General features: G+C 44.3%; 1 protein-coding gene across 1 annotated transcript; it reads right to left on the bottom strand.

Moving 5' to 3' along the window:
* Nucleotides 1-38,795: 38,795 nt before the first annotated feature.
* On the bottom strand, nucleotides 38,796-115,743 carry LOC309567091 (myosin-3). The gene is made up of 39 exons (XM_082272415.1): nucleotides 115,536-115,743; nucleotides 111,335-111,478; nucleotides 107,189-107,345; nucleotides 98,598-98,625; nucleotides 97,258-97,369; nucleotides 95,478-95,570; nucleotides 90,968-91,031; nucleotides 90,768-90,866; nucleotides 90,452-90,555; nucleotides 90,224-90,362; nucleotides 87,820-87,938; nucleotides 87,580-87,729; nucleotides 85,958-86,128; nucleotides 85,560-85,869; nucleotides 80,669-80,736; nucleotides 79,730-79,817; nucleotides 79,521-79,638; nucleotides 77,197-77,320; nucleotides 75,948-76,084; nucleotides 71,181-71,436; nucleotides 70,385-70,627; nucleotides 70,074-70,250; nucleotides 69,714-69,859; nucleotides 68,984-69,074; nucleotides 66,965-67,354; nucleotides 64,039-64,165; nucleotides 61,094-61,212; nucleotides 60,812-61,008; nucleotides 57,926-58,109; nucleotides 56,200-56,365; nucleotides 55,037-55,161; nucleotides 54,006-54,314; nucleotides 52,761-52,964; nucleotides 46,593-46,718; nucleotides 46,283-46,453; nucleotides 44,615-44,719; nucleotides 44,439-44,534; nucleotides 41,587-41,724; nucleotides 38,796-39,195 (listed from the first exon to the last, which is right to left on the bottom strand). Exons 1-39 carry the CDS (start codon nucleotides 115,737-115,739, stop codon nucleotides 39,172-39,174), a joined length of 5,823 nt encoding a protein of 1,940 aa, XP_082128541.1. The 5' UTR covers nucleotides 115,740-115,743; the 3' UTR covers nucleotides 38,796-39,171.
* Between the last annotated feature and the right edge of the window lie 28,436 nt (nucleotides 115,744-144,179).

The raw sequence follows: 144,179 nt of genomic DNA, 5'->3' as shown, positions 1-144,179 counted from the left end.
TATGCTGTATATATATATATTTTTAACCACTTCAAGCCCCAGAAGGAATTACCCCATTAACCACTTCTGGACCGGAAGGATTTGCCCCCTTAATGACTGTTCTACTTTTTTTTTCTGGAGCTGACCGCACTAATGTGAACTATGCCATTGAAAACCATATGACCTACTTTCCATGCATTTTTAGTTCAGAACAAAAATGCACTGGACTGCATGTGGTGTGAACTGACCCTAAAGGTTCAAGAAAAGGGGGGAAAATGCACTGGAATGCATCAAATACGCACATGCAGAAAAGTATCTACTGTGTTGGGAGACCCCCCCCCCCCCAGCTGTGTGTAGGGAGACCCCCCCAGTTGTGTGTAGGGAAACCCCCCAGTTGTGTGTTGGGAGACCCCCCAGCTGTGTGTAGGGAGACCCCCCCCCCAGCTGTGTGTAGGGAGACCCCCCAGTTGTGTGTAGGGAGACCCCCGGCTGTGTGTAGGGAGACCCCCCAGCTGTGTGTAGGGAAATCCCCCAGTTGTGTGTAGGGAAACCCCCCCCCACCAGCTGTGTGTAGGGAGACCCTCCAGCTGTGTGTAGGGAGACCCTCCAGCTGTGTGTAGGGAGATCCCCCCAGTTGTGTGTAGGGAGACCCGCCAGCTGTGTGTAGGGAGACCCCCCAGTTGGGTGTAGGGAGACCCCCCCAGTTGTGTGTAGGGAAACCCCCCAACTGTGTGTAGGAAGACACTCCAGCTGTGTGTAGGGAGACCCCCCCCCCCAACTGTGTGTAGGGAGACCCCCCAGCTGTGTGTAGGGAGATCCCGCAGCTGTGTGTAGGGAGACCCCCCAGCAGTGTATAGGGAGACCCTCAAGCTGTGTGTAGGGAAACCCCCCAGTTGTGTGTAGGGAATCCCCCAGCTGTGTGTAGGGAAACCCCTCAGCTGTGTGTAGGGAGACCCTCCAGCTGTGTGTAGGGAGACCCTCCAGCTGTGTGTAGGGAGACCCCCCCAGCTGTGTGTAGGGAGACCCCCCCCCCAGCTGTGTGTAGGGAGATCCTTAAGCTGTGTGTAGGGAAACCCCCCAGTTGTGTGTAGGGAATCCCCCAGCTGTGTGTAGGGAGACCCCCAGCTGTGTGTAGGGAGACCCCCCAGCTGTGTGTATTGAGACCCCTGAGCTGAGTGTAGGGAGACCCCCCACCTGTGTGTAGGGAGACCCCCCAGCTGTGTGTAGGGAGACCCCCCAGCTGTTTGTAGGGAGACCCCCAGCTGTGTGTAGGGAACCCCCCCCCCAGCTGTGTGTAGGGAGACCCCCCAGCTGTTTGTAGGAAGACCCCCCCCCAGCTGTGTGTAGGGAGACCCCCCCAGCTGTGTGTAGGGAGACCCCCAGCTGTGTGTAGGGAGACCCCCCAGCTGTGTGTTGGGAATCCCCCAGCTGTATGTAGGGAGACCCCCCCAGCTGTGTGTAGGGAGACCCCCCAGCTGTGTGTAGGGAGACCCCCCAGCTGTGTGTTGGGAATCCCCCAGCTGTATGTAGGGAGACCCCCCAGCTGTGTGTAGGGAGACCCCCCAGCTGTTTGTAGGAAGACCCTCCCCCCCAGCTGTGTGTAGGGAGACCCCCAGCTGTGTGTAGGGAGACCCCCCAGCTGTGTGTAGGGAATCCCCCAGCTGTGTGTAGGGAGACCCCCCAGCTCTGTGTAGGGAGACCCCCCAGCTGTATGTAGGGAATCCCCCAGCTGTGTGTAGGGAGACCCCCCAGCTGTGTGTAGGGAGACCCCCAGCTGTGTAGGGAGACCCCCAGCTGTGTGTAGGGAGACCCTCGAGCTGTGTGTAGGGAGACCCTCGAGCTGTGTGTAGGGAGACCCCCAGCTGTGTGTAGGGAATCCCCCAGCTGTGTGTAGGGAGACCCCCAGCTGTGTGTAGGGAGACCCCCCCACAGACACACAGACAGTACACACAGGCCCTGGTCTGCTCCAATGGGGTCTATTCTGGGGGACATCTGTGGAAGACATTTGAAGTGTTTATGGACGCTGCATCCGTTCTGACACACAACACCCAGCAAACATGTCCGCTCATCCACCTCATCTTCCAAATCACAGGCCTCAGGTCATGACCCTTCTCCTCCGCCATGACTGACACCTCATCCTCGTCCTGTCACCCCTCCATCATCACAATCTAAAGTAACGCAGAGTGACAGCGCCACTATTATTGGGGGGGGGGGGGTGCCAGAGACCACCAATCCTGAGGAGCGCAGAGAGACAGAACTCAAACTTCAGAGAATTCTCATTCTGTGTGCAGAGGAAGAATATACAGCGCATAAAACACACAACATACAGCACATACAACACACACAACATACAGTGCATACAACACACAACATACAGCACATACAACACACACAACATACAGTGCATACAACACACAACATACAGCACATACAACACACAACATAGAGCACATACAACACACAACATACAGTGCATACAACACACAACATACAGCACATACAACACACACAACATACAGTGCATACAACACACAACATACAGCACATACAACACACAACATACAGCACATACAACACACAACATATAGCACATACAACACACAACATACAGCATATACAACACACAACATACAGCACATACAACACACAACATACAGCACATACAACATACAGCACATACAACACACAACATATAACACATACAACACACACAACATACAGCACATACAACACACAACATACAGCACATACAACACACACAACATACAGCACATACAACACACACAACATACAACACATACAACATGCAGCATACAGCACATACAACACACAACATAGAGCACATACAACACACAACATACAGTGCATACAACACACAACATACAGCACATACAACACACACAACATACAGTGCATACAACACACAACATACAGCACATACAACACACAACATACAGCACATACAACACACAACATATAGCACATACAACACACAACATACAGCATATACAACACACAACATACAGCACATACAACACACAACATACAGCACATACAACATACAGCACATACAACACACAACATATAACACATACAACACACACAACATACAGCACATACAACACACAACATACAGCATATACAACACACACAACATACAGCACATACAACACACACGACATACAACACATACAACATGCAGCATACAGCACATACAACACACAACATACAGCACATACAACACACAACATACAGCATATACAACACACAACATACAGTGCATACAACACACAACATACAGCACATACAACACACAACATACAGCATATACAACACACAACATACAGGGAATACAACACACAACATACAGGGAATACAACACACAACATACAGCACATACAACACACACAACATACAGTACATACAACACACACAACATACAGCACATACAACATACAGCATACAGTACATGCAACATACAACATACAGCATACAGCACACACAACACACAACATACAGCACATACAACACACAACATACAGCACATACAACAACATGCAGCATACAGAATATACAACAACATACAACAACATACAACAACATACAACAACATACAACATACAGCACATACAACAACATACAACATACAGCACATACAACAACATACAACATACAGAATATACTACAACATACAACATAAAGCCTATAAAACAACACAGAGCATACAGTACATAGTACAACATACAGCACATACAACAGCACACAGCATACAGCACATAGTACAACATACAACATACAGCACATACAACATATAGCATACAGCACATACTACAACATACAACAGCACACAGCACATACAACATTCAACAACATACATTGTCCTGTGCAGACATCAGGACCAGACCAAGGCTGAGGCAGGACAGGCTTCTGCCTGGGGCGGCATGGTTAGAGGGGGGAGGGGGTGCTAGAGGCACAGCTTTAGCCTTTCCTGGCTTGCCATTGGCTGATCACAGTTGCAGTCTAAATCAGTGTTATGTGTCATTTATTACAATTTTTTCTTTGGATAAAAATTCAACCTCTTATTAACCCCAATTAGTCCTTATTAACTCTTTCATCCCCCTCTTTCTTTCGTTTTTTTTTTTTTTTTCTTCTTTTACCATTTCTATATAAAAGTTTTACATTTGTATTTATCATTTGTATTTGTTCCTTTCCTCAGCGCTGCATCAAAGAAAATGCTTTGTGCCAGAAACAGAAGTCGCTTTTCTGCAGAATAACATTTGCACGTTGGGTAAGCTGGCCCATACACCATACAATCTGATTGTACAATCTTTATTCAGCCCTTTTCATTTGTTTCAGCTCTTACCGTTTCTTGTACTATATATATATATATATAGTTGATGGTCGATCTAAAGAATATTGTCCTGGGATTGTCATGTAAAGACCCTTTGCTGGGGGAGGGGTCATTCTCCTGGGTTTTATCTCTGATCGCTGTGCTCAGTTAACTGGCCCTTTAAAAGGAGTGGCTTCCTGTAACATTGTGTGTTGTGTCATTTCCTCTTTTTTTTTTTTTTTTATTAATTCCTTTTTAGTTGGGGATATTACACTTGTGCGACTCGTCCTGCGACTTGGTCGCAACCCATGATTTCCAATGAGTGCCGTTCATATCTGTGCGACTTCAAATCGCAGCGACTTCAAAGCAGTCCCTGCGCTACATTGATCCGACTTTGATGCGTTTCGAGGTCCAAAGACCTCAGGATTACGCAGGCATTGCTTCAAGTCCAGTCAAAATCGCAGCAAAATCGCATGACTTTTAGGTCGCACAAGTGTGAAAGGGACCTAACTTCCACTTTTACTTACGTGCCCCCCCCTTAATGACCAGGCCCTATTTTGCGATTCGGCACTGCGTTATTTTAACTGACAATTGCGCGGTCGCGCTACACTGTACCCAAATAAAATTGATGTCCTTTTTTCCCCACAAACAGAGCTTTCTTTTGGTGCTATTTGATCACCTTTGCGATTTTTTTTTTTTTTTTTGCGCTATAAACAAAAAAGGCGACAATTCTGAAAAAAAACAACAATATTTTTCACGTTCTGCTATATAGCATTGCCATTAAAAAAAATAAATAAATAAAAATCTAATTTTTTCATCATTTTAGGCCAATTTGAATTCTGCTACATATTTTTGCTAAAAAATGTTTTTAAAAAATCCCAATAAGTGTATATTGATTGGTTTTCACAAAAATTATCCCGTCTACAAACTAGGGAAAAGATTTATGTCATTTATATTTATTTTTTTACTAGTAATGGCCAATTGCGCGGTCGTGCGACGCTGTACCCAAATAAAATTGATTTCTTTTTTTCCCCCACAAATAGAGCTTTCTTTTGGTGGTATTTGATCACCTGTGCGGTTTTTATTTTTTGCGCTAAACACAAAAATAGAGTGACAATTCTGAAAAAAAAAAACAATATTTTCCACATTCTGCTTTATAACAGTCGCAAAAAAAAAAAAAAATAAAAATCAAACTTTTTTAACATTTTAGGCCAATTTCTATTCTGCTACATATTTTTGCTAAAAAAAAAAAAAAAAAAAAAAAAATCCCAATAAGTGTATATTGATTGGTTTGCACAAAAATTATCCCGTCTACAAACTAGGGAAAAGATTTATGTCATTTATATTTATTTATTTATTTTTTTACTAGTAATGGCTAATTGCGCGGCCGTGCGACGCTGTACCAAAATAAAATTGATGTCCTTTTTCTTCCACAAATAGAGCTTTCTTTTGGTGGTATTTGATCACCTGTATATAAACAAAAAAAAAAAAAAACAGAGACAATTTTGAAAAATAAACAATATTTTTTCTTTCTGCTCTAAAACACATCCAATAAAAAAAATGTCAAAAATGTAAAAAAATCGAATTTCTTCATCAATTTAGGCCAATATTTATTCTGCTACATGTTTTTGTTTGGTGTATATTTATTGGTCTGCGCAAAGTTATCGCGGCTACAAACTATGGGATATTTTTTATGGCATTTTTATTTATTTATTTATTTATGTATTTATTTATTTATTTTTTACTAGTAATGGACAATTGCGCGATCGTGCAACGCTGTACCCAAATAAAATTGATATCCTTTCCCCCCCCCCCCCCCCACAAATAGAGCTTTTCTTTTGGTGGTATTTGATCACCTCTGCTATTTTTACTTTTTTGTGCTAAACACAAAAAAAGAGCGACGATTTTGAAAAGAAAAAAAAAACAATATTTTTTACTTTCTGCTATATAACATTCCCAATAAAAAAAAAAAAAAAAAATTAAAAATCAAACTTTTTTTTATCATTTTAGGACAATTTGGATTCTGCTACATATTTCTGCTAAAAAAAAAAAAAAGAAAAAAAAATGCCAATAAGCGTATTGATTGGTTTGCACAAAAATAATCACGTCTATAAACTAGGGAAAAAATTTCTGTAATCTTTATTTATTTATTTACTAGTAATGGCCAACTGCGCGGTCGTGCGACGCTGTACCCAAATAAAATTGATGTCCTTTCCCCCCCCCCCCCCCCCACAAATAGAGCTTTCTTTTGGTGGTATTTGATCACCTCTGCAATTTTTATTTTTTGTGCTATAAACAAAAAAAGAGCAACAATTCTGAAAAAAATATATATTTTTCACTTTCTGCTATATAACGTTCCCAATAAAGGAAATTTAAAAATCAAGTTTTTTCATCATTTTAGGCCAATTTGTACTCTGCTACATATTTTTGGTAAAAAAAATTCCAATAAGCGTATTTTGATTGGTTTGAGCAAAAGCTATCACATCATATATATATATATATATATATATATATATATATAAGTCTGAAAAAAAAAATATTTTTCACTTTCTGCTATATAACATTCCCAATAAAATCAAAATTAAAAATCAATTATTTTTTTTTTATAATTTTAGGCCAATTTGCATTCTGCTACATATTTTTGCTAAAAAAAAAAAAAAAAAATCCCAATAAGCGTATTTTGATTGGTTTGCACAAAGGTCACCGCGTCTACAAACTACGGGAAAGATTTATGTCATTTTTATTTATTTATTTATTTTTTACTAGTAATGGCGGCGATCTGCAAATTTTTAGCGGGACTGCGACATTGCGGCGGACAGATTGGACCCCTAACTGACATTTTTTACACTTTTGGGGGGACCAGTGACATTATTACAGTAATCAGTGCTAAAAATTTGCACTGTCACTGTAATAATGACACTGGCAGGGAAGGGGTTAACCCAGGGGTGATCAAAGGGGTTAAATGTGAGCATAGGGGGTGTTTTCTAACTGTGAGAGGGAGGAGCTTGTGGAATCAACACAGAGCTCCTGTGTTCCTCCTATTTAGGATCACAGGTCTCAGTGTTGATTCCACAAGCCCCTCCCCCTCACAGCTAGAAAACGCCCCCTAGGCTCACTTAACCCTTTGATCGCCCCTGGGTTATCCCCTTCCCTGCCAGTGTCATTATTTCAGTAACAGTGCATATTTTTAGCACTGATTACTGTAGTAACAGCAGACCGCTGTTCTCTCTCCACAGGGAGCGATTTCGGCCGCCGGCCTTGTGGATCGGTTTCCCCGCTGCTGAGTGGGCACACGCGCGCGCCCCCCTGGATTGCTTCCGCAGACCGCCGTACAGGCAGCAGCTGGTCGGCAAGTGGTTAAAATTAATATTTAATTGGTTAATATTACACCAAAAGTGCTCCAAAAGGTGCAAAGAACAGATTTTCAGAGATCTTCTCTGGTTCCTCCATGCAATCATTCATGGTCGGCGCTCTCTTCCACCACCAGCAGAAAAAATCCCTACTCACCTGGCTCAGTGCCGGTTCACACATATGCGATAAAGGAGCCCTGCGAATTCCAACATCGCACTCGTCTCGCATTGCAGGTCACACTGCCATATGCGAATCGCTGGGGGTGTCAATACAAAGTTAACGACACCCCCAGATCAGTTCACATATCACAGTGTGAACTGTCAATTCGGGCATGAATCGGATCGCATAGGTGTGAACACTGATTCTGCTGCGGACCCAAAAAAGGGTCCTGTGCGACTTTGGTATGAATGCAATGCAAATTCAGCCATACAATCTGTATGGCTAAATTTGCAACGCACAGACATCGCATGGGATTTGCAGAGCAGTGCAGTGCAAATCACATGCGATGTCTGAAATCGCATATGTGTGAACCGGCACTCAAGCATATAAAGCGCATGTAGGATATGTTGAGAGATACACTCTCATATATTTTATGCTCCCCACTGGCGATCCGCTCCAATCAGATGTAAACTCTGAGAGTGTTATACCATAATGTCAGGGAAAAACAAAAGGCCCTTCATAGTAATAATAAGTAATAATTTAACATTCATTGAGTCCCCGTTCACACTAAGGCGACCTGTGAGGCGACCTGGTCGCCTCACAGGTCGCCGTAGGTCGCCTCCCATAGGGAAGCTGCGGACCCGTTCTAATAGGAGCGACACAAGTCGCTCCGACTTAGAAAAAGGGTCCGGAGCTTCTTTGGGGCGACCAGGAGGCGACCGCCATAGACTTCAATGTTATGAAGTCCGTGGCGGCCGCTCCGAGGTCGCGGCGCGCTGCTCGCACCGCGGCCTCGGAGGTCGCGGTGCGAAGTAGCGTCGCTTGTATGTGAACGGGGCCTAATTGCGCATAAATAAAAACACTTACAGAAGATGCAGTTAACACAAGCTTATCTTGTGTTGCAAGGACACCGGTTTGCGTTCCACCTGTGTTCCAAAATTTGCAGGGTTACCGCATCACATATATGTGAATCGGCACTCAAGGGAGCGCGGTTTTTATATTGTTTATACACACATTTTAGGTTCGCATTGCCTTATAACCAGCTGCTTCCCAATTAAAATATTATTCCAAAAATTTATTTATAATTAATATTTTCACAAGTATTGGTTTATTTGAGCTTGCATACAATGGTGAGTTAATTCATTTTTATTTCTGTTGGATTTATCCGGAGTGCGCAGGTAGAGGGTACATTTATGTTCCTTTTTTTTTATTGTTTTCTTTTGGTGGTATTTGATCATCTCTGCGGTTTTTATTTTTTTGCGATTTGATAAATTGCGCAACGATCTCTGCAATCTCGGCAAATGGCATTAGGTGAAGCTTATCACCCAAAACATTTCAGGAGCTACTTTTGGGCGACATGCGATGCAGGTTGCCACAATTGCAGCCGCAATTTATCACGCAACAACATCCTTTTTGGGCAATTTTTAGCCATATTGTCAATGCACCCCGGAAGAAACCTTAAGACACCCCTAAAGAAACATCAAGGCACCCCTGAAGAAACCTCAAGGAACCCCTGAAGAAACCTCAAGGCACCCCTGAAGAAATCTCATGGCACCCCGAAGAAACCTCAAGGCACCCCTGAAGAAATCTCAAGACACCCCTGAAGAAACCTCAAGGAACCCCTGAAGAAACCTCAAGGCACCCCTCAAGAAACCTCAAGGCACCCCTCAAGAAATCTCATGGCACCCCGAAGAAACCTCAAGGCACCCCTGAAGAAATCTCAAGGCACCCATGAAGAAACCTCAAGGAACCCCTGAAGAAATCTCAAGGCATCCCTGAAGAAATCTCAAGGAACCCCTGAAGAAACCTCAAGGCACCCCGAAGAAACCTCAAGGCACCCCTGAAGAAATCTCAAGGCACCCCTGAAGAAACCTCAAGGAACCCCTGAATAAATCTCAAGGCACCCCTGAAGAAATCTCAAGGCACCCATGAAGAAATCTCAAGGCACCCTTGAAGAAAGCTGAAGGCACCCCTGAAGAAACATCAAGGTGGGCACACTGGTTGAATAAGGCTTCTCTAATGTCAAGGAGATGCCCCCTCAGCCATGGTGTTGTACAAGGAGCCCTTTGCCCGGCCTGAGACGGAATGAGTTAAGCGCTCACGGCCGGCTGGGATGTCGTTCCTCGGGAGGAGGTGGAACGGGTCCAGCTGTCATCTTTATAGTGGAGAAGCCGCATTGGAGGACCATATTAGGGAGACGGTTATTAAGAGAATTTCCTGGGTCAGCGCTTTATCGGCCAGACGCGGCCGCTGGCGATCAGATCTTATTTTTAATCGATGCGCGCACCACCTCCTCACCCCGGCTACGGTTTCAGGGCCATGGAAAGACACTTAACACTTCGCAGCTTAAGGCCAGGCCGAGGAGGGAGAGGAAACCCGAGAGGCCTCGAAATAGAAAGACATCAGAAGAGTTTTTTTCCCGCACGTCTTAGGCGGCGGAGTCCGCTCTCCATGTTTGGAGAAATACGCCCCGGAATGGGGGAGCCACAAAACCATTCCGCCCCAAGGTGCGAGACGTGTTCAGCGGTGGGAGGATTGGGAACCCGGCAGATAACCGCAGACGGCTCAGACTCATCAATTGCCGGATAATCCCACAGAAGAGCGTCCTCTGCACCAACATTAATGCTCCATTCACATCTGCGCGTCGTTCCATCGCACTTGAGGTGCCGTTAATCGTTAACGGTGCTGCAAACGTTTTTGTGTGCTAAGCATGGGTAAAATCGCACAACGCTTTACGCCCCAAAAACGGTGCAGGAGCTTCTTTGGCGCAGTTGTCACGCATAGGGCTCGTTAAAATGTCATGTGATGCGGCGATGTGAATGGCGACTAAGGGCCGGTTCACACTTCTGCGAGTGCGCCGATCGCATGTAATTCGGAGCGCACTGCTCCTTCATTACATGCGATCGGAGGTGCAGATGCGAATTCAGCCATACACTTTGTATGGCTGAATTTGCATTGTATCCGCACCCAACACGCACATGACCCTTTTTCCCAGCTGCATCAGGATCGGATCGCACAGTGGTTCACACTTGTGCGATCCGATCCTGTGCGAACTGTCAGATCGCACTGCGATATGCGATCAAACTGGGGGTGTCGTTAAGATTTCATTGACACCCCCTGCGTATCGCATATGGCAGTGTGAACTGCCAGGGGTGCGTTTGCATTGCCTTCCCGCATCGCACAAGTGTGAACCAGGACTAATAGGAAACGTCACCTTTAAGCCCAGCTCACACTTGTGCGGCTTTGAAATCGCGCTACTTCAATGCAATTTGAACCTCGGATTTATTTTTGGCTTTCGACTTCGTTTAACAGAAGTCTATGCAAGTCAAAATGAAATCAGAAAAAAAAGTAGTGCAGGAACCTTTTACAAAGTTGCTGCGTTATGAATTGCGGCAATTTGAAAAGATCTATTGCCAGCAAAAGGGTGTCAAATCGCATGACAAATCACACCGGTGTGAATGAGGACTAAGGCTCCTCGCAAGCGGGACTGTCCAGCTGCATTGCGTCCCTCAGCGTTTTAATGTGACTGCAGGAGGGGGGGGGGGGGCAGGTGAAATGTCCAGTCCCAAAGCTTACAGCAGGCTGCGGCTCAATGGAGCTTTAAGCTGTACTGAGTGTTACTGTTTTTTAGGGTCCCGTGTATTTAGGGGCGGAGTTTCGAAACGCAAAAGTCCTGAATTCTGGACCTTTTCCCTGAATGCACAGGGAGGGGCGCAATACAGATGGAATGGGGGTGGGGGGGCATAATTGTATATTCCATAACCAACCCTCTAATAGGATCTGGAAATAATGCGATATTATACTGCAGCTTACCAATTCTTTCTCCTTCTTTCTTTCCTTTTATTTACTTTTCTTTTCATTCCTCTTCTTTCTTTCTTTTCTTTTCTTTTCCTTTCTTTCTTCCCTTTTTTTCTTAGTTTTTTTCTTTTCTTTTCTTTCTTTCTTTTTTTTTTCTTTCTTCCTTCCTTCCTTCCTTCCTTTCTTTCTTTCTTTCTTTCTTTCTTTCTTTCTTTCTTTCTTTCTTTCTTTCTTTCTTTCTTTCTTTCTTTCTTTCTTTCTTTCTTTCTTTTCTTTTCCTTTTTTCTTTGTTTTTTTCTTTTCTTTTCGTGTCTTTTTTTTCTTTCTTTCTTTCTTTCTTTCTTTCTTTCTTTCTTTCTTTTTTTCTTTCTTTCTTTCTTTCTTTCTTTCTTTCTTTCTTTCATTCTTTTCTTTTCTTTTCCTTTCTTTATTTCCTTTTTTTTCTTAGATTTTTCTTTTCTTTCTTTCTTTTTTTTCTAATTTACTTTCTTTCTTTCTTGGTTTTCCCTTTCTTTCTTTTCTTTTCCTTTCTTTCTTTCCTTTTTTTTTCCTTAGTTTTTTTCTTTTCTTTTCTTTCTTTCTTTTTTTTCTATTTTCCTTTCTTTCTTTCTTTACATTCCCTTTCTTTCTTTTTTCTTTTCTTTTCTTTCTTTCTTTTTTTCTATTTTCCTTTCTTTCTTTCTTTCTTTTCTTTTCTTTTCCTTTTTTTCTTTGTTTTTTTTATTTTCTTTTCATTACCTTTCTTTCTTTCTTTCTTTCTTTCTTTCTTTCTTTCTTTCTTTCTTTCTTTCTTTCTTTCTTTCTTTCTTTCTTTCTTTCTTTCTTTCTTTCTTTCTTTCTTTCTCTCTCCCTCAACTAGTGATCCAGCTAACAAGTTTTTCAAAAGCACAAGCTCTCCAGCAGACTGTATCAGTTACAGGGATGAGACAAACCGTTTAATGCTGACGGGGTGCTGACAAGGATCAGCTTTTTTTATTTATATAAAACCTTTATCCCAAAAGGAAAATGTTTGCTGTAAGGGTCCGTTCACACACGATGGCGGACAGAATTGCCACGATTCTGCCTTGCGATTTCAAATGGCTGCAAAACGCGTTTGTGATGCCATTACTTTTAATGGTACCCCAATCGCACGACAAAGTCGCGCAAACAAAATCGTGGGACGCTTGTCACCCAAAAGAAGTTCCGGAACTTCTTTTGGGTGACACGCTTCCCGCAATCATGTTTGCACAATTTTCCGGTGATCAGTCGCGCGACAATCATGGCAAAATCGTGGCATGATTAGGGTGCCATTTTCCTGCGTTTTGCAGCCATTAGAAATTTGTCGCTGCGATTTTGCCCACGATCGTGTGTTAATGGAGCCTAGTCCAGCTCCCTGACTGGCAATGATTCCGTCTGCCATGACTCCTGTGCTCATTCATCCAGAGTTGTCTCTCCCAAATACACGAGGTGTCTTGACACGTGCATGCGCCCCTCGGTAGAATACTGCCCCCTGGGATGTCTACATCTTGCACGTGTCGAGATGCTACGCATGTGGGAGGGCGGGGGAGGGCAGGGGGTGGGGGTCTATGTCATTCTCACCTTGGCAAGGAAGCAGGAAGGTGCTGGGATGCAGCACACAAACATGGAAACACCATGGCTTAGCAGGTAGCATAGGTGTGCGCAGCCTATGTGCACCCCAAAGTGCCCGTGTGTGTGTGTGTATATAGGGCAGTGGATGTGTCAGAAGGGCCGAGGTAGGTGTCAGTAGCACAGTGGAAAGTGTCAGTAGGGCAGTGGATGGTGCAAGTAGAGCAGTAGACGGTGTCAGTAAGGCAGAGGTAGGTGTCAGTAGAGCAGTAGATGGTGTCAGTATGGGAGAGGTAGGTGTCAGTAGAGCAGTAGACGGTGTCAGTAAGGCAGAGGTAGGTGTCAGTAGAGCAGTAGACGGTGTCAGTAAGGCAGAGGTAGGTGTCAGTAGAGCAGTAGATGGTGTCAGTATGGGAGAGGTAGGTGTCAGTAGAGCAGTAGACGGTGTCAGTAAGGCAGAGGTAGGTGTCAGTAGAGCAGTAGATGGTGTCAGTATGGGAGAGGTAGGTGTCAGTACAGCAGTAGACGGTGTCAGTGAGGCAGAGGTAGGTGTCAGGAGAGCAGTAGGCTGTGTCAGTAAGGCAGAGGTAGGTGTCAGTAGCATAGTGGACAGTGTCAGTAGGGCAGAGTTAGGTGTCAGTAGAGCCGTGGACGGTGTCAGTAGGGCAGAGATAGGTGTCAGTAGCACAGTGGACAGTGTCAGTAGCACAGTGGACGGTGCCAGTAAAGCCGACGTAGGTGTCAGTAGCACAGTGGGCGGTGTCAGTAAAGCAGTGGATAGTGTCAGCAGGGCAGAGGTAGGTCTCATTAGAGAAGTGGACGGTGTCAGTAGGGCAGAAGTAGGTGTCAGTAGCAGAGTAGACGGTGTCAGTAGGGCAGAGGTAGGTGTCAGTAGCACAGTGGACAGTGTTATTAGGGCAGAGATTGGTGTCAGTAGTTTATTTTTATTATTTTTTTTTTACTATTAATACTTACCATTTTTTTTTTATTGTTTTTTTTTTTTTTTTAGGGGTCTAAACAGACCCCTGATGTCTCACTATTGTCAAAGATTCCCCACTGCCTTTCTCTGCAGCCAAGCAGCAGGATGGAATCTGCGCAGTAGCAGGTTAATTAGCATCTTAGCTAATTATTTTATTTTCTTTGTCTTTTTTAATTGTTTTGGAAAACTGAATGAAATTAATAAAAAATTATAATGGAAAAAAAAAATTTGCATCTTAGCGCCTTAGATTGTAAGCTCCATGCAGCAGGGATTGATGTGAATATATAGTATGTATAATGCTGCGTAAATTGTTGAGGCTAAATAAATAATATAAATAAATATAAAGAATAAATAAATATATAATAATATATATTATTCATATTGAAAATTAAATATAGTAATAATATAACAAATAAATTGTATTAATTAGTAATTAAATTAATTAATATATAATAAATATAAATAAATAAATATGTGAAACAAAAAATATAATGTATATTAAAAAAAGAGGAAGACATCAAACTAAAAATTTAACGTGCGTTCCCTTTTCAAGACCCTTAAATGGCGCTCTCTTTTATGGTTTATATGCACTACAGTCTCTGCTGTGCGCCAGGGACCATTTTTTTATCCCTGATTTGTGTGCGGTGGCAGCCATTGGATATCCTATATTTAAAAAAAAGAGTACGAATTTACAGAAATTATATAGGGGGGGGGGGGGGGCGACAGCAGAGAAAATTCTTATAATCAGCGAAGTCCCTTTTGGGCCCCATTCACATCTGCGCATTTCAAAAGCGCGTGTTTGTGAAAGAACATGCGTCGCCCTTGCGGTCCTATTAATCGTTGATGATGCGCCAAAAGCATCAGCAAAGATACGTTTTGTCATTGGGCAAAATGTACGGCAAATGCGCCCAAAGTGCATAGATAAAAAAAGAACATGTGACGCTCAGTGGCCAAAAAGGTGCGGGAGCTCCTTTTGGCAGGTTCGTTAGACGTAGGCACATCCTATTCAATTAAACGCCCTATGCATATAAAAATGTGCAAAAAAAAAAAATAAGACACAAAAAATGCATGGAAAAAAATTGCTCGTTGTGCGGATGTGAATGGGGCCTAAATGAGCATTTAACCCTAGCAGAATGGGGGTGGGGGGGTCTGCAAAGATTGTTTTTGTTTTTGTTTTGTTTTTTGTTTTGTTTTTTGTTGATGATTCTATTACAATGTATTTTTTAGGGAAGGTTTTGTTACACTTTAGTTATTTTTTTTTCTATCAGAGGATAGGTGTTAGTTACCACCACAGTGCGGGTTAATGGGAAGGCCGTGTGTTTGGTTTCCGGGCCTCGTCCTCATCGATCAGTATTAAATGACTGACCCCCATGTAGGTTCTGTAATGTTTACATGCTGGGGGGGGGCTGTGTATACATAGCTGGGATGGTTAGAGTGCCCCCCATATACTATTAGTATTAGAATGTCACATAGACCGTCACCTCCTGACCCCTCCGCCTGCTATACTCATCACTGGCAGACGCAATGTAGACTGCAGTGAGTCTATAATGACTAAGCCAGACCTTTGGGTATACCAGGAAAATGTCTGCTCAATATAGTTCGCGTCTACCTGCCAGGGTCAGTCCAGGACGATCGCTTTCTGGGTATAAACCCTGACACCTTCATTGCTTTGATTTTTTTTTTTTTTCGTCTGAATTTTTTATTGTTTTATTTTTTTTTACTATTTTATAAGAAATTACAAAGTAGTGTAAGCAAACATATTTTTATTGTTTTTAAATAAAATAAAAAATAATATATTAAAGACCTTGGCTAGATAATGGCTTGTTTCTAGGGTGAATTCACACTTGTGAAAGCACCCTGTGTGCGATCAGCTGCCAGAACCCCAGCAGGGGCCTCCAGAGTTTGCTGCAAGTAGGCATATAATATATAAATATTTAAAAATAATATTTTTTTATTAATATTTTTAAATATTGATATAATATAAATATGTTTAATAAAACAAAAAAAATGTATATCTGTAAATATAAACATAATATTAATATTTAAAAATATTATTATTTTTTCAGTGTATCTAAAAACAATAAAAATATGTTTGCTTACATTACTTTGTAATTTCTTGAAAAATAATAAAAAAAATAAAAATAAAATAATATTAATAATTATGATGGCGGGGAGGCGAAGCCTGTGATAGAGTTGTTATTGTTCTACAAGCCCCGCCTACTTGTCCGCATAGGTGTGCGCAGCCTATTGCATTAGGGTGTGCACCCCAAAGCTCAAACACACATGCCAATGTGGGGGGGGGGGGGGAAAGCCCGGGCAGGGAGGAAATCAGCACCACAGAGTGATTAGGGTGTGCCCAGGCAGACCAGGGACACACCCCCTGCGCACGCCTATGCTTGTCGGCTTTTGTTGGGCGTACATATGTGCAAAATTATTTTTATTATTTTTCAAGAAACTACAAAGAAAGCAAACATAATTTTATTGTTTTTAAATATACTGAACAAAAATATATATATATATATATATATATATATATATATATATATATATATATATATATATATATATATATATATATATATATATATATATATATATATTTAAATATTAATATATTATTATTATTTAAAAATATATATATTTTTATTCAGTGTATTTAAAAACAATAAAGATATGTTTCCTTACATTACTTTGTAATTTCTTGAAAAATAATAAAAGTAAAAAAATAAAAAAAAATTATCATGATGGCGGGGAGGCGGAGCCTGTGATAGGGTTGTTATTGTTCTGCAAGCCCCGCCTACTTGTCCCGCATAGGTGAGCGCAGTCTATTGCATTAGGGTGTGCACCCCAAAGCTAAAACACACATGCCAATGTGGGGGGCAGGGAGGGAATCAGCACCACACACAGTGATTAGGGTGTGCCCAGGCACACCAGGCACACCCCCTGCGCACGACTATGCCTGTCGGCTTTTGTTGGGCGTACATATGTGCAGAATAGTTTTTATTCTTTTTCAAGAAATTACAAAGTAATGTAAGCAAACATAATTTTATTGTTTATTATAAGATTAATATTTTTGAACATTATATTTAAAAAAAGTATATATATATATATATATATAGATATATAGATATATATATAATATAAATATTTTAAAGTAATATATTTTTTAGTTATTATTTTTAAATATTAATATAATATAAATATGTTTAATAAAACAAAAAAAATGATATTTTTAAATATGAATATAATGTTAATATTTAAAAATATTCTTTTTTTTTTTTTTTTTTTTTAGTTCAGTTTATTTAAAAACAATAAAAATATGTTTGCTTACATTACTTTGTAATTTCTTGAAAAATAATAAAAATAAAAAAAATAATAATTATCATAATGGCGGGGGGCGGAGCCTGTGATAGAGTTGTGATTGTTCTGCAAGGCCCGCCTACTTGTCCGCAGAGGTGTGTGCAGCTCAAACACACATGCCAATGTGGGGGGAAAGGCTGGGCAGAGAGGGAATCAGCACCACACAGAGTAATTAGGGTGTGCCCAGGCACACCAGGCACACCCCCTGCGCACACCTATGCCTATTGGCTTTTGTTGGGCGTACATATGTGCAGAATTATTTTTATTATTTTTCAAGAAATTACAAAGTAATGTAAGCAAACATATTTTTATTGTTTATTATTGTTTTTTTTTCTGCCAGCGAATGTCTTTTTTCATAAAAGCGATCCGATCGGCTAATTAGCCGCTGGATCACCTTCAGAAGCAGCTGGAGGGGCCGCACCCACCCGCTACTTTGCGGTGTTTCTCTGGCTTACCGCTTATACTCGCAACCCTGAGAAACGATCTGACGGGTTCACATGGCTGGCCATAGGGGTGAACAGAGACCAGATTGTCTCTGATCACCTCTATGATCTTGGAGGAACGTCATGACGTCACCATTGGTCTAGGGCGGAAGTAAACAATTTTTAGCAGCGGTTCTTCACACACATTTTTTTTTTTTTAAATACAATTTGATTGACTATTTTGTGTGGATTAATATTATTAATTTATTTATTTATTTTTTTGTATGACATTTGCAAACTTTAATAACTTTTTTTTTTTTTTTTTTTTTTTTTAGTAGAGACCCTGGGCCTAGTGAATAAAATGGCGGTCATTGCAATTTTTTATGTCACACAGTATTTTAGCAGCAGTTTTTCACACTTTTTTTTTTTTTCTTAAAATACACTTATTGTTAATTTATTTATTTTTTGTATGACAATTGCAAACTCTAATAAAGAGAGTTTAAAAAAAATACACTTTAATTAATTAAAAAAAAAAACAGTATATATATATATATATATATATATATATATATATATATATATATATTTTTTTTTTTTTTTTTAAAGGTAGAGGAGAGATTATATATAACCCAGATCTCCCAGACCTGTTGTCCCTTCTTTCTATTACAAGGGATATTTACATTCCTTGTATTAGGAATAAAAGCGATACAAAAAGGGGACTTTGTAAAAATAAATAATAAAAAAAAAGAAGTTAATGCCCCCCCATTCTTCTGTGTTTGCATGCAGAAGCGAACACCTACGTAGCTCATGCACGCATAATGTAAATGGTGTTCGCACCACACATGTGAGGTATCTCAGCGAATGTTAGAGCGAGAGCAATAATTCTAGTGCTAGACCTCCTCTATAACCCCAAACAGGTAACCTGTAAAAAAATTTAAAGCGTCACCTATGGAGATCTGACAGGTTACTTACTCAGCGTAACTTCATATTTTATATGTTACCAAAAAATATGGATTATATATTGTGGTTTTTTTAACCATTAAAATTAAAGTGGAGTTCCACCCTATTTTTATACTTACCTCCATCTTCTCGCTCCGGGTCACCTGAAAAAGAAATGGATAATCGCATATTTTTTTTTTTTTTACTTACCTCGTAGCGAAGAAAATATACTTACCTTACTTCCTTCTTCCTCCTTCCTCGGCCGCGGCCCGTCGTCACTTCCTGGCTCTGCAATGATTCCTGGGAGCTGAACGTCATAGCTCCCAGGAATCATTGCGCCTGCACCGGCCCCGACGTCAGTTCCGGGTCGCGCGCGTCATCCCCTTCTAAACAGCTTCTGGGCATGCCCAGAAGCTGTGGAGGGGTGACGCGCGCGACCCGGAAGTGACGTCGGGGCCGGCGCAGAGCATCGTGGGACCACAGAAGGCGGAAGAAGACGCCGAAGAGGACGCGCTGGCTTCAAGCTGCCCACATCTGAGATGGCAGCGCTGGACAAGACGTTTGCAAGGTAAGTATTTCGTCTTGCAGGTAAGTGCAACCCGGGACAGATCAGAGGCTAGCCATTGTGGAATGCACTAGCCCTGACTGTCCCGGGGGTATTAAAAAAAAAAAAAAAAAATCCAGGGTGGAACTCCGCTTTAATAAAAGTGTATTTTTTGCAAAAAAAAAAAAAATTGTGTTTGAAAAACCACTGTGCAAATACTATGTAATGTGAAAAATTGCAATAATTGCCACTTTTTTTTTCTAGAGTCTCTGCTAAAAAAAACAAAAATATATATATATATATATATATATATAAAATGTTATATAAAATATTCTAACAAAAAAATACAGATTTTTACTGAACAAAAAATGCCACCAGAAAAGTTTTGGTCTCCTAGTGGCTAGAGAGGGGCGCATTTCTCTGTGCGTCAAGAAAGCGTTCGATTTTTGCAAGCGTTCCCATCTCGCAAAAATCAGAACCTAGCCTAACTGCTCATCCAAGTGGTTACATGCCAATGGAGCCTCCGACCGACCCTGGACGCAGGGTTGGCGTTTAGTTGAACGTATCCGCCCCCCCGAGTGTGAATGCCCCCTTTATAAATCCATAGAGATGTATGGGGGACACAAATATTAACATTGTACATTTCTGGCCATGTGAAGTTTATAGCACGAAGGTGATGAGTGGGGCTCATCCACAAACGATCGAACATTGGCCAGGGGCTGCCAGCTCAGCTTGTTACGGTTGACGTGCCACCAGCAATCTCACTTATATTCCAAGAGGGCTCTTGACCCGTCTCATAACAAAGGCCGAGCGTGCCGACAGGCGTGTAATGTTCTGGCTGATGAGAATGACCCCCTGCACCCACTTCCCTCCCAATAATAATATCTTCTCACTTTACACATCGCACACAAATCCACCAACACTCAACGCATTGTTATATATAGTATATAATGGACTGAGAGGGGGAGTCTAGTCTTAACCACTTAGAGGCCAGGCATTTTCTGGCAAATTTTATTTACAAGTTTAAATAACTAATATAACTGTATATTATGCAGTCCTGTGCCCAGCACTCTGTGTATTATGTAGTCCTGTGCACAGCACTCTGTGTATTATTTAGTCCTGTGCACAGCGCTCTGTGTATTATGTAGCCCTGTGCCCAGCACTCCGTGTATTATGCAGTCCTGTGCCCAGCGCTCTAGGCATCATGTAGTCCTGTGCCCAGCAATCTGTTTATTATGTAGTCCTGTGCCCAGTGCTCCGTGTATTATGTAGTCCTGTTCCCAGTGCTCTGTGTATTATGTAGTCCTGTGCCCAGCAATCTGTGTATTATGTAGTCATGTGCCCAGTGCTCTGTGTATTACGTAGTCCTGTGCCCAGTGCTCTGTGTATTATGTAGTCCTGTGCACAGCACTCTGTGTATTATGTAGTCCTGTGCACAGCACTCTGTTTATTATGTAGTCCTGTGCACAGCACTCTGTGTATTATGTAGTCCTGTGCACAGCACTCTGTGTATTATTTAGTCCTGTGCACAGCGCTCTGTGTATTATGTAGCCCTCTGCCCAGCACTCTGTGTGTTATGTAGTCCTGTGCTCAGCACTCCGTGTATTAGGCAGTCCTGTGCCCAGCGCTCTATGTATCATGTAGTCCTGTGCCCAGCAATCTGTGTATTATGTAGTCCTGTGCCCAGCACTCTGTGTGTTATGTAGTCCTGTGCTCAGCACTCCGTGTATTATGCAGTCCTGTGCCCAGTGCTCTATGTATCATGTAGTCCTGTGCCCAGCAATCTGTGTATTATGTAGTCATGTGCACAGCACTCTGTGTATTATTTAGTCCTGTGCACAGCGCTCTGTGTATTATGTAGTCCTGTGCCCAGCGTCTGTGTATTATGCAGTCCTGTGCCCAGCGCTCTGTGTATTATGCAGTCCTGTGCCCAGCGTTCTGTGTATTATGTAGTCCTGTGCCCAGTGCTCTGTGTATTGTGTAGTCCTGTGCCCAGTATCTGTGTATTATGCAGTCTTGTGCCCAGCGCTCTAGGTATTATGTAGTCCGGGGCACACCTATATATGTGTATGTGTATAAATACATATAAGTGTGTGTGTATATATACCCCTATAAAGAAGTTCAGATGTTTTGCCTGCCTCCAAAGACCCCAAAAAAATGCCCAAAAAAACTGAAAAATTGGGCGTGCAAAATTATTCAGCCCCCTTAAGTTAATACTTTGTAGCGCCACCTTTTGCTGCGATTACAGCTGTAAGTCGCTTGGGGTATGTCTCTATCAATTTTGCACATCGAGAGACTGAAATTTTTGCCCATTCCTCCTTGCAAAACAGCTTGAGCTCAGTGAGGTTGGATGGAGAGCGTTTGTGAACAGCAGTTTTCAGTTCTTTCCACAGATTCTCGATTGGATTCAGGTCTGGACTTTGACTTGGTCATTCTAACACCTGGATATGTTTATTTGTGAACCATTCCATTGTAGATTTTGCTTTATGTTTTGCATCATTGTCTTGTTGGAAGACAAATCTCCGTCCCAGTCTCAGGTCTTTTACAGACTCCATCAGGTTTTCTTCCAGAATGGTCCTGTATTTGGCTCCATCCAAAGTTTTAAATATCCAATAAATTTCGTTCCACTTCATGATTGTGTCCCACTTGTTGTTGATTCTTCACAAGAAATTACAGTTTTATATCTTTATGTTTGAAGCCTGAAATGTGGCAAAAGGTCGCAAAGTTCAAGGGGCCGAATACTTTCGCAAAGCACTGTATTCGTAAGCTTACCAGGGACCATCAGACTGCACACATGTTTAGATCTGCATGATCTGGTATACTGTATCTACCATCTACAGTGGAAATCATGGATCTAATTTTTATGTACCGTATATACTCGAGTATAAGCCGAGTTTTTCAGCATGTTTTTTCATGCTGAAAATGCACCCCTCGGCTTATACTCGAGTCACTGACTGGAGTGTCTTTTTAAAAATGGCGCCGCTCGGCGCCGACGTGTCACTGCGCATGTGCCGCATGCCCGGAAATAGCCGAACGTGTTCGGCTTTTCCCGAGCATCGGTGGCGCATTTGCGGTGACGTATGGCGGCGCCGGGTGGCGCGATTTTTAAATCGAAGACGGCGCCTCACCGACAGGTAAGTGAGATGCCTCCGCAGCCCCTGTATTTCCTCATGCAGTGCTGCGGGCATGGTACAGGACATTCTCCTGTACCATGCCCGCAGCACTGCATCTCCTGTGCCATGCCTGTAATTACTGTGCCATGCCTATACCTACTGTGCCATGCCTATACCTACTGTGCCATGCCTATACATACTGTGCCATGCCTGTACATACTGTGCCATGCCTGTACTTACTGTGCCATGCCTATACCTACTGTGCCATGCCTGTAATTACTGTGCCATGCCTATACCTACTGTGCCATGCCTATACCTACTGTGCCATGCCTATACATACTGTGCCATGCCTGTACATACTGTGCCATGCCTGTACTTACTGTGCCATGCCTATACCTACTGTGCCATGCCTGTACATACTGTGCCATGCCTGTACATACTGTGCCATGCCTGTACTTACTGTGCCATGCCTATACCATCACCTGTACTATGCCTATACCGTGACCTGTGCCATGCCTGTACCGTGACCTGTGCCATGCCTGTACCGTGACCTGTGCCATGCCTGTACCATGACCTGTAACATGCATGTACCATGACCTGTGCCATGCCTATACCTTCACCTGTGCCATGCCTGTACCATCACCTGTGCCCTGACCTGTGCCATGCCCTTACCATGACCTGTGCAATGCCTGTACTATGACCTGCGCCATCTCCTGTACCATGCCCGCAGCCCCTATTTTGTGTCTCGTGGTGGTCCAGTTGGGTCCAGTAGCTGCAGCATTTCCCACCCTAGGCTTATACTCGAGTCAATAAGTTTTCCCACTTTTTTGTGGCAAAAGTAGGGGTCTCGGCTTATATTCGGGTCGGCTTATACTCGAGTATATACGGTATATGTTATGCAATCTGTGATGTCATGTTTTTTGTCTTTTTTAGTTTTCAATAAAGTTGTATATATTTTTTAACCAAGTGTGTCACTTGAATGCATCCCCTCAATTGCTTGATGCCGATATAGTCCCGCTTTTCTGTCTTTTCTTTGTTTTTTGCTAAAAAAAAAAGAGATATATATATATATATATTTAATGTTTGGGGATTCTAAGTAATTTTCTAGCAAAAAAAAAAAATGTAGATTTTTACATGTAGGAGCGAATGTGTCAGAATAGACTTGGGAAGGAGGTGGTTAATATAAAACGACACTTTATTGCAGTGAAGTAATTTATAAACTACGTAGCAAAATTATAATTGATGTTTCTTGTTGTCTTTTTTATTCACTACATTGCTATATCTTCTTTCTTCCATATCTTCCATTACGTTGTATATGCATTTGTCAAATAAAGCATTTGTGAAAAAAAAAAAAAAGAAATGGTTAAAGCTGGATCCGTCCGGTCGTCACGCTGCCTTCCCGTGTCTTTGAATTAACTTGATTACGTTTCCATTAAATTGTATTTATTAGCGGTCAGCCCAGTTATTAGCGCCTCACTCGTGGCATCTAGCGCCCACTGTCTGTGAATCGTTTGTGTGACATAGAGCCAGAAATCAGCGCTAAACTGTCCTAACTGGCTGAAAATTTCCAATGCGGATCTAATTGGTTGTGCTAATCAATAAAATTCACTATAAGGCGCCCTTTTCATGTAGACAAATTATCGGGAGAACTCTGCCAGACATCCTGCGTCCAGCACAGAAATGAATGCGACGTGAAATATTCACTTCATCTAATCATCTAATCTGAGATCTGTGGAAGGGCGGAGATGGAAATTATAGATGGGAATCCGCCCAACACAAGATTAAAATACTTTGTATGTATCAAAGTGTCCTCTTCATTGGGATATTGTATGGCTGGAGAATAGATGTTCCTCAGATCTTCTCTTGGGTAATTGCTGTATAGTAAATATGATTCCGGGACCTTGTTGTCCCATGGTGGTGGCCATTTTAGGCTAAAGAAGGCTCATAAGGAAAAGTTAAAGCTGAACTCTGAGAAAAAAAAAAGTTCATTTAAATATATTCCTCAATAGCCACAAAGGGTATAAATCCACTTTGTGTGCACCAAATGCCTTTGCAAACATAGATACATAGGCATGCGCACAGGGTGTGCTGGGTATGACTGGGCACCCCCTAATTACCCCATGTGGTGCAGATTTCCCCTCTGCCCTACTGACAAAGTCAACTGCCTTACTGACACTGTTCAATGCTCTACTGACTGAAAAACTGCTGCCCTTCTGACACCATCTACTACTCTACTGACACCGTCCACTACTCTACTGACACCGTCCACTACTCTACTGACACCGTCCACTACTCTACTGACACCGTCCACTGCTCTACTGACACCGTCCGCTGCCCTACTGACACCATCCACTGCTCTACTGACACCGTATACTACTCTGCTGACACCATCCACTACTCTACTGACATCGTCCACTACTCTACTGACACCGTCCACTGCTCTACTGACACCGTCCGCTGCCCTACTGACACCATCCACTGCTCTACTGACACCGTATACTGCTCTACTGACATCTTCTACTGCTCTACTGACACCATATACTGCTCTACTGACACCGTCCACTGCTCTACTGACACCTTCTTCAGCTCTACTGACACTGTCTACTGCTCTACTGACACCGTCCACTGCTCTACTGACACCGTCCGCTGCCCTACTGACACCATCCACTGCTCTACTGACACCGTATACTGCTCTGCTGACACCATCCACTACTGTACTGACACCGTCCACTACTCTACTGACACCGTCCACTGCCCTACTGACACCATCCACTGCTCTACTGACACCGTATACTGCTCTGCTGACACCATCCACTACTCTACCGACACCGTCCACTACTCTACTGACACCGTCCACTGCTCTACTGACACCGTCCGCTGCCCTACTGACACCATCCACTGCTCTACTGACACCGTATACTGCTCTACTGACATCTTCTACTGCTCTACTGACACCATATACTGCTCTACTGACACCGTCCACTGCTCTACTGACACCTTCTTCAGCTCTACTGACACTGTCTACTGCTCTACTGACACCTTCTACTGCTCTACTGACACATCAACTGCTCTACTGACACCATATACTGCTCTACTGACACCGTCTACTGCTCTACTGACACCATCTACTGCTCTACTGACACCGTCCACTGCTCTACTGACACCATCTACTGCTCTACTGACACCGTCCACTGCTCTACTGACACCGTCTACTGCTCTACTGACACTGTCTACTGCTCTACTGACACCTTCTACTGCTCTACTGACACATCAACTGCTCTACTGACACCATATACTGCTCTACTGACACTGTCTACTGCTCTACTGACACCCTCTACTGCTCTACTGACACCGTCTACTGCTCTACTGACACCATCTACTGCTCTACTGACACCGTCCACTGCTCTACTGACACCGTCTACTGCTCTACTGACACGGTCAATGTTTAAGTGTGTGTTTGAGCTTAAGGGTGCACACCCAAATGCAATAGGCTGTGCACACCTATGCATAGATATTATCTTGTAAAAGTAGCAGCGACATCATCCCTGTGCTGTACATAGCCTGTGCAGAGAGCAGCGCTGTGGGAGGGGCCTGGCAGGCCCCACCTACTGCAGGCCGCCTGCAGAAAACTACAGGAAGGGGTGGAGAAAAGACCAGTCACACTGTACAAGGAGAGAGAGCAGAAGTGAGCGGTCTTTATTAAAGGAAGTCTCACACTAGATGACTGCACAGATCTAGAGGAAAAACACTAGCGCAGACTAAGGGGTCCAGTTTAAAAATAAAAGAAAAAAACGTTGGATGAATGTGACAAGCATTTGGTAAGTAAGAACGAGTTTCTGATTGTATTTTGCTTAATAAGTTGATTTCTAATGATTGTCAGCTCCATCTAGTGGCCATAATGCAGAACTTTTCCTGAAGTACCTAAATCAGGGTAAATCCCTGTGCTGTACATGGCCTGTGCAGAACTGTGGGAAGGGCCCAGCAGGCCCCACCCACTGAAGGTTTCTTGGAGAAAAGTACAGGAAGGGGCATGGACAAGAGCAGTCACCCTGCACAAGGAGAGCAAGCAGCAATGACCGGTCTTAATTACACTTAAAGGTTGGAGGTCGCATTTGACTGACTCACTCAATTGAGGGTCTGTGAGTGGGTGATGATGGGGGCAGGTTAGGAGAGCTTGCTCCTGATGATTCTGGCCCAATTTACCAGAAGGGTGGGTGGTGAGCCCTTTTAAGGGGCTTGGGCTGGGTACGACCTTAAGACCGTTTCCGCATACACTTGTAGGGGTGGGTAAACGGAGCGCCCAGTATCAAATTAGAAGCAAAATAGAGGTGAATATGTAGTCGTTCTATTGAAAAAAAATGATAAAGCCAACGCGTTTCAGAGGAACAAAGACTCCCCCTTCTTCAGGGCTGCTGCTGTATGTTAGTGGTGAGTGGGGATATGTCCCAAACTGGCCTCATACATTGCACTAAAGGGTAATCTCAGAAAGTTGTTGGCATGCATAGCGCAAATGCTTTTAGGGACTTTAAAATGATTCATTCTATAAAACAGTGGTCTCCAAACTGTGGCCTGGGGATTGGATGTGGCCCTTTTGTAGCCTTTATCCAGCCCTTGGGGCACTTTTCCTTCCACTGATACAAGATATGATTCCTCCCACTGAAACCAACAGTGGGGCAATGTTCTTGCTGCACACATAAATAAGGCAGCACTTTTCCTCCCATTGGTGCCAGCCATGGGGCACTCTTTCTCCAACTGATCCTAGCGATGGGGCACTCTTCCTACCAATGACACCAGAGATGGGGCACTTTTCCTCCCACTGACACCAGCAATGAGGCATTCTTACTCCCATTGACACCAATGATGGGGCACTCTTCCTCCCACTGATACCAGCGAGGGGGCACGCTTCCTCTCAAAGATGGGGCACTCTTCCTCCAACTGACACCAGTGATGGGGCACTTTTCCTCACAATGATGGGGCACTTTTCCTCCAACTGACACCAACGATGGGGCACCTTTTCTCCTACTGACACCAGCAATGAGGCATTCTTACTCCCACTAATGATGGGGCACTCTTCCTCCCACTGACACTAGCAATGGGGCATTCTTAATCCAACCGACACCAGTGATGAGGCACGCTTCCTCCCACTGACACCAGTGATGAAGCACTTTTCCTCCCACTGCCACCAGCGATGAGGCACTCTTCCTCCCACTAACACCAGCAATGAGGCACTCTTCCTACCAGTGGCACAAGTGATGGGGCACTCTTCCTCCTACTGACTCCAATGATGGGGCACTCTTCCTACCAATGACAGCAGTAATGGGTCACTTTTCCTCCCACTGACACCAATGATGGGGCACTCTTCCTCCCACTGACACTAGTAATGGGGCATTCTTAATCCAACCGACACCAGTAATGAGGCACGCTTTATCCCACTGACACCAGTGGTGAAGCACTCTTCCTCCCACTGTCACCAGCGATGAGGCACTCTTCCTCCCACTGTCACCAGCGATGAGGCACTCTTCCTCCCACTGAGACCAGCAATGAGGCACTCTTCCTCCCAGTGGCACAAGTGATGGGGCACTCTTCCTCCTACTGACTCCAATGATGGGGCACTCTTCCTACCAATGACAGCAATGATGGGTCACTTTTGCTCCCACTGACACCAGCAATGAGGCATTCTTACACCCACTGACACCAATGATGGGGCACTCTTCCTCCTACTGACTCCAATGATGGGGCACTCTTCCTCCTACTGACTCCAATGATGGGGCACTCTTCCTACCAATGACAGCAGTGATGGGGCATTATTCCTTCTCCTAATACCAAAAATGCATTGTTTACTCCCACAGACACCAGGACAATTTCTGCTCTCAGTGGGCACAGACCGAACCCTCTAAAGTCTGAAGGACGGTAAACTGTCCCTTTGTTTAGAAAGTTTGGAAACCCCTGCTATGAAGGAAAAGTCTTCTATAAAGTAAATTAAACACTCCATGATGGAGAATTATAGCATTGTGGAGGTGAGGGGGACCGAGAGATTTGATTTCAGAAACCTTTTTGCATCATTCCTGCTTAGTTGCCCTTTAATAAAAAGGTGGGCATTTGGCAACCCCCAAGGTCACTGATTGCTCCCAGAGCTCCTCACTTTGGGATGAAATCAGGATATTTCAGCACAGAGGTCAAGTTCTTTTACTGTCGGAAGAGTAGGAGAACCTTGCAGGAAAATTCCTCTTCTTCATACTTCTTTTATTTTTAGCCCAGCTTTTCTTCACAGTTGTTGAGACTTAAGTTACATGCCAATGCTTGGGCCCGAATCCTGGCACGACTCTTAAGAGTTGATCCCTGATATATTTTTAATAAAGTGTCTTATATTTCCTCCTTGTGAGTCACGGCATTCCGAGAGGGGACACTAAATCCAGCAGCATGCCTATATATGAAGGGGGCCCAGAATAGAGCCCGGCTTTATAATAACACCTTTCTGGGCGCATAACTGAGGAAGACGGGCAGACGGCACAGTACACATGGGGAACGGATCTGTAGGTCTCATCCTGAGTCTATGTCAGACCTCACTCACTGTCCATTCCCCACAATCCTCTGCTCTCCATCCTGGCCGGCTCAGTGATAAGTAGGTTGTAAGATTTGCCTGTTCTACAAATGGCTTCCCCTAAGTGGGATCTATAGTGCTTCAAGTGGCTCTTATACCCATCAGTGGATAATATTCCTCACGTGTCATTCTGTATAACTTTGTTTCCTTATTGCTCTTGGCTCGTAAGGGGATGCTGGGACTTGTAGTCTCATGGCAGTTGTCTGTCTTTGATCTCTACCACTGACTGGCAAAGTGGTTAATATTGGGCGCCATTTGGTTTCCATTTAAGTCAGTGGTCCTCAACCCTGGTCCTCAGGGCCCACTAACAGGTCAGGTTTGCAAGATAACTGAAATACATCCCAGGTGATATAATTTGCTGCTCAGTGATTGCAGTACTCTAGTCTGCATCTCCCCAAGGTAATACTTAAAATCTGGCCTGTTAGTGGGCCCTGAGGCCCGGAGTTGAGGACCACTGATTTAAGTGACTCAGCTTTAACCGGTTGCCGACCGCCGCACGACTATATACTGCGGCGGTCAGCCCCGGCCAGGCAGAGTGACGTAGGGGTACGTCACTCGCCTGTCACTGACTTGTGAGCCAATTGCGGGCGGGCGCGCGCCCGCCCTGGCTCGTTCACTGACAAGTCAGTGCGTGTGACCGGCGGACCCGATTATGTAAACAAGCCGCCTGCCATTCTCCCTGGTGTAAAAATGAAGATCAGACGGTTCTACTATGTAGGACCATTGATCTCTGTTTTTACACCAATAGACATGTCCCTTTACAGTTAGAAACACGCCCCTAGGACACACTTAACCCCTCCCTCTCCAATACAGTTAACCCCTTCCCTGCCAGTGTCATTTTTGCAGTAACAGTGCATATGTATAGCACTGATTACTGCAGTAATGTCACTGGTAACCCCAAAAGTGTCAAAAATGTCAGTCAAGGGTCCGATCTGTCCGCCGCAATGTCGCAGTACCGCAAAAAAAATCGCAGATCGCCGCCATTACGCGTTAAAAAAAAACACCAAAAATGACAAAAATCTTTCCCTTTGTTAGTAAACGCGATAACTTTTGCGCAAACCAATCAAAATACGCCTTTTGCGATTTTTTTTACCAAACATATGTAGCATAAAACAAATTGGCCGAAAATGTTAAAAAATTTTGATTTTTACATTTTTTTGGGGGGGAATTTCATATAAAAAAATGTGAAAAATATTGTTATTTTTGCAAAATTGACGCTCTTTTTTTGTTTATAGCGCATGATCAAAAAATCGCACAGGTGATCAAATACCACCAAAAGAAAGCTCTGTTTGTGGGAAAAAAAGGATGTGAAATTCGTTTAGGTACAGCGTCGCACGACCGCGCAATTGTCCGTTAAAGTCACGCAGTAAAAAATCGCAAAAAAAAGCCCTGGTCTTTTAGCAGCCAAATCCTCCGAGGCTTAAGTGGTTAAAGGGAACTGAAGAAAATGGACTCAAAGTCCTAATAAGACAAATGTGTAAAGATCAATGGTGCCCAGCCTTGGATCAAACTCGAAATGTAATTGGATTCTGCACTTTGCACATTACCAGCCTATAGGAAGAAGACGGAAAGACTCACTAGATCCATTACTCATAGAAAAGTGGCCAAGAGTAGGGTTACCATTGTTCTGATGGCGTTGGGGCCTTATCAGTTGGTGACCTAAAACCCATCTCCAATCACAACATATTTTTTGGTTTTTAATGTAGTGGGCAAAGGGTATAACCTTTTTCCCTTATTGCTTGTTCCAGCTGGAGGTGTCCACAGTGGAAAATTGGACAGGAATATAAGCCTTCATTTGTGCCCCCCCCCCCCCCCTCCCCACACACACACACACACATATTCACACACTTAACTTTATGAATGTTTCATAGTCATAAAACATTATTCAAGTCAACTGAATGGGGAAGGGGGTGGAGTGGCAGTCTGTTGGAGAGATTTTATGTACTTCCTATTATAGTGACCACACAGGAAGTGAAGGGAAAATCTCCCCAATGGTTACAGAAGCCCACCGCCTCCTCCGTTCCCCCACTCTGTCGAAGAGCTTTGGCCAGAGTTACACTCTAAAGAGAAAGAAAACATCTATAAGATCTCGGTCAACTGGCGACTGATGATTGAGGAAAGGATGGAAATGGAAAGACATAAAATATCGGACATGCTGCTAATATTTAAAGAGTAAAATGTAACAATCAGTTCCCAGGGAAGGAAAACCCAAAAAGATTTGACAAAATTATTTTAACAAGTTTTTTATTAGATTTCTTTGGAAAACAAATGTAAATCCTCGGTGAAAGTTGTGTGAAATCGTTTTTGAACAGACCCCAAGTGGAAGATTTACTGAAACTGGAGAGTGGAAAATCTGATCCAGCTTTGCATAGAAACCAATCAGCTTCCAGGTTTTATTGTCAAAACTTAACCGAACAAGATGAAGTTAGAAGGTGATTGGCTGCCATGTACAGCAGCACCAGTTTGTTTGCTCCAGTTTTAGTAAATCTCCCCCAAGTGTCTGACCAATGGAAATCTTGGGTTTGTTACTCTTAATCTTAGTAAATAAGCTAATAGATTGTTCCCCTACCAGCCCTTTATAGTGTTAATCCCATATACTGTATATCCCATCATGACTCATGGTGGTTGATTTACTAATACTGGAGACAGGGCTGTCTTTAACACAGGGCAAAAGGGGCAGCTGCCCCGGGTCCAGTCATTGTTGTGGGGCCCAAAGCAGTTGCCCCTTGAGCCCCAAAATAGTTGATAAGTGGATTCAAGAGGCCCAATCAATATTAAAGACGGCCCTGACTGGAGAGTGAAAAATCTGGTGCAGCTCTGCATAGAAACCAATCCGCTTCCAAGTTTTTTTTTGTCATAGCTTAATTGAACAAGCTGAAGTTGGAAGCTGATTGGCTACCATGCACAGCTGCATCCCATTTTGCATTCTTCAGTTTTAGTAAGTCAACCCCAGGTCCTACGGCAAGGGAAGAACTACAAGTCCCAGATCCCAGTCCCAAGTCCCAGATCAAACACTCTAATACATGATGAGATGTCAGAACCACAGACAGTTTCTTGGCATTTATCACATGGGTCATGTCTCACCATAATGCAGGTCCCTCAAACCAAACATTTCCATTGACTTTGAGGGTAAAACACAGACCAAGGCACCAGAATTGTATAAAATGCATCATGCAATATTTTAACCTGCTGCTCACAGGTGCTTCAGAAATGAATTTCATATTTTTTTTGTTCTGCATTTCTAAATGCAGCTCAATATATTATCATGTGTCTGCAGGGATGTGATGTTCAGGTCACAGATGAAAAGAATGCGGAGCAGCCAGAGGATGACCACACACAGCTCTTGTGCACCCTCAAGTGGCTCCATCTGAGTACTGCATTGGAAGGCTCAGATTTACACCTTTTAACCACTTCGGTACCTTTAGAGCAGTGGTCTCCAAACTGCAGCCCTTTGCTAGCCTTTATCTGGCCCTTGGGGAACTATTCCTTACGATGATATGTCACTATTCCTCCCACTGACACCAACAGTGGGGCATAATTATTGCCACTGACACTAATGATAGGGCACTATTCTTCCCACTGACACCAATGATGGGGCACTATTTCTTCCCACTGACACCAATGATGAGGCACTATTCCTCCCACTGATACCAATGATGGGGCACTATTTCTTCCCACTGACACCAATAATGGGGCACTATTCCTTCCACTGATACTAATGATGGGGCACTATTCCTTCCACTGATACCAATGATGGGGCACTATTCCTCCCACTGATACCAATGATGGGGCACTATTCCTCCCACTGACACCAATGATGGGGCACTATTCCTCCCACTGATACCAATGATGAGGCATTATTTCTCCACTGATACCAATGATGGGTCACTATTCCTCCCACTGATACCAATGATGGGGTACTATTCCTTCCACTGATACCAATGATGGGGCACTATTCCTCCCACTAATACCAATGATGAGGCATTATTTCTCCACTGATACCAATGATGGGTCACTATTCCTCCCACTGATACCAATGATAGGGTACTATTCCTTCCACTGATACCAATGATGGGGCACTATTCCTCCCACTGATACCAATGATGAGGCACTATTTCTTACACTGGTACCAATGATGGGGCACTATTTCTTACACTGATACCAATGATGGGGCACTATTTCTTACACTGGTACCAATGATGGGGCACTATTCTTCCCACTGATACCAATGATGGGGCACTATTCCTCCCACTGATACCAATGATGGGGCACTATTCCTCCCACTGACACCAATGATGGGGCACTATTCCTCCCACTAATACTAATGATGGGGCACTATTCTTCCAACTAACACTAATGATGGGGCACTATCCCTCCGACTAATACTAATGATGAGGCACTACTCCTACTGACCACCAGCCCTGAGGCAATGTTTATTCTCACTGATGCTGGACCCAGGACATTTTCTACCCTTACTGGCCATAATCCGGCCCTTCATTAAGTCTGAAGGATAGTAAACTAGCCCTTTGTTTGAAAAGTTTGGAGACCTCTGCTCTAGAGTCAATTTCTACTAGCTCTTGGAAACCACAAAATTGACCAATTCCATAATATAAACCACTTATGAGGGGCCTTAACATAACGTTCTTCATAACACCATTTGCGACCTTGACCTTTGACATAAGGTACAATTACAGAGACATGAAAGGCAACTGAGCAATTACCCAGTCTCCCCAAAGTTATTATCTCCAGAATAACTTTCTGTATTTTGCTCTCAATATAAAATAAAAAAAGATTTGTTCCTCGTTGCTATTCAAGTTAACACATTTTATTGTCAAGTCCCGCCTGCCTTGTGTAGGCATTTGGCATGATTGTTAGTTGATGTTATCTGTATCCATTCAGCGGATTACTATCTTCGTTTAAACCTAATATCTTTAATTTTGTCCATTGTGGATACTGCCTTGCTATAATAAAATTAAACAAAAATTAAAAAATATTGTGATCACCAAATACGACAATCTCAATGATGGTAATTGTGATGGTATTAACCGTCACTGGGAGTGAAAGACAGATACTTAATGGTTTGGATTGCTTCAAGTGGGGTCTGTATTTCACTTATGCTAATGTGTATTGAACTTCAATGTCAGACAGGCTCTCCCTATTGTTTGTGTAATGAGGTGGGATGTGTATTCTGTCCAGACAGCTAGATAATTAGTTCAGGTTAATTCTGTTTCTGTATACAATTTCATCTGCATATGATAATGTAATCAGGCAACCCCTGACCTGTGTGTGGTAATATGATCAGGAGGGGGAGGTCCAGAGTTCTACTTCACCCTCAATCTAGAGTCCTGTTTCTTATTGGGGGAATCTGCTACAAGGGATTGCTATGCTCTTCATACTCCCTTGAATAATCACTAAGCTCTTGTAAGAGCTTGTTCCTGTTCCTGCTTTACTCTCTGGGGAAAGAGAGGTACACCCACTGGAAGCTGGAGCCTCGTCGTAGGTCCAGGGTGGGTAGAAGACGCCGAGACCCCAACCAAGCTGCAGCGGTTCATGGGGTTTGAGGTGGTTATGGTGTCTGGTGGAGTGCTTGGAGCCCTCGGGAAGCACTGGGAGCATCCATCAATGGGGGTACCCGGTCGGCGTGCCAGTTGATCCGTTATAGTAATAATGGCCCTAGTAAGCAGAATATTGAAAATGAAGGAAATGTAATATGGCGGTCGGGGGTTTGGCAATTACTCCCCGGAATCTCACTGACAGCCCTGTGGGGTCAGAACAGAACACACATTGGACACAGAAGAAGAAAAACGGCACCACACAGGTTTTCATTGGATATTTATTTCCATTAGGAAATACTAATTATATTCTACAGGCCAACACGGCTTAACAGTGGCATTCAAAATGAGACCAAATACATTTAAAGCAGTGACAAAACCATCGGATCTGTCTCAGGTTAAAAGGAAATGTCCTGGCCCACAATTATTCATCTTTACTTTACCCTTAGCTAGCGATGCTGGCAGTTATGTCCTGCCTTGGACCCTTGCCCTTTGCCCTTACTTTTTTACCTCTCACAATGTGGTGGACATAATTCCTGTCTGAAGGCTCCAACAGATGTGATATGAAGTTGTGTCTTTAGCTGGCTACACATTATATGCAACTTTTATACAATTTTCTTGTACAACTTTCCTTTAGATTTACCAAAACTAGACATGTGCATGATTGTTTCATTTCGTTTGGTTTATTTAGATTCGTTAATCTAGTTTTTTAGTTTCGGTTGATTAGTTCAATTCATATTCAGGATTCGTATTTGGAATTCGTTCTATGTATATTTCAAATTTTCTTCAAATTTACGGATTTTTTTCTTGATTTGAAAAAATTCAAATCGATAAATTTTTAACCGGTCGAATTGAAAATTTTATTTATAAACATTGGTCTTGTTTGTATTGTTTGTATTAATAAATACGTTTATTCAAAATATGCAACGTTTTCTAATTAGCCACTTAAGGAGCTATTTCTGACACTTGTTGCTTCAAAATCAGCATTTTTTTGCTAGAATTATAATTTTATATATATATATGATTAGATAGTAGCTTTTGCTCAAACCAATCAAAATACGCTTATTGGGATTTTTTTTACCAAAAATATGTAGCAGAATACAAAATCTGTATTTTTTGCTAGAAAATTACTTAGAAACCAAACATTATACATATATATATATATCTATATATAAATATATATAGAGAGATAGATATAGATATCTCTATATGTATATATATATATATATAGATATATATATCTATATATATAGGTAGATAGATATAGATATATACAGTATATATATATATATATATATATATATATATATATATATATATATATATATATATAAAGTTTGGGGTTTCTAAGTAATTTTCTAGCAAAAAAATACTGATTTTAACTTGTAAGAAACAAGTGACAGAAATAGTCAGAAAAAAAATATATATATATATATATTTATTTATTTATTTATTTATTTATTTAGCAAAGAAGCTGGAGAATGCAATGGCATGCAATATTTTATGTCACACAGTATTTGCACAGCGCTCTTTCTAACGCAATTTGTTTGAAAAATATACACTTCACTGAATTTAAAAAAAAAACAGTAAAGTTAGCCCAATTTTTTTGTATATTGTAAAAGATGATGTCAAGCTGAGTAAATACATAGCTAACGTGTTAGGGTTTAAAATTGCATGCACTTGTGAAATGGCCACAAACAACTTTCTTTAAATTTACCAAAACTAGACATGTGCATGACAACAAAATATATTGTTTCATTTCGTTTCATTTTATTTAGATTTGTTAATCTAGTTATTTCGTTTTGGTTGATTCATTAAATTAATATTCGGGATTTGTATTCAGAATTCGTATTTGGAATTCGTTCTATGTATTTTTCAAATTTTCTTCAAATTTACGGATTTTTTTTCTTGATTTGAAAACATTCAAATCGATCAATTTTGAACCAGTCGAATTGAAAATTTTAGATTGGTATTTATAAACATTGGTCTTGTTTGTATTAATAATACGTTTATTCAAAATATGCAAAGTGTTCTAATTAACCACTTAAGGAGCTATTTCTGACACTTGTTGCTTACAAGTTAAAATCTGTATTTTTTGCTAGAAAATTACTTAGAAATCTCAAACATTTTATATATATATATATATATATATATATATATATATATATATATATATATATATATATACAGGTGGATATATATATATATATATATGTGGATATATGTATATATATATATATATATATATATATAAAGTTTGGGGTTTCTAAGTAATTTTCTAGCAAAAAAAATTGATTTTAACTTGTTGGCAGCAAGTGTCAGAAATAGTCAGAAAAAAAAAAAAATATATATATATATATATATATATATATATATATATATATATATACAATGGCAGTCGTTGCAATAATTTATGTCACACAGTGTTTGCGCAACGCTCTTTCAAACGCAATTTGTTTGAAAAAATAATACATTACACTGAATTAAAAAAAAAAACAATAAAGTTAGCCCAATTTTTTTGTATATTGTAAAAGATGATGTCAAGTTAAGTAAAAAGATACCTAACATGTTAGGGTTTAAAATTGCATGCACTTGTGAAATGGCGACAAACAACTTTACTTTAGATTTACCTAAACTAGACATGTGCATGACAAAAAAAAATTGTTTCATTTATTTTCGTTTTATTTAGATTCGTTAATCTAGTTATTTAGTTTTGGTTGATTTGTTAAATTCATATTCGGGATTTGTATTCAGAATTCATATTTGGGATTCGTTCTATGTATTTTTCAAATTTTCTTCAAATTTACAGATTTTTTTCTTGAGTTGAAAACATTCAAATCGATAAATTTTGGAGTGGTCGAATCAAAAATTTTAGGTATTTATAAACATTGGTCTTGTTTGTATTAATAATACGTTTATTCAAAATATGCAAAGTGTTCTAATTAACCACTTAAGGAGCTATTTCTGACACTTGTTATTTACAAGTTAAAATCAGTATTTTTTGCTAGAAAATTATAAATATATATATTATATGTATATATATATATATATATATATATATATATATTCAAAAGGACTGGGATAAGTCAGTGTTGCCCAAAATTATCTCAATCACCCTGCGCTTAGGAGAAGTAAAATAAAATCAATACAAATATATATATAATATATATAAAATTATGAAAACATAAAATATATGATATAGCTGCTGCCTCATAGATAAGAAACAAAACAATCCTGATGGACATTTGAGGAGATTGGCACATTTTTTGTTTATATATATATATATATATATATATATATATATAATATATATATATATATATATATATATACAAATATATATATATATATATATATATATAGTATATATATATATATATATATATATATATATATATATATATATATATATATATATATATATATATATATATATATATATATATGATAGCTTTTGCTCAAACCAATCAAAATAAGATTATTGGGATTTTTTTACTAAAAATATGTAGCAGAATACAAATTGGCTTAAAATTATGAAAAAAATTGATTTTTAAATTTATTTATTTTTTTATTGGGAACGTTAAATAGCAGAAAGCGAAAAATATTGTTTTTTTTTCAGAATTGTTGCTCTTTTTTTGTTTATAGCGCAAAAAATAAAAATCGCACAGGTGATAAAAATCGCACAGGTGATCAAATAACATCAAAAGAAAGCTCTATTTGTGGGGAAAAAAGGACATCAATTTTATTTTGGTACAGCGTCACACGACCGTGCAATTGCCAGTTAAATTAACGCAGTGCCGAATTGCAAAAAATGGCCTGGTCATTAAGGGGGTAAAACCTTCAACTTGGTATATTCAGCCTGCCCATTAATAGTTTGAATCTTGGCCGGTTCCTGCTGAACCGTCTATGGCCGGCCCTATGCCATGGATTTGATTGGCTTACTGTCTGTACTGATAGGTTTCATAGGAAGATATGTCCACTCATCATTAATGAGGCTCAGAGGCTTGACACTAGGGGTGTAAAAATGTAGTTTTATATATTCCCCAAGCACTTTCCACACGTACATGAACCAGAAAATTGGAATTTCTGCATTTATATTTTTACACATACGGTATGTACTATACCACCCATCATAAAATCATTGCCGGTACATTCAACATATTAAGAGCTACCAATAAATACCTCCTTCCCTTTCCCTGTCCCTTGCCCATGCTATGCTCCTAGTGAACCAACGAGCTTCTTCATTTGGTGGCTTCTGGCCACACATCCTACTGCAACGTCTGGGGTTCATCCACACCTACCAATCCCAGGCAGAAGGTGTAACAGCAGCTATAGTGGAGTATTTGGAAGCAGAAAGATTCAAGACCTCAATGACAAAGACACTGCCTTTACTGTATATACTGGTCTGACAAAGAAGGATGCCACCATATGGAATACACATTATGTGTGTCTCATCGCCGTGTTTTGTTGCAGTCAGCTTATTCTACGCTGGACATAACCACCTGAAAGATAAAGTAATGGTCAATAAATGAGGGATTCATAATATACATTATAAAGTATCATTAATAAGGCAACATATGATACAGTACTGGCAAGGGTCATGGTTCTATTAATGTCTGAGTGCCACCTGTGATCCTGCTATAGTCCATGCTCTGTACCCATGCCACAAGCCTATATGACAATGGCAGCACCTATACAGTAGATCAGGGGTAGGGAACCTTTTTTCTGCCAAGGGCCATTTGGATTTTTGTAACATCATTCGGGGGCCGTACAAAATGTATGCATAAATGTAATAAGCATTGCTTTGCGGCAAAAAAACGCTGTAAAAAATTGCGTGACTTTGAGTTCACAAAAGTGTGAAAGGGGCCTTCAGTAATCAAGGTATAGTGTGCCCCCTTTCAATGCAGAGTGACCACAGCGTGCCCCCTTTCAATGCAGACTGACCACAGCGTGCCCCCTTTCAATGCAGACTGACCACAGCGTGCCCCCTTTCAATGCACAAAGCCAGTGCTCTTACCTGCAGTGGCGGCTTCTCCTCGAGTCCTCCCGCCTCCTCCTTGACCAATGGCATGTGTTCGCCTTTTCGCCCAATCAGGAAGCGGGTTTCAAACCTGCTTCCTGATTGGCCAGGGGGAGGATCCGTGTTACAATAGCCAATTTTCATTCGCTATTGTCACACAAATGGGTGGGCTCAGGGCGCACTGCTCTGCGCCCCGGGTCCACCCTTTTCTGAGACTCACACTGTTAGGACGGAGCCATCGGCTCCTTCTGACACAGCGGCACGGGGGGGGGCAGACGCAACGATTGTGCAGGCCGCATGCGGCCCGCGGGCCACAGGTTCCCCACCCCTGCAGTAGATCAACCCAATCCCTCTGGTGCCTATAAGCCCTTAGTGAGTTGAGCATTTTTCTACCCCAGTGTCAGCAGTTGGACACTATGTTGACCTTGCTAGGCTAGAACAGTGATGGAGAACCTTGGCACCCCAGATGTTTCGGAACTATATTTCCTATGATGCTCATGCACTCTGCAGTGTAGTTGAGCATCATGGGAAATGAAGTTCCATAACATCTGGGGTGCCAAGGTTTGCCATCACTGGGCTAGAAACTGTCGGCTAGTACAATGGTTGACTTCACTTGACAATATATGCTGCATATTCATACGGTTATATTGTTACTAATTCCTACTACACATAAAAAGATAACCAGCCAATTATTTACCTAGAACTAGTCAAAATTAAAAAAAAAAAAAAAAAGTTTTTCATGAATTCTGTTTATTTGCCTCAGAAATACACCATATTGTCAAAAGTATTGTGACGCCTGATTTTACAGGCACATGAACTTTGATGGCATCCCATTAGTCCATAGGGTTCAATATTAAAGCGGACTTCCGGCCTCAAATACCTTTTTTAACTAAAAAAAAAACCCTATACTACTAATCCATCGCCCTTTACAGAACCGCTACTCTCATACTTACAAGGTGTATAGTATTGGATTTTAGTCAAAATTTTACTTTTAAAAACGATGTCTGAGAGTGGCCAACTTGGATGTGGGCATCTGAAGCCGCAGTGTAATCTGCTGTGTCCTTCTTCCTGATTCCAGGGAGTGTTCTGGGAGTTCTTCCTGATTCCAGCCTCCTGGGAATGATGACAAACAGCTCCCAGGATGCAATGCAAAGGCGGAAGTGATGTCAGTGGCCGTGGCCACAAAGGGGGGGGAGAAGGAGGAAATACAATCAAAAATGCCCTGAAAATAAGGTAAGGGACCCCCGAAAAAAATTGAAAATGCCCAATGGTTGATCACCATAGCGAGCACTCCAGGAATCATTAAAGTTGCAAAATAGGCTGGAACTCCATTTTAAGTTGGCCCACCCTTTGGAGCTATAACAGCATCAACTCTTGGAAAGGCCGTCCACAAGGTTTAACCAGTGCACAAAGCAAGGTCCATAAAGACATGGATGAGCGGGTTTGGGGTGGAGGAACTTGACTGACCTGCACAGAGTCCTGACCTCAACCTGATAGAGCACCTTTGGGATTATAAATTAGAGAAGAGACTGCGAGCCAGGCCTTCACATTCAACTTCAGTGCCTGACCTCACAAATGCGCTTCTGGAAGAATGGTCAATCATTGCCATAGACACTCCTAAACCTAGTGGACGGCCTTCCCAGAAGAGTTGAAGATGATGTAGCAGCAAAGGGTGCAACTCAATATTGAACCCTACGGACTAAGACTGGGATGCCATTAAAGTTCATGTGCGTGTAAAGGTAGGCGTCCCAATACTTTTGACAATAAAGTGTAGCTCTGGAGCGATGACCACCTATAAGTTCTTTCATAAATCCATTGATGAAGGCCACCATACATGATAATCATAATATTGTACGATATGAAGGAGACTTACCTTGGTGGTGATGGTCTCCCGGGTCTTCAGCCGTAGCTTGTTAACTTGTGATTCAGCAATATCCGCTCTCTCTTCCGCCTCCTCCAATTCATGTTGGACGCGGCGACATTTTGACATGTTAGTGTTAGAATGCTCTTCCTGATCAAAGGATAAAAGAAGTTGTTCGGTATCAGAAATATATGAAATGGGAAATCTGAACTTTCTGAGGAGAACCTAAAATAGAACTATAGGCATAACTTTTATTTTCATTTTGAATAGAGTAAGGGAGGGTTATAACCTCTGTCAGTTTATTTTATGCCATCTGTGTCCCATTGCAGAGATTTACCTTCACTTCCTATCCCATAGCCAAAACAGGAAGTGAGGGAAATCCCTAAAAATTCCTTGGGGACCCCAGGTCAGCAGAACTAGTATCCCCATTGGAAAATTCCCCCTTTAATTTTCTGGGGACAACCCAAAACTTGTGATTTTCTTTTAATTTCACTTTGGATGATAACGGTAAACAGGATAAATGGGGAATGTGAATCTCCTTAATGGGGGGCACAAACAACAATGAAACCTAATAAGTGTTCTAATTCATCTCCACTCTATCCAAAACTAAAAAAAAAAAATTGCCTTTAGTTATGCTTTAACATGGCTGCTACTACTATGAGTATTGGGTGTTTTTGTGAATTATAATACAGGAAAAGGACATGTGTCGGGTGATACTTGTATCATGCCATCCCCCAAGAATAATGGTATGAAAAGAGGAAAAAATGGTCCCAACGGGGTTTTAGCGAGGCATATACATATAAGGGAGTAACAGACAATAAAGGATATTTTATATAGAAATTTAAATATTTATTAAACATGTAAAAAGAAAAGAAAAAGAGGCTGAGTGAACCAAACAATACTCAAAACCTCATAAAAATACATATCATTTCAAATGACAACAAAGTACAGATATCTGTGCAACACGGTTACCCAATCGACTAAACGGCACGGTAGTAGCCTGTTAACCACTTGCCGACCGCCGCAAGTACATATACTGCGGCGGTCAGCCCCTCACAGCAAAGTGACGTAGGGGTACGTCACTAGCTTGTGAGGCTCTGGGGAGCAAGCAAGCGCCGCTGGATGCGCGCTCCCGCTCCTGCTCGGTCACGGACCCCCCCCCCCCGCGTGTGTGCCTGGCGGACCCGATGTCCGCCGGTCACTCACGATCGTCCGTTAGAGCGGGAGAAAGGCAGGCGGCTAATGTAAACACAGCCGCCTGTCATTCTCCCCTGTGTAAGAATAGTGATCATACGGTTCTACTATGTAGGACTGTTCCTACACCTCAAGCCACAGCCAATCACAGTTAGAAGCACGCCCCTAGGGACACACTAACCCCTCCCTCTCCAAAAAATTTAACCCCTTCACTGCCAGTGTCATTTTACAGTAACATGTAATATGTATAGCACTGATTACTGTAGTAATGTCACTGGTAACCCCAAAAGTGTCAAAAATGTCAGTCAAGGGTCTGATCTGTCCGCCGCAATGTCGCAGTACCGCAAAAAAAATCGCAGATCGCCGCCATTACGCGTTAAAAAAAAAAACAACAAAAATGACAAAAATCTTTCCCTTAGTTAGTAAACGCAATAACTTTTGTGCAAACCAATCAAAATACGCTTATTGTGATTTTTTTTACCAAACATAGGTAGCAGAAAACAAATTGGCCAAAAATTTTAAAAAATTTTGATTTTTACATTTTTTGGGGGGGAATTTCATATAAAAAAATGTTAAAAATATTGTTATTTTTTCAAAATAAACGCTCTTTTTTTGTTTATAGCGCAAAAAGTAAAAATCGCACAGGTGATCAAATACCACCAAAAGAAAGCTCTGTTTGTGGGAAAAAAAGGACGTAAATTTCGTTTGGGCACGGCATCGCACGTCCATGCAATTGTCAGTTAAATTCGCACAGCGCCGAATCGCAAAAAGTGGCCCAGACGTAAGACAGCAAAATCCTCCGGTGGTAAAGTGGTTAAAGGACTTTTTTTATTAATACTTTTTAGTATTATTATTGCACATGTCACTTTTTGTACTCAATATCTATTATATGCACTATATTATGTATGGTTTCAGTTGCTGATGTTAGCGCTACACTATTTGTTGCACATATGGTTCTTGATTTCTATAAAGATCAAGTGTTTAGCTGCTTCCACTATCACATATACCACTTTAAATTCACTTCATTAGCGCAGGAACTTTGGGATTTTTATAAATGAAAAATCAACAGGCATCAAGGTGTCCTATTGGCCACGCGGGGATCCTCAGAGGATCAAAAGCCCCCCTGAGGGGGAGATAGGGGGTCACCACGTAAAGGAGAAGGATTTCCCTTATATATCTTGTAGTCAACAGCCCAGACTATAGGAGATCAAATCCCAAGATCGGTCATGATCCAATGGGGAATGGGCATCAGTGTTAATACCAGGTAAAGCACCATAGGTGCCGCGTCATACCCCCAATTGTCTCACAAGGATCACCCACAGAGGAAAGGGAGATCAAAGGCCCCCAAGGGAACTACTGCATGTAGGGAAGGCCAGGCAGGGTCGACAGTGTTCGACCGTATCTCCCAGTCCCATAGGGCCAAATGGTAGCCAGGAGTTTTTGTGAATTATAGCTCTGTATTTTGCACCCAGGACCCCAATGATATTCTCAGGAACTTCTCTTAGAACTGGTGCTATAGTACAGTTGAAGCAACTTTTTATCATTCAGCAATGCTGTTCAGGTAATCACATGAATCTTCAGGGATTTTGTGAAATACAAAATTGGGCAAATGGTTTAAAACCCTCATCTTAGTGACTACACACCAAGGGCCAGGTCCCACTGGCACTTACCGCCTCCTCGGTCTGCCTCTTGTAGGATTTCACTTTCAGCTGTAGTTTGTCCACTAGATCCTGGAGTCTCAGATTATTCTTTCTATCCTCTTCAGACTGCCATAAAACAGTTGGTGAGTTAACTGGTGTATCCAAAAGGAAAAAGCAACAAAATCCCAGGAGTATCAATTTCTTACCTGAAATGTTAGCTCTTTGACACGTCTTTCATATTTCCGAATACCTTTAATAACATCAACACTTCTCTTCTGCTCCAGATCCAGCTCTGTCTCCAGTTCTCTCACCTGGAGCAACCAATCAAAAAATTAAATTTTGGGGAAAACAGAACCAAATAAAAATGTTCACAGTTCTAATCTGTTGAATATGTTGCAGAGTAAAAACTTTGAAAAACGTTTCTAAAGTTTTGCATGAAAACTAATGTCATCCAAGGGTTCTTCTTGACATATGTGTAAACTTTTGAGACTTTCAAGAATGTTTTGACATAGTAGTAAGGATAATGTCTGTCACTCATAAAACAGATCATTGTAAGAAGACAAGAGTTGCCTACAGAGGCATAACTAGAACCTTCAGGGCCCTGATGCAAGAAACCATGAAGGGCCCCCCTGGCCCCCAGCTGGTGCCCTTTGAACTGATCCCGGGGGCCTTTACTCCCATCATGGGGCACTTTTTTACGGTCCGGCAGCAGGCCCCCTTCCTGCTGTCTTGGAGTCCCCCCATGGTGGTGGAACGCCAGGGACTGGTCGCAAGTGCGACCTTTGGGACCCCCTGTAGTTCCGCCACTGGTATCAGTAATTTTTTATTTTTGTTTTTTTTTTCATCTATCTTTTTAACCATTTTGTTGATTTATTTTACAATTTTTGTAAAAAAATTTATAATTTTACATTTTACAATTTTAATTTTTTTTTACAATACAATTTTATTTTTTATTATTTAATTTATTTTTACGACCCCTGTTGAGGGCTGGGGTGAAATATTGCAGCAGCCGGCGCTAGGTGGGAGGGAGAAATCCAGCAGCACTGCAGGGGCAGGCGCTAGGGGGGGCCAGGGGAACACACAGGGAACCAGGGCAGCAGGACAGGGATAGGGGGTGGGATGTAGGGCAACCGATGCCCTCCATTTCCTTCCTGCGGCCGCTGAATATATGCAAGAGGGATAGGAGGAGAAGCAGGGCATTGAGCGGCTGCAAGGAGGGAACGATTCCTCTACATGCCACCACCCCCGCTGCATCTCCCATCCAGGTGTACAGGGGGACTGGAAAGACCCCCTGGAGCATGGGGCCGGGTCGTTATGGCCACCCCTGCAACCCCTGTGGGTACGCCCCTGGTTGCTTGGACCTCTGAAATGGATTTGTCTTACTAAACGTAAAGGAGAAGTATGGGTTTTAATGTTTTCCCCCATTTATACTCACCTAGGTGGATGCTGCAGCTGTCCCCCGGCACCTCTGCACACCACCAATCGCTCCGTCCTGACAGCTTCCCCAGCAGAAAGCTGCTGACTGTTAGCTCTCTGCTCTGTCCGCTCCTCGCTCACTGGAGCGTTGGGCTGTGGAGGGGCGGGGAGTGGCCGGCTCAGCCTCTCAGCTGCTCACTGAGAGTCTGAGCCGGGTGTCAATCCAGGCACCTGGCGGACCCTGACTTCCATTGTTGTGATGATGCGGGCCCTGGACAGACATCCGTGATGTCAGCAGAGAGCGAACTTCAGAAAACGGGTCACAGGAGTGCAAAACAAATTTCACTCCTGTGATCCATAGGAGAAGTACAGTCAAACGAGCTTTGGCTATACTTCTTCTTTAAGAAGGTATGAAGGTTGAATTGTGTAAGTTATTTGAAGGTAGAGAAGACACTCACCCTGGCCTCCAGTTTCTGGATCTGCTTTTTTCCTCCTTTCAGTGCCAACTGCTCGGCTTCTTCTAGACGAAGCTGAAGGTCCTTCACAGTCTGATCCAGGTTCTTCTTCATCCTTTCCAGGTGAGCGCTGGTATCCTGCTCCTTCTTCAGCTCTTCCGCCATCATGGCAGCCTAGAAATCAGAAGACCCCAAAGCTTTCACCATTTAAACTAAAAGCAATTATTCAATGTCCATGTTACGTTATGCCTGTTAATATATCTTTATCAGGCTCATGAACACTTATTGGTGAGTGTTAGAATCAAACCCTTACATCAGTAATGGCCTTCTTGGCCTTTTCCTCAGCATTGCGAGCCTCCTTGGTGATGTCCTCAATATCTCCTTGAAGCTGTGACACATCACTCTCCAGTTTCCTCTTGGTGTTGATAAGGCTTGTATTCTATTGGAACAAGAAATGATTCAGGCAGGGCATACTGAGAGCTACCACCCCGGAAGGTTCACCCCGAAAGTCATGAATGTGACATCATGGCTGTGTATGGTATATAATTGAAACCATCCAATATCCTGTCTCTACACCCTCCTTTGGACTATACTTATACTCCTGCACCGTGTGGTTTGTCCTTAAACCCCCCCCCCCCCAAATAAAGTGGACCCCAAGTATGGGTTGGAGGATTATGTCCTAGGGCAATACGCTAAGGAGCCACAGTACGGTGCTTCTCTGGCTTGTGAAGCTGCAAAGAGGGGGAACCTCTACAGAGGTATATACTCAAAGGATTGCTGCTACAATACGGGGGCTCTATACAGGTGAGGAAATAATATGTAGACTGGTTCACACCACCAGCCGTCGTCATAAGATACTTGCCATCATAGGGACTTGATTACCCCGCCTACTATCAATACTCCCACATACAGCAAGAAATATCGGTATTGTTCGGTCTCTCTGGCCCTGACGAAGCCCGATGCGAAACGCGTTGGCTCATTGGGACCCTCAAACCGAATATCAACAAAGACTTCTTGCACCAACATCAGCTTGAAGCATGTTATTTCTGTGCTGTTGTTTTTAATGTATTGATGAATATATGAGGGATTCCTTGTCTCTTACAGTGGTCCCTCATTTATACACTGCAATATTTTTATATGTCCAATACAATAAAAGGTTTAAATTTTAAGTTATCGATTTCTTGGTTTTCCTTCTCCCAATTGGCCTTAAAAACCCATACTTTCTCTGTACTTTGGTTTTTGCATACAATTTGGGGCTTGGGCCAACCTTCACAGTTGATTTTTTTCCAAGAAATTATTCTAATTAATGTTTTATTATCCAACATAACCCTAAATTGAACAACTTAGCCAAGCAACTGAAATTAGTTAGATTTATGGTACCCATGTATCCATCTTACTACTCCTTTGTAGCTATCAGTTAGTTTAAGGAATTTGTTTTGTTTTACTGCATACTGTATTTGTCTTGTAGCTCACAACGTAAGCACGTAGGTGTAGAGTTATGCAGCTGGATATATTAGAAAATGTTTTCTGAGGTATGTAAGTCAGCAAAACATCTAAATATTTGCTAGAATGTGGCAGTTTTGGCCCTTGATGGTTCTAACGAGTGCTGTATTTTGGCCTAGGCCAGCAAGGCCCAGGCCTAGGGCGGCACTTTGCAGGGGGGCAGCAAAAAAGCCGCCCCCTCCACCTGAAACTCTTTTGGCCACTGGTTGCTAGAGCCGCCTCTCCCATCTTTCTCTCTCTCACCCCCCTCCTCTCTCTCTCTCTCACTCACCCCCTCTCTCTCTCTCATCCCCTCTCTCTCTCTCATCCCCTCTCTCTCATCCCCTCTCTCTCTCACCCCTCCTTTCTCTCTCACCTCTCTCTCTCTCTCACCTCTCTCTCTCTCTCACCTCTCTCTCTCTCTCTCTCTCTCTCTCTCTCTCACCCCTACTTTCTCTCTCACCTCTCTCTCACCTCTCCCCCCTCTCTTTCTCTCCCACCCCCCTCTCTCTCAACCCCTTCTCTCTCATCCCCCCCTCTCTCACCCCCTCTCTTTCTCTCTCACCCCCTCTCTTTCTCTCTCACCCCCTCTCTTTCTCTCATCCTCTCTCTCTCTCTTATCCCCTCTCTCTCTCTCTCACCCCCTCTCTCTCTCTCCCCCCCTCTCTCTCTCGCTCACCCCCCCCCCTCTCTCTCTCTCACACCTCCCCCCCCCTCTCTCTCTCCCTTTCATCCCCTCCCTCTCTCTCATCCCCCTTCTCTCCCCTCTCTCTCTCTCTCTCTCTCACCCTCCCTCTCTCATCCCCCCTCTCTCTTTCTCCCACCCCCTCTCACCCCCCTCGTGAGATCTCAGGGGTTCATGCTGGGACTTGGAGTCCTTCAATTTTGGAGGGAGTCATATCCGTTAAAAAGGAAGGAGTGGGGCAAATTTACATAGGATGGGGAAGGGGTGCCCAATTTTAGTCTTGCCTAGGGCAGCAAAAAAACAAAATACACCACTGGTTCTAACATGTTCTCATAGTTCATAAGTGTGTTCATTCATAAGTGTGTTCTCAGTATGAGTTATACTATCTAATTCAGCACAATGGTTGACTTGCCTATAGCATTTCAGATAAGCCAGCAGCAAGCAAAAAGTGCAATGCTGGGTTAGGTGCACATGGAATTACCTCCTATGGTGCTCTGCAGTAGAAAAAAAACATTTTTTTTGTGAAAACATGTACACTGTTTATGGGATCCCCATGTCTCTTACAGTTAGCACATGTGGAAGAGTTGAACTATTAGGAGATGTGTGCCACATCTACTACTCAGAATGTCATATCTATCAATGGTAGGGCGTGGAACAGACAATATACCTTCCCCCGACATCCAGTGATCTTACAGCAAGGTAGAAACAGGTGTGGTCTAAGGAAATGTATTCATGATTTGCATAATATAAGCCCCACCCAGAATCAGAAACAGAAAGAGAATATCATAGAGATGCTCCACTATTGGACACTGGAGGAAAATATTGGTTTTGAGAGATTATGTATTTACGAAATGAAAATCCTTCTCTTAGTCCAGCCAGCATTTCTTTGTAATAGGGTTCATCACTCACCCTAAGTGTAGGTACAAATACTTATTTGTCTGCTGGCCCAAGCTGTCAAACACGGAAATGAGTGTAGGTAGTTATACTCTATGTTTCCCCATATCCTCTATTTGCATCTAATCACCATCTGTTGGGGCTCTGAAGGTTAGTACTGGCTGAAACAGAAAGCCACAGGCAGTTGAGGCACTTGAGAAATTCCCCCGGGAAAACAGGATGGACCTAGTTCCTTCTGACTTGAATTGATCTACCTTGTCTGGCCATGGGCTGGGAAGGCAGAGAGTCCGCGTTGTCTGTGTCCCTTGGATGTGGTCATCATAAGGGTGCTCTTAGTAACACCTGGGTGTGGGACCTCAATGTGTAAAAAGGCACAAGGTCACAGCACCAAAAGACTTTTTCTGCACTGCGCCTTTTAGGGGTAGGTATTTTGTTTGTGGCAATTTCTGTTACCAGGCCTCAGGGCCTAGCCAGTGCACATTGCATGGAATTTAAGGACAGATGGGTGATGGTTTGGATTGCTTCATATTTGTCAGCAATGTCTCCATGTAGAAATATGAAGATTTTATTCCCTGTACAGTATGAGGTCCCTGACCAGGAACTACAATTCCTAAAAAATTCCTACAATTTTCCTTAAAAAAAGGGCCAGAGACATATCCCGGGAAATTATAGGCCTGTCAGTCTGACATCAATAATATGTAAACTTTTGGAGGGGATGATAAGGGACTATATCGTAGAGTATGCTAAAGACAACAACATCATCAGTAGTAACCAGCACGGGTTTACAAATGGGCGTTCTTGTCAAACCAATCTCTTAGCATTCTACGAGGAAGTGAGCTGTGAGCTAGATAGGGGGAGACCAGTGGATGTGGTGTACTTGGATTTCGCTAAGGCGTTTGATACAGTTCCCCACAAGCGCTTAATTTATAAAATAAGGTCTGCAGGTATCGACAGCAGGGTTTGCTCTTGGATACGGAATTGGCTAAAAGGCCGTGTCCAAAGGGTAGTAATAAACAGCGCATACTCAGACTGGTCTGAGGTAGTAAGCGGGGTGCCCCAGGGCTCAGTCCTGGGACCAACCTTGTTCAATTTATTCATAAACAGCATTGAGGAAGGGATCAGTAGTTCGTTATCAGTTTTTGCAGATGACACAAAATTGGCCAGGGCAATAACTGCACAGCATGAAGCAGATATCCTACAGAATGACCTGGACAAAATTACGGAGTGGGCAACGACATGGCAAATGAGGTTTAATGTGGAGAAGTGTAAGGTTTTGCACTTGGGGACCAAAAACATAAAAACACAATACACGTTAGGAGGGGAACCCTTGGGGGAATCAAAAATGGAGAAAGATTTGGGAGTCTTAGTTGATGATAGATTAGGCAACAGCATGCAATGCCAAGCGGCAGCTTCCAAAGCCAACAGAATATTAGCATGCATAAAGAAAGGGATGTATTCCAGAGATAAGACTATAATCCTTCCACTTTATAAAACTCTGGTCCGACCGCATCTGGAGTATTCTGTCCAGTTCTGGTCGCCAGTCCTCAGGAGGGATGTGTTGGAGCTGGAGAAAGTCCAGAGAAGGGCAACTAAACTGATTAGGGGGTTGGAGGACCTTACCTATGAAGAGCGGCTGCAATCGCTCGATTTATTTTCCCTGGAGAAAAGACGTCTGAGAGGGGACATGATAGCAATTTATAAATATCTTAATGGGGATCTCAGCTTAGAAGAAAAGCTGTTCATTCGAAGGAATTGCATGAGGACTCGAGGACATACAATGGGATTAGAGGAGAAGCGTTTTAACCTCAGGCAACGTGGGGGGTTCTTTACTGTTAGGGCTACAAGATTGTGGAATTGTCTACCACAAGAGGTGGTTTCTGCGGGTAGTATGGTGACTTTCAAAAGACTCTTAGACTTACATCTCAAGGATCAGGAGATTGAGGGCTATGTTAGATGATTACAGTCACACACACCTACACAGGTTGAACTGGATGGACTATTGTCTTTATTCAACCTCGCCTACTATGTAACTATGTAAAATGGTCATTCCAGGAAGTTCAATGAGGAGACTGACTGTCTAACAATGTTGCTTTTGTCTGAGGTAGCTTTCCATTCACCTATTGTCGGGTGTGTTAATGAACCTGTTGTCTGCTAAGGGATGTATTGACACTCAGAGTAATGTGTATTGGGGGCTCGTTATGGAACCATTGTTCTGTGTCTGGCTGTTGTGTGCATTGATTGCCCCCTGGGGGCTTCTGTCTCATTACACATAACAGTCCTTCTGGTCAAGCTATCGGACCAATCCCTGCTGACTCATTTCAAGTCCTCATTTGCATGGCTAAGGAGGACCTGAAGGGGAACTACAGGTACTTTGCAATTGACCAATAGGAGGGCGGTTGTTGGGGGCAGGATGTTCCAAATTCTGTATAAAAGTGTGTTGTGTACTTCCAATAAAGGTCGTCCTGTTTGAACTTACATACAGCCTGCCTGGTGTTTGTTCCTATGGATTCCGAACGGCACATAGCTGTAGTTCTAATCCGGAGCCTGGGATGAGCAAACCATCAAACGTTGCGATCTGCAAGCTGACTCACTGGTAGCAGAGGAGTGTCAGGAGAGCAGAAGCGAGCGAGCAAGGGTCTCGTCACAGCCTCTTATTACATTTATTTATTTTTCTCCAAATTTTGTCACTTTCACTTTTTTTTTTTCCTCACAGGATGGAGGGTGTAATTCCTTAGGCTTGCCCTGAGGTCTAGGGGAGAATGTGTGGCCCTCAGGTTCCTTACTCCCTGAACCTGGGGGGGTCTCTCTTTGGGAGAACCTCTAGATCTAGGACTCAGTGGTCGGCTTCAGCTGGCCACGAAGAGAGGTGTCCGCCAGGCCTTCTCTGGCTAGGCAGACCATGATGTACCCTATGTTTCTGTCAGGAGCCTTGCGCACATGGGGATCATGGAGAGGTCCTACTTCTTCAGGGGGTGGACAAAGCACACCCTTAACTGCACTTTTTAGTGTGTGTACACATGCACAATTTTTGTACACTTAACAGTGTTTATTTTTGTTTACAGAACCCCCTCGGAAATCCAATTATCATCTGTTTCTTCAGCCATAGTACATTCGGATTCAAATCTGTAAAGAAAAGCGCACGCAACCTAGGGCAATAACGCTATGCGTTATTGCCCGAGGTTGCGTGCGCATTTTTTTACAGATTTGAATTGTTTTGATCCGCCCCCCCCCCCCAGTGGAGTGAGAGAGGAGCAGCAGCAACCAGGACATTTCAGCTAAAAAACATACAAACAAAGGAGGTGAACACATGGACAGCGCCATGGGCTGGTGAAGTACTCCTCTTTGTACTTGTTGTATATCAGCATGTGCAGGATCTGTCCTTTTTGATAGTACATTCGGATGTTTTCTTTCCAGCCCTACCTGAGAATGCAGCAATTGGACACGCTCAGTGGCATCTAGAAGCTCTTGTTCCGCCACCTTCCGGGACCTCTCGGTCTGTTCTAGAGCTGCTCTCAACTCCTCCACTTCTGCCACCATCAGGTTATTTCTGCGTTCAACTATGGCGAGCTGCTCCTTCAGATCTTCTTGTCCACGGAGAGCATCATCAAGGTGGATCTGAGTGTCCTAAGGAAGGAAGAGCAGACAGAATGTTAGCTTTGCAGGTCACGCTCCATGTTTAGTGATTCTGGCAGTCACACTGATGGCTGAGAGAACTTGAATTGCTTGCCTAAAGTTTTTTGGCTTTTGGAAGAGACGGAGACTTCTAACTTGAGTAAGCCTTATGTATTAAAGTGTGTACACACTTATCTAGGATCTTAGATAGGACTGTAAGCTGGCATTAGTTATCCTGAGATAAGAATGTACATGGTGTGTGCATTACAAATGTTCCCTGGAGTTACACTGAAGAGGAATGTTGGTCAATAATAATAAGTAGTCACTTACGTGATTTAAACAGATTTAAGGATGTAGACTACAGTGAGCCAACACAATGCAGACACTGAAATGGCCAAACTTTGTGTTGGCAAAAACACTTGCGGCCGATCAATCTAGTCATTAAACATTAAAAGAAAACAACAGCTCACCCAGCACATTTTTTGGGAGATTTGAACCTGTTTTAAATGTGTTTAGTTTTGAGGAGAGCTGAAGATCTTCTGTATCTTAAATCTGCATTTGGGCTGAGGCAAAAGAATATCCAGTGCTGGCCAGGTATGTATGAACATTCCAGCCATTTGTTCAGTCAGTGAGTGCCAGAAGGACAGGGCATGTTGTACAGTCAGACAGTGTTCTCTTCACCTATTTACTTCCCTATCTGTTGTCTGGACCCCAAACATTACCATTTGAGGAAAAGTTGGAGGTGAAAATTACCCTGTGAAGTGTTACATAGTTACATAGTAGGTGAGGTTGAATAAAGACAATAGTCCATCCAGTTCAACCTGTGTAGGTGTGTGTGGCTGTAATCATCTTACATACCCCTGAATGTCCTGATCCTTGAGATGTAAGTCTAAGAGTCTTTTGAAAGCCACCATACTTCCCGCAGAAACCACCTCTTGTGGTAGAGAATTCCACAATCTTGTAGCCCTAACAGTAAAGTGTGTACCTTCTGCCCTTCAAAAACATACCAAATGCTTCTGGACTTAGCCCATACTCATTGATCAAATCAAGTACCTTAAGTTGTCCTTGAATGTTGCGCAAGTATTTCTGAGCCTCTGCAGCAATGCGGTTGGCATGACTCAGTTGTATCTCCATCTCATTGAGGTCACCTTCCATCTTCTTTTTAATTCGGACTGCCTCGTTTCTGCTCCTTATCTCAGAGTCCAAGGCCGTCTGCATGGTTTCCATTGATCTCTGGTAGTTCCTCTTCAGCTGGTCAATCTCTTCATCTTTCTCGGCGATCTTTCGGTCAATGTCAGCCTTTACTTGGGTCAGTTCCAGCTGGATACGAAGGATCTTGGCCTCCTCGTGCTCCAGTGCTGCCTATAGAGGATAATTAAGAGGAATATATAACAATTAGATAGCAGAAAGGATCAGATGGATCATTCATCTCACTGACAGCAATAGGGCATTTTCCTTTCCGCTGACACCAGTGATGGGACACTATTGCACCCACTGACACCAGTAATGGGGCATAATTCCCTCCACTGATATAAACAATTAGGCACTATTCCTCCCACTGATACGGCATTATTCTTCCTACTGATAGCAATGATGGGGCACTATTCCTCCCACTGATACCAATGATGGGGCACTATTCCTCCCACTGACACCAATGATGGGGCACTATTCCTCCCACTGACACGAATGATGGGGCACTATTCCTCCCACTGACACCAATGATGGGGCACTATTCTTCCCACTGATACCAATGATGGGGCACTGTTCCTCCCACTGATACCAATGATGGGGCACTATTCCTCCCACTGATACCAATGATGGGGCACTATTCCTCCGACTGATACCAATGATGGGGCACTATTCCTCCCACTAATACCAATGATGGGGCACTATTACGCCTTCTACTAACTACAGGCACTATGTAATATTTTACTCCCACTGACGCTGGAGCATTTCTACTTCCACTGGCCACTCCGGCCCCCTAAAGTCTGAAGTGCAGTAAACTGGCCCTTTGTTTAGAAAGTGTGGAGACTCCTGACCTAGTGCATAAACAGGTTTTTTTGTATTTCATTAGAAAATGATACCTCAGCTTCTTCCAGAGATGCTTGCATTTCACTCTTCTCCATCTCCACCTGCTTCTTGGCTTTCTCCAGCTCATGGATAGTCTTCCCACTGGTGGCCACTTGTTCCGTCAAGTCTGTGATCTCCTCTGAAACATAGCACAGCCTAGTCAGTGTAGAGCTCACAAATAGGCAATGAGAAGAGTTCACAAAAACCAACAGGCCAGTAAAAAAAGGTGAAATCTAGGTTACAATGCTTTGTGCTGCTTTTAATAAATATGAAAAATAATAGATTACTTTTTCATATTGCTATTCTTTCACACAAATTTAAAAAGTTTTTCCAGTGACTATAACACAATATTGCTAAGCTAAAGCAAAGCCAAGTGTTTCTGTGTTTCTGCATGTTATGCAAACAAAATAGTAGCAAACTTAAAGCGGAGTTCCAGCCACAGAATCATTTTTTTTTTTTGGAAATACCTCCCAAACAGTGACCCACCGACCTTTATATATCAGCTAATCCGGTTTTATACAGTTAAAAAACAGTTAGGCAATCATAAAATCTTACTTTATATAATTTTTGCAGAGCGCCGGCATCTTTCTCCGGGTTAACCGAGTTCGCAGTGTGGAAATATCTGCCCTGCTTCCTGCTTCTAGAGGGAGGAGGCCGGGGAATCCAGCACGAAATCTCGCGCATGCCCAGTATGATGCGATCGGCATAGTATAGGGATGCCTATCATCGCGTTATTTCCTGTTTGCAAATAACGCGATGAGAGGAGCGGCCGGCCGCCTACGTCACTGCCCATTGCATCCTGGGAGCAACGAGTAAGAGCTCCCAGGACGCATTGCAGGACAGGAAGTGACGGCGCGGGCCGCGGCCGAGGAAGGAGGAAGTGGAAGTAAAGGTGAGTATATTATCTTGTGAAATAAGGTAAGTAAAAAAAAAAAAAGCCGGGAATATCCAATTCTTTTACAGGTGACAATAAGGAAGCGGATGCCATAAAGTCTAAAGTAAAGATTTTGTGGCCGGAACTCCGCTTTAAAGACATTCTCTAAAAAGGTTAAACCTTGTATTTTTTCATTTTTGACACATACGGAGATATACAGCAGATCAAGGTCCTAACTGCTCAAATTAGACTGAAGCAGCTCCAATCCAGTAATAGTGTTTTCCATCATTGGCTAAAACTTACGTTGGAGGTTCTTGTTCTCCCGCTTAATGGTCTCCAACTGGTCTAAAGTCTCCTCGTAGGAATTCTTCATCTTGAACAGTTCAGTGCTCAGAGATCTTGACTCTTTCAGGGAAGACTCAAGCTCAGACTGAGACTCCTCATACTTCTGTCTCCACTCAGCCAAGATCTAATGGAGGTAAGAAAAAAATTCTATTTTTTCAGTTTTATTAGTTATGTATTTCATCCTCCATGTTTCCCACAGGCAATCTATTTATTATTATTATTATTATTATTATTATACAGGATTTATATAGCGCCAACAGTTTGCACAGCGCTTAACAAAATTAAGGCAGACATTACAGTTACAATACAATTTGGAACAAAAGGAATCAGAGGGCCCTGCTCGTTAGAGCTTACAATCTAAAAGGGAGGGTCAATTGATACAAAAGGTATGATAAAAGTTGAATATCCGCGCTACCAGGAAACAGAAGCTAGCATTAACCACAATATGATACACAAAATGAAAAATAAAATGCAGCGCTATAGAATAGTATGTAGGCAAATTTAGCAACAGTAAAATTGCATGAAAATAAATAAATATATGAGTCCACTTCACGATGGTGTATGGAATTGATCAATCCACCAGCAACACCTTGATATGTGAAAGTCCGTATACTCAATGACTGGGACAGTGAAACCTCCACCACACATAGAATAGCCAATTGGCCTCTTACCAGATGGATATGACCACCGCTCTCACAGTGATCATACACGCTTCGAGTTATAGAGTTGGACGATCCACCTTGGAACCCGCCAGTATGTATACCCAAGACATCCAGAGTTCATATCCCAGAAACCGGAACTAACACCATCTGGTAAGAGGCCAATTGGCTATTCTATGTGTGGTGGAGGTTTCACTGTCCCAGTCATTGAGTATACGGACTTTCACATATCAAGGTGTGGCTGGTGGATTGATCAATTCCATACACCATCGTGAAGTGGACTCATATGTTTATTTATTTTCATGCAATTTTACTGTTGCTAAATTTGCCTACATACTATTCTATAGCGCTGCATTTTATTTTTCATTCAATTGATACAAAAGGCAATAGCTGTGGGGGGTGAGCTGATGGAGCAAGTGAAACAGTGTTATTAGTTAGTAGCCGGGTAGGCTTCTTTAAAGAGAAGGGTTTTCAAGGATCGTCTAAAGAGGGATAGATTAGGGGACAGTCGGACAGATTGGGGTACAGAGTTCCAAAGAATGGGAGAAGCTCTGGAGAAATCTTGGAGGCGCGCATGGGAAGAGGTGACAAGGGAGCTGGAGAGCAGGAGGTCTTGGGAGGACCGAAGAGAGCGGCTTGGTTGATATTTTAAGATCAGGTTAGTGATGTATCTGGGGGCAGAGTTGTGGATGGCTTTGTAAACTATTGTTAGCACTTTGAATTTTATTCGTTGGGTTTAATCTAGAAGACATTGTATCACCATTTATGGCCATAGTATTGGACTGTTTACATGTAAAACATCAGAAGCAACAAATATCCCTAGTACCTTCTACCCCTGTTATTATGGGATCTCTGGCTATTACTGGTCACAGGAGGATGCCCCAAAGGGTCAACTATAACCTCCTACGGGATAGTCATGGCTGAGACTGAAAAAGACTATCTCTTCCCCATCCCAACATGCTTTTAGTCAAACTCCTCTTATTAAAACCTTCTGGGATCTCCTCTCTCCACTCTTTTCTAGTTACCTTGTCAAAGTTCTTCTGTTTCTTGTCCAGAGCAGCTGCCAGTGAATTAGCTCTCTCCACGTCAATCATCAAGTCCTCTACCTCCGCCTGGAGCCTTTGTTTGGTCTTCTCTAGAGAGGCACACTTTGAATTTACTGCCTCAAAATGTTCCTCTGCCTCCTGAAGGCGCTGGGCCAGCTTCTTCCTGTGACACAGAAAATAATAGTCATAGTTACTAGTCTAGGGTACCAATGGACTAAAGGACGCACTTTTCAGCCCAGAGCAGAGCTCAAGCACCAACATAAAATTTTGAGCTAAATAGGCAATTCAGTAGAAATGGTTTTATCAGAACACTAAAGCCTCGTACACACGTACCGATCGTCGGCCGAGAGATCGGCCGTCTTTTGTCCAGGGCTGTCGTGTCTGTTGAAAACTGCAAAAGACTGCACACGAATTTTGTCGGCCAACAACAGCCGACTGCAGAAGTGATGTCATGTGATGGTTAACTTTCCTTGTCTTTTTTCTTTTCTGAGCATGCCCAGTCTTGCTAATCTGGTGTCTGTCGGCCGAAATCTGTACTGACTGGCGAACAATCGCCGTTCTGGTGTTGGCCAACAAAAATTTTAATGCTTGCACGACAGATTCTGTTTGGCCGAAAATGCACTGTCGGCTGTCGGAAGCATCATACTAACAAGCCTACAATCGGCCAATCGGTCGTCAGACGAATATTTACAGCCGACAATCGGTACGTGTGTACGGGGCATTATCCTCTGTGAATCACATTTAAGAAGAACTGGTTTACTTTTCTTATGGTAGTTCAGGGTTAATTCAGCCAGAGGGTCACATGGTGGTCATAGGCTTCTCCGTTACTGCAGTGCTGACCCATTAGTCAATCATCACATTGCATTATCAGCACAGTTAACTAACAAAGGGCTACAGCTTCCCTTTTTACTACTTTAAACACAACATCATTATATTCTCTCATTGGTTGAAGAAGTAATTCCCTAACTCTTAGGAGCTGTTGCAAATAATTTCATGCAGATGATATAATACAGCCTTTCTCCAACTTTTTACCCCAGAGGAACCCTTAAAATAATTCTCCGGTCACAGGGAACCCTTGCCAAAACCAATTCATTGGTGGCAAGTGGGAAGAATGCCCCCTTTCAGTGGTGGTCCATATGCCACCCTTACAGACAGCTAAAAAGATCATTGGGTTTATAGTCAAGTTAGTCAGGTTGAAAAAAAGATATAAGCCCATCTAGTTCAACCAACAGAAAAAAAATAATATAAATTAAGTGAAGGTGGTGTTGGTCCTTGAACGGTGCAGGTCACTCAGTCACAGCTCAAGGAACCCTTGGTAATGTCTGGAGGAACCCTAAGGTCAGGGCAGCCTTTAGGAGGGGGACAGCCCATACACATGTAGGGGGCCCGGCTGCCCAGGCCCCAACCAACAAGACCGAGTTGGCTCTGCTATAATAAGTAGCAATTGCTAAAGCAGGGCGGCTGCAGAGTAAGCCGATGCAGATGAAGAGATGTCTCTTTGCTGGATTGCGCTGTCTCTTTGCTGAAAATATGAGGCCGTCACTTTACTGGATTGGGATGTCTCTTTGCTGAATATTTGGGGCCATCTCTTTGCTGGATTGGGATGTCTCTTTGCTGAATATATGGGGATGTCTCTTTGCTGGCTTGGATTCATTTTCATATATTAAGTTGTAAGAGTGTTAAAATAGAAGTGGGGGGCACTGAAGGACTCGGTGGGATGGCCAGTGGGTGGATTCGGTGGGACGGCCCTGTGAAATGTTGGTGGTCAGGCCCGGAGGGTCCAGACCTAAAGCTGTGTAAGGGGCCCCAAAATTTCTTATGGCTGCCCTGCCCTGCCAAATTCACCCTTATGTGAGCAGGCGAGTGGAAATTTTTAAGGCTGCTGTAGCTGATCAAGGGGGGAACTGTGTTCATTGCAGCTGTCAGGTCACTAGTTGATTATTTTTTATTGAATCCTGGATTAATTATCTACCCTGATGTCTTTTGATGTGGCTTTTTCAGCATATTTTATCTCCAGAACCAGGGGCGTAACTACAGGGGTTGCATAGGTTGCAATTGCAACCGGGCCCCATGCTACAGGGGGCCTATGCAGCTCCCCTGTACACCTGGATAGGAGGGGGGGGGGCAGGTACAGCATGTAGAGAAATCACGGACCTCCTTTTTCCTCCTGTAGCTGCAGGAGGAAAATGGAGGAGATTGGTTCCTCTGTATGCTGCCCCCGTCACTCCTATCCAGTTCACTTGTGTTCTGCTGTCTCTGGGCCCCTGTGTGCTCCCCTGGTCCCCACCCCCCCCCTACTGTGCTACCCCCCTCCCCCCCCCACTGTGCTCCCTCCCCTCTTCTGCAGGGGATGTGTCACAATAGAGAACCAGGAAGGGGTCAGTAAATATGTAATTTACCAGCTCCTTCCTTTTCTGAATGGACAGAGTCATAGTCAGTGACATTGTAAAAAAATAAAATAAAAATGATAAAAATATAATTAAAATACCCAAAAAATAAAAACTACTGACACCAGTGGGTAAACTTCCAGGATCGCAAAGGTCACACTTGCGACCGGGCCCTGGCATTCCACCACCGTGTGGAGGTCCCAAGATGGCAGGAAGGGGGCCCACTGCAGAACTTGTGAAAGGGTCCCGCTGCGAAAATGTAATAAAGGGTCCTGCAACGAGACTTAAGGGCCCCAGGATCAGTGGGAAGAGCCCCAGGCTTGAAGGGAAGGGCCCCAGGCAAGGGGTCAGGGGGGCCCTTCGTGGTTTCTTGCACTGGGGCCTTGAAGGTTCTAGTTACGCCTCTGTCCAGAACCCCTCTACGGGTATCATAAATGATTTTACAATAGGTCTGTTTAAAATAGTAGCTGCCACTTACTTGGCATCTTCCAGCTCTTCTGTGCGCTGAATAGCGTCTGTTTCATATTTCGTCCTCCATTGAGCCACTTCAGCGTTGGCCTTGGATAGCGATCGCTGTAGTTCTGCCTTGGCCTCCTGCTCCTCCTCATACTGCTCCCTGAGAAGGTCACAGTCATGGCGGGAGGACTGCAAGCTGTGAGCCAAAGCATTCTTTGCCTGAGAAGTAAATAAAAGGCAACATCAGAATGAGTGAAAATCTGGTAAAAGAGACATAAGGTTCCAGTCTACGGCCTGATCTTACCTTCACCTCTTCCTCCATCATCCTCTTCAGCTCCTCCAACTGCTGGGTGAAGGCCTGTTTCGATCTGGAAAGCTGTGAGACCAGAGACTCCCTCTCCTCCAACTGACGAGCCAACTCCCCTGCATTCATATTTACATAGATAAATGTGTAACATTAACTGCATGCTGAACAGTTACACAAGAACATTGGGGAATGGTGGGGAGACAGTGGGGAGCCAACTAACTAATCAGTTCCTCAAGCTCTATGTAGCACTTTGCAGTAAATACAATTACTTTTCTCCCATTCCACCCACTCCCCTTAAAGGCTATAACAGCCTCCACTCTTTTGGAGTGTGTCTGTGGGAATTTGTATGCATTTGTGAGGTCAGATGTTAGATGAAAAGACCTGTTTCGCATTTGGCATTTCAATTCATTCCAGAGGTGTTTAGTAGGGTTGAGGTCAAGGCTTTGTGAAGGCCACTTGAGGTTCTACAACCAAACTGGTCAAGCCATGTCTGGAGCTGGCTTTGTGCACAGGTGTACAGTCGTGCAGGAACAAAAAGGGCCTTTCACAAACTATTTTACTATGTTAACCCATACTTGATGTTACCCTATTAAAGGAAGTGTTACTATGGAATCAGGTAAGGATTTAAAATTATAAAAGCCATGTAAAGTTTTGAAGTCCTCATAAAGCATCTATATTGTGCATCGACTGAGGGTAGAGGATGGAACTGAATCTAAAGTTACTTTTCAAATACGATTGAGAGTGAATATAATTGAGAGTCTTAACCCTAAGGCCCCATTCACACCTCAGCGTTTCGTAGCTTGAAGCTCTAAGCTTCAAAAAGCTGGAGGAGAAAAAATCAATTATTCTTTATGGAGATGGTTCACATGCCCACTATAAGTCGCCTGAAGCCAAAGGTCTGAAGCTCAAAAAAGTTCTGGAGCTTTTTTGTAGCTCGAATTGGGCAGATTTTTGGCGTGTTTTTATTAAATAGTTACATAGTTACATAGTTAGTGAGGTTGAAAAAATACATCAGTCCATCCAGTTCAACCTATGATGTGTGTGTGTGTGTGTGTTTGCTGTTAACCGTACATTGTATACCCCTGTATGTTGTGGTCTTTAAGGTGCCCATCTAATAGTTTTTTGAAACTATCAATGCACCCTGCTGATACGACTGCTTGTGGAAGAGAATTCCACATCCTTACCGCTCTTACAGTGAAGAACCCCTTACGCACTTTAAGGTTAAACCGCCTTTCCTATAGAAATTATATAGAAATATATAGAAATATTATTCCTATAGAAATTAATGCAAATGCGCCATTTATGGGTTTTGTTGCGCAATTTTCTGGTTAAATGAAAAAAAAATGTTTTAATTAAATAGTAATAATATATCAACAAATAAGTGTAAAATAAATACACAAATAACTAAAAATCCTCATAAATAAATGAAATAATTTATTAATATGTAATAATACATAAAATAAATAATAGTTAACTCCTAACCTTAAAAAATATTAAATACATTATTATTATTATTATTATTATTAATAATAAAAATAATAAACATAATACTAATAGTAATAATATTAACAATAATAAAAATAATGATAAATAAACACCCAATCCCGAACAAAAAAAAATTGTAGTAATGTAATAATAATAATATAGCGTTAGGGTGTTTAGTTATTTATTATTATTTTATTTTGTTTTTTAAGGGTTAGGGGTAATATTTATTTATTATTACGTAGTATTCATTTATTGAATTTATTTATTATTTTTTTAAGATTATTTTATTTGTGTATTTATTTTACATTTATTTATTCATTTATTATTATGATTATTATTATTATTATCATTACTATAATAATATTTGTAGTAGTAGTAGTAGAATAGACTCCTAATCCTAACCTAACCTTAACTCTATCCCCTTACCCTAATGAAAAAATAATAATAATAAATTAATAATAATAAAAAAAATAAACAAAAGCTAATAGAAAAGCGAAAAAAGCTGAAATACCTAGAAAAAAATGATGCAACAGATGATAGTTTTCTCTATTATTAAAAAAGAATAGCGCGCAAATGCAAAAGAAATAACTACCAAATCTGAAGACAATCCATAAATAAAAATGGGGGTTTGGTCCCACCATATGGCCATATCGTGCTCAAGCCCACTACTGCGTCAAAGTACCCCATTATCAGTGGGTCCTACACTATCCATGAAAAAGAGATGAATCCAGCCTTTCTAACCCTTGGAGATAATACTCCTTGCTGGGTGGGATGTGCAAATGCACTACAGGGGACTCCTCCTATATCCACTTGATGGTGGACACTGATTGAGTACAGGTGTGTGTGGGGGGGTGGGGAGGGTTGCTCAACCTCGATAGTCTGGTCAGACCGAATAATGGGGTACTTTGACGCAGTAGTGGGCTTGAGCACTATATGGCCATATGGTGGGACCAAACCCCCATTTTTATTTATGGATTGTCTTCAGATTTGGTAGTTATTTCTTTTGCATTTGCGCGCTATTCTTTTTTAATATACATGTCTTTTGGTTCATAGCTGCAGCAGCTTTAGAAATACATGGGTATGCTCCCCCAAATTTTTTGCCAGTTTTCTCTATTGGCTAAAAAAAAAAATACAAAAGCGTAAAAACGCTGTATAAAAATGCGCCAAAATCATGCATAAATTACTGCAAAAAACACCAGCAAAAAGGCTAAAAGACGCTACACTACACTGAATGCAGCCTAATACACTAACTCTAAAACACTAACCCTAACACCCTATCTCTAACCCCCTAGCTCTAACAACCTAACTCTAAACCTTAGTTTTAAGTTCAGTATTCTTGTTTACGTCAGACAGGCCACAAGACAGTTGTCCCCCAATTACAGACCTTATGCCTGTAATGTACCGTATGCAATTAATTCAGTTCTACACCCCAGAGGAGCTCAAAGCATGACACTCACCGGTCTCAGTCTGCAGACGAGCTTTCTGCATGGTCAGCTCTGCTACGGCTCTTTGGTTCTCCTCTGCCTTGGACTTGAATTCGCTGAGATGGTCCTCCAGAGTACGACACATCTTCTCCAAGTTGGCCTGGAATTTTAAGCAAAATGGAAATTTCTTAGACACAAATTTAATGATAAATAACACCCTACACCACAGGTGTCAAACACAAGGCCCGCGGGCCGAAACCGGCCCTCCAGGCCATTTCATGTGGCCCTCGCACCTCTCCTGCAGCTGCAGGAGAGCTCCAGCCCTCCTCCAGACCCTGTGCTTTCTGCTTTCCAGCAATGCCTCCAGCTTCTTCCCAGTAGCAGCATAAGGTAAGGGTGGTGCACTTAAATATAAGGGAGGGTGGGGGGCTCAACCTCTGATGGTGGGGAGGCTCCTGACGTCTTATGTAAGGGTATGGGATGCTCTGAACATCTAGTCTTACAGATACAACCGGCCCTTTTGAGGATAATCGTATTGCTGATTCGGCCCTCGATTAAATTGAGTTTGCCACCCCTCATAAAGAATAAAGATTTTACGCAATGCCTAAAAACTGTACTTGCTAAACGAAATATTCTGCATACCATGGTAATCACCATCTGGTTTTGCATGTCACTACCTATAGTCTCATCAGGCATTATTTACAAAAAAAACAAGAAAAAAATGTAGGAGTCACATAAGCAAACATAAAAGGGATGGATAGCTTACGTAAAAAGAATTTCTCCTGCTGAAACACACGGATAGTACCCCAAACATAGATAGGACCCTTCAGATATGACAAAGATTTTATTGTGTATCTCAACTTTTTATGGTTGAGATCAAAGTGAATTGCTCCCCACCCAGACTCTCCAATGTGATAGAATAGGCTGCCCGTTGCATCTTACCAATTTAGCACAGGTTGGATTTTGGTTGGTCAAAATCTTTAAACACTCATAACAGTGTCATAAAGTTATAAATTATAAATACAAAAGTAAAGGTAAGGGTTTCAGCTGTTGAGATCAAACAATGGACGCTTTGCGCCTAACAAAACCAGTATCATAATAAAATACCCAATTCCATTTGGGAATAAAGCTCTTGCAGCAAGTTTTATAATTGCTCACTGCACAGTATGGGAGTTATGAATTTACATTTTCCAGAATCTTTAAAGATTAAAATACACAAATTTGTCTGGTGTCCTGTGGGAACACACTTTGGAGTTAACTGACCCCCACTGTGAAAGTTGCCAAATGAAACATTTTGTCTTCCTTTGACAGTCTAATGATAATGTTATGTATATTCCAAATAGACTCCGCCCTGACTGGATCACAAAAGACCTGTACTGTGATTTTCTTTTAAATATTTATGAAAATATGATCCATCCTTGCTCACTCTTCACTAGATCACGATAGGCCAGAAATAAATTTACATCAACCTTCTGTGAAGGTTTTTTCGAGAAACTAAGATACGTCATGGGAAAAAACTAGCAGATCCTATTTATCAAAGTGTCTGAAGGATGAGCTCAGGGGCGTAACTACAGGGTTGTAGGGGTTGCAATTGCAACCGGGCCCCATGCTCCAGGGGGCCTGTGCGGCTCCCCTGTACACCTGGATAGTAGCAGCATGTAGAGAAATCACTGTCCTCCTTTTTCCTCCTGTAGCTGCAGGAGGAAAATGGAGGAGATTGGTTCCCCTGTATGCTGCCCCCGTCACTCCTCCTATTCAGTTCACTTGTGTTCTGCTGTCTCTGGGCCCCTGTGTGCTCCCCTGGTACCCCCCCCTCACTGTGCTTCCCCCCCCCCCCCCACTGTGCTCCCTCCCCTCTCCTGCCAGCTGCTGCAGGGGATGTGTCACGATAGAGAACCAGGAAGGGGTCGGTAAATATGTAATTTACCAGCTCCTTCCTTTTCTGAATGGACAGAGTCATAGTCAGTGACATTGTAAAAAAATGATAAAAAATAATACAATTAAAATACTAAAAAATAAAAACTACTGACACCAGTGGGTGAACTTCCAGGATCGCAAAGGTCACACTTGCGACCGGGCCCTGGCATTCCACCACCATGGGGAGGCCCCAAGATGGCAGGAAGGGGGGCCACTGCAGAACTTGTGAAAGGGTCCCGATGCAGGACCGTAATAAAGGGCCCCGCAACGAGAGTAAAGGGCCCCAGGATCAGTAGGAAGAGCCCCAGGCTTGAAGGGAAGGGCCCTTCATGGTCTCTTGCACTGGGGCCCTTAAGGTTCTAGTTACGCCTCTGGATGAGCTGTTAATACCATTACCTTATTATCCAATTCTTTTCTCATTTTTATATTTTAATTATAGGCTAGAGCAGGGTTTCTCAACCAGGGATCTAAAGAAACCCTAGGGTTCCTCCTGAGGTTGCTCGGGCTTCCTTGAGCAGTGGGCAACTTTTGCCTCTCAGATAAGTTTCTAATGACCCCATTGTTCCTTTTAGCGACTGTATCTGTAATGGGGTAATTCTTCCCAATGATGACAAAAGTAAGGAGCATTCTTCCCACTGACTGTCACACTAATGTGTCATGGGTTGTAGATTTTTCATTTTTAGCAGGGGTTCCCCCGAGACCAGAAATTTATTTCAAGGGTTCCTCTGTGTTGAAATGGTTGAGAAAGCCTGTGCTAGAGGAAGAATGGAAAGCAGACTGAACACTATTGAGAGCAGGGCTTTGTTTCTCAGAAAAAAGGTGCAGGAACTCAACCACGACCCTGTGTTTACAAGTGATAGTGATGAGCAGGGAGCAGAGGGCCTGAGGCAAAGGTGGTGGAACAGAGTTCCACCAAGTTCCAGCTAAAAAAAAGCCCTGATTGTAAGTACAGTTCATCATTCACATCGGAAGACACTTTGATAAATAGGGCACATGGTGGAATCTGAGGACTAGCCTTCCGCTCATATTTCAAGTCACCAACCTTAGACTTGGTGACGTTCTCTAGGTTGCTATTGATGTCGTCAATCTCCATCCTCATCTCACTCTTCTCCTTCTCCAGCTTCTGCTTTACCCTCTGCAGGTTGTCAATCTGTTCCCCGAACTCGGCAGAATTATCTGCTTGCTTTTTGCGTAAGGCCGCCACCATGGCTTCATGCTGGAGAGACATCTCCTCCAGGTCCCGGCGCATCTTCTGAAACTCCATTTCCCTTTTCTTATTGACCTCAATCTGTGTGACTGTGGCTCCTCCAGCTTCCTCCAGCCTCTCGCTGATCTCCTCCAGCTCCCTTGACAAATCAGACCTCTGCTTCTCCGCCCTGGCACGGGTCGCTTTCTCCGATTCGATCTCCTCTTCCAGCTCCTCAATTCGAGCCTGTCATTTAAAAAAACATTTTGAACATCAGAAATAAAATCAGTTAAAGGACAAATAAACTAGAAGTATAAGAGGGTATCGTGGAAAAGGACTCACCACAGATATTTCTGTTAAAGCTATGTAGTTAAGTACAGCGGCTGGTCGATAGGCGGCGCAGGGGCGCCGCCCCCCCAAGGCTAGTCACTGTGTGAAATCAGCATAAAAAAAGTGTACCTTTTAATATGGCAGCAGGGCGCCGGACACATTGCTGGCTAAGGGAGGGGTGGGGGCTTTAGCATCATGTGCCTCTTTACTTGTAAGGTGATTGGCGGCCTTTTAAAGTGTCCTCGAGGCGCAGAGCGATGCGCCCGAACACTTCCACTCTCCCTCTGCCGTCTTGTGATTGGTCCAGCCTGGCAGCGTAGCAGAGATGACAGGTGGGTATGTCTGCCTCCTTCCCTGCTGGCCACTCCGGGGAGGGAGAGCTGGGGAACTTCCATGGGCTGGCTGGACGGCTTTTGGAGGGGATGTGTGGCTCCTAGGACTGCTAAATGGGGGAGTTTGGACGTGACCTTACTACATGCGGGGGGGCGGGGCGAGCTGACTACGAGACTCGGCTGGTCACAGTGTGTTCCAGCCGGGCACCGGCTCTTCCACTGACGCCTGTCACTTTCACACGGAGCATGGCTTCCTTCACTACGACAGGGGTTCCCAACCTTTTGAAGGGTGAGGGCCATTTAGGTGATTTGGTAGCCACACGCATCGCACGCCACAATGAACTATGGGGCTTTACCGTCCCACAAATGTAAATGAGCCCTCTATAACAGGGATCCTAAAACTACGGTCCTCCAGCTGTTGCAGAACTACACATCCCATTGAGGCATTGTAAAACTCTGACATTCACATACATGACTAGGAATGATGGGAATTGTAGTTCTTGAACAACTGGAGGGCCATAGTTTGAAGACCCCTGATCTATAAGGTTGCTTTCACACTGATGCAAAATAACGGGGGAACAGGCGCTTCTAGGTGCAGTATTCCAACAGCATTTTTATTGCATATAAACAGTTAAAAACACTTACAATATCCAGTGATAAACAGGCATGTCAGTGAAATAATTTTGGCTCCTGACTCCAAACATTGCCTCCATAAAGCAAAGCCGACCAGCAGCTGAAGAAGGAGGGGAGGGCGAATAACCTATAACCCACTGCCATACAGCAATACAGAGAGAAGACTACATGCTCTAAGGAGCCTAGGTCGTGGTCTATGAAGAGAGATAACACCGCTCAGGCTAGTCAAAGTCCACGATTCAAGGTGGGTGCTGAACCTCGGCTCGCCACCAGGAGAAGCATGAAGGAAGAAAATGGTCGCACACCACCACGGAGTCCAATGAAGAAAAGTTCCTTTATTACCATAAGTGGTACGAGGTACAGCAGGGTAGGACAGTAGACGCGTTTCACTACCAAGTGAACAATCACGTAGCAGTCATGTTAAACGCATCTACTGTCCTACCCTGCTGTACCTTGTACCACTTATGGTAATAAAGGAACTTTTCTTCATTGGATTCTGTGGTGGTGTGCGACCGTTTTCTTCCTTCATAGGTACTATTACCTGGCGGAATATCCCAGAGAACAGATGTTTAAGGATTACCTGAAGTTCTTTTATTTTCTTCTGTGACTGGGTTCCCAGAAGTTGCTCATCCTCTATTCTGCTCAGCAGCTGGCTAATCTCAAAGTCTTTTCTGAAATAATGAGAGAATCCTTATTGAGATTTCATATGTTAATGTAAATTTTTTTGTGCAAATCAGGATTAAGCCCCCTGTAGAAGAGATTATATCTTTAATATATTTTTATGGCTGGCGTTAAATCTGAGTCATTTCCCATAGCAACCAGTCTGGTCTTTAGAACTCATCTTTTCTGCTAAACTACTGTTGTCATCACAAGGAGCATTACATTTATACCTTTGGAAAATAGAGGGTGTGAGATAAAGAATTACTATTTTATGCAACCTGTAGCCGATTCTTCTTCGGAACTATGAGATAAATTAAGATTGGTGACAAATAAATCAAATGAAAACAACAACTAAAACATGTGACTTTGAATTGTTGTGTATTAGTAACATCTCATAACTCATGTGTACAATGCAAGACTTCATTGCCACCTCTTACGTTGTACTGACTCAAAGAGAACATTTTTCTGGTTGGTCACGTGACCCTTCATGTGACGTTGTGATTACTGTGTATCAATAACTCCCAATAAAAAGATATTGAAAAAAAAAACCAAAACAAAATATTTCATGATAGAATCAGGATAGGTAAACAATAAGACCTAGCAGGGAATGAAATCCCATCCCATTTCAACCAAATTGAAGAAAACGTTACTTTTTCAGTTTTTCATCCAGTTGTTGTCTGTCGTTTTCCAAGTCCATGATGGAGTCCTGGGCAAGTTTCAAGTCCCCCTCGAGTTTCCTCTTGGCCCTCTCATTGTCCATTCGGACTTTCTTCTCTTGTTCCAGTGAACCTTGCAGCTAGGAGACAGATTAAACATGATGTTTACTGATCAACCACAAGGGGGATGTCAGGAACTCTTAAATCTTTTTTTGTTCCTCTACCATCAAGGTACAATCTTCAGTGAGGTATATGAAAATATTGATAGCTTTGCACCAAATTTGGTTTACAAAAAAATAAGAAAGTCAAGAAGAATCCCTACCAAAGCACAACTAGTCCTAACTGGTCACTCACATCATCGACTTGCTGCTCTAATTTGATCTTCAGTTTGGTCAAGGAGTTGACTTTGTCCTCCTCAGCTTGAAGATCATCCAAGGTCTGTTGGTGGGCTTCCTGTAGAGCTTTTTTCTCCTTGGTCAGCTTGACAATGGTTTCATCCAGGGCGGCCATTTCTTCAGTGAGGTTTTTAACCTAACAGCAAAATGAAAACAAATGAAAAATGTAAAATGTTTCACACAAAATGTGCCTAAATTGTTTTCATTCCTTGATTGTATTTGAGACCCTCCAAAAGGTGGCATTTTCTAGTATGGTGGTATTTTGCATACCTTGTTTTCTATGGCATGCTTCTCTTTCTCAACCTTAGCCAAGGTCAACTCCAAGTCATCGATGTCCTTCTTCAGTTCGGAACACTCATCCTCCAGTTTCCTCTTCTTAGCAGTCAGCTCAGCATTTGATTCCTCCTCATCCTCCAGTCTCTCGTTCAGCTCCTTAATCTTGGCTTCTAACTGGATCTTACTTTTGATCAGCTGATCACATCGCTCCTCTGCATCTGTTAGGTTCTCTGTTTCCTGTTGAGGAGAAATAAAAATGTATCAATGAAAATACTGTTGGGATTTTTTAACCTCCCTGGCGGTATGATTCTTTCCGATTTTAGGTTCTGAAAGCGGTACCATTATTTTGCATGTAATTCTTAAGGACGAGTAGTCCAAACAAACTATTTACATATGATTTTTTTTTTACTGTGCATATATATATACATACATAAATATATATATATACTTTAACTTATTTATAGTTATTTATTATATTATAATTTATGATTTTGTGTTTGAAAAGACCTTTATCATCTCGGGTATGATAAAGTTTCAAACACAAAATCATAAATTATAATATAATAAATAACTATAAATAAGTTAAAGTATATATATATATATATATATATATATATATATATATATATATATATGTGTGTGTGTGTGTATATATATACCTATATATATATATATATATATGTATATATATATATATGTACTATATTGCACTATATTGCTGCATACAATATATTGCTGCATACAATTTCTAGTCCCCCTCCCAGCACTGTACAGATCGGTCAATACTTACAGATTGAACCTGCAGCTGGAGGTCATTTTTCTCCTGCAGAAGCTTCACCATCTTCTCTTCCAGCTCTTTCCTCTTCGCCTCCGACTTGGCCAGGCTGTCTTTGGTTTTGGCAAATTCTTCTTTCATTGCTGCCATCTCCTTCTCTGTCTCAGCACTTCGAAGCAGTGGTTTGATCTTGAAGTAGAGCTTCATCCACGGCCAGTGCTTCACATTCATGAACGCTCGGATGTTGTACTGAATTGAATAAATCGCCTCCCTGGAAAAAAAACACAATTTAAAGCAGAGTTCCGGCCTCGGGGGTGAAATTTAGATAAAAATACCCCCGGGACAGTCAGGGCTAGTACATTCCACAGTGGTCACACTTACCTTTTAGAAGAAATACTTACCTTGAAAATTTCTTCTCCAGCGCTGCCATCTCAGGTGTGGGCAGCTGAAGCCAGCGCGTCCTCTTTGGTGTCCTCTTCTCCCAGAATGCCCCTGCATCGGCCCCGTTTGTCACTTCCGGTGCGGGCGTGTCATCCCTCCACAGCTTCTGGGCATGCCCAGAAGCTGTTTAGCAGGAAATGAGGCGCCCGCACCGGAAGTGACGAGCGGGGCCAGTGCAGGCGCATTGATTCCTGGGAGCGATGACGTTCAGCTCCCAGGAATCAATGCAAGGAGGAAGTGACGGCGCGGGCCGTGGCCGCAGAGGGAAGAAGTAGAAGAAAGGTGAGTATATTTTTTTTCAATATCAAGGTAAGTAAACAAAAAAAAAAATCGTAAATATCCATTTATTTTTCAGGTGACCTAGAGAAAGCGGATGGCTCAAAATCAATTTGGTCGATTTTGAGGCCAGAACTCCGCTTTAATTGTTGGTAAAATCTGTCCAGGTAAAAAGATCATGCATACAGTGCCTTGAAAAAGTATTCGTACCCCTTGACATTTTTCACATTTTGTCATGTTACATCCAAAAACATAAATGTATTTTATTGGGATTTTATGTGATAGACCGACACAAAGTGGCACATAATTGTGAAGTGGAAGGAAAATGATAAATGGTTTTCAAAACATTTTACAAACAGTGGCGGCTGGTGCTCAAAATTTTTGGGGGGGCGCAAAAAGAAAAATGTAATAGGTATTGCTTCGCGTCAAAAAACGCAGTAAAAAATTGCGTGACTTTGAAGTCATGGTACAGGCATGGCATACGTGATGGTACAGGCATGGCACAGGTGATGGTACAGGCATGGCACAGGTGATGGTACAGGCATGGCACAGGTGATGGTACAGGCATGGCACAGGTGATGGTACAGGCATGGCACAGGTCATGGTACAGGAGAGGGTATATGCCCCCTTTCAATGCAGTGACCAGCGTACATGCCCCCTTTCAATGCAGAGACCAGTGTACATGCCCCCTTCAATACAGAGTTCAGCGTGCGTGCCCCCTTCAATGCAATGAACATTGTGCTGTGCCCCCTTCAATGCAATAAACACTGTGCTATGCCCCCTTCAATGCAATAAACACTGTGCTGTGCCCCCACAATGCAGAGTTCAGCGTGCATGCCCCCTTCAATGCAACTGTGCTGTGCCCCCTTCAATGCAATGAACAATGTGCTGTGCCCCCTTCAATGCAATAAACACTGTGCTGTGCCCCCTTCAATGCAATAAACACTGTGCCCCCTTCAATGCAATGAACACTGTGCTGTGCCCCCACAATGCAGAGTTCAGCGTGCATGCCCCCTTCAATGCAACTGTTCCGTGCCCCCATCAATGCAGAGTTCAGCGTGCGAGCCCCTTTCAATGCAGAGCGCCACAGCATTGTCCCCAATCACTGCAGAGCGCCACAGCATTGTCCCCAATGATTGCAGAGCGCCACAGCATTGTCCCCCAATGATTGCAGAGCGCCAGCATTGTCCCCCAATGATTGCAGAGCGCCACAGCTTTGTCCCCCAATGATTGCAGAGCGTCACAGCATTGTCCCCCAATGATTGCAGAGCGCCACAGCATTGTCCCCCAATGATTGCAGAGCGCCACAGCATTGTCCCCCAATGATTGCAGAGCGCCACAGCATTGTCCCCCAATGATTGCAGAGTGCCACAGCATTGTCCCCCAATGATTGCAGAGTGCGCCACAGCATCGTCCCCCAATGATTGCAGAGTGCCACAGCATTGTCCCCCAATGATTGCAGAGCGCCACAGCATTGTCCCCCAATGATTGCAGAGCGCCACAGCATTGTCCCCCAATGATTGCAGAGTGCCACAGCATTGTCCCCCAATGATTGCAGAGTGCGCCACAGCATTGTCCCCCAATGATTGCAGAGCGCCACAGCATTGTCCCCTAATGATTGCAGAGTGCCACAGCATTGTCCCCCAATGATTGCAGAGCGCCACAGCATTGTCCCCCAATGATTGCAGAGCGCCACAGCATTGTCCCCCAATGATTGCAGAGCGCCACAGCATTGTCCCCCAATGATTGCAGAGCGCCACAGCATTGTACCCCAATGATTGCAGAGTGCCACAGCTTTGTCCCCCAATGATTGCAGAGTGCCACAGCTTTGTCCCCCAATGATTGCAGAGCGCCACAGCATTGTCCCCCAATGATTGCAGAGTGCCCACAGCATTGTCCCCCAATGATTGCAGAGCGCCACAGCATTGTCCCCCAATGATTGCAGAGCGCCACAGCATTGTCCCCCAATGATTGCAGAGTGCCACAGCATTGTCCCCCAATGATTGCAGAGCGCCACAGCATTGTCCCCCAATGATTGCAGAGCGCCACAGCATTGTCCCCCAATGATTGCAGAGTGCCACAGCATTGTCCCCCAATGATTGCAGAGCGCCACAGCATTGTCCCCCAATGATTGCAGAGTGTCAGCGTGCGTGCTCCGTTCAAACTTACCTGGCGGCGGCGCGGCTCAGCTTCTTCCTCCTCTTCTGCGGCGGGTCCTTCTCCCTCGTCGTCTCGGCGGCGGGAACCGGCGGGCGGCCTCTCCTCTTCTCTGAGCGGCGGTGACGGTGAGTGATTGACGCACGCACCGGCACCGCCCCCATTGCGACGTCAGCGATATCCTGGATGATGATTGGTCCAGGCTGTAGACTGGACCAATCACAGCCAGGATATCAGAAAGTGGGGGTGTCCAACCGCAAAGACTTGCGCCCAGGATACCCCCCTACCTCCCCAGAAGGCAGCCAATCGGCGCCTCTTCTGGGAGGTAACCCCACCCCCCCCCCCAGCCACCAGTTCCTTGGGTTCAGGCCGGCGAACCCAATTTTTTTTTTGAACAACTTTATTTGTTCGTTTTGTTTTTTTTTTTTCTTTTTTTTTTTTCTTTTTTTTTTAGGGGTAGGGGGGGCGGCGCCCTGGCGCCCCCTATGCACGGGCCGCCACTGTTTACAAATAAATATGTGAAAAGTGTGGCGTGCGTTTGTTTTCCCTTACAAAAATGTATTATCTGAGGGTTAGTGGAAAGAATGCTCATCTTTATCAAGGTGGTCAGAATGCCACTCTTACAAACAGCTAAAAAGCTAATTGGTGTCATTCTGCTGGTTTTTCCAAGTGGCGTTGGGTCCAGAACTATACAGGCACCATCAGCAACCTCTGGAGGAACCCTTGAGTTCCACAGAACCCTGACTGAGAATGGCTGCTCTAGAGATTCAACTCACATATTTAGTTGAAAAAGACATATGTCCATCAAGTTCAACCAAAAGACAAAAATAAATAATAAAAATAATAATAAAAAGAGTAATAAAATAATATTAATATTATTAAAATACATAAATAAATAATGCAGAGTATATAAATAATGAATCATATTACATAAATATTAATAAATTATTACTTGCATCCTCACATCTCTTAACCCAAAACTTGATGATATTGCAGAGTATTCAGTTTAAAAGTTCCTCTCCTAATGCTCAGCCTTAAAATGAAACTACAACTTGATTTGGATGGAAACTTTCCTGTCAAATCTCTGATAGAGTATTCTCCAAACTGAATGTCGTATTTTTCAGTGCCTCAGATACTCTCTGACTCAGAGGCGTAACTAGAACCTTCAGGGCCCCGGTGCAGGAAACCATGAAGGGCCCCCCGGACCCCTGGCCAGGGCTTTTCCCTTTAATCCTGGGGCTCTTCCCACTGATCCTGGGGCCCTTTACTCTTGTTGCGGGGCCCTTTATTATGGTCCCACAGCAGGACCCTTTCACAAGTTCTGCAGTGGGCCCCCTTCCTGCCATCTTGGGGCCTCCCCACAGTGGTGGAATGCCAGGGCCCGGTCGCAACTGTGACCTTTGCGATCCTGGAAGTTAACCCACTGGTGCCAGTAGTTTTAATTTTTTGGTATTTTAATTGTATTATTTTCTATCATTTTATTTTATTTTTTTTACAATGTGACTGACTATGACTCTGTCCATTCAGAAAAGGAAGGAGCTGGTAAATTACATATTTACCGACCCCTTCCTGGTTCTCTATTGTGACACCTCCCCTGCAGCAGCCAGCAGGAGAGGGGAGGGAGCACAGTGGGGGGGCACAGTGGGGGGGAGGAGGGGGAACCAGGGGAGCACACAGGGGCCCAGAGACAGCAGAACACAAGTGAACTGGATAGGAGGAGTGGCGGGGGCAGCATACAGAGGAACCAATCTCCTCCATTTTCCTCCTGCAGCTACAGGAGGAAAAAGGAGGACAGTGATTTCTCTACCCCTGCAACCCCTGCAACCCCTGCAGTTACACCCCTGCTCTGACTCCAGAGACCTGTAGAAGGAACATCAGCCTGTTTTTATATTTGTGGATGATCTCTACCTTCTGTCCAATATCTTCTTATACTCCAGCCGCATCAAGAAGCCCCGACATAAGGCCTGTGTGCGCATAATGAGGAGGGCCAAACGGTCATCCCGCATCTCTTCTAGGGTGCCCAGGAGGCCGGCTTTAAAGAAGACCTGAGAAGGAAAACGAATATATAACCATCCAGAATGGTAAAAGAATTGTTACACAAAAGTATCCCTTATCTATGGAAAATATTATCTTATTATTAGTAAGTGCTGAAAAAGACAACCAAGCGTGACATTTCTGACTTCATTTTTAAGGGTAAATTCTGGGGCTGTTAATCTCATCATTCAACTGAGAAGTGGCAGAACGGAATGTCCCAGGCCTGATTTTCATTTTCATGAAGACAAAAAAATGTAATGTCACCAAATAATGTTAATAATAAATATTTCAGAGAGGCTTTGTTGTTACATAGTTAGTCAGGTTGAAAAAAAACACAAGTCCATCTGGTTCAACAAAAAAAAAAAAAAAACAGTATTGAAAACCCAACCATACAATCCCATATACCCGTTGTTGATCCAGAGGAAGGCGAAAATAAACCCCAGCAAAGCATGATACAATTTGCTACAGCAATGGCCAAGAAAGGCTTTGTTGTTATACGGCCACTTTGGATGACGTGTGTCACCATCACCACTGAAGGAAAATTAGAATACAAACAAATTGGGCTGAATAATATTTGAAATGGCTTCCAGAGTGTGTGAGGGTCCATTGGAGCGTTCAATGAGTGGGATGTATGAGAAGAATCCAAGAGAGAGATACATGAGGGGCATTTTTAAGAACCCTTGAGAGAAATCTACGAGAGGTCTATGAAAAAGATCCATGAGAGAAACCTATGAGGGGGAATTTTGAAATTGACCAATAATTGACCTTTATCAGGGGCCCTGTGTGGCTCTGAAATGTTGCCTTTGTATGTACCATGTGACCACGAAATCAAGCTTTGGACCCGTTTGAGGAATCCTTCAGAATCCTTCTGAATCCTCAGAAAATTACATTGGCTAAACTTAAAAGTGGTTTTATGGTTCGTGATGAAATAGCAACTGAACTAAAAGGTGTTTATTTTTGTATGCCTAAAATTCTTCCTAAATTGCAGCCTACACTCAGGGATTTCATTGGCCGGCAGATGTGTCTATTGCCCAGCAGGTAACAGTCTGGTCTCAACTATAACACATATTTCTTGCTGTGAATGTAATTAGTATTTGCAGTGAATTCAGAGCTTTGGAGTTACCTTGGTGTGTCCGAATTTATACTGCGTGTGATCAATGTCAATGGAGGCCAGGAGCTTCTCGCAGGCCTTCTTACTGTCGATGAACTGTCCCTCGGGTATGGCACTGGCGTTCAATATACGGTACCTGTGAAGTCACACAGATAGAATATGAGAACTACACCCTGGATCATTCAGCAGTATGTAACAATGTATCCCTGTAACGAGATTAACCTAATAAGGGACTTGGAGATCCACACAGGGATTGTCCAACATATCCAATGCTATCTGCAGAAGTCAGATGGTGTCCAGCCAGGCACACAAGATTGAACCATAACATGATCTTTATTGCAAAAAAATTACCTGGAAACACCCCCTTTGGGGCAGATCTGGCCATCGTATCTGTCCACCATTAATGTAGATCAAGAACTCAGCTTCATCAATGCACATATTTGCACCGCCAGGAATTTTTTAGACTGTAGCCTGGTATCTCCCTCACTTTAACCAAGTTCTCTTATTGTTATTAGGGATGATCGAACGGTTCGGGTCGACCATCGGTTCGACCCGAACATTGACTGTTCGAAATTCGGCCGAATTCCGAACTTTTTGCGGTAAAAGTTCGGAATTCGGCACCAGAACCGCCCAAAATGCAATGGGACAGGAACTGGGCTTTAAAAGCCCGTGATTGGACCAGAAACGTGAGTAAAAACCAATTGAGGGGGCAAGAGGATGATAGGAATGTGATTGGAGTGACTAGGGGGTCCAGAGGCCAATCAGTAGTGAATGCACCCCCCAGTATATAACATAGCCCCGCCAAATCTCTAGCACTGTAATATAGGGGCTGTGGAAGAGAGTGGAAGCATTTCTGTTACTCCTGCTGCAAAAGTGTCTTTTAGCAATTATTAGTGTGAGGAAAGGTATATCTAGTGTAGTTAGGGTATATTTTCCACTATAGTTAGATTCAAAAATCTAGTTTCTGTAGGGAAAGTGTTAAGTGTCAGGATGACCGTAGTGTAGTTTAGGGTGAACTGACTCTGACTGCTATGCCAGGGTGACAGAACTCATCCATGTCAGGGTGACCGCCATAGAAAAAAGATAATTTTTCTTAGAATTTTTAGTAGAGCAGGGATGGGGTTCCGCTCCTTTCTCACCTGGGCGTTTTTGTTTCAGGCGTTTATTGGGCTTTTTTGAGGACGTCTTTGGAGGCAGGCATGACATCTGAACTTCTGTGTAGGGGTATATATACACACACACACATATATATATATATATACACATACACACATATAGGTGTGAAAGTAGTAGAACCCCATCCCTGCTCTAATGAAATTATTTGCAGGGATGGGGTTCCGCTCTTTTCACACCTATATGTGTGTATGTGTGTATATGTGTATATATATATATATATATATATATACATATACATATATGTGTGTGTGTGTATATACACCTATACAGAAGTTCAGATGTTATGCCTGCCTCCAAAGACGCCCAAAAAATGCCCAATAAATGCCTGAAACAACACACCTGGGTGTTTTTGTTGCAGGCGTTTATTGGGCATTTTTTGGGCGTCTTTGGAGGCAGGCATAACATCTGAACTTCTGTATAGGGGTATATATACACACACACACACACATATATATGTATATATACACATACACACATATAGGTGTGAAAGGAGCGGAGCCACATCCCTGTAAATAATTTCATTAGCGCAGGGATGGGGTTCTGCTCCTTTCACACCTATATGTGTGTATGTGTATATATACATATATGTGTGTGTGTATATATACCCCTACACAGAAGTTCTGATGTTATGCCTGCCTCCAAAGACGCCCAAAAAATGCCCAATAAACGCCTGAAACAAAAACGCCCAGGTGTTAAAGGAGCGGAACCCCATCCCTGCTCTACTAAAAATTCTAAGAAAAATTATCTTTTTTTTCTGGTTCTGGACATGCTACAGAGCTGAAACTTCACAGATACACTTTTTAGATCCCTCAGACACTAAATCCAAAGAAATCTAATTTTTTTTTTCAATAATTTTTTCAATAATTGGCTCTCTATCAAAAAACGACAATTTTTAAGAACTTTTTTTTGTGTGATTAATAGTCCCTGGGGCATGACCCAGAACCCTAGGCACTTTTTAGGGGCATTTATTGGGTTTTAGGGCTTCAGAATGGTGTTTTTTGATTAGCGAAGATCGGGTCCCATTGATTTCAATGGGGTTCTGGAATCCGGACCCGAACTTTCGGGAAGTTCGGGTGTTCTGGTCGAACCAAACTTTTCAAAAGTTCGATCATCCCTAATTGTTATCCTCCAGATTAAAGTTTGAAGACACCCAGCCTTACCTTTGCTTGAAATCTGCGTAGCTAATCCTGTTAGGAAATCCCTTCCTGCAAATTCGGATTCCCTCAAGCACACCGTTACATCTCAGCTGATGAAGTACGAGATGATGGTCCATAGCACCTGACAGGCACACAGTGACAAACAATCTATAGAAGCAGTGCATTTTGGGACTGGTCTTGGCATCTCTAGCACACAGACACACACGGCATACCTGGTGTTTTAGTCTCATTAGGGATAAGGCACCTTACAAAATGGGGATGAGTGCTCCTCAGGTTAGACATCAGTTTGTTGAGGTTCTCCTGCAAATTTGAAAAAGGCTTTATCTCCAGCAATCACTCTACAATTTGTTTTTCCTTCTAAATCTCTAGAGGAAACCCCAAATTTACACATTAAGCCTACCCCCCCCTCCTCCTTTTGATTGATTCACAATCATTATTTATTTTAAGCTTAAAGCGGAGTTCCGGCCACAGAATCCTTTTTTTTTTTTTAATGTCCCCTAAACAGTGACCCTTCGACCTCTATACATCCGCTAATCCTGTTTCATACATTGTAATAATATGTTTGCAAGCATGAAATCTTACTTTATAAAAATTATTGTGAGCGCCGCCATCTTTGTCCTGGAAACGCCGAGTCAGTTGTGGGGAAATGTCTGCCCTGCTTCCTGGTTGTAGTGGGCGGAGGCCGGTGAATCCAGCGCGAAATCTCGCGCATGTCCAGTACTATGCGATCGGCATAGTGTTTGTTTCCATAGGGACCGCAGCGTCCGCACTGTGCTCCGCCTAACAGGAAATGACGCTCCCAGGACGTATTGCGGGACAGGAAGTGACGGCGCGGCCCGCGCGGCCGAGGAAGGAGGAAGTGGATGGTAAGGTGAGTATATTATGCTCTCTAATAAGGTAAGTTAAAAAAAAAAAAAAAAAGGCCGGGAATATCCAATTATTGCTCAGGTAAGGATAAGGAAGCGAATGCCATAAAATCTACAGGCATGATTTTGTGGCCGCAACTCTGCTTTAAACTGTACAAAGCTGCACACACATCCGAATTCTTGGCTTTTTATCCAAATTGGCCGGTGTGCGGAGATTTCCTCTAATTCCTTTATGAAAAAAAACATTGTCTTTTACGTTTTCATAAGAGGATCAGATCAGATTACCCTGAAAAGCGCTGACACAGTCTGAAAAGATGATCCCTTCTTCTTTGCTCCTTTCTTGGTTCCCTCGCCTAGAAGAGACAAATGTGTAACATTTACTAAGAATGGTTTTCTAAAAATAAAACAATTCCAGTGTTTTTTGGACCTTAGGACTCCATCCTATATAGGAACAGCAATGTATAAGGGCTCTTTCACACAGTATCTCCGTCGGACGGACTCCGTTTTTCTCAGCGGGGGATTGATCCGCAGATCCTCCTCTGAGCAGGAGAATGACAGCTGTCATCCGTACTGTGTGCGGAGATACAGCTGTCAGAGCCCCATACATCTCTATGGGGGAATCGGATGAGAATGGACCATCGGTCCGTTCTCATCCGATCCCATCCGATCCGATCTGCTGGACGGATGGAAAATAGGGTCCAGATTTGACGGATCGGATCGAATGTCAGCTGACATGTCTCCGCTGACATCCGATGCCCCATAGGGAAGCATGGGGGGACCGGTTCAGATCTGCTAAAAAAACGTACAGGCAGATCTGAACGGTCCGCCTGTGTGAAAGAGCCCTAATATAGGTGAACATATTTTACAAACATATTGGGGTTGATTTACTAAAACTGGAGAGTGCCAAATCTTGTGCAGCTGTGAATGGTAGCCAATCAGCTTCTAACGTCAGCTTGTTCAATTAACCACTTAAGCCCCGGAGGATTGGCTGCTCAAAGACCAGGCCTTATTTTGCGATTCGGCACTGCGTGACTTTAACGGACAATTGCGTGGTCGTGCGACGATGTATCTAAATGAAATTGACGACCTTTTTCCCCATAAACAGAGCTTTCTTATGGTGGTATTTGATCACCTGTGCGATTTTTACTTTTTGCGCTATAAACAAAAAAAGAGCGACAATTTTGAAAAAAATTAAATTTTTCAAATTTTTTACATGAAATTCTCAAAAAAAAAAAAATGTAAAAATCAAACATTTTTTAACATTTTAGGCCAATTTTTTTTCTGCTACATATTTTTGGTAAAAAAAATCGCAAGAAGCGTATTTTGATCGGTTTGCGCAAAAGTTATTGCGTTTACTAACTACGGGAAAAAATTATGTAATTTTTATTGTTTTTTTTTTTAACTAGTAATGGCGGCGATCTGCGATTTTTTTTGCGGGACTGCGACATTGCGGCGGACAGATCGGACCCTTGACTGACATTTTTGACACTTTTGGGGGTACCAGTGACATTACTACAGTAATCAGTGCTATAAATATGCACTGTTACTGTAAAATTGGCACTGGCAGGGAAGGGGTTAACTTTATTGGTGAGCAGGGGGTTAAGTGTGTCCCTAGGGGTGTGATTCTAACTATCAGGGGGCGTGGCTTGTTAGATCATCAGGCAGACATACGATCCTACATAGCAGGATCTCATAGCCTCAGTGATGATCTAAGGGAGAATGACGGACGGCTGTGTTTACATCAGCCGTCTGTCTTTCTCCCTCTCCTGCGGGAGATCGCGAGTGGCTGGCAGACATCGGAAGCCGCCGGTCACACGCGCGGGGATGTCAGTGAACGAGCGGGGGGGAGCGCGCCTTGCCGGTGGGACGCGCTCGCCCCCTACAGGCTCGTGGGCGAGTGACGTACCCATACGTCACTTTGCCCAGGAGAGGCTGACTGCCGCAGCATATAGTCATGCGGCAGTCAGCAAGTGGTTAAAGTATAAATCACACCTGGGTGCTCTGGAATCACGGGTAGAATCGGGGCGATTCTGCTCTTGGTTTCAGAATCGCAGCAAAACGTGGGACATGTTTGCAATAGCACCGCAATCTTTGCATCATTTTGGGGCGATAAATCACGCTGCAAATGCAACGCGCGAAGCTTGTTGATCAAAAAAGAGCAGGGGCTTCTTTTCGACTACAGCGTCACACGTTACGATTTGTTTCAATTGCAGCGTGATTTATTGTGCGACAACCACAGCAAAATCGCACTGCGATTAGGGTGCCATTAACCACTTTACCACCGGAGGATTTTGCTGTCTTACGTCCAGGCCACTTTTTGCGATTCGGCGCTGTGCGACTTTAACTGACAATTGCGCGGTCGTGCGACGCCGTACCAAAACAAAATTTACGTCCTTTTTTTCCCACAAACAGAGCTTTCTTTTGGTGGTATTTGATCACCTGTGCGATTTTTACTTTTTGCGCTATAAACAAAAAAAAAGCATTTATTTTGAAAAATAACAATATTTTTAACATTTTTTTATATGAAATTCCCCCCCCCCCCCCCCCAAAAAAATGTAAAAATCTAAATTTTTTTAAATTTTTGGTCAATTTGTTTTCTGCTACCTATGTTTGGTAAAAAAAAATCACAATAGGCGTATTTTGATTGGTTTGCGCAAAAGTTATTGCGTTTACTAACTAAGGGAATGAAATGATTTCTGTCATTTTTGTTGTTGTTTTTTTTTTTAACGAGTAATGGCGGCGATCTGCGATTTTTTTTTGCAGGACTGCGACATTGCGGCGGACAGATCGGACCCTTGACTGACATTTTTGACACTTTTTGGGGTACCAGTGACATTACTGCAGTAATCAGTGCTATAAATATGCACTGTTACTGTAAAAATGACACTGGCAGGGAAGGGGTTAATTTTATTGGAGAGGGAGGGGTTAATGTATGCCTGGTGCTTACTGACATGTGTGGGGGGAGGGGACTGAGTGACACAGGGACAGATCGCAGGTTCACCTATGCTGAACACTGCAATCTGTCACTGTCTGTCATTTAGGAGATCCGCCCGCTCTGTTTACACAAGGGAGCGGATCTCCAAACTCGATTCCCCGACGATTGGGGAAGAGCAGCGGCGATCACCGCCACTCCTCCCCTGGCCCGACTCCCGCTGTGACTGAAAACAGGGGAAGGAGTCCAGCGACAATAACGAGCCACTTTGCCGCAGTACAGTCAACGTGATTGGTCGGCAAGTGGTTAAGTAATGGCATTAAAAACACGTCCCGTTTTTCCCCTGATTCTGCCCTCAATTCCGGAACACCCAGGTGTGAATGTAGCCTGAAGGCAAAACTTTTTTTTTTTGGGGGGGCTTTGGATAGAGTGGAGAGGGTTTGGAACACCTGTCAGTATTTATTGCTTCCTGTGCCACACTGTTAAGTAGATTCATCAGATGAGGGGAAAAAATCTGGCAGGGGTTATTATAACCCCTTCCTTACTCTATGCAAAATGAAAAAAGAAAAACATTTTGCTTATCGTTCTACTTTATGCTTTAAGCAAAAAAAAAAAAAACCTGGAAGCCAATGGTTTTTATGCACAGCTGCCCCAGATTTTGCACTTTCCAGTTTCAGTAAATCTCCCCCATTGTGTTCCTGATCCTCAAGAGTGTCCTTCACCAACGGAAGTAATACCCCGTACACACGCGTCGATAGTTCGCCGTGAATTTTCGGCCAACGTCCGATCGGCCGATTTTCGGCTTGTTAGTATGATGCTTTCGACAACCGACTCCGACTTTTCGGCCGAATAAAATCTGGTGTGCAAGCTATAAAATTTTTGTTGGCCGTCAACACAACGGCCGATTTCCCATCAGTCAGTACAGATTTCGGCAGACAAAAATCTGATGAGCAAGACTGGGCATGCTCAGAGAAGAAAAAACACACGGAAAGTAAACCAGCACATGATATCACTTCTGAAGTTGATTTTTGTTGGCCGAGAAAATTTGTGTGCAGTCTAGGCACATTCCAACAAAACACAACTCTGGACAAAAGACGGCCGATTGGTCGGCCGATAATCGTTGTGTGTGTACGAAGCATAAGTTTAGTTCAGTAGACAGCAACTAAAGGAGAAGTTCCCACTCACGAGGTTTTACAGTACCTGGCTCAGCTCTTGTCATCAAAGCCTCATACTCTCCTATAAATGGATAAGTATCCTCCACCCAAAACTCGCTCATTGCTTTGTGCACTGGTCCAAATCATTTGGTGGGGGGGGGGGGGGGGGAATATGGCGTGGGGTGTTATTTTTCAGGGGTTGGGCTTGACCCCTTAGTTCCAGGGAAGGGAACCCTTAAGGCGTCAGCATACTAAGACATTTTGGACAATTTCATGCTCCCAAATTTGTGGGAACAGTTTGGAGATGGCCCCTTCCTGTTCCAACATCACCAGTGCACAAAGCAAGGTTAATAAAGACATGTATGAGCAAGTTCATGGTGGGGTAACTTGTTTGGCCTGCACAGAGTCCTAAACTCAACCCAATACAGTAGAGCACCTTTGGGATAAATTAGAGTGGAGACTGCGAGCCAGGCCGTCTTGACCACATCAGTGCCTGACCTCCCCAAGTGCGCTTATGGAAGAATGGTCAAACATTTCCATAGACACACTCTTAAACTTTGCGGACCGCCTTCCCAGAAATGCTAAAGCTGTTTTATCTGCAAAGGGTGGGCCAACTCAATATTGAACCCATTGGACTAAGGCTGGGATGCCATTAAAGTTCATGTGCGTATTAAGGCAGGTGTCCCAATACTTTTGACAATATTGTGTATGTCAGGTGATGGGCCATGAAAGCTATTATCTATATTTGGGAAACAAAACCTAAGCACTCTTTAGATAAATGGAGCAGGTGGCTCTGGGAACTTGGAACTATATTCGAATGCAAGTGGAGCCCAAAGGTTTACCTTAAGGCTTATGTGATATTTGTTTCCAATGCATTGAGGAAGTGTGATAGGTCTGCGGTTCATATTTTGCACTGGGCCACAGAGACATATATTGAGATAAAGAATTATTTTCCAAGTATGCATTACTTTCTGTCATGTCAATATAATTGGCCTCCTGTAGATAGCACCGCCATTGAGAGTTACCGAGTGACCAGAATAACAGCCACAGCTATAGTAAAAACAACAGTGGTACCCAATTAAACATTTACCTGCGTCAACTGCAGGATAGGTGGCATACAGATTGGACAAAATCTTCATGGACGATTTCTGGTAGAGTCCCACCACAGTTTCATTCAGAGGGTCCTTGTTCTTCTCCAGCCAACCCTTGATGTTGTAGTCCACCGTCCCAGCATAGTGGATGAGGGAGAAGTGAGCCTCGGCTTTTCCTTTGGCCACTTTTGGCTTCTGGAAATTGCTGGACTTGCCCAGATGTTGGTCATGCAACTTGTTTTTAAAGGAAGTGTCAGTCGCCTTGGGAAACATGCACTCCTCTTCCAGGATGGAGAAGATGCCCATTGGCTAGTTGAGGAAATCAGCATTAACATTTTTCTAAGGATGTAGTCATTGGATAATAATAATAGCCACCTACCTAGGTGAATATACTTACCTTCTCAATAAGCTCAATGCAGGCTGCCAAGTCCATGCCAAAGTCAATGAATTCCCACTCAATTCCTTCCTTCTTGTATTCCTCTTGTTCAAGTACAAACATGTGGTGGTTGAAGAACTGCTGTAGCTTCTCATTAGTGAAGTTGATACAAAGCTGTTCCAAGCTGTTGAACTAAATGAAATTATATATCTTAATGATATTGAGTCTGTGAATCTGAAAAACTTTATGTATAGCGGTATATATTACATTTTACGGCCTGTGACAGCGTACCGTGACTTCTGGATTGTCACCAAAATACCATTGCTAAGTATGTCTGGAGGCTTCCTTCAGATGTGCAAATGTACCAAATCCACAAATACCCTGAAACTAGATAACACCCTCTTCCCGCACACTGTGTTATTTTGATCGGCAGGTCACCCTCCCTGGCAATCAGGGCTGGTAATCTGGTTTATATAAATTTTGTGTGGGTATAAAATAGGACCTCTATCTGAAATAAAATGATTCTGTATTTTCTAAATAAAAGTGTGAAATATCCTTACAAAGAGGGAACTTATAGGGAATGAGTTCCTCCGTTCACAGAGTGAAAAAAGAGTTAACCTAAAAATGGTTAGGGTCAAGTACTAGTAATGGTAAACATATGGCAATATATAGGATAACTAGTGCTTAGAAGAATGGTATTGTCAAAGTGACAGGCATAGATTCCCGAGGGGAGGAATATCTAGGGATTTAAAGATATGAGAGGCATGAATGAGTATATTCATAAAGGGTACAGCGCTGGTAGACAAGTCCCACTCTTCAAAGGGAGTCAGGTGATATATGGAGAAGCAGAAACAGATGGAATTTGTGAAAAGATCCAAACAGAACCACCACCAACACCAAACATACTGCCTCTTACCCCAAGGTGTGGAACCCCTAATACGGGGGGTGTGGACACCCCCTGATGACGTCATCACTGATGAAACGCGTAGAGAAGAGACCGGAAGTGTGACATCATCGCACACCCGGACATAGCAGACATCTTTTTGGTTGGAAACAATTGGTTTCCAAGTTACAAATGTTATTTGTCATCCGACCAAATGTGAGTTTCTATAGGCAAGGCATATAGTGTCCCACCTCCTACAGGCGGGGCAAAGAGAGTCCCATCTCTCATAGGCAGGGCATAGAGTGTTCAACTTTCTTTGGGCAGCATATAGAGTGCAGGTTATATAGGGTATATAGTGTTTCACCTTCTGTAAGTAGGGCATAAATGGTTCCACCTCTTATAGGCAGAGTATAGAATTTCCTATCTCCCAAAGGCAAGGCATAGGGTGTACTACCACCTATAGACAGGGCTCAGGGTATCCCATCCATTATAGGCAGGATATAGAGTGTCCCACCTTCTTAAGGCAGGAGCCAGGGCATAGAGTGCCCTACCTCCTAATGGAAGGGTGTGTAGAGTTTCCCCTCCTAAATGTACAGTATAAGGGTTCCACCTTTTATAAACAGGTCATATAGTGTCCCACCACCTATAAGCAGGGCATTACCCAGAAGTCTGTTGCCCCCCCCCCCCCGCACATTAATAGAAAATACATGTATATAATAAAGTACTAAATAGATAAGCAGTTGTTTGTTTTGATACCAACCTCAAATATTTCAAATCCGGCAATATCCAGCACACCAATGAAATGCTGTCTGGGGAGTTTGGTATCGAGTTGCTGGTTGATACGGGTCACCATCCACAAGAACAGCTTCTCATAGATGGACTTGGCAAGTGCATTTACATTTTGGTGCACCTGGATACAAAAAAGGTTTAATGCTGGTGTGGTCACCAGTAACAAGGGAGACAGATGAAGATGGTACCAACTCTGTATGGTAAAACCTACCTGCTCTGGAGTCTGCCCCTTAGTTACATACTCATTCCCCACCTTCACCCGAGGGAAGCAGAGCGCCTTCAGCAAGTCCGAAGAATTCAACCCCATGAGGTACGCCGTTTTATCGGCCACTGGAATACAGAGCTGTCTCTTTAAAAGCCATTCCCGAGAAGCAGTGAAAAAAATGATAGTCAATCACATTCAGATTTCCTTTGTGGCATTGGAATGTTTATGACATTGGGTGTGCCATATTACAAATCAGGCGCATTGAATAACCACCAAAAAAATCGTTTTCTAAGGTTACAAAAACTTTACTACCTCCCAATGACTGCGTAGAAGATCATACAGAGTGGATAGATAGATAGATAGATAGATAGATAGATAGATAGATAGATAGATAGATAGATAGATAGATGGATAGATGGATAGATGGATAGATGGATAGATGGATAGATGGATAGATGGATAGATGGATAGATGGATAGATGGATAGATGGATAGATGGATAGATGGATAGATGGATAGATAGATAGATAGATAGATAGATAGATAGATAGATAGATAGATAGATAGATAGATAGATAGATAGAGTTACTTGCGAAAGTATTTGGCCCCCTTGAACTTTGCGACCTTTTGCCACATTTCAGGCTTCAAACATAAAGATATAAAACTGTAATTTTTTGTGAAGAATCAACAAGTGGGACACAATCATGAAGTGGAACGAAATTTATTGGATATTTCAAATATTGTTAACAAATAAAAAACTAAAAAATTGGGCGTGCAAAATTATTCAGCCCCTTTACTTTCAGTGCAGCAAACTCTCCAGAAGTTCAGTGAGGATCTCTGAATGATCCAATGTTGACCTAAATGAATAATGATGATAAATAGAATCCACCTGTGTGTAATCAAGTCTCCTTATAAATGCACCTGCACTATGATAGTCTCAAAGGTCCGTTTAAAGCGCAGAGAGCATCATGAAGAACAAGGAACACACCAGGCAGGTCCGAGATACTGTTGTGGAGAAGTTTAAAGCTGGATTTGGATACAAAAAGATTTCCCAAGCTTTAAACATCCCAAGGAGCACTGTGCAAGCGATAATATTGAAATGGAAGGAGTATCAGACCACTGCAAATCTAAGAAGACCTGGCCGTCCCTCTAAACTTTCAGCTCATACAAGGAGAAGACTGATCAGAGATGCAGCCAAGAGGCCCATGATCACTCTGGATGAACTGCAGAGATCTACAGCTGAGGTGGGAGACTCTGTCCATAGGACAACAATCAGTCGTATACTGTACAAATCTGGCCTTTATGGAAGAGTGGCAAGAAGAAAGCCATTTCTTAAAGATATCCATAAAAAGTGTTCTTTAAAGTTTGCCACAAGCCACCTGGGAGACACCAAACATGTGGAAGAAGGTGCTCTGGTCAGATGAAACCAAAATCGAACTTTTTGGCAACAATGCAAAACGTTATGTTTGGCGTAAAAGCAACACAGCTCATCACCCTGAACACACCATCCCCACTGTCAAACATGGTGGTGGCAGCATCATGGTTTGGGCCTGCTTTTCTTCAGCAGGGACAGGGAAGATGGTTAAAATTGATGGGAAGATGGATGGAGCCAAATACAGGACCATTCTGGAAGAAAACCTGATGGAGTCTGCAAAAGACCTGAGACTGGGACGGAGATTTGTCTTCCAACAAGACAATGATGCAAAACATAAAGCAAAATCTACAATGGAATGGTTCACAAATAAACATATCCAGGTGTTAGAATGGCCAAGTCAAAGTCCAGACCTGAATCCAATTGAGAATCTGTGGAAAGAACTGAAAACTGCTGTTCACAAAAACTCTCCATCCAACCTCACTGAGCTCGAGCTGTTTTGCAAGGAGGAATGGGCAAAAATTTCAGTCTCTCGATGTGCAAAACTGATAGAGACATACCCCAAGCGACTTACAGCTGTAATCCCAGCAAAAGGTGGCGCTACAAAGTATTAACTTAAGGGGGCTGAATAATTTTGCACGCCCAATTTTTCAGTTTTTTATTTGTTAAAAAAGTTTGAAATATCCAATAAATTTCGTTCCACGTCATGATTGTGTCCCACTTGTTGTTGATTCTTCACAAAAAATTACAGTTTTATATCTTTATGTTTGAAGCCTGAAATGTGGCAAAAGGTTGCAAAGTTCAAGGGGGCCGAATACTTTCGCAAGGCACTGTAGATAGATAGATAGATAGATAGATAGATAGATAGATAGATAGATAGATAGATAGATAGATAGATAGATAGATAGATAGATAGATAGATAGATAGATAGATAGATAGATAGATAGATAGATAGATAGATAGATAGATAGATAGATAGATAGATAGATAGATAGATAGATAGATAGATAGATAGATAGATAGATAGATAGACTAACCTTCTGTCCCATCAGGCTCGGCCTGCTCTTCCCGTGGCTTTAGCTTGAATTTCATATTACCATAATGCATAACGGCACCGGTTAACTTGTAGATTCCTAACTTCTCCTCAGGAGTGAAGCCCAGGATATCAACAGCACTCTACAATTCCACATACAGAAAATAAATAAAGCTGGGTGCTGGAAATCTGACCCATGATTAATATTAGACCCATTTCTTGGTCTTCTTACATCTGTGGCCATCAGCTCCTCAGTGTCATCAATGCTCGCCACAGAAATCTCACCCTGACTGATGTACGGAAAGTCATACGGGTTCGTTGTGATCAACAGCATGTCTGAAATTGTAAACAAATACACAAATTTTATTCCAATAATGAATAGCAGACCTTTTTTTTCAGTAATTGACAGTTGTGATAACATTTTAATCGTTCTACACAAACATGGAAATGCCATTTCCTTCATGTGTACGCAGTAATGGCACGGTATAATTTTGGCTATGGACGGTTGCTTTCTCCACCATCATTCAGCGTTCCCGTCGTCTACTCACCGATCAGTTCCGGCTTTTTGTTAGACAGGATCTGGTAGAAGATGTGATAACTTCTCTCTGCCTGGAGCTGAAAGGTGACCCTGGACTTTTCCAACAGATCTGTAGTAAGAAAGAGGTTTGGATGCTACAGCTTTCCCACATGTTACTGTTTTCAAATCACTTACTATTTGTATATTGCTGCCAGACCAAGAGATACTTACACGTTTCGATATCTGCAGAAGCCAGTTTTCCAGTGGTGCCAAAGTGAATACGGATGAATTTGCCCTGTTTGATGACACAATACATCCACACATTAGTCATGAAAGCGGCCATGTGCTCCCAGAGTGGAGACACTCAAATTTAAAAGTGTTAGGACTGCAGATAAAACAGGGTGCCGTGTCGTGGCTCTGCAGCTTACACATGCGTTTGCAAATGCGTGTCAACTAAACGCCTGTTCTTTATTTATATCATGAGACAGGTCTACTTGGTTGGTGGCAGACTGGAGGGTGAGCACATCAGACTGGGGGCTGGCTTGCTTCCATGCACCTGTTTTAATCCTTTTCAACTTGTTTTTTCCGATACAGGGATGGAGACACTGGGCATACCTGCTGGTGTCTCATTTAAAGTCCCACATAGCCCACATTGTCTATGTAACAAGGGATGGAGGCACCTTGCCTACAGGCTGGTGCTTCATTTAAAGTCCCACCGTGCGATTTTCGTGTGTTTTTGGTGGATGCAGTCTAATTTGACCCCAGTTTTTTCACATACAGGGATGGAGACCATAGCATGACCTGCTTGTCTCATGAAAAGTCCCAAATATTTTATGAAATTAGGGATGGAGGCACTGTGCTATACAGGCAAATTGTCTTATATAAAGTCCCAATCTGTGTTTTACACTGCATCCACCAAGGGGTTGGAGGTGTATGCTTCTCAGCTGGTCGTTTTCAGTTTGTACCATCTTAAGAACATTGCTATTAGAGTTTTGAGATACTAGACCAGTCATGGATGGAGGTGAGTTGGGGGAAGTTTGGGCTGCTCCCTCTCACCTGCCTCCTATCCATCCATTAGCAGCCATGTGCTCCCAGAGTTGAGACACTCAAATTTAAAAGTGTTAGGACTGCAGATAAAACAGGGTGCCGTGTAGTGGCTCTGCATCTTACACATGCTTTTGCAAATGCGTGTCAACTAAATCCCTGTTCTTTATTTATATCATGAGACAGGTCTACTTGGTTGGTGGCAGACTGGAGGGTGAGCACATCAGACTGGGGGCTGGCTGGCTTCCATGCACCTCTTTTAATCCTTTTCAATTTGTTTTTTCCGATACAGGGATGGAGATGCTGGGCATACCTGCTGGTGTCTCACTTAAAGTCCCACATAGCCCACATTGTCTATGAAAGCAGCATATGTATCCCTCCCCCCAAAAAAACCCAATTTATACATTTCAGGTGGCAGAAGTGGGCCAAGGGCAATGATCGTTGGTATTCTAAGAGTGTTTAAGAGTTTGGAGACAACATTTCAGTTCTGTTACAAAATTAGGGTTCTCACAAGCATAAGATGGTCATCATCCAGTCTAGCAAAGCCCTAAACCATTCCCTCACCATATCTTAACAGAATCCAATACCTATCAATAACATTATTCTAACGTCTAACCAAAAAGCAACTCAGACGATACCCCAAACCATAACCCAGCTCGATCCTTAACCATGACCCCAACCCAGTCTCCAGCAATAACCCTTACCCCACTTCTAAACATAACCTAACCCAACCCCCCTAACCTAACTCAATGCCTCAATATAACTCAATGTAATGCCTAACCATAACCTTAGAAAAAAAGGGCCACCGCCTCCACCTATAACTGGCCTTCACAGCAAGGAGCACATGGAAGGGCACCGCATGTAAAAAAAAAAAACAAGGAAAATTCCGAGCTCAACTTTCCAGCCAAACTAACAAAATTAAGCTGTCTAACAATTGGTTAGACAGGTTAAGTTGGTTGGTTGCAGGCTGGCTGGCAAGTTGAGCTGTAAATGTTTCTTAGTTTTATTTTACATGTGTTGCCCTTTCATGTGCTCCTTACTGCAAATGCCAGTTATAGGTGGGGGGCAGTGGCCATTTGTTTGCACTGTTGGAATACTGGTGAGGGGACGCACTGAACAGCTTTGCTGTCATTGTGCTATATGCTGGGTGTCCAGCGCGCTTCTGTGCCTTTAAGGAGGGGTGGGCTATTTCCAGGCTCACCTGCCTTCTGCCTATCTATTACAATGCATGTGCTTCTACTATGGAGTTTCTAAAAAATGTATAGAGTTAGGACTGCAGATAATACTGGGGTGCCTTGTGACGGCTTCTGCAGCTTACGCCTGTATTTGGGAATGTGTGCAAGCTAAATCCCTGTTTTTAATGCAAATTGTTAGACAGGTTAACTCGGTTGAGCTGGGAATTTTCTTTGGTTTTGTTTTACTAACCATAACCTTACCCAAATTCCATACCCAACCCAACACCAAATTATAAGCCTAACCCAATTCAGTGCCTAGTCACATTTCAGAATTCTAGCCATAACCCTAAGTCAACCCCTAACCATAACCCTAACCAACCCAGCCACTAGCCACAACCTAGCCTAATCTGTAAGTTAACCATAACCCATAACACTATCATATCTTATGCCCTAACCATAGTTCCAACCCAACCTCTAGCCATAACCCTAAACCAGTCTCTATCCTTAACCTTAACCCTAACCCAATAAAAACTCTCACCACAACCCTTATCCAACCTTTAATTATAACCCTAACCCAACTCCTAAATATAACCCTAGCCCTAACTCCAAACCGCCTAACTATAACCCTAATCAACCCCTACCCATAGCCCTGACCAAACCCTAACTAAAACCATAACCTGAACCCAAAGCAACCCCTAACCATAGCCCTAACCCAATTCCTAACCATAACCTAAACTCAACCCCTAATTATAACCCTAACTCAAACTCTAACCTTAACCCAAACCAACCAATAATCCAAACCTAATTTGCAGACTAACCCTAGCCCTAATTTGTGAGTTAATGCTAACCGATAATTATAAACCTTTACGTTTTCCCTAATAAATGCAGTCTGATCCCTGGGGGTCATTAGGGATGATCAAACGGTTCGGGTCGACCATCGGTTCGACCCGAACATTGGCTGTTCGAAATTCGGCCGAATTCCGAACTTTTTGCGGTAAAAGTTCGGAATTCGGCAACCAGAACCGCCCAAAATGCAATGGGACAGGAACTGGACTTTAAAAGCCCGTGATTGGACCAGAAACATCAGTAAAAGCCAATTGAGGGGGTAGGAGAATGCTAGGAATGTGATTGGAGTGACTAGGGGGTCCAGAGGCCAATCAGTAGTGAATACGCCCCCCAGTATATAACATAGCCCCGCCAAATCTCTAGCACTGTAAAAGGGATATGGGAAAGGGATATGCAGTGTAGTTAGGGTACTATATACCACTATAGTTAGATTCAATAATCTAGTTTCTGTAGGGAAAGTGTTAAGTGTCAGGGTGACCGTAGTGTAGTTTAGGGTGAACTGACTCTGACTGCTATGCCAGGGTGACCAAACTCTTCCATGTCAGGGTGACCGCCAGAGAAAAAAGATCATTTGTCTTAGAATTGCAGTAGTGCAGGGATGGGGCTCCGCTCCTTTCACACCTGGGCGTTTTTGTTTCAGGCGTTTATTGGGCATTCTTTGGAGGCAGGCATAACATCTGAACTTCTGTATAGGGGTAGCTATATACACACACACACACACACATATATATATATATATATATATATATATATATATATATACATATATACATATATACACATACACACATATAGGTGTGAAAAAAGCGGGAACCCCATCCCTGCGCTACTGAAATTATGTCAGTAGCGCAGGGATGGGGTTCTGCTCCTTTCACACCTATATGTGTGTATGTATATATATATGTGTGTGTGTGTATATATACCCCTATACAGAAGTTCAGATGTCATGCCTGCCTCCAAAGACGCCCAAAAAATGCCCAATAAACGCCTGCAACAAAAACACGTGAAAGGAGCGGAACCCCATCCCTGTGCTACTAAAAATTCTAAGAAAAATTATCTTTTTTTTCTGGTTCTGGACATGCTACAGAGTTGAAACTTCACAGGTACACTTTTTAGACCCGGCAGACACTAAATCCAAAGAAATCTCTTTTTTTTTTTTTTCAATAATTTTTTCAATAATTGGCTCTCTATCAAAAATGACAATTTTTAAGAGCTTCTTTTTGTGTGATTAATAGTCCCTGGGGCATGACCCAGAACCCTAGGCACGTTTTAGGGGCATTTATTGGGTTTTAGGGCTTCAAAATGGTGTTTTTTGATTCAATGGGGTTCTGGTTTCCGGACCCGAACTTTCGGGAAGTTCGGGTGTTCTGGCCGAACCGAACTTTTCAAAAGTTCGATCATCCCTAGGGGTCATGAGCTAACTGAGGTGCTTACAAGTCATTGAGTTCTTCACACTACTGTGCACCCCCTTCCATTTGTATTCTGCCCATTTTCTGTATACTGAGATAACAAAACACACGGACATACTATAGGTGTGTGCAAACATCTGAAACATCTGAAGCTCATAGCTTGCCATTGAGGTAAGCCTTCCAGGGAAAGCAACCCAGAACACCGACCCAGAGCGTCAAAGCAAGATGAACATTTGCAGCTTCATATAAAGAAGACATGAAACTCACAAAACGGGATGAATTATCATTCCTGATAGTCTTAGCATTGCCGAAGGCCTCCAGCAGAGGGTTGGCCTGAAGGATTTGGTCCTCTAGAGTGCCCTACACAGAAAAAAAATAATTAGATTAGGGGAATAAGTCGTCTTTAAAAATGGGCCCATCTTCCATATTTAATTCACAGGGTGTTTGTCCGATCCTTTTAAAAAATGTTAGAAACCTGAATTTAGCATCAAATCCCACTGGAGTGCATGGGGGTTGGTTGCGAATCTTGAATACTAAATTCAGCATATTTTTAAGGCTAATATGACACAATTTAAAAGGGAGAGACAAGGCAGGTTATATCTTGAAATAATCATTACATTGTATTAATTGAGAGACAATAGGCGAAAAAAATTTGAGTGGCAGAAGACCAGAACACCGGAATAGGCTGCAAACTTTAAGGAACAAAGCAGAATTTACTTTACAGCGAACAATAAAAAAAGTCAAGAAGTGGAAACATTGTGTGGCACCTGTACAGTGCTGAAGCACTGTAATAGGCCAGGAGAGGTGGCTGGTAATAGTGCCAGGTATCACTTTTCTTGGTCCAGGTGACAAATAAAATGTAAGCCTTTAGCATCAGCCAACATCGTGTGACATTAACATGCCCCCTATCCTTGCCGGCTCTGTTTGCTCCAGGAAGGACGCGGGACGCCACGGACCTCCTATCAGCCTCTTGGAAAGCCATGTCTATGCGCTTTTACCTGCTTCGTTTGTAACTGATATTTTAAATAAAGCCTTTTATATTATTTACTGGATTACGCTATGTGTCTCCACCCTTCTATCCTTTTCAAACGCCATTGGTACCTAACCTTGCTGGGTGTCTGAATGAATCTTTGAGGATTATTTATCTGGGAGGTGATCCATGCCAGCCTGTGACCCTGGTTTCAGTGATATGCTTTACGTTCTTGGGGCCACTTCATTAGTTTGAATGGCCATGGATTTATGGTAAGCAGCCTCCTTACCCCTTTTGCACTTGGGTGTCCCCTCCTGTTTCCTGCTGCTTTTATGAGAGAAGGAATCTTTGGATCATCTTATGTTTGCTGGGACTTGTGCCAGAGGACAGATGCAGCATCAGACCAATGCTGCATCCACCTAGGTAAGTATAAATTCGGGGAAAACACCAAACCCATACTTCTCTTTTAATGACAATCCAGGTGACCAAGTTCAAAGGTCAGGCAGTGTAATATGCTGAATGAAGTTAAGAAAGATCTGCTGCTCCAGGTGAGATAAGTGAATCTGATGGAAACTCCACAGTGCTAGCCCCGGCTCGTCTCCGTGAACAATGTCAAGATAAGAAGAAATGGCCGCACATCGCTGGAGTTCCAAATGCATTTATTGGGATTTTCAATGTGGCATGACGCGTTTCACATCGTAAAACTGTGCTTAATCATGATTATAATGATTCAGCACAGTTGTACTGTGTGAAACGCGTCTACCTGGACTGGTTGGTATTTTGTCGTGCCACTTTGGAAAAACTCCAGAGGGGTGCAGCAATTTCTTCTTATCTTGACAGTGCAATTTGCTTACAAATATATTGTTCTGGAAAATGTAAGCATTAATCCATCAGAACTGCTCATTTTAAACCTGCTGGATCCAACGCTAACCCAAACACATCCCTAGTCTTTATCCATCAATCCTTAAATTTTGTTGTCAGTTTTGATGCAAACAGTAATTGGCAGACCTGTCATAAATGTGGTTCTATGGTAGGATCCATACATTGTATATACATTGTAAAACCTGTATACAGTACCTTCATCGCACCTGTGGATTCCTTCTTTTTCACGTCACCCACCGCTGCAATTGTTGCAAAGTACTGGATGACGCGTTTTGTATTAACCGTCTTCCCAGCACCGGATTCTCCACTGCCAAACAGAACAACATTGTATTAACCACTTAAGCCCCGGAGGATTTGGCTGCTAAACGACCAGGGGGTATTTTGCGATTCGGCACTGTGTGACTTTAATGGACAAGTGCGCGGTCGTGCGACGCTGTACCTAAACGAATTTGGCGTCCTTTTTTTCCCACAAACAGAGCTTTCTTTTGGCGGTATTTGATCACCTGTGCGATTTTTTGATCACGCGCTATAAACAAAAAAAGAGCGTAAATTTTGCAAAAATAGCAATATTTTTCCCTTTTTTTTATATGAAATTCCCCCAAAAAAAATGTAAAAATCAAAATTTTTTAACATTTTCGGCCAATTTGTTTTATGCTACCTATGTTTGGTAAAAAAAATCGCAAAAAGCGTATTTTGATTGGTTTGCGCAAAAGTTATTGCGTTTACTAACAAAGGGAAAGATTTTTGTCATTTTTGTTGTTTTTTTTTTAACGCGTAATGGCGGCGATCTGCGATGTTTTTTGCGGTACTGCGACATTGCGGCGGACAGATCGGACCCTTGACTGACATTTTTGACACTTTTGGGGTTACCAGTGACATTTCTACAGTAATCAGTGCTATATATATGCACTGTTACTGTAAAAATACACTGGTAGTGAAGGGGTTAACTTTATTTGAGAGGGAGGGGCTGTGTGTGTCCCTAGGGGCGTGATTCTAACTGTGATTGGCTGTGGCTTCAACTGTATGCAGAGTGATCAACGGATCTACATAGTAGATCCATATGATCATCTCTCATACAGAGGGGAGAATGACAGGCAGCTTGTTTACACAAGCTGCCTGACTTTCTCCCTCTCCCCCGCCGATCGCAGAGTGGCCGGCGGACATCGGGTCCGCCGGTCACACGCGCGGGGGGGGTCCGTGACCACGCGAGAGTGGGAGCGCGCCTCCGGCGGCGCGCGCTCGCTCCCTAGACCCTCACAAGCTAGTGACGTAGCCCTACGTCACTTTGCCTGTGAGGGGCTGACCGCCGATGTAGATAGTCGTGCGGCGGTCGGCAAGTGGTTAAGGTATAGAGAAAACCTACAGCTTTACCTATTCATGACCAGGGCTATCCTTTGTGACCACTGTTCATCTGCCAGAAGGCTTTAGATATTGTTTATAAAATGAACATTTTCTACTTAATAATTAGTAAATTACAGAATTAGTGAAAGGTTATGATAATCTTATATTATACTTAATAAGTAATAGATACGCACGTGATGAGGATAGACTGGTTCTCACGATCTGGAGGACAAAATAGAAGGACAGATCTGTTATAATGTAACAATATTATTCCATCAGAGATATCTATATAATGTAACAACACATCAGACATATCTATATAATGTAACCATACATCAGACATATATATATAATGTAACAATACATTAGAGATATCTATATAATGTAATAACACATCAGACATACAGCATCTCACAAAAGTGAGTACACCTCTCACATTTCTGTAAATATTTTATTCTATCTTTTCATGTGACAACACTGAAGAAATGACACTTTGCTACAATGTAAAGTAGTGAGTGTACAGCTTGTATAACAGTGTAAATTTGCTGTCCCCTCAAAATAACTCAACACACAGCCATTAATGTCTAAACCACTGTTTGCAGGCTTTCTTGTGCATCATCTTTAGAAGAGGCTTCCTTCTGGAATGATAGCCATGCAGAACAATTTGATGCAGTGTGCGGCGTATGGTCTGAGCACTGACAGGCTGACCCCCCACCCCTTCAACCTCTGCAGCAATGTTCCCTACTCTTCTAAATACGAAAACAAAAAGTTTTGGCTAAACCTATATGTCAACAGTCACTCACTTCACTTTTGCTTTTATGAGTTCCCGGGACTGCACATCTGCTCCTCCCATTATAAGGGGTTCTCCCCATCCCTGTACTGAGATCCCGGGTCTGTACACCAGCTGTGCCCATTATGTGGGGTTTCCACCATCCCTGTACTGGGCTCCTGGGTCTGTACACCTACTGTGCCCATTATTCGGAGTTCTCCCCATCCCTGTGCTGCGTTCATGGGTCTTTACACCTGCTGTGCCCATTATGAGGGGTTAATTTTGTTTATTGAAAAATCTTACAAACAACAACTTATATACAATAAAACCATAATAAATAAATTAATAAATAACATATTTACAAAATAATTAAATATAACTATACAAAACCAAAAACCAAACAAGAACATAATAAATAAACCGAATAGCGCACAGCATAAACCCTACGAGAGAGCCGGACTAAGGAACATCACCGTCACCATGCATGTAGCCTTTTATCAAAAATATATTTTATCTGAAAATCTAGGGGAGTGAAGCAAGGACAGAAAGAAAAGCCGCACACCCCGAGATCAACAGGCAGCAGCTACAGAGTCCTGATATTCCTCCACGCCTTTATCCAGGCCTCCTGCTGCCACCTGTCTTTCTCAAGACCCCGAATCTTCCCAACCTCACCCAGAATGTTCTGCACCACCACCTCAACAGGGAGGATTTTACTCCGTAAGGATACCTGGCACCGTGCACTCCACGTGAAATAACGGACTACTACACTAACTAAAAAAAGTGTTTCCAAATCATAATCCCGGCGAGTCTGGAATGCCCCATACACCCACTCTGCATAACTCATATGGGGGAGGAAGGGTACACTCAGAGCCCTCCCTACCCTCTTGTACACCTCTATATTAAAAGGGCACTGAAGCAAAAAATGATCCATGGACTCCACCGCACCTCCACACTCTACTCTCGGGCAGCCACGATCACTCACAGAGAGAAACTTCAGGTTGCCCTTCACATATAGTTTTCCATGGAAAGCGAGCCAAGCCTGATCCCTAAACTTCATTGGGATTCTCTCCAAATTAATCAAACGCAAACCCTCCCCCAAAACTAGGCTTGGGCAATCCCTTAAGGCCAGTGGTTCGCAAAAAGCAGAGCTCATGATCCGCTTCTCAAGAAGTTTCCTTGGAAGAGATCTGATCTCCCCTGCCGTTACTTGCCACTGCCGAAGTATTTTCAAACACGGGGTAACATAAGTCGGGAGCTTATCATGCTTGACCCTCAGGCTTTTCACTGGCCCACCATTTTCCCAGTTTCGCAGAAAGGGCCTAAACCAGGACTGGAAAATACCAACCCACCCAGGCGGTCTCTCTGCCAACATGTTACCAAGGTTGTACTTTACAAACATCAGAGAGAAAAAGACTACAGGGTTGATCATTCCTAGACCACCCTCCCGCCTAGGAAGATAAGTCACACTCCTTTTGACAAGGTTTATTCTGTTTCCCCATAACAGCTGGAAGAAACAACTATAGATCCTGGTATAGAGAGACACTGGCAAAATGCAGACAAAACTGACATACAGAAAAATTGGAATCAGGTAACCTTTGATCAGATCAACCTTTTCCCTTAAGGAAAACCGCCAACTTTTCCAGCTCGCCACCTTGGCATTGGCATTCTCCAGCCTGCTCACCCAATTTGCATGACCATAGTCACCTGGGCCAAATTCAATGCCTAGAACTCTAATTTTTTGTTGGGGCTCCGGGAAGTCATCCGGGAGAACAAAGCTCTCACCTTCCACGCCCATCCAGAAAGCTTCACACTTGTCCTGGTTGACCTTTGAACCTGATGCTTCCGCATACTGCCTTGTCACTGAGACCACCTCCTGCGCTTCCCCAGTCCCAGAGACAAAAACAGAAACGTCATCAGCATAAGCCACAACCTTCAAAGGAGGCTCACCAGCGATGCCCAAAGGTACCCCACACAATGGTCCACTCTCTAGCCTTCTAATGAAGGGGTCGATTGCAAACGCATATAGCAGAGGACTCAAAGGACACCCCTGACGCACACCTGAGCCAACCACAAAGGGCTGCCCAACCCAACCATTAACCAGAGGAAAGCTTTCAGCCCCTTTGTACAAAATCTTGAGCCAATCAATGAAACCCCCCTCCAGGCCATACTTGCCAAGAAGGAGCCATAGGTACTCATGATTAACCCTATCAAAGGCCTTAGCCTGATCCAATGTCAGCAGATATTTACCCCAACCAGCAGCCCTACAACGCTCCAAGGCCTCCCGGACAGCTAACACAGCTGAGAAAGTGCTTCTACCCTGGATTGCGCAGTGCTGGTGATGGGATAACAAATCGCCTGCCACTGATGATAATCGCCAGAAAAAAATCTTTGCCAGTATCTTTCTATCGACATTAAGAAGGCTAATGGGGCGCCAATTCTCAATCATCGAAGGATCTTTGCCCTTTGACAGAAGAACCACTGCAGATTGCCTCATGGAAGGAGGGAGAGAACCCTCATGCAAACAGCCATTAAAAACCTCCGCAAGGTGTGAAGCCAGGATCTTCTTAAAACATTTATAAAATTCGGCTGTCAAACCATCTGGCCCTGGCGTTTTCCTGATGGCTAGTTTATCAATAGCCTGGATCACCTCATCTGCAGTGATTTCATCTGTCAAATTCATCAAAGGAACAATATTTTCCAGACCTGGCGTAGAGTCCAAAAAACTCAACATCCCTGTCCGATCAAGGTTCTTTCCTCCCAGGAGATCAGCATAGTATGACCTGACGACCTCCAGGATCCCTGACCTAGACTTCGTCAGAGAGCCCGTACTGTCCTTCAGGCCATTGACCGTCTTAACTGCTACGCTCTGTTTACAATTCTGGTAAGGGTCAGGCGAATGGTATTTCCCATAGTCCCTTTCCTGAACCAAAGAGGCGTGCCGGTCATATTGATGGGTCCTCAGGAGGAGCTTCACCTCAGAGATCGCCCCAGAATCTCCTCCATTCGATACAAGGCGGTCAAGTTTCCTCCGCAAACGCTGGTAGGTGATATACTTATCTTGCTGTCTCTTTCTCCCTATGGCCTTGAAAAGCCTAACAGTCCGCTGTTTTATAAGCTCCCACCATTCTGACTTACTGTTGCAAAAGTCTAGGATAGTTACCTGTGCCTGAAAAAATTCCTCAAAGGATTGTCTTACTTCCTCGTCATCCAGGAGGGCCGAATTCAATCTCCAGATACCCCTCCCCCTAGGTGGCACGCCTGAGGCATTCAGAGTCAAATATAGAATACAGTGATCAGAAAACTCCACTGCCCGACAAACAGGTGCCGAAAAAGCAGAGTCCTCCTTTAAAAAAAACCTATCTATCCTACTCTGACTATTACCTCGCTGAAAAGTGAACCCCGTGCTGTCTGGGCAGCGCTTAATGTGCGCATCTACCAGACCTGCTTCCCTAACCATTGCATTCAGGAAAAGGCTGTCATAGCCCAGCTTATCTCTGAAACCTCTCCTGTCTTTAGGCCTAGTAATGGTGTTGAAGTCACCTCCAAAGATAACCTGCTGAGCCGTAAAAAGAAAAGGCTTAATCTTTGTAAAGAGGCATTTCCTGTCCCATTTTGTCTGGGGACCATAGATGTTAATCAGGCGCAGGTCCTGCCCCCTCACAGAGACATCCAAAATCATGCATCTCCCAATCTCTACCTCAATTACCCGTCGGCATGTTACCATACCAGAAAAAAGGACCGCAACCCCGCTGTAAGGCTCGGCCGCAAGAGACCAAAAGGAGGGACCACGCTTCCACTCCTTCTTTGCCAGATGTATATCAGCCAGATTACTGAGATGGGTCTCTTGCAAAAACAAAATGTCAGCATCAAACTCGCTGAGCAAAAATAAGGCCATATGACGAGCACTCACTGATTTTAAGCTGGCAACATTAATGGTTGCCACTTTTAACGGAGTGGGAACTGCCATTAGGATAATTGAGGCAGCCGTTTCTTAGCCTGACTACTCTCTCTTCCTGGAGAACCAGTGCGCTTCAATGCACCCTGGGACTCATCATCCATAGAAGACGCCGTACTCAACGAGTCCCATTCATCGTCATCATCTGACAGGACCCCAAACTTATTTTTCAAGGGCAAAACCTTAGGACTTTGGGCAACTGAACACCTTTTTTTTTTTCTTTTGCCCTTCTTCCTTTTCTCCTCCAACCATTCCACATCATCCTTGGACAAACTGCAAATTACAGTCTCCCCACTCTTAGCCTCCCCTTCACCCCCACTCTCCCTTACCTTATCTGCCACCAGGCCAGCCTCTTCACCATTTTCCCCACTCCTCTGCATCCCCTGGTCCCCAATAGAAGCCCTGAAATGTCGAGGGGGTGGGACTGGCACTGCACTTGATGCCCCTGCATCAGCACCTCTTGCGGCCTCTGCAATTTTGGAGGACATAGACACAGAAGGATTGGACACATTCTCGGTAACTGATACATGCAAACGCACAGACTGGGGCACCACAGATTTGGAAGACACTGACACACTGGGAATTGGCACAGACTGGGAAATCACAGACTGGGAAGACACAGGCACACTAGGCAAACGCACAGACTGGGAAGACACAGGCACACTAGGCAAACGCACAGACTGGGAAGACACATGCACACTGGGCATTGGCACAGACTCAGAGGGAATCGCAGGCACCCTAGCTGCTGAGCTCTGAGCATCCTCCATGTCCAGGCGGAAGAACTCTCTCATGAGCTCAGGCTGGTTATGCATTGCCTCTGGACACTGGCTATAAGGATGCCCAACCGAATTGCACAAGTTGCACCTTATAATGTTGCAATCCTTTGCCAAATGCCCTAAATCCTGACACAGAGAGCATTTCATCACTGGACAGGAGGACGCAAAGTGCCCTTTATCCCCACATTTATTACACAGTTTTGGCTGGCCTGGATAAAAGATGGTCAGCCTGTCCCTTCCCAGGAAAGCTGAGGATGGCAGATGCTGGATGACATTATCAATAACCCTCAGTTTTAGCTGCACAGACCATCCCCCCGTCCATATTCCTCGGTCATCCATAATTTTGTGTAAGGGGCTCAGGATGTCTCCATATCTCCTCAGCCATACAGATAAATCCCCTTGTGGAATGGACTCATTGCGCACAAGAATCGTCACCATTTTAATAAGTGGCTGACGTGACACAACTTTGGGGATGAGCCCTCTCCAGTCCGGCAGGCTCCTACACACATGCTCATATTTCTCCCAAAATATGTCCAAAGACTCCGGACGGATAAAGGACAAATCATACTCATAGGAGCCGGTCGGACTGATCAGGGCGAAGATATCTTCGGGTCTAAACCCCATCTGCAGAATCTTATCAACCACAGCTCTCCTATATGGGGGAATACCTTCGCCTTCCCATCTGAGCTGAACCACATTCCTCCTTTTAAATAGTGAGGAAGATAAACCATTTCCATGCTCCCCCCTACCAGATCCTGTAGCAGCACCAGCATAGGTTTTCCTCCCAGACATACCAGTAATTACAGCATTGTCCTTAGACACAACCACACCTGCTGACAAGGAGCCTGAATCAACCCTTGCAGTCTTTGGAGCAGCAGAGACAAGACCCACCCCCTCCCCCTTCTCTAAGCACTCAGCTGCTTTCCTGGGTTCAATCACAGTTTTTTTTACTGCAGAATCCCCAACAGTTGTAGCACTACTGCTCCCAGCATCTCCTGCACCATTTTCAGGAACAACAGCTTTATCTGGGTCAGGAAAAGCCTTTGCAATGTCCGTGGTGCTCCTCTCTGCAGACACTTCAACCAAAAGCTCAAAGTTATTTTCAGTTTTCCCACCAATCGCATTTAAAGTTTTTTTAGCAGGTGCATCAGGTTGCACTGCATGCTGCAGATTGTCTATGGGTGTGGGCTGACAGCCCATAGCACTACAACCCTCAGCAAGCACATTGTCATTAAAGTTCACATCACCACCTTGCACACACACTGTACCTGCTTGCTGTGTTGTTACCTCTGCAGTGTCATGGCTGATGGTGGGATCAAACTTCCTCCTGGTTGTTGCAGGCTTCATGGTGAATGTTCCTCTCTCCACAGGTCTCTCTTTCATAGGGCGAGGAACGGTATCCATCTCCTCATCTGAGGAATCCGCAGAAAAATGTAACTTTCTTCCATCCAGAGGGGTTTCCAGCTCAGCGATGAACTCCAACATGCCAGTACCCCCCTCAACCTCCTGCTCAGATGTTCCACATTGCTGCTGCAGAGGGAGGGAGACAGAGGCCTCCGCCATTGGGGGCTCAGCAGATGTCTGAGGTGTTGAAGAGCTGGGCTCATCCTCCGGGCCCACTTTCTCACTCTCTGCTGACTCTGTCGGTACCTGCATCTCTTCACTGGCTGGGTCACTCTCCATGCTGGAAACGGTTCCTCTCCTCATACGGCTGAAACGTTCCTCATTCCTGTATTTTTCCTTAAAAGCTCCGCTACTTTCCTTCAGAGAGCTCACCAACTCTTTCTGCTTCCTCAAAGCTTGCTCCAAGTCCTTTAATTCAGGCCTCAGAGCCGGTCTCTTCTTACTGTACAGTTTGGCACAATACAACTTTTTCTTTTTAAATTCAGTTTTTAAAGCTGCCAATTTCTCCTCCTCTTTCTCAATCCTTGTCAGCTTGTCCACAATCCTCCGTCTAAAGGTAGATAGGGATTCACCCCTCCTTGGGCCGAGCTCCATGTCTTCCATAGGCTGAGGCCTAGTCTCAGGCCTATCCAGGGGGCCCCCGCCGGGGTCCTCCCCAGGATCCAGCATCCCTCCTGGGGCAGAGAAACAACTCTAGCCCCTGGCTTCTGGAAGCACACGAGCTAAGGAATCAGCAACCTCACACCTCGCTGTCAGGGAGTGGAATGGCAGTTTCCCACCATCCCTGTGCTGAGTTCCTGGGTCTGTACACCTGCTGTGCCCATTATGACGGGTTCCCACCATCCCTGTGCTGGGTTCCCGGGTCCGTACTGAGTTCCCAGGTCTGTAATAAGTTCCCAGGTCTGTACACCTGCTGTGCCCATTATGAGGGGTTCCCACCATTCCTGTGCTAAGTTCCCGGGTCTGTACACCGGCTGTGCCCATTATGAGGGGTTCCCACCATCCCTGTGCTGAGTTCCCGGGTCTTTACACCTGCTGTGCCCATTATGAGGGGTTCCCACCATCCCTGTGCTGAGCTCCCGGGTCTGTACCCCCGCTGTGCCCATTATGAGGGGTTCCCTCCATCCCTGTGCTGAGTTCCTAGGTCTGTACACCCGCTGTGCCCATTATGAGGGGTTCCCACCATCCCTGTGCTGAGTTCCCGGGTCTGTACACCTGCTGTGCCCATTATGAGGGGTTCCCACCATCCCTGTGCTGAGTTCCCTGGTCTGTACACCTGCTGTGCCCAATATGAGGGGTTTACACCATCCCTGTGCTGAGTTCCTGGGCCTATACACCTGCTGTGCCCATTATATGGGGTTCCCAACATCCCTGTACTGAGTTCCTGGGTATGTACACCAGCTATGACCATTATGTGGGGTTCCCACCATCCCTGTGCTGAGTTCCCGGGTCTGTATACCTTCTGTGCCCATTATGAGGGGTTCCCACCATCCCTGTGCTGAGTTCCTGGGTCTGTACACCTTCTGTGCCCATTATGAGGGGTTCCCTCCATCCCTGTGCTGAGTCCCTGGGTCTGTACACCTGCTTTGCCCATTATGAGGGGTTCCCCCCATCCCTGAGCTGAGTTCCTGGGTCTGTACACCTGCTGTGTCCATTATGAGGGGTTCCCACCATCCCTGTGCTGAGTTCCCGGGTCTGTACACCTGCTGTGTCCATTATGAGGGGTTCCCACCATTCCCTGTGCTGAGTTCCCGGGTCTGTACAAGCAAGTTCTTTGCTCTGCCCACCTACTGTGCCCATGATGATGGGTTCCCACCATTCTTGTGCTGTGTGCTTTTTTTTCTAACTTAAATTTCTGCTTCTATCTGCATTTCAACTCACCAGTCAGCATGAACTGATAGGCGTTGTCAGAGATGGTGAAGATGTGTGGTGGGGCCTCCTGGCGCTTCTTGCCACGATAGGCATTAACCACCTCAGGGTTGTACACGGGCAGCCACTTGTAGGGGTTAACGGTAACACAGAACAGACCAGAATATGTCTGAAATAACAAATTTTTTATATTTGTCAATTGCATCTGTGAGTTGAGAATGTCCGAGAGGGATTTAAATTGGATCCTTTAAATGACTTAAAGTGGAAATAAACCTTCGATTTAATGGCTTGATAGTTTGGTTGAGAGCACAAGCAACAGTGACAGTTATCAATCATGGCATGCCTTAAATATACCTGTCATGGGAAACTGTTAAATCAGTGATTTTAGTTCTGCTTTAGGTACTCAGGTAGATTCAATAAAAGTGCTCATGTGCTGAAGGTTTGAAGATCTTCCAGCTCCTGAGTTGGCTTCACCAGATCCGACTCACATGGCCTACAAATGTAACCATACTGTCAGAGTCTGCTGACGTATAAAAGTGGACCTGTCAGTAGCTTTGCAAGTTTGCATAAATAAATTCAGGACATGTCACAATATACAGCAAGAGCCATCCTTGAGCTCCAGTTAGGAACTTTGCCTATGCTGAGATGATGTCATCAGTCTGTTGCAGGCAGGAGGAGGCATTTCCTAAGTCTCCCCTCCACCAGTGATCAGGCTGCAGCGTTAGTAGCAAGTCCCAATGTGAGAATCTGCAGCAGAAGATGATCTGTGTGAGGCATTTTTTAACACAGTCAAGAACCAGAGGCGTAACTAGAACCTTCAGGGCCCCGATGCAAGAAACCATGAAGGGCCCCCTGAACCCCTGGCCGGGGCCCTTCCCTTCAAGCCTGGGGCTCTTCCCACTGATCCTGGGGCCCTTTACTCTCATTGCGGGACCCTTTCACAAGTTCTGCAGTGGGCTCCCTTCCTGCCATCTTGGGTCCTCCCCATGGTGGTGGAATGCCAGGTGTGACCTTTGCGATCCTGGAAGTTCACCCACTGGTGTCAGTAGTTTTTATTTTTTGGTATTTTAATTGTATTATTTTTTATCATTTTATTTTATTTTTTCCAATGTCACTGACTATGACTCTGTCCATTCAGAAAAGGAAGGAGCTGGTAAATTACATATTTACTGATCCTTTCCTGGTTCTTTATTGTGACATCCTATCTATCCAGGTGTACAGGGGAGCCACACAGGCCCCCTGGAGCATGGGGCCCAGTTGCAATTGCAACCCCTGTAGTTACGCCCCTGCCAAGAACTGCACAGGCACCAGGATTTACAAGACTGTGTCATCTCTGGGTTGGCATCTCAGCCCAGGAAGTAGATGGTGACCCTAGATGATGCCTGAACAAAATTATTATGGAACACAATTTTTTATATATTTGTATAAGTTATTAATTCCTCCATATAAGAGTTTTATAATAATATATTCACTGGAAAGATATTTTTCTAGGTTTTAATGGTAATAAAATGTATTACTTGAAGTTTTCTGGTGCATATACACTGTCAGCCACTAGGTGGCGCTTGACGTGTATACCGTATATATATAAAGAAGCCTCCTCTTGAGTCCCACTACAGCTCGAGAAAGGAGCGCGCTGTTTTGGCTTAGGCCATACAGCACATGCTCCGAAACGCGTCGCATTATTGTGATGTCACTGGCGCATCTGCGGCCCAAGGTGCGGTTCACTCCTCTCTCTCGCCCTTACTCCCCAGAAGCTGGCCTATCCACAGAGAAAGTGGAGAGAAAGCATCTTATCCATCTACCGGAAGAACCAAGACCTGCTGCCCAGGACTCACCAAGGGACTCTGGTATCATCTTTATTCAGGCTTTTGATCATGCATGGAAATGTGAGTTTTCAAGCACCTATATGTCTTAATAAATTTTGTATGGTCTACACTCTGTTTTCTCTCTTTCAATGCATCCATCTTTCTGGGGAAAAAAAGCAGATGAAGGCATTGTCGGGGAAAGTACTGTGATCTCAGTCAGTGGTAATACATACAGTGCCTTGCGAAAGTATTCGGCCCCCTTGAACTTTTCCACCTTTTGCCACATTTCAGGCTTCAAACATAAAGATATAAAACTGTAATTTTTTTTAAGAAGCAACAAGTGGGACACAATCATGAAGTGGAACGAAATTTATTGGATATTTCAAACTTTTTTAACAAATAAAAAACTGAAAAATTGGGCATGCAAAATTATTCAGCCCCCTTAAGTTAATACTTTGTAGCACCACCTTTTGCTGCGATTACAGCTGTAAGTCGCTTGGGGTATGTCTCTTTCAGTTTTTCACATCGAGAGACTGAAATTTTTGCCCATTCCTCCTTGCAAAACAGCTCAAGCTCAGTGAGGTTGGATGGAGAGCGTTTGTGAACAGCAGTTTTCAGTTCTTTCCACAGATTCTCAATTGGATTCAGGTCTGGACTTTGACTTGGCCATTCTAACACCTGGATATGTTTATTTGTGAACCATTCCATTGTAGATTTTGCTTTATGTTTTGCATCATTGTCTTGTTGGAAGACAAATCTCCGTCCCAGTCTCAGGTCTTTTGCAGACTCCATCAGGTTTTCTTCCAGAATGGTCCTGTATTTGGCTCCATCCATCTTCCCATCAATTTTACCCATCTTCCCTGTCCCAGTTGAAGAAAAGCAGGCCCAAACTATGACGCTGCCACCACCATGTTTGACAGTGGGGATGGTGTGTTCAGGGTGATGAGCTGTGTTGCTTTTACGCCAAACATAACGTTTTGCATTGTTGCCAAAAAGTTTTAGTTTATCTGACCAGAGCCCCTTCTTCCACATGTTTGGTGTCTCCCAGGTGGCTTGTGGCAAACTTTAAACAACACTTTTTATGGATATCTTTAAGAAATGGCTTTCTTCTTGCCACTCTTCCATAAAGGGCAGATTTGTGCAGTATACGACTGATTGTTGTCCTATGGACAGAGTCTCCCACCTCAGCTGTAGATCTCTGCAGTTCATCCAGAGTGATCATGGGCCTCTTGGCTGCATCTCTGATCAGTCTTCTCCTTGTATGAGCTGAAAGTTTAGAGGGACGGCCAGGTCTTCGTAGATTTGCAGTGGTCTGATACTCCTTCCATTTCAATATTATCGCTTGCACAGCGCTCCTTGGGATGTTTAAAGCTTGGGAAATCTTTTTGTATCCAAATCCAGCTTTAAACTTCTCCACAACAGTATCTCGGACCTGCCTGGTGTGTTCCTTGTTCTTCATGATGCTCTCTGCGCTTTAAACGGACCTCTGAGACTATCACAGTGCAGGTGTATTTATACGGAGACTTGATTACACACAGGTGGATTCTATTTATCATCATTAGTCATTTAGGTCAACATTGGATCATTCAGAGATCCTCACTGAACTTCTGGAGAGAGTTTGCTGCACTGAAAGTAAAGGGGCTGAATAATTTTGCACGCCCAATTTTTCAGTTTTTTATTTGTTAACAAAGTTTGAAATATCCAATAAATTTCATTCCACTTCATGATTGTGTCCCACTTGTTGTTGATTCTTCACAAAAAATTACAGTTTTATATCTTTATGTTTGAAGCCTGAAATGTGGCAAAAGGTCGCAAAGTTCAAGAGGGCCGAATATTTTCGCAAGGCACTGTATCTGTATATGTGTCACATTACTTAGGGGGCTTTTTTTTTTTTTAAATGTCACTGGACGAATGTCACAAACATTCACCCACCTGTCATAAATTATCCCTGTATTTTGTCTAATTCAATTAATTTATATGATTGTCCATTCCATCTAGGGGCCATAATGCGGTGTCAGTAAATCAGGAAAATACTGCATTATGGCCAATAGATGGAGCCAACAATTATAAGAAATAAATATAGTAGGCACATTTCAGTCATTATTTGTGACGGCCGGCCAGGGTCCACTTTAATGAGTTGCAGCAAGCAGCCATTAGACGTAGCGAGCGGATAACGTGATCTCACCGTCATCTACAGTCAGATCTGAGATGTTGGATTTATATGTGTCAGCCAGGTGATATTTGGGATGGTTACTTCATTTTTTCACATTTTCTATATACAGAGATACACAGAGTTTTCATGACCACATGAGAATGCTGGCTGTCTGACAAGAAACGGTAGGTGGGAACTTACATAGATCATCCAAGCTTTATATCGATCCTTCAGATTGTACAATACAGCCGGCTCGTTCAGGTGAGTCAACATCGCCATGTCCTCAATCTTATCGAACTTGGGAGGATTCATTGGGAACACATTTTCTGGTTTTACTGTGACCGTCTGATGTATAAAAAAAGAAAGGAGAGAGAGAAATAGGGGGGATGGGGGAAAGAGAAAAGGGGGGGGGAAGAGAGAGTGATGAAGGGAAAAGGAGAGAGAGAGAGAGAGGGAGAGTGGGGGGAGTGAAAGGAGATAAAGAGAAAGGGAGGGCAAGGGAGAGAGAGGAATGAGGAGTGAGGGAGAGAGGAAGGGAGGGCGAGGGAGAGAAACGGAGGGCAGGGGTAGAGATAAAGGCAGGGTAAGGGTTAGAGAGAAAGTAAGGGAGGGCAAGGGACGGACAGGAGGGGCGAGGGAGAAAGGGGAAGGGAGGACAAGGGAGAGTGAAGAGGAGAGAGTGATGGAGAGTGAGAAAGGGAGGGTGAGAGAGAGCAATAAAGGATAGGCAGGGGGAGAGAGAAGAAGGGAGAACAAGTGAGAGAGAGGATGGGAGGACAAGGGAGAGACAGGACAAGGGAGAGAGAGAACAGGAGGCAAGGGAGAGACAATAAGGGAGGACAAGGGAAAGAGAGGAAAAGCGGGCGAGGGAGAGAAAGGAAGGGAGCGCAGGGGGAGAGAGGAAGGGAGGACCAGGGAGAGAGAGCATGAGAGGACGAGAGAGAGAGAAAGAGAAAGAGAAAGGGAGGGCAAGGGAAAGATAGGAAGAGAGGACAAGGGAGAGAGAGAAAGGGATGGCAAGGGAGAGACAATAAGGGAGGACAAGGGAAAGAGAGGAAAAGCGGGCAAGGGAGAAAGAGGAAGGGAAGGACAAAGGAAAGAGAGGAAGGGAGGACAAGGGAGAGAGAGAAAAAGAGAGTGAGGGGAGAAAGGAAATGAGGTTGAAGGAGGAGAGGATGGGAGGACAAGGGAAAGAGAGGGAGAGAGAGAGGAAGAGGACAAGGGGAAGAGAGGAAGGAGGACGAGGGGAGAGAGGAAGGGAGGGTGAGGGGAGAGAGAGGATGGGAGGACAAGGGAGAGAGAGAGGAAGAGGACAAGGGGAAGAGAGGAAGGAGGACAAGGGAGAGAGAGAAAAGGAGGACGAGGGGAAGAGAGGAAGGGAGGGTGAGGGGAGAGAGAGAATGGGAGGACAAGGGAGAGAGAGGAAGGCAGGGTGAGAGGAGAGAATAAGGGAGGGCAAGGGGAGAGAGGAAGGGAAGAAAGGATAGAGAGAGGAGGGGAGGGTGAGAAAGAAAGAGAAAGGGAGGGTGAGGGGAGAGAGAGAGTGTAATCATAGAGGGAAAGACAGCAGGGAAGGGAGAGAGAGAGGAAGAGGACAAGGGGAAGAGAGGAAGGGAGGACAAGAGAGAGAGAGGAAAGGAGGACGAGAGGAGAGAGGAAGGGAGGGTGAGGGGAGAGAGAGGAAGGGAAGACAAGAGAGAGAGGAGGAGAGGGTGAGAAAGAGTGAGGAAGGGAGGACAAGGGACAGAGAGGAAGGAAGAACAAGGGAGAAAGTGGAAGGGAGGGCAGGGGGTAGGTAGAAAAGCAGGGCAGGGAGTAGAGAGAAAGGGAGGACATGGGAAAGAGAAAAAGGGAGGGTGGATGGGAGAGTGATAGTGAAAGAGAGCAGGGAAGGGAGAGAGAGTGGGAAAGAGTGGGTGAGGAGGAGAGAAAAGGGGGGGGGGGAGGTGAGTGGGTAAGGGTTGAGTGAGAACAAGGGAAAAGAGAGAAGGGGGAGAAAAAAAAAGGAATGGATAGGAGGATAGAGAAAGGAAGGGTTGGGGAAGTAGGAGAGGGAGAGAGAGAGAGAGAGTGAGAGAGAGAGAGAGAGAGAGAGAGAGAGAGAGAGAGAGAGACAAAGAGGGAGAGTGGGAATTGAGGGAGAAAGGGAAGACGAGAGGATAAGGGGAGATAGAGAGAGGGTGTGGAAGAGAGAAAAGGGCGGGGGGGAGTGGGTAAGGGTAGAGTGGGAACAAGGGAAGGGAGAGAAGGGGGAGAAAAAAAAGGAATGGATAGGAGGATAGAGAAAGGAAGGGTTGCGGAAGTAGGAGAGAGAGAGAGAGAGAGAGACAAAGAGGGAGAGTGGGGATTGAGGGAGAAAGGGAAGACAAGAGGATAAGGGGAGATAGAGAGAGGGTGTGGGGAGGGGGAGGTTAAAATAGTGAGATAATACAAGACCTCTCCAAAATATTTGTAACAATTTGACTGTATAGTAGCAGAAAGAAAATAATAAAAGGAAGAGCTGGAGGACAGCAGGATAGACCAAGTTCTGCAAATATTACAATTAAACTGATATCAGATCTGATCATTCAGCTTGTCCTGCCCCCATAGAGCGCTTACTGGCATCAAGGTATTAAAAACCAATGCAACATTTATACCCCCCACTCCCAGTCATTCATATGAAATTATATTTCTTTTTAACTTTTAAGCCAAATAGACTTTTCAATAGGAAGCAAACAGATACATTTTTCTTCTGCAGACAGCTGGTCAGGATTTCCCAGAATCCTCCTCTGCACTGGTTGTGGTTAGCATCTGCCTCATGCAGCCTGAGGTCAGATGACATGCAGTCTGTGGTATAAGGTATGGCATCTCAGCCTTTCTCAAACTTTTTAGCCCAGAGGAACCCCTAAAATGGTTTATTAGGTCTTAGGGAGCCCTTACTAAAACCAATTCATCAGGGTCAGTGGGAAAAATGCCCCTTACATTGGTGGTACGTAGAAAAAATACAACCATTACAATGGCGGTCACAATACCCCCCCTTAACCACTTAAGCCCCGGAAGATTTTACCCCCTTCCTGACCAGGGGGTATTTTGCGATTCGGCACTGCATGACTTTAACGGACAATTGCGCGGTCGTGCGACGCTGTACCCAAATGAAATTGACGTCCTTTTTTTCCCACAAACAGAGCTTTCTTTTGGCGGTATTTGATCACCTGTTCAATTTTTTTGATCATGCGCTATAAACAAAAAAAATAGCGACAATTTTGCAAAAATAACAATATTTTTCACATTTTTTATATGAAATTCCCCAAAAAAATGTAAAAATCAAATTTTTTTAACATTTTAGGCCAATTTGTTTTCTGCTACATATGTTTGGTAAAAAAAAATTGTAAAAAGCGTATTTTGATTGGTTTGCACAAAAGTTATTGCGTTTACTAACTAAGGGAAAGATTTTTGTCATTTTTGTTGTTTTTTTTTAACGAGTAATGGCGGCGATCTGCGATTTTTTTTTTGCGGGACTGCGACATTGCGGCGGACAGATCGGACCCTTGACTGACATTTTTGACACTTTTGGGGGTACCAGTGACATTTCTACAGTAATCAGTGCTATACATATGCACTGTTACTGTAAAAATGACACTGGCAGGGAAGGGGTTAACTTTATTGGAGAAGGAGGGGTTAAGTGTGTCCCTAGGGGCATGCTTCTAACTGTGTAGGGGCGTGGCTTTTCATGTAACAGCAGAGATCTACGATCCTACATAGCAGGACCGTATGATCTCTGCTGTTACACAAGGGAGAGTGACAGGTGGCTTTGTTTACACTAGCCGCCTGCCTTTCTCCCTCTGTAACTGACGATCGCGAGTGACCGGCGGACATCGGGTCCGCCAGTCACACGCGGGGGGATCAGAGTGAGCGATCAGGGACGGGGGCGCAACTCCGGCGGCGTGTTCTCGCCCCCTATTGGCTCGCAGGTGAGTGACGTACCCATACGTCACTTTGCCTGCACGGGGCTGACCACCGCAGTATATGTACTTGCGGCGGTCGGCAAGCGGTTTTAAAGACTGCTAATATAGGATCATTGGTGTCATCATCATGCCATGCTGCTGGCTTTGCAAGTGGTGTTGACCCTGAAACTATGCAGGGATTATCAAGTGGGAGGTCAATCAGCCACAACTCAAGGAACTCCTTACAACCTCCGGAGGAACCCTAGTTGAGAACGGCTGCCATAGACAGTAAGGTATTTTTTCTTTTAACAGAAAAGGATGCTGTTGACCCTGAATATGCGCTGGGTTGTTCTGTAGTCTGTCTAAAATAGAAATAAATTTAGCAAAGTTGGTACTTCATAAAACTGTTCAGTACAGAAGACATTTCTATAATGAATCCTGGGTGACATACAGCATTAATGGCCTCTGGCATCACCTACCTTGCCTTCCTCAGTTTCCACAGTGGTTTTTCCAGCCTCAGTGCTTTTAATCTTTCCCTTGATGTACTCCACATTGGGGTCAGTAACAAAGCAGTAGGTCTTTGCATCGAAAGGCTGGTTCTGGGCCTCAATCCGCTCTTTTTCAGGCTTTCGGAGAAAAGGAGCCGCCACCCCATAGGCCTTCATCTCCTGGTCACTACTCATGGTGGCAGCTGGAAGGAGAGGGAGGGTGAGAAGGTTCTAAGACAGCATACAGAATGAGAACCCTAAGCGTCATTGAGTCATTGATCTAGGATCCTTAAGTGTGTCATTGTTCTGGACCACAAATGTCAGCATGTCATATGTCCCCCAAGTCTCAATGGCTCACTGTTCTAGGACCCCAAGGGTCAGTTTTTCTTTATTCTACCTGTGTTTCAGTGTGTCATTTTTCTGGACCCCAAGTGTCAGCGTGTATTTGTTCCACCAGCAAGTATCAGAGAGTCATTGTAATAGGACCCCCATATTTCAATGTGTCGTTGTTCTGAAACACCCAACTGTATGTTAGTGAGTACATACCTAAGTGCTATGTCATTATCAGCAGGGGCTGACTGGCAACTTTTGGCCCAGGGGGCAAGTACAAACCAGAGGCCCATGGTGCAGCCCCCCTCCCAATCTCTCTCTTCCTGGCCTCCTCCTAACCCCCATTCCTGCCTGAAGCTCCGCTCCAGGTACTCTCTACTGATCGAATCCAGGTTCCCCACCTGGGGCAGTTGGGGGGAGCTGGGACAACTCTGTCAGGGCTGGCTGGGGGGAGGAGAGTCTCCAATGGGGCATGGAACTGGCCTCTGCTCAGACACAGTTTACACCACCCATGCTGGGGGGTCTGCGTATTTTCCGTGTCTTCATCCCACACTCAGTAGGTCAGCGGTGGGGACTTCTTACTTCTCTTCATCAGGAATCCTTTAGTTATGTCTGTGGCAGAAGCAGTGCAGCCTTTTGGGGGGCATCAGAGCAGCCCAGGGGGCAATTGCCCCCCTGCCTCCTGGGCCAGTCCTCCCCTGATTATCAGGGACCTAATCCGGTGTCTGTAGATTGTATCATTTGTGTTCATTCTGAGACTGCCAAAGATCAGTTTGTCACTGTTCTGGGCCCACAAGTGTCAGTGTTATGCTGCTGGGACTCCCAGGTGTCAGTGTGTCATTGTCCTGGGATCCCACAATGTCAGTGTGTCATTGTTCTGTACCCCCCCTTAAGTGTCAGAGCGCCATTGTTCTGTAGCCCCCCAAGTGTTAGTGTGTCATTGTTCTGGACTCCAAAGTGTCATTGTTCTGGACTCCAAAGTATCATTGTTCTGGATCCCCCATGGACAGCATGCCATTGTTCATGGACTCCCTTTGTCAGTGTGTCAACTTTTTGGGACCCCCAAATGTCAGTGTCATTGTTCTGGGACCCCCAGGTATCAGCATATCATTGTGTTAGGACCTCCAAATGCCAGCGTGTCATTGTTTTGGATAACGAGGACTTCCTCCCAATTATTGATGAGTCATTGTTTTGGGATCCCAGAGTGTCCATGTTCTGGTCCGTGTCCATGTTCTGGAACAATGTTTTGACCCTCCGAAGTGTTTGTGTGTCATTGCTCTGGACCCCAAGTGGCAGTTTGTGATTGTCTCAGGACCCTCAAGACTCAGTGTGTAATGTTCTATGACCTCCAATGGTTAGTGTGTCATTGTTTTGGGATCCCCCCCAGTGTCAGCATGTCTATGTTCTTGTACCTCCAGTTGTCAGTATGTCATTGTTTTGGGATCCCCCCCCCCCAGTGTCTTTGTGTCATTGTTCTGGGATCCCCCCCCCCCCCCAGTGTGTCACTGATCTTTGACCCCCATGACTCAGTGTGTCAGTGTTCTCCAGCCTCCAACCCCCCAGTATCAGTTTATCATTATTCTCGGATGCCCAAGTCTCAATGTGTCTTTGTTCTCAAGGGGCAGGAGCATAAAAAGTTGCCCCCCCCCCATCACTATACAGAGAAAAACAGTCACCAAGTAGAGAGATGTGCATAATATACTCTAATTCCATCCTGCGCTGTCAGCATTGAGGGGTTCTTATGGCTTGCCAGTTTCATTGTGATGACACAATGATTAGACAGAAGACAGTTCTGAGGTCTTCATCATGTCTGCAGAATGTGAAGCACTCAGTTTATTGAGAACTTGTAAGACCCGAGTGCTATTTCAGTATCGGAGACCTAATCTGCTATCTGTACATTGCTAGCTGCCAATCCCATATCATCTGCGATCGTCCTGGGACTCCCAAGTATCAGCGTATGATTTTTCTTGGAGTTCCAAGTGTCAATGTGTCATTGTTAGGGGACCATGAAGTGTCAATGTGTCATTTTTCTGGAACCCCCAAGTGTCAATGTGTCATTATTTTGAACCCTAAATGTCAGTGGGTCATTGTTCTGGAACCCCCAAGTATCAGTGTATATGTGTTCTGGAACCCCCACGTCTCAATGTGTCATTGTTAGGGGACCATGAAGTGTCAATGTGGTATTGTTCTGGACCATCAAGTGTCAATGTGTCATTTTTCTCTAACCCCCAAGTGTCAGTGTGCCATTATTTTGAACCCTAAATGTCAGTGGGTCATTGTTCTGGAACCCCCAAGTATCAGTGTATATGCTTTCTGGAACCCCCACGTCTCAATGTGTCATTGTTTTGCTGACCTCCAGCTGTCAGTATGTAATTGTTCTGACATTCATAATGACATTCATTAGTATAATATGATCACAAACCCAACACACCAGGATAAAGCTGGCCATATGTGGGCTGAATGAAAAAAATAACAGAATTTCTCTATTAATGCAAAGAAAGTAGATGGAGGAATCTCCCTGCTGAGACATTGACGGTAGCTCTCGCTATTGTAAAAATACATTGATCAGTGGCAGCGATCAGGAAAAGTTTTCCAACTTGTCATCACAGGCATTAAAAAGCACTTACCTTAGTTATCCAATCAACGGCTAAGAAAGACAGATGGGACCCTGAGAAAGAAGAGAGGGAAAACTTCAGGATCTCACAGAAAGATAAAATGGGGGGGGGGGGTTGATCAAGAGAAAATCCCCTACCTGGACTCACCCCTTGTCCTTCTTTGTATTATCCTTTAAACCTAATCATGCTCCCCCCCCCCCCCCCCCACAATGGTGTCTCTATTGCATTGGCCATGCTAAAATTTATTTTGTTCTGCCAATAAAACGTATTCCATTTTAAGAGGAGAGAGATGGGGGTTGGGGTGGAAGATGAGCAACAGGGGGGGGGGGGGGGAGGAGAGGGGTGAGAGGAGAGAGCAGGGGAAGAAAAGAGAGAGAGAGGAGGAGAGAGACAGAAAGAAGTGGGGGGGGGGAGACAGGAGAGGAGGAGAAAGACAGAAAGAAGGAGGAACAGAGAGTGAAAGAGAGAGGGGGGAGAGAGAGAGGGGTGAGAGAAGAGAGAGACTATAGGAGAGAGACAGAAGAGGGGGGAGTGGAAAGGAGAAGAAAGACAGAAAGAAGGAGGAGGAAGAGAGAGTGAAAAAGAGAGGAGGAAGAGGGCAGAGAGATGAGGGGGGGGGGGATGAGAGAAGAGAGCAGGGGGAGAAAAGAGAGAGAGAGGAGGAGAGAGACAGAAAGAAGTGGGGGGAGAGAGAGGATAGGAGGAGAAAGACAAAAAGAAGGAGGAAGAGAGAGTGAAAGAGAGGGGGGAGAGAGAGAGGGAGAGAGAAGAGGGGGGAGAGAGAGAGGGAGAGAGAAGAGGGGGGAGAGAGGGGGAGGGATGAGAGAAGAGGGGGGAGAGAGAGAGGGAGAGAGAAGAGGGGGGAGAGAGGGGGAGGGATGAGAGAAGAGAGAGACTGGAGGAGAGAGACCAAAAGAAGAGGGTGAAGAGAGCGACAGAAAGAATGAGGATGAGAGAGTGAAAGAAAGAGGAGAAGGGGGAAGAGAAGAGGGAAAAGGGGGAGATAACACAACAGAGGGGTGGGAGAAGAGAGCAGGGGGCGAGAAGAGAGGTGACAGGAGGAGAGAGACAGAAGGAAGGGGAGGAAGAGAAGATAGACAGGAGGAAAGCAACAGAAAGAAGTTAGAATAGAGAGTGAAAGACAGAGGAGGAGGGGGGGGGATATAAGAGAGAGAGACAGGAGGAGAGCAACAGAGAAAAGGAGGGAAGAGAAGAGAAGAGAGAAGAGGAGGAGAGCCACAGAGAGGAGGGAGAGTGAAAGGAGCGGAGAAGAGAGAGGAGAGGGGTGAGAGAAGAAAACGGGAGGAGAAGAGAGAGACAGAAGGATAGAAAGAGGGGGGGGGTGAAGTGAGAGAGGATGAGAGACAGAATGGGGGGGGATAAGAGGAGAGAGAAGGGGGGGCAGAGAGGGGAGCGGGTTGTAGAGAGAGAGAGAGAACAGACAGAAATAAGGAGAAGAGAGGGGAAAGAAGGGGAAGGGGGAAAAGAGTCTAAAAGGAGAGGGGGAGAAGGGGAGAGCAGAGAGGGGAGAGCACGAGGGCGAGAGAGGAGAAGAGAAAGAAAAGGGGGAGAGCCAAAAAAAAAGGGAAGAGAGAGTGGAAGCATGGGTAGAGAGGGGGGAGAAGGTGAGAGAGAGAGGAGAGAAGGAGGATAGAGGAGGGAGACATAGAAAAAGAGGAGAAAGAGGGGAGAAGAGGGATAGAGGAGGGAGAGTTAGAAAGAAAGAGGAGAAAGCCAGGGGGAGAGAAAGTTAAGGGAGGAATGGGGGGGGGGGGGAGAAAGGAAGTAGATAGTGAGAAGAGGGGGGGGGGCGGGACAGAATGAGCAGAGAGGGCAAGAGAGAGAGGGCAGGTGGGGTATAGAGGAGATTAGAATATACAAACACTGACAGCTCAATTGGTGTTAGTGCTGAAAGGAGTTCTAGACAGTTAAGCAGGATATAACAAAAGTAACCAGCCTGCTGGCAGATCTTTGCACCCATCATTCCCATCAGTGATTGCTTCCTCCCTGAAGTTGGTGTCACACATATTGGTTCTATGAGGATCAGTCCATCTTGAAGTAAAGTTGGATATCTGGCAGTATATTCCCCCTTAGCTCAGGTCTAAGTTTCCCAAATTACTTACTGTATGGCGCAGTGCAGGCAGCCCCCAGGAACGGAGATAATGCGCTTTTATAATGGCCAACAATAATCCTTCGGTTGATCCCCCGTCTATAATTGGAATTGGATCCGGCTGCTCCCGGGTCTTTTTTTTTTTTTTTCTTTACAACTTAAATATAGCAGTGATGTCTTGTCTGTATTTTGTTTCCAGCTCGGGACTTGGCTGAGGTATAAGGATAAGGCTGGTCACCTCCTCCTCACATGAGATCTGGCTGCAGGACAGGTGGGCTCCATCTGCCCCCTCCTGAGATCCTAGAAATGCTGCTGGAGTACTACAACACCCAGCATGCACTAGTCAGATAACATCCATCTCCATAGGACCACATTATATAGAGGTGGGTGGCAGTGGCGGCTGGTGCTCAAAATTTTTGGGGGGGCGCAAAAAGAAAAATGTAAAAAGAAAAATGTAATAGGTATTGCTTCGCGGCAAAAAACGCGGTAAAAAAATTGCATGACTTTGAGGTCATGGTACAGGCATGGCACAGGTGATGGTATAGGCATGGCACAGGTGATGGTATAGGCATGGCACAGGTGATGGCATAGGCATGGCACAGGTGATGGCACAGGTGATGGCATAGGCATGGCACAGGTGATGGCATAGGCATGGCACAGGTGATGGCATAGGCATGGCACAGGTGATGGCACAGGTGATGGCATAGGCATGGCAAAAAATTTTGGGGGGGCGCAAAAAGAAAAATGTAAAAAGAAAAATGTAATAGGTATTGCTTCGCGGCAAAAAACGCGGTAAAAAAAATGCATGACTTTGAGGTCATGGTACAGGCATGGCACAGGTGATGGTATAGGCATGGCACATGTGATGGTATAGGCATGGCACAGGTGATGGTATAGGCATGGCACAGGTGATGGCATAGGCATGGCACAGGTGATGGCACAGGTGATGACATAGGCATGACACAGGTGATGGCATAGGCATGGCACAGGTGATGGCACAGGTGATGGCATAGGCATGGCAAAAAATTTTGGGGGGGGCAAAAAGAAAAATGAAAAATGAAAAATGTAATAGGTATTGCATGACTTTGAGGTCATGGTACAGGCATGGCACAGGTGATGGTATAGGCATGGCACATGTGATGGTATAGGCATGGCACAGGTGATGGCATAGGCATGGCACAGGTGATGGCATAGGCATGGCACAGGTGATGGCATAGGTGATGGTACAGGCATGGCACAGGTCGGCTTCAATCACTTACCTTCTGACGGCGGCGGGATGGCGGGATTCCGGGAACCGAGACGAGCAGCGCCGTGGACGTCCTCCTCTTCAGTCTTCTGTCTTCCGGTCCGGGCGGCGGGAAGGAGATCGGGCGGTGACGGTGCGTGACTGACGCACGCACCGCCCCCATTGTGAGTCAGCGATGTCCTGGATGATGATTGGTCCAGGCTGGAGACTGGACCAATTACAGCCAGGATATCACGAAGGTGGGGGTGGCTCAGCGCTTTTTCCTGCGCCCAGGTTACGCCCCCAGAAGGCAGCCAATCGGCGCCTCTTCTGGGTCGTAAACCCCACCCCCCCCCCCCCCCCCCATAGCCACCAGGCCAAGCGCATAGGCCTGTGAACACGATTTATTTTTTTTTTCAAAACTTTATTTGTTCTTTTTGTCATTTTTTTTTTCTATTTTTTTTTTCTTTTTTTTTTTAGGGGGGGGCGGCGCTCTGGCGCCCCCGATGCACGGGCCGCCACTGGTGGGTGGGGACAAAGAAAGTGGGTGACTAAGAAAGGGGGGAGTCCCTGCACCTATTCCCTGAGGACAAACCCCCCCCCCCCCCTGAATATACCTATTGTTTGTATCGTTATTACAATACACGCTTGATAATGTGTGAGAACACTTGCGCCAAAAAGGGAAGAAAAAATGTATACAGTAAACCCCCGTTATATCGCGGTTCCGTTTTTGCGGTCCCGGTATATTGCGTTTTTTTCTGTAATGTTATTTTACTAATTAAATCATTGATAATTAAATATTTTCGTGTTTTCCATTGCTCTTGCTCTGTCTCTCAGTATCTTTTAGGTGTTTAACCACTTAAGCCCCGGAAGATTTTACCCCCATTCCGACCAGGGGGTATTTTGCGATTCGGCACTGCGTGACTTTAACGGACAATTGCGCGGTCGTGCAACGCTGTACCTAAACGAATTTGGCGTCCTTTTTTTCCCACAAACAGAGCTTTCTTTTGGTGGTATTTGATCACCTGTGCGATTTTTTGATCACGCGCTATAAACAAAAAAAGAGCGTCAATTTTGCAAAAATAACAATATTTTTCACATTTTTTTATATGAAATTCCCCCCCAAAAAAATGTAAAAATCAAAATTTTTTAACATTTTCGGCCAATTTGTTTTATGCTACCTATGTTTGGTAAAAAAAATCGCAAAAAGCGTATTTTGATTGGTTTGCGCAAAAGTTATCGCGTTTACTAACAAAGGGAAAGATTTTTGTCATTTTTGTTGTTTTTTTTTTTAACGCGTAATGGCGGCGATCTGCGATTTTTTTTGCGGTACTGCAACATTGCGGCGGACAGATCGGACCCTTGACTGACATTTTTGACACTTTTGGGGTTACCAGTGACATTTCTACAGTAATCAGTGCTATATATATGCACTGTTACTGTAAAAATACACTGGTAGTGAAGGGGTTAACTTTATTTGGGAGGGAGGGGCTGTGTGTATCCCTAGGGGCGTGCTTTCTACTGTGATTGGCTGTGGCTTGAGCTGTAAGGACACTGATCAACGGATCTACATACTAGATCCATGTGATCAGTGTCTTTACAGCAAGGAGAATGACAGGTGGCTTGTTTACACAAGCTGCCTGACATTCTCCCTCTCCCCCGCCGATCGCCGAGTGGCCGGCGGACATCGGGTCCGCTGGTCACACGCGCGGGGGGGTCCGTGACCACGCGGGAGCGGGAGCGCGCCTCCGGCGGCGCGCGCTCGCTCCCTAGACCCTCACAAGCAAGCAATGTAGCCCTACGTTAGTTTGCCTGTGAGGGGCTGACCGCCGACGTAGATAGTCGTGCGGCGGTCGGCAAGTGGTTAAATGAGTTTCTATTATTTTAAAAGTGTGTTTAAAGACCTTAAAATGCTTTTAAAAGTACAGAGAAAGTTCTAAAAACATGCCTATAAAGTATTGGTGTATTTTATACCGCTATCATTTTTGAGACATACGCTGTTGGTAAAATGTATATTACATTCATTTCCATGCTTGATAAAGCAGATGCGCCCGAAACACGTCATCACGGCAACGCTCCCCCCGTGCGTTCCAGGCTGGCCCTTCCTGCTTCCATGTATGACACTTCTGCCCTGTGGTTCCGAGTCGCGGTGAGGTTGTGCGGGAGCGCTGGCGGGCCTGGCTTGGCTCCTATTTGTCTGCGGCTTTTCTGAGCAGCAAGACCATCCGTCAGTGACCCTCCCTGCTCCATCCAGTGGACCCAGCAGCCATCCACCGATCCCCATCAGACTAGGCCAGCCTGGTTCTGTATGAGCAATTTTAATTGACGTTTATCCACTTCTACCTTTCCTGGTTGTCGATAAACTGGTTATCGTATCCACTGGCCTGTTCATTACCTGAGAACTGCCATGAGAGTACCAACAACCGGATAGCGCTGTCCAGGGGCAGACTGGCAACTTTTGGCCCAGGAGGCAAGTACACACCAGAGGCCCATGATGCAGTGACTCGGCCCCCCTCCATTTTTCCTCACCCCCCCCTCCCACTCTCCCAATCCTCCTCCTGACCCCCATCCCAAGCTGAAGCCCTGCTCCAGGTATTCTCTACTTATGGGCTGATTTCGGGTTCCCAACCTGGCCAGCAGGGGGAGGTTGGGGGGAGCTGGGACAGCTCAGTTGGGGCTGGCCGGGGCAGAAGAGTCTCCAGTGGAGCATGGAACTGGCCTCTGTTCAGACACAGTTTACACCATCCATGCTGGGGGGGGGGGGGGGCCTGCGCTCTGTCCTTGTCTTCACCCTGCAATCAGTAGGTCAGCAGTGAGGACATTTTGCTTCTCTTCACCAGGAATCCTTTAGGCATGTCTGTGGCAGAAGCGGTGCAGCCTTTTTACAGGGCATCAGAGTGGCCCAGGGGGCGATTTCCCCCCTGCCCCCTGGCCCAGTCCTCCCCTGACGCTGTCTCTCCTGGTTGCCTGTTGGATGGTCATTTTGTACTGATTTTGATGCCCGCACTGGATTGGTTTGTGACAATACACAGTGCGGGCGCCACAGAGTTCAGCGCTGGGACCTTTTGTTGTTTTATTGTTATTACAATGATGTTATAAAATAAAAGTGTATTCTGTGACCATAGATCTCCTTTATCTCAATTGGTGCCTAAATTATTGACACAGAAAGACAACACTCAGCACTACATGCACACTGCAGCTAAAAAAAAAAAAAAAAAACTGCTTTTACAGGCATTTGAGCTTTTATTTCAGCTTGAAGAAGCTTGTACTTTTTTGGGATCCTTTGCACAATATTATTGAGCTTCTTTGAGCTCTTTTGAGCTTCTTTGAGCCTTTTTTTTTTCACAAACCCTCCCCTCAGCTCATTTTTCCTATTTTTTTTTTTTTTTTGTGTGTGTGTTTTTGAGCTTCTTTGAGCTTTTTAATGCTTTTTAATGCGCAGCACTTTCGTGCATTTTTGGGCACTTATTATTTATTATACAGGATTTAAATAGCGCCAACAGTTTGCGCAGCGCTTTACAATGTGGGGGAAGACAATACAGTTACAGTACAATTCAATACAGGAGGAATCACTTAGGCGTCTTTTCTGCTCAAAAGCTCCTCTCAAAAAAGCAAGTTTGGTGGGGGGGTTTCTGCCTGTAAGAGCATATGCATATTAAAGCGGTTGCATCACCTGTGTAAAAAAAATAAAAAATAACCCTGCAGGACAATGGCATAATGTGCTAGTATGCATTGCATACTAGCCAGGGCTTTTTTTCTCAGAAAGTAGGTGCAGGAACTCCCCTACCCTTCTGAGTCGCCACTTGTCTCCGCCCCCCCTACCCACCCCCAAGCACGTCCCTTGGTCCCACCCACCCTACCCACCTCCCAGTACTGCCCCTTTTAGAGAGCACAGAACCAAGCATCATTATGTGGTGCTAAGTAATTTATATGGAGCTTGTAAATTATAACAAGAAAAGCAGCAAAATAGATCCTCTGCAGCCAGTAACAATAGACCCACCCCCCCCCCACAGAAATAAGAGATCACCACACAACAATGCCCCCCGACAACAAAAAAAACACCCCAGCAACAATAGACCTCCAGCAGCAACATTAGATTCTCCAGCAGCCAGCAACAATAGACTTCTTTTTCAACAGTAGATCCCTCCTAGCAACAACTGACTCCCCAGAAATATGAGATCCCTCTTAGCAACAATAGATCCTCCACCAGCATTAATAGACCCTCATGAAAAAATAGATCCCTACTAGCGACAATAGTTCCCCCAGCGGCCATCACAAATAGATCCTCCATCACACCCCAGCACCCCTTGCACTTTCATACATACATTAAGTGTTCGAGGTACGGGAACTGCGTTCCCCCTGAAAAAAAGCCCTGATACTAGCACTTTATGAAATACTTAGAACGAAGCCCCCACACGGTCGCCTGGACACTGCTGAGGGAGCTGACATGTTCCCTCGGCATCTCTTCCGGGTTCGGCAGCTCCAGCGCTGTGATTGGCTGGAGCCGTGGTGACGTCACTCCCGCGCACTTGCCGGCGAGGAGCTCTGAAGGTCCAGCAAGATACGCCGGACCTTCAGAGTGCATGCGCCGCTGGTGTCAGCGGCTGCATGCAGGGTGAATAACTCTTAAACCGTGCAGGTTTGGGAGATATTAATTTTACCTACAGGTAACCCTTATTATAGGCCTTATTATAGGCTTACCTGTAGGAAAAAGTTAAAAAGCGGAGTATACTTCCACTTTAACTCCTGAATAAACAATGGTGTGCTTGGACACATTGGTTAACATGGAGGGGAGATTCCAGGCAAAAAAAAAAAAAATGAGAGCTCAAAAAAGCTCAAAAGCCTGTAGGAGCAGCTTCTTTGAGCTTCTTTGAGCTGCAGTGTGCATGAGCCCTAAGATCTCTCGGCACCGAAAACTGCTGATCAGGGGAACTAATGCTGATCGATAGAGGCTCAAATCCCACGGAATGTCTTTTAATGAGGTTGGCAATTACCGACCAGTCGCTGTGGGTAAAGAATGATCTCTAGATGTGTACAGTAGGTCTCTCTTCTTGTCTGTGTATGACTCCATGTGGTAAGTGCAATCCTGCAGCAGACTGATCACCCTACGAGTGTGCATTCTGTATGCATGAGATTCTTCCTTCTACATGGAGTAGAAGTCTGCGTCGCAATAAAAAACAAAATTGCTTCCTGATTGCAGAAAGAAAATAAATCCTGACTGTGATGGACCGCCTGGCACCCCGCTTAGGGGCTTCCACCAAACAGCGCCTCCTGCCCTCCAAACCCTTGCAGCTGACCGAGAGCCAATGCCAGCCCTTTACCCCAAGCATCGTACACAGACAAGATGTTGGGATAAAAATCAATGTTTGATGCAATACCCAAACAGTGCTGCGCCACCTAAGTCTAAATAGAAATGTGCATATCAGAATGAGTGATATATATCTCAAAAATAGTGATACCATGCAAAATAGTATACAAAAGTGTAAATTTATATATACACAATAACAAAGTCCCACAAATGTGCAAAAAGGACATGTGCAAATATGCTATAATCGTGCAAATGAAAACTCAAGTGCCAGTGATCTTGCAATAAATCCTGTGTCCATGCTCTCCTTCACCAATGGATAATTAGCCACACCCCTCAAGTTCTGACCCATGTTTCACCAGTGGGTCAGAACTGACTGTCCCCTTCCAGGGATAAAATCCTATCACCGATATGCAAATGACAGTCAGGGTGGTGCTGATACTATTACCACTGTAAACTCCAGGTCATTCCAGGCGGTGTACGGCCGCGGCGGTCAGACATGGGCTCATACCAAACAGTACCTCCTGCCCTCCAAACCCTTCCAGCTGACCGAGAATTTTTGTGTTGGGAATGTTATATAGCAGAAAGTAAAAAATATGGTGGTTTTTTTTTCCAGAATTGTCGCTCTTTTTTTGTTTATAGCGCAAAATCTAAAAACTGAAGGGGTGATCAAATACCACCAATAGAAATCTCTATTTGTGGGAAAAAAAGGACATCAATTTTATTTAGGTACAGAGTCGCACAACTGCGTAATTGTTAGTTAACCACTTCAGCTCCAGAAGGTTTTACCCCCTTAATGACCAGGCCATTTATTGCGATTCGGCACTGTGTTACTTTAATGAAAAATTGCGCAGTCGTGAGACGCTGTACCCAAATAAAATTGATGTCCCTTTTTTCCCACAAATAGAGCTTTCTATTGGTGGTATTTGATCAGCTCTGCGGTTTTTAGTTTTTGCGCTATAAACAAAAAAAGAGCGACAATTCTGAAAAAAAAAAAAAAAACTGCCAAACATTTTACTATCTGCTATAAAACATTTCCAATAAAAAAAATTTAAAAAATTTAATTTTTTTTCAGTTTAGGCCAGTTTGTATTCTGCTACATATTTTTGGTAAAAAAAAATCCCAAAAAGTGTATTTTAATTGGTTTGCGCAAAAGTTATAGCATTTACAAACTACGGGATAGATTTATGGGATTTTTAATTTTTTTTTGTTTTTACTAGTAATGGCGGCGATCAGCGTTTTTAGCGGGACTGCGACATTGCTGCTGACAGATCGGGCCCCTAACTGACATTTTTGACACTTTTTGGGGACCAGTGACAATTAATACAGTAATCAGTGCTAAATATTATGCACTGTTACTGTATAAATGATGCTGGCAGGGATGGGGTTAACACTGGGGGTGATCAAAGGGGTTAATGTATGCCTAAATATGCTTACTGACTGTGGGGGGGGGGGAGGGCTCTGTGACAGGCACAGAGAGATTGGGGTTGTAGCTTAGTTGAAACTCCTGATTTCTCCCTGCCTGTCTGACAGAAGACTCGCCTGCTTTGTTTACATAAGCAGGCGGAGCTTCTGTCAATTTATCTGACGATTGCGGTGGGCTGGCGGCAATGGCCGCTGCTCATTTCGCGGCCCACCTCCTGCTGTGTCTAAACAGCTAAAAAGCGTGATTTTGCGCAGCCGAGCTGCCCTGCAGCAGTAATACTATGGTGGGCGTTCGGCAAGAGGTTAAAGTAACGCAAAAAATGGCATGGTCATTAAAGGAGTAAAACCTTCTAGAGCTGAAGTGGTTAAAGAAGAACTTTATCTGAATCCCATTGGCTCCTTAGTGCCCGATAACAGAGAACAATGAGCTGCAGCCAGATGAGACCAAGACATCTTCATAGAAAGCCTGTCATAGCTGGTGCCCCAGCCTGAGCTTTGATCCCGGATGCCAGGCATTGTCCTAGGCATCTGTCTGTTTATTGAGATCTAATGCCAACCGAAGAAAAGAGCAAAAGGTCCTTTCACATTCTTCCAGATGCCAACACGGACTTAGCTGCCATGCAAGCCCTCCTTGAAAGGCATTCTCTAAGTGGGTGACACGATGACTTAATGCTTTAATGGCAAGTATAGCCATCCCTGCCCACCCCCCACCCATAATTCCCCCAATCCTTCTGTCCAGCACATGACACGCCAGCGGTCTAAGGATCAAGGAAGCTGGGCGTGCTAAAATCTGGAGTTTCAACATCTTAAACTAAATGATCATTATACATTTATATAGCTCTGACATAGTGCTGTATAGAGAATGCTGAGCTAGTCATGTCAATCTCTGCACCAGGGGAGCTTACACTCTAATGTCACTGCCACAGTCATACAATATTATAATTATATATGTATATACAGTAGCTCTGACATATACTGTAGTGCTGTACAGAGAACACTGAGCCAGTGACATCAGTCCCTCCACCAGGTGGTGCTGTTCTGCAAGGTGCTGCTGGTTCACTCTGCTTTGGTCTCTGCTGGAGGAAACATCAAGCCTGGGAGCTCTCCTCCTGGCTTCTTCCCAGCCACAATGCAGCAGGTGGGGGAGGATGAAGGTGGAGGCTCTGAGGCCTACACCATTTGCTCTAAGTGCAATGGATACTGGGCTTGTCCCTATGCAAGGGAGGTCCTTACCAGCCTTCCAGGATAGAGTGGTGAATAGACTTTGCCGTATTACTAAGGGGGAACAGAAGCTTGCTGTCCTGAAAGCAGATTTCAGGAAAAATAAATCTTTGCGCAGTAAGAGGGAAGAACTCCAATCTGAATTCTCTGGAGGAGGCATTAAAAAAGCAGAAGAAGTCGGTGGCCTCTCTGAAAGAAAGCAATGGTGTGTTCAAAGAGAAGTGTGAGAATGAGGAGAGAATCCAACAGATACCAGTGTGAGTACCAGCCAGAGGGTGGATGCCTCAGCAACGGCGAAAGTACAGATGGGGGCATTGGGGGGTAAGGAAGTGGCTTTACATGGTGGCCCCAGTACTACCCCTGTCTTAGGATCAGTCAAGTCTGAGTCGGTATCTGCCCCACTCCCTCCCCAGCAGCTTGGGCCATCTCAGGAGGAGGTTGAGGAAAATGGCGGATTGCTGCAAGCCATTGCGGAAATAGAATCTCCCTTGAGTGGCAGGAAGTTTCAGTTTTCCACTGACTCGTCAGATGAAGATGAGGAGGAGGATGTCGTCCCTCAGCCTGTAAGTGAGAAAGTTTTGGACACATTTTTATTTGTTAAGTCTGAATGGTGGCAATGCTACAGTGTCTAAAGAAAGTGGACATGCTGGAACTGTTTCAGATCATAAAAATGCTGGTGAAGTAGTGCCTATGGAGAATCTGTCTGGTGTGTAGAGGACTTTCCTGTGATTGCTGCCACGGACAAGATTGCATCTGTCAATGGATCCTTGCAATCAGCAAGGAATGCAGGAGGAGATGGCGAGAAGCCAAACAAAGAAGTTCCTGTTGTCTGTGAGAACAAGGAGCAGTTGTCCCACATGGACACTAAAACCAAAGAGCAAGAGTGCCGTACGCACACAAATTGCAGGGCAAGAGTGACACATGGTTACTAAGACTGCAGAGCAGGAGTGCCGTATGGACGCTAAAATAGCTGGTGTTTCTTCTAAACAGAAGACTTTACTTAATAACAGGACTGGTAATTATGGTACTGCTGTGCTGGAGGGGAGGAGGGAGAATCAGGTGGTGGGTAATTTACCAAACCTGATTGCAGAGGCTCCTAAGCAGCCACTAAATGTGTCTAAACCCCTTAATTCTGTGCCATCTATACTGGGTAAGAGTTATGCTAGGGCTGTATCGAGACAAGTTCATGCTGCTGCTAGAAGGGAGCCAGTTGTGGGATTTTCACCTATCGCACCTTCTTCCTTTAAACGCAGGAATGTGGTACAACTCAGGTGGGAAGAAGGAGGTATTCCACCTATCAGGAAGGTGGTTGTGGATAGGATCCTAGCCATGGAATTTAGGCTATTTATGCTCTTATCAGTCTGGCAGGTTCCTATGAATATGATTTGTCGTTTGTGCGTCCAGAGTCACTTGATCTGTTTTGGGAGTGGTATGACCATGTATATAGGGGCCAGTGGGACTGGAAAAGGTTTGTCCCCAAGGTGATTTCACGACAGCTCTTGATAAAGAATGTCTCTATCTTGACAAGGAATGAGTCTATAACCGAGGATTTACGGGTCTGGTTGAGGAGGTTTGGTGAAACGTTGTGTCCCCTAAAAAAGATTGTGGATGATAGAGGAATCTGGTCGGGTGGGTGGTCAATGTCAATGAGGTTGAGAGTGTGTGAGAATGTGGTCCAGCATTTGCCCTCCTCTGCCTTTATTGGTAGAGAAAGGCTTACCATCTTCTATCATGGTCAACCTAAGCTGGGCCATAAATATGGTGCCAAGGGACATTTCTCCTCTTCCTGTCCAGAACAGAAGTGCTCTTTGTGTCAGGAATTGGGGCATCTGGCAAGGGACTGTAAGATCATTAAGTGTAACCCATGTCATAAGCAGGGGCTGACTGGCAACTTTTGTCCCAGGGGGCAAGTACAAACCAGAGGCCCATGGTGCAGCCCCCTCCCAATCTCTCTCTTCCTGGCCTCCTCCTAACCCCCACTCCTGCCTGAAGCTCGGCTCCAGGTACTCTCTACTGATCTAATCCATTTCCCCACCTGGCCAGCAGGGGGCAGTTGGGGGGAGCTGGGACAACTCCGTCAGGGCTGGCCGGGGGAGGAGAGTCTCCAATTGGGCATGGAACTGGCCTCTGCTCAGACACAGTTTACACCACCCATGCTGGGGGGGCTGCGCATTTTCCGTGTCTTCGTCCCACACTCAGTAGGTCAGCGGTGGGGACTTCTTACTTCTCTTCACCAGGAATCCTTTAGTTATGTCTGTGGCAGAAGCAGTGCAGCCTTTTTAAGGGGCATTAGAGCAGCCCAGGGGGCAATTGCCCCCCTGCCCCCTGGGCCAGTCCTCCCCTGGTCATAAGGTTGTTCACCCTTTTAGCCAGTGCCTTGAGGCTTTGCACAATAAGCCTGAGTTAGTGAAGGAATTCTTCCGTCTGGATAAGGAAGAGTGAGGGTTGACTGAGGTTGTGCCAGGGGATCCTAGTGTCCTCTGTCCCATCAGACTCTGTGTCTGTGAGGCCGGCTGTGGTATCAGTGTCCCCTCAGTCTGTAGTTCCCCAGTCAGTGTCAGAAAGTGTGGTTGTCAAGTCTGTGTCTGCACCTGTTATTTTTCCTAAAGTAGTGAAGGCAATGGAGGGTGTTGGACCAGCGTGTAAGGTTGTGCCAACCCTTCCACCTCGGCGTGGCAGAAGTGCGGCTGGAGGTCAGCAGACACTGACGGGTGGAGTTGGTGATGGATTGGATGATAGTGGGGGAAGGTGGGAATGGGAAGGGATTGAGAGTGACTGGTGCAGAATGCAATGTGAATGATGTGGAAGTTGGGGTGAATAATGTGGAGAGAGGGATTAATGCGGGGGTTTGGGCTGGGGATGTCCTGGGGGGGCGAGGGGAGGGGGTTCTGCCACCCAGATTGTCGAATGAGGATATGGAATGGTTGGAGGATAAAAGGGTAAGAGGCGGAGAAAGAGGAAGGATGTCCGTGCTCCTGAACCTGGGAGGGTGGAGGTGTCAAATGCTTTTGAGGTGTTTTCTGAGGTGGGTGGTGGAAGTTCTTCAGGTGATGAGTCAGTGATTTCTATGGAGGAGGAATCCCAAGGAGCATTAAAGCGTGTAGGATCTCCAAGTAGGGAGGGGGGTAAGCAGGCTAAGAAATGTGTACCTCAATCATCCTGATGGCGATCCCCACTCCACTGAAGGTGGCGACCATTGATGTCGCCAGCATAAACTCGGTAAGTGCTCGTAATATGGCCTTATTTTTGCTCAGCAGGTTTGATGCTGATATTTCCTTTTTGCAAGAGACCCAGTTGTCTAGTTTGGCTGATATTCATCTGATGAAGAAGGAGTGGAGGCACAGCCTCTCCTTTTGGTCTCTCGTGGCCGAGCCTTACACTGGAGTTGCAGTACTTTTTTTCGGCATGGTAACCTGTTGGCGAATTATTGAGGTAGAAATGGGGAGATGCATGGTCTTGGACGTCTCCATGGGGGGGCAGGACCTGCGCCTGATTAACATCTATGGGCCCCAGACAAAGTGGGACAGGAAATGCCTCTTCATGAAGATCGAGCCTTTTCTTTTTACAGCCTAGCAAGTTGTCTTCGGTGGTGAGTTCAACACCGTCACTAGGACTAGGGACAGGAAAGGTACCAGAACCAGGCTGAACTGTGATGGCTTTTTGCAGCAGTAAATCAGAGTGGTGAGAGCTTACAAAACGAAGGATCGTTGGGTTTTTCAAGGCCATAGGAAGAAATAAACAGCTTGATAAGTATGTCACCTACCAGCGTCTACGAAGGAAGCTTGATAGGCTTGTCTCGAATAATGGAGATCCGGGGATGATCTCTGTGGTTAAACTCTTGCTCGGGGAGTGTCAATATGGCAGGCATGGCTCTTTGGTTCTGGAAAGGTATTATGGGAAATATCACTCGCCCGACCCTTACCAGAAGAGCAGTTAAGTCAGTTGTAGGCCTGGTTGACAGTACAGGTTCCTTGACAAAGTCCAAGTCGGAAACCGCCAGGTTATATTATGCTGACCTCCTGGGCAGGAGGGACCTCGATCGGGCTGGCATGTCAAGTTTTCTGGATTCTATTCTGGGACTGGGAAATGTCAGTTCTCTTGTGAGTTTAATAGAGGACATCACTGCAGACGGAGTAGTTAAGGTGATCGATAAGCTTGCCTTTAAGAAGTCGCCTGGGTCAGATGGACTGACAGCCGAGTTTTATAAGCACTTTAAAGCAGAGTTCCACCCTAAAAATTATTTTTTCACCGTCCGCTAGCTTAGATGAACCTGAAAAAGAACTGGATAATTATAATTTTTTTTTTTTTAACTTACCTTGTTTTTTAATGAAAATATACTTATCTTCCTTCCTCTTCCTCCCTCTGTGGACACGGCCCGCACCATCACTTCCTCCTCGCATTGACTCCTGGGAGATGAGCGTAATCGATCCCAGGAGTCAATGCGCCTGCACCAGTCCTGCTCGTCACTTCCAGGCCAGGCACGTCATTCCCTGCTGAACAGTTTTTGTGCTGCCCTAGGCAAGACTAAGATTGGGCACCCCCCTCCCTCTTATGTAAATTTTCCCCACTACTTTCTTAACGGATGTGGCTCCCTCCAAAATTGAAGGACTACTAGTCCCAGCATGAACCCCTGAGATCTCATGAGAGGGGGGGGGGTAGGTGAGGGAGAGAGAGGGGGAGGGTGAGGGGGGATGAGAGAGAGAAAGAGAGAAGGGGGGGTGTGAGAGAGAGAGAGTGAGAGGGGGGGATGAGAGAGAGAGAGCGAGAGGGGGGATGAGAGAAAGAGCGAGAGGGGGGATGAGAGAGAAAGAGAGCGTGAGGGGGGATGAGAGCGAGAGGGGGGATGAGAGAGAGCGTGAGGGGGGATGAGAGCGAGAGGGGGGATGAGAGAGAGCGAGAGGGGGGATGAGAGAGAGAGAAAGCGAGAGGGGGGATGAGAGCGAGAGGGGGTGAGAAAGAGAGGGGGGGTGAGAGAGAGGGGGGAATGAGAGAGGCCGCTCTAGCAACCAGTGGCCAATAGAGTCTCAGGTGGAGGGGGGGCGGCTTTTTTGCTGCCCCCCTGCAAAGTGCCGCCCTAGGCCTGAGCCTTGTTGGCCTAGGCCAAAATACAGCCCTGCAGAGGTGGCCTCATTTACTGCCACAGGCCAAAAACTTTTCTGAGAACTATTTTTAAATCCAAGTGGTATGTTCAAAAACAAACTACACAAAAAAGAATGCTTAACGCATGCATTTTGTTTTTTGTTTTTTTCTTTGCACAAAGTTCCATTTTAATTAGTGACCTGTCTCTATCCAAGTAGACTATGAAATAATACACAAAGTATGAAGGCGGAACATGGCCCATGTAAGGCAGAGCAATGCAGAACACAAATATGTCTTCATAAGCTATATGCAGCGAGCCCCATGACCAGCCTGAGCCACGGATATAACCCACTTGAGCCTCTCTAACCCTGCTCAGAGTTCCTTGACATTTGTCCCTTAATTCTCCTCCACCTGGTACAAATAGCACATGCCATCTCTATAAATGTTCATAGCTCCTTCGAGGAGACAGCAGGAGGAATGGCCACCACTTGCCAGACACAGGACAATGGGTGCATGCCAGCTGCAAAGAAAGTCAGAATGACCAGCGCTAATCCACAAAGGATTATCCAGTCCAGAATATAAATTTGCATTTCCTTATGGAGCTTGCAAGAGATCTATTACACCAGGGGACCATTTACACTAGTCTCTGCATCATAGGAGCTCACAATCTAATCGCCTCCTCACAGTCACACAATATTATTATTATTACTTTTCTATAGCTCTGACATATTCCACAGTAATGTACAAAGAACGCTGAGCCAGTCACATCAGTCTCTGAACCAGAAGAGCTTAATCGTTGGTGTCAGTGGGAGAAAAAGTGTCCCATGATTGGTATCAGTGGAGGAATAGTGTCCCATCATTGGTATTAGTGGGAGGAATATTGCCCCATCATTGGTGTCAGTGGGAGGAATAGTGCCCCATCATTGGTGTCAGTGGGAGGAATAGTGCCCCATCATTGGTGTCAGTGGGAGGAATAGTGCCCCATCGTTGGTGTCAGTGGGAGGAATAGTGCCCCGTCATTGGTATTAGTGGGGGTAATAGTGCCCCATCATTGGTATTAGTGGGAGGAATAATGCCCCATCATTGGTATTAGTGGGGGGAAAAGTGCCCCATCATTGGTATTAGTGGGGGGAATAGTGCCCCGTCATTAGTATTAGTGGGGGGAATAATGCCCCATCGTTGGTATTAATGGGGGGAATAGTGCCCCATCATTGGTATTAGTGGGAGAAATAGTGCCCCATCGTTAGTGTCAGTGGGAGGAATAGTGCCCCATCATTGGTGTCAGTGGGAGAAATAGTGCCCCATCGTTGCTGTCAGTGGGAGAAATAGTGCCCCATCATTGGTATTAGTGGGAGGAATAATGCCCCATCATTGGTGTCAGTGGGAGGAATAGTGCCCCATCATTGGTGTCAGTGGGAGGAATAGTGCCCCATCTATGGTGTCAGTGGGAGGAATAGTGCCCCATTGTTGGTGTCAGTGGAAGGAATAGTGCCCCATCATTGGTGTCAGTGGAAGGAATAGTACCCCATCATTGGTGTCAGGGGGAGGAATAGAGCCCCATCGTTGGTGTCAGTGGAAGGAATAGTGCCCCATCATTAGTATCAGGGGAAGGAATAGTGCCCCATCATTGGTATCAGTGGGAGGAATAGAGCCCCATCATTGGTGTCAGTGGAAGGAATGGTGTCCCATCATTGGTATCAGTGGGGGGAATAGAGCCCCATCATTGGTGTCAGTGGGAGGAATAGTGCCCCATCATTGGTGTCAGTGGGAGGAATAGTGCCCCATCTATGGTGTCAGTGGGAGGAATAGTGCCCCATTGTTGGTGTCAGTGGAAGGAATAGTGCCCCATCATTGGTGTCAGTGGAAGGAATAGTACCCCATCATTGGTGTCAGGGGGAGGAATAGAGCCCCATCGTTGGTGTCAGTGGAAGGAATAGTGCCCCATCATTAGTATCAGGGGAAGGAATAGTGCCCCATCATTGGTATCAGTGGGAGGAATAGAGCCCCATCATTGGTGTCAGTGGAAGGAATGGTGTCCCATCATTGGTATCAGTGGGGGGAATAGAGCCCCATCATTGGTGTCAGTGGAAGGAATGGTGTCCCATCATTGGTATCAGTAGGAGGAATAGTGCCCCATCATTGGTGTCAGTGGGAGGAATAGTGCCCCATCATTGGTGTCAGTGGGAGGAATAGTGCCCCATCATTGGTGTCAGTGGGAGGAATAGTGCCCCATCATTGGTGTCAGTGGGAGGAATATTACCCCATCATTGGTGTCAGTGGGAGGGACAGGCTGGCCACTTCTTGGGTAAAGTGCCACTGTGGCGTTAATTGCCTGGCACTTTCAGTATGGCTACACTTCTAACATGGCAACACCCCATCATCATCCTCTCACCATGTCCTCTATGCTCTACTCTTTCAGGTAACTGCTTACACTTTTCCCTGCAACACAAAAACCACTCTGCCTGTCTGCAATCAACTACTGCTTCGCTAAGACTTTAAAACTGCTGTTTATATTTGTCCGTTAGGCCTCATGCACGCTGGACTTTATCAAAATGTCAGTAGAAAGCTGTAGCTGTAGAAGGCTTTTTTCAGCTTTTTGCAGTAGTGTTTTTCAACGTCTTTTAGCTTTTTTCAGCTGTAGTGTTTTTTAGCTTTTTTTTTTTAGCAAAACTATATTCCCACAAAAGCTTATGGCTCAAAAACATTGATAAATGCAGAAAAGACGTGTTTTTTGCATTTTTTAGCGTTTTTAAGCTTTTATCAGAGTTAGGGCGGTTTACAGCTGAAAAATGCCTCTTAAAACCCACTATTTCTGGGTTTTTTCCAGCCAGAAAACACCCCTGCCAAAAACTGGGTATATTAGCCTATGTGTGCATGGACACATAGGATAACATGCTGGGAAGTTTACTGGCTGAAGAAAAAAACGTCTGACGCCAAAAACAGCAGCTGTAAAAACGTCCCGTGTGCATGAGGCCTTTAAGTTACACATAATTTTTAACCGCATCGGTTGTCATTACAAGACAGCCGACCGTCGGCTATGGACGCCGGTACCGGGGTGATGTCTCTAGCTGCAGGCATCACTCCAGTACAGCACTTTCCCGAAGTATCAGCAATATCGGTAAATCAAAAGATCGATTCCGATATATATCGAGCAAAGTGCATATCGGCCCTCAATATTAGTCAATCACTACTCGGCTGTCATTACAAGGAGCGGCTCGCACGGGTCTCAATTATTATACGCTTTTTTGTGATTTTTTTTTTTACCAAAAATATGTAGCAGAATACAAAAAAAAAATGATTTTTACATTTTTTTATTAGGAATGTTTTATAGCAGAAAGTAGAAAATATTGCTGTTTTTTCAAAATTGTCAGTCTTTTTTTGTTTGTAGCGCAAAAACTAAAAACCGCAGAGGTGATCTAATACCACCAAAAGAAAGTTCTATATGTGGGGAAAAAAGGACATCAATTGTATTTGGGTACAGTGTTGCACGACCGCGCAATTGTCAGTTAAAGTAATGCAGTGCCGAATCGCAAAAAATGGCCTGGTCATTAAGGGGGTAAAACCTTCCAGGGTTGAAGTGGTTAATGTGTTGCGTTTTCGTACAATTTCTTTACAAGGAAAATCAGAAAAGAAAGACTGCGCATGATCAGAAACAATAAACAACAACAAAAAAAGCCTCTGTTGTACCAGGATTTTCGTATGAATTTTCGTTCATTGGTTCCGATTTGCTACAAAACGAGGAAAATCGGACGATCGTTCACCGATTTTCTTATAGTGTGTACCCCACTTAATGTCACACCACCACAGCCACACATTATTATTATAGATTTATATAGCCCTGACAAATACCATAGTGCTACAAAAACAAGGGGGCACCGGCCTAGTGCAATGTTATAAAACATTTATTGAAGGCAGTGGCGGCTGGTGCTCCATGGGCCGGGGGGGTTGGGGGGGGGGCGGCAGAATGGACCACACCATACCCCCCCCGTTGCCAGCTCACTCATCCTGAACTGATATGTGGAGGGTAGGCAGCGGTGGCGGCTTCCCCCTCAGTCTCTTCCATGGGTCGGGCTTCCCCTGCGTCTCCTCCCTCCTCCTTGGCCAATAGCATGGCTTCTCCTTTCGGCCAATCAGAAAATGGGTCTCAGGACCCACTTCCTGATTGGCCAGGAGGAGAATACATGTGACAATAGCGAATATTCATTCGCTATTGTCACACAACTGGGTGGGCTCATGGCTTCCCACGGCAGCGGTGGCTTCCCCTGCGTCTCCTCCCTCTCCTTTCGGCCAATCGGGAAACGGGTCTCAGGACCTGCTTCCTTATTGGCTGGGAGGAGAATCAGTGTGATAATAGAGAATATTCATTCGCTATTGTCACACAACTGGGTGGGCTCAGGGCGCAGTGCTCTGCGCCCCGAGTCCACCCTTTTTTGAAGCCTATGAGAGCCTCTGGCTCTAATCACGTGCTTAAAAGAAAAAAAAAACCCATTGGAATCCATGCGTCCGGCGCCCTGCATATAGATAAGGGGGCCAGACGCATGGATGGGGGGGGGGGGGCGGCGCTGCATTTGTAAATTTCAAAAGCTAAAATAAAGGAATAGTAGTGGTAAGAAAAAAGCACTTGTAGGTGGATGGGGGGAGGCGGCGCCCCTGAGCCCCCAATGGACGGGCCGCCACTGATTGAAGGGTAAAATAGAGTATCATACGATATACTCATGCTGTAAATATGCATAAAAAGTCCTAATATAGTCAGGGGACCTCCAGGACAAGGATTCTGTCAGTGCTGCGGAAGGACTGGATGGCGTCCGTGCTGGTAGGGTTGACGCGTTTCAAGGGAGATCCCTCTTCATCAGAGTGCTGTACAGAGAACACTGAGCCAGTCACATCAGTTTCTGCACCAGAGGAGCTCACACTCTTATGTCCCACACTGTTGATGATGCTGAGTTGCTCTGAAGCGTAAAGTGATCTATGGATACTATGATGTACATATATGAATATCGGGGTAGAGCCAGCATTCAGTTATATGGGATATCAGTCTCCGGAGTTCCCTGTGGAGTGAATTGCTCGGGATAAGCAGCTCACATGCTTCAGGTAATTTGATGCTGTCATTGCAGTAGAGGTGGAATTGGACGCCAAGAAGAGAGTCAGAGGTTAAGAAAGCTGTCTGCTCTCCATTTCCTTCCTAGAGGTGATAAAGGGACAGATCTGAAGGCAGCACTTTATTAGCAAACAATCTGATGAAATGTCACTTATCACCCTGACAGAGCCATAGACATAACTAGAGGAGGATCGTGTGCACTGCCTGGGGATACAGAGGAAGGTTCGGGATGGTACTAAAATATCATCTGACCGGATTGGAAACTTTCATCCTGTTCCCTTCTGAAGACTGGCTCTTCCATCCTGAGATTATATGCAGAGATTATCTAGATGTGATATACACTATTTTACCAAAAGTATTGGGACGCCTGCCTTTACACACACATGAACTTTAATGGCATCCCAGTCTTAGTTCGTAGGGTTCAATATTGAGTTGGCCCACCCTTTGCAGCTATAACAGCTTCAACACTTCTGGGAAGGCTGTCCACAGGGTTTAGGAGTGTGTCTATGGGAATGTTTCACCATTCTTCCAGAAGCGCATTTGTGAGGTCAGGCACTGAAGTTGAATGAGAAAGTCTGGCTCACAGTCTCTTTTCTAATTTATCATCCCAAAGGTGTTCTATCAGGTTGAGGTCAGGAATCTGTGCAGGCCAGTCAAGTTCCTCCACCCCAAACCCACTCATCCATGTCTTTATGGACCTTGCTTTGTGCACTGGTCCAACCTTGTGGACCAGTGAACGAGAAGGCTTGGCTCACATTCTCCACTTGAATTCATCCCAAAGGTGTTCTCTAGGGTTGAGGTCAGGACTCCTGCAGCTACAGGAGGAAAAAGGAGGACAGTGAGTTCTCTACATGCTGCCTCTCCTATCCAGGTGTACAGGGGAGCCACACAGGCCCCCTGGAGCATGGGGCCCAGTTGCAACTGCAACCCCTACAACCACTGTAGTTATGCCCATGGTAGTAGGGTTTGGATTGAGGCTAGTGAAAATCTTCTATTCAATCTGTCCCCTATCGTCAGAATTTTGCACCGCATCCAATTCGCATAACATGTAAGCGTGACAGGCTTTCAATGGAGCAGGCTTACACATGTCCGGGGCGGCTGTGGCCTGTGCAGTTTTGGGTCCGGTTTGTGATGGAAATGAATGGGGTTTGGAGCATAGAAAATCTCTTGGTGCGCTGAAAACTTTACTGCGCTAAAAAGCACACTTGTGGATATTAATACGTGCCAAGTGCCATTAATCCTTTGTACTGAAATTTACAATGTATAGCTCTTTTGTATAAAGAAATCCAAGCGCTCGGCGACAAAGAAGGAAACAGGCGCACGCTGTGTCACAATCTATGCCAACTGAAGAGTCTCTGCTTCAGAGCAGAGCCCTGGTTTATTTATAGTCAGGAAAAAGGGGTTTACAGTGGGAGGGGACAACTTTACCTCACAACCAATCACACACATGTATACATTCAAAGGATCAATAGAAAGGGGAGTGTATGTTCATGCACGAGCAGAACCGCGTGCCTGAGTTTCCAGCCATTGGGTGCATGAGCGACCATGCACTATTACTAACAATGAAACCCAAGTGTAGTAAAAATGCCCGCCAAACACTATACAATAGAACTAGCATGTATCTCATGACATTTTTCCCCACTAATACGTATGCATGCACTCCAGTCATAACCTGTTAGAGTGAATCCTATATAATATAGTTCATAAAAACCATACCCACCCTATTTTGAAGGCCTATTAGAGCCTCTGGCTCCAATTACGTGCTTGAGAAAAAAAAAAAAAAGATTGGAATCCATGCATCCGGCGCCCTGTGTGTAGGTTAGGGGGCCGGACGCATGGACAGGGCGGGAGGCACTCCTGTGCCCCCCAATGGATGGGCCGCCACTGATAATGAATTTAATCCATTTTGGAATAAGGCTGTAATTCAACAAATTGTGGAACAAGTGAAGTGTTGTGAATACTTTCCAGATGCACTGTATACCTCCTAAATGGTGCAGTTTTCATGGCGAACATTCAAGCACCACTTTGTCACCCTTAAAGATACATGAAATATTATCATCTGTCTCTGTGCGTTCCGAAATCAAATAATGACTGCAAATGAAATAGTGTCTTCAGTAGTGCCTTCGGGTATTAGCAGCAGCAGCTGTTAACAGTCTGTGAAAATTGCCGTTCAATTCCCGGCCCTCTGGACATCTCCTGGCTCGGGCCCGCCATGATTTACGCAGCACTCAAAGTCTCCTTCAGCCTGACTTTGACAGCGGAGTTATTTGTGGACCTTTTATAGAAAGGAGGCAGCGGTGCCAGGAGAATCGCCCAGGAAACATGCAGCAGATGGCGGCTCGGTAACTCGATCTCCTCCTCCAGAACTCCGAAGAATGGACTTCAAAGGGCACGGTGTAATCAGGAAGGATGACATTGTGCGGCCACAAGACTGGACCAGCCTCTAAGAGCCGCCAGCAGAAGGAAGGGCGGGGGAGACGCCTGACATCGCAGTGTGACCGTGGGGTCATCAAGATAATAAAGGGCCACAAGAGGCCCTTGGAGGCTTCAAGTATATCTAAACTCTAATAGGAAGACATTTAGCCCGCTCTGTGCACTGTTGATCACATAAACAATTGCTTTTTGTTTAATAAATCCTTGTTGTTACTTTTTTCATCCTTTGTTACATCTCAGTGCTGCCGATCTCCTGCAGCCTCTAAAGCCACTTCCTGCATGCACTCTGACCCTATGTTGTACCCCAACCCCCTGCATCCCCCCGTCCCTATACAAGACTCTATTATCCCTTCCATCTCTCTTTTGTTCCCCAATCCCTCCTCTGTTTATTATATCCCTCCATTGTACCTCCTTCTGTCCTTCTATGGTACCCCAGTCTCCCTTCTGGTCTTCTACTACACCTTGTCCTGCATCTGTCCCTCCATTGTACCTCCTTCTGTCCTTCTATAGTACCCCAGTCTCCCCTCTGGTCTTCTACTACACCTTGTCCTGCATCTGTCCCTCCATTGTACCTCCCTCTGTCCTTCTATGGTACCCCAGTCTCCCCTCTGGTCTTCTACTACACCTTGTCCTGCATCTGTCCCTCCATTGTACCTTCCTCTGTCCTTCTATGGTACCCCAGTCTCCCCTCTGGTCTTCTACTACACCTTGTCCTGCATCTGTCCCTCCATTGTACCTCCCTCTGTCCTTCTATGGTACCCCAGTCTCCTCTCTGGTCTTCTACTACACCTTGTCCTGCATCTGTCCCTCCATTGTACCTCCCTCTGTCCTTCCAAGGTACCCCAGTCTCCCCTCTGGTCTTCTACTACACCTTGTCCTGCATCTGTCCCTCCATTGTACCTCCCTCTGTCCTTCTATGGTACCCCAGTCTCCTCTCTGGTCTTCTACTACACCTTGTCCTGCATCTGTCCCTCCATTGTACCTCCCTCTGTCCTTCCAAGGTACCCCAGTCTCCCCTCTGGTCTTCTACTACACCTTGTCCTGCATCTGTCCCTCCATTGTACCTCCCTCTGTCCTTCCAAGGTACCCCAGTCTCCCCTCTGGTCTTCTACTACACCTTGTCCTTCATCTGTCCCTCCATTGTACCTTCCTCTGTGCTTCCATGGTACCCCAGTCTCCCCTCTGGTCTTCTACTACACCTTGTCCTGCATCTGTCCCTCCATTGTACCTCCCTCTGTCCTTCTATGGTACCCCAGTCTCCCCTCTGGTCTTCTACTACACCTTGTCCTGCATCTGTCCTTCCATTGTACCTCCCTTTGCCATTCTATGGTACCCCAGTTTCCCCTCTGGTCTTCTACTACACCTTGTCCTGCATCTGTCCCTCCATTGTACCTTCCTCTGTCCTTCTATGGTACCCAAGTCTCCCTTCTGGTCCTCTACTACATCTTGTCCTGCATCTGTCCCTCCATTGTTCCTCCCTCTGTCCTTCTATGGTACCCCAGTCTCCCCTCTGGTCTTCTACTACACCTTGTCCTGCATCTGTCCCTCCATTGTACCTCCCTCTGTCCTTCTATGGTACCCCAGTCTCCCTTCTGGTCCTCTACTACATCTTGTCCTGCATCTGTCCCTCCATTGTACCTCCCTCTGTCCTTCTTTGGTACCCCAGTCTCCCCTCTGGTCTTCTACTACACCTTGTCCTGCATCTGTCCCTCCATTGTACCTCCCTCTGTCCTTCTATGGTACCCCAGTCTCCCCTCTGGTCTTCTACTACACCTTGTCCTGCATCTGTCCCTC

This window comes from Pelophylax lessonae (assembly GCF_965119305.1).
Source record: "Pelophylax lessonae genome assembly, chromosome: 11".
Lineage (NCBI taxonomy): Eukaryota > Metazoa > Chordata > Amphibia > Anura > Ranidae > Pelophylax > Pelophylax lessonae.
The sequence above is the reverse complement of the archived record's forward strand: the minus strand, read 5'-3'. Positions and strand labels throughout refer to the sequence as shown.

Bases quoted from the DNA above. Each gene is read 5' to 3' on its own strand.
- LOC309567091 (XM_082272415.1), bottom strand. From the start codon at position 115,739: ATGAGTAGTGACCAGGAGATGAAGGCCTATGGGGTGGCGGCTCCTTTT. The intron at 97,370-98,597 runs GTGCGTATCTAT...TCTGTTTGGCAG, and splicing joins AACCAGTCTATCCTCATCAC to TGGAGAATCCGGTGCTGGGA. The intron at 91,032-95,477 runs GTGAGTTTCATG...GTCATCAAACAG, and splicing joins ATGATAATTCATCCCGTTTT to GGCAAATTCATCCGTATTCA.